The sequence below is a fragment of the Gracilinanus agilis genome, chromosome 3 (genome assembly GCF_016433145.1).
Source record: "Gracilinanus agilis isolate LMUSP501 chromosome 3, AgileGrace, whole genome shotgun sequence".
Classification (NCBI taxonomy): domain Eukaryota; kingdom Metazoa; phylum Chordata; class Mammalia; order Didelphimorphia; family Didelphidae; genus Gracilinanus; species Gracilinanus agilis.
This window is the reverse complement of record NC_058132.1, coordinates 346,035,259-346,175,463: the sequence shown is the minus strand read 5'-3', so window position 1 is coordinate 346,175,463 and position 140,205 is coordinate 346,035,259. Positions and strand designations below refer to the sequence as shown.

Sequence of the window (140,205 nt, the reverse complement as noted above, 5' to 3'; positions counted from 1 at the left end):
GATTTAGTGTTTGGTGTAAGAGATACAATGAAGAAAAGCTAGAATCATGAGCATTTTAGGAGGAAAGACAAGAAAGAGAGAGAGAGAGAGAGAGAGAGAGAGAGAGAGAGAGAGAGAGAGAGAGAGAGAGAGAGAGAGAGAGAGAGAGAGAGACGAGTAAAATAAGTCAAAGTCAGTTAGAATTCCAAACTTGTGGCCGTTAAGATATTTAATTTGTTAGACTTAAGTAAGATACGTTTATCAATTTATCATCTGTCTCCTAATGAAGGATTTTATTTACAGAAACCAAAGGATGTAACTGGCATCAGAATGTTCACAGATTAGCCATAGTTTCTTTTTCTGTGACACTCCCCACCCTCAATAGAAATCCTTGGTCCATTTCCTATAGAATATAAAGTCCTTGAGGCCAGGCACTACTGTTTTTGTTTTTGTACCTGAGTACCTAGCAAGAGTCTTACCCAAAGTAAGGGCTTAATAAATGCATGTTGAGTGAATGAGGGAGTCAATGCATGAATATCAAAACTGAAAAAAAACCCTGCTAATCAGATAAAGGAATTTGTATTCTATTTCAGGATGAAGATGACTCTTCCAGTCCTCTGATGTGGCCTGAGATTCAACAAGAGCTGAAAATCATTGAGTCTGAGGAAGAACTCCAAGCCCTCCCATCATCTGCCCAAAAGATCAACTCGAGTCAACCAGTTCTTATTTCGAGTCCAAAGACCACCCTTTCTTCTCCTTGGGCAAGGGGCTTCTCTGATGACTCCAGCCTGGCTGTCATCACAATGGAAGAGAACATGGATAAATTGATTCAGATCACACCTCTAGAAGGGACTATTATCCCTATAACGGGAACCAGGGGAGACTCAGAGCAGCTCAACAGCCAGCAGAGGACTGGACAGAAAAGGCTGCTGCCTGAGCAGAGTAGGCAGGAGGACTCTACAAGGACTCCCATGCTGGAAATGATCACAACTGACCCTGCTTCTCCACAGGACAGTCTACTAAAGGAAAGCTCAGGGAATCTCCCTTCATCTCCTCCTCCTCTAGAACAAACTCTTCAGAAAGAAGACTCTGTGATAAATAGCCCTGAGAGAGAAGAAACTTCAGAGGTGATGGAAGCAAATCCTCATTCAGAGCAGACTCAGGCTGGAGATAGTCCTGATGACCCCAGAAGTTCCTACTTGCAAGAAGAATTTGTGTCAGCCCAGGGTGAAAATCATAGTCCTAAGGAGAAGAGAGACAAATTAGCTTCGGGGAGAGAAGGCCCACTAAGGGAATTTGGGGCTTTACCACATAAAGAGAGAGATACAACTAGTAAAATGCTAGAAACTTTTGATTATGATGAAGAAGACACTTCCACTGACTTTGCACCACAGAGTTTAGAAATGGTAGAGCCCTGGGAGGACCACCAGTGGGTTACAAGCCCACTTCATTCCCCAACACTGAAAGATCTTCAGGGGGCTCGACCACAAGATCTTCTCCTCCCAAATCAAAGAGAGAAGAGGCTCCCTCATAGACCCACTTTCGTTCAGAGTCATTCCCTAGATAGTGAAACTACCATGAAAAACCAGTGGACTCTTCCATTTTCTTCATCTAGTAGCTGTGTCAGTCTGGGATCAATGATGGTTTTTGACTCCTTACAGCTACTAGCACCCAACAGAGAAAAAGGGGAATGGGAAAAGAAGGCACCAAGACATTCCAAAGAGCTCTCAGAGTCAGCGGGAACAGAAGATGACCTTGGTGTGAATTCAGGGACAGACATACAATCCAAAACAGTAAGAACTAGTCCTGTCTGCTTTACAGAGAAAGAAACAGAAGTAGATCAAGCAAGCCTGCAAGACTCTTCAATGCCCATGAATCAACGAGGCAGTTATGGCTTGGAAGCTGAGAGCATTAGGGAAAATAGTCCATCTGGGGTTCAGGTCAATGCTAGTGCCGGAGTGCCTCTTGTTACCAAAGGTGAGTTGCTTCCTTCCTCCAAGTTGCAGCTAAAGAATCATGATTGTGTGCCTCCTAAAGGGAAAAATAGACCTTCTTCCCTCAACCTGGACTGCATTCCTCTGGTAAATGACTTCTTTAGGATTGAGAATATGACATCGCTGGGTTCACCTGGACACCAGTTGAATGAGAGAGAAATTAAAAGCGAAGATCCTAACTACCCATGGTCCCCCATCTGTATGGCCTCACCTCACAGTAAAGCAGACCCCTGGAAAGTTCACGGTGGTCCACAGGACCTAGACATGCTCACTCATGCCTTAACAGGTCGCCGCAATTCTGCCCCTGTGAGTGTGTCGGCAGTGAGAACTTCCTTCATGGTCAAAATGTGCCAGGCCAAGGCTGTGCCAGTCATCCCACCTAAGGTTCAGTATACTCAAATTCCACAGCCACTCCAGGCCCAGAACACGGAGGAAGATGTACTTTCCTCAGGAGAGAAGGCCAAAGTGGAGGCCAGCCCAACTGGCGAGATGCCTCTAAAGTCTGCTGGGGATGATTCACCTCCTTCCTTAGGGAGACCTCAAGAGGAGAGCATAAGCCAAGAAGGAAAAGTAACCAGTAATTCCACTCAGATGGACTCCACGTCTTTTGTATCTGATGACCACATCCTTTCTCCAGACCCAAGTGTGTCTTGCCTCCTCTCTTCCCAGGATGCTACAGGACCCTGCAGAAAACGTACTTCAGAAACAGAACCATCTGGAGATAATCCACTTTCTTCAAAAATTGAGCGGTCATCTGGGGTTTCCAAACCTTTCCATAGATCAAGACCAGGAAGACCTCAGAGCCTAATCTTGTTTAGCCCTCCCTTCCCTATCATGGATCATCCATCCTCTTCTTCAGACTCCAAGGTCTTACTTTCCCCGATCAGAAGCCCTACCCAAACAATTTCCTCTGGTCTCATTTGTGGTGAGCTGGCTGAGAACACGTGGGTGACCCCAGAAGGAGTCACACTTAGGAACAAAATGACTATCCCTAAGAATGGCCAGAGACTAGAGACCTCAACTAGTTGCTTTTACCAGCCCCAGAGGAGATCTGTGATTCTAGATGGAAGAAGCGGGAGGCAAATAGAATGACATCAGTTTCCCTATCACTCCTTTACTTGGAACCTTTTCTTTGTCTCTAAAGACTACAGAGCTCTGTTGAGATTTGCATGGGTATTATTTTATGGCCAACTCTGTTATTCCAGGAGAAAATTAGCCAGCTTTTGGATTGTTCAGACCTTTTATTTCCCATCTTTAGCCATTCTTGGCAGTCTTGAGGCCATTTGGGTACTCATTAATACTTACCAAGGTGCTCGGTGGAAGGGCAAAAAGATGAAATTCAGGTTAGTCCATTTTCCTGCTTGTTAGTAGCTGAAGGGAAACATGCAAGAGAGATGACTAAAATGCAATTTGAGGATTATCTGTGAGTTGCATTTATTCATCCATCTTATCCTTATCTAAAGCCATCAAGAGCTGGCCATAATAATACCCTTTTCAACAAAAACTTTTTGTCTCAGAAGGCATTGTTCTGAGGTTTCTGTTTTCTTATTTTTCTTTATATTATTTAATGCTTTTAAAAGCTCATGCTTCTTTAGTACCCTTTTCTAATATGCTTTATAAAATTCTACTATCAGAAAAGAAAGTAGATTTGGAAATATAAATCTACTGTGCCCTCAGATTTTCGGGCTGATGGATTAACACATATATGGTCTCCCTGGTGGTCTCACAACTGTGCATGCCACCAAGCTGGTGCTCCTGGCTAAAAGTACAGCATATGAAAAAAAAAACTCAACACAGTCACAAGTCCTAGGATTGACAGGAATTAAAAAGAGGCTATTTTTCTCATTTGAATTTAGCAAAGTGTGGATTTGCCTGCCTTTTCCATACATACCCAGTAACTCAGAGAAAGACATTGAGGGCTGTGGTAATGATGGATTCCCTTTTTACATGGGGGCCACTGCAGTATTAAACTGGAGTTCTTTTGCTTTCCTCCAAATGTCAGTGTGAAAGAATATGGTATAATCCATAAACATCCTGTGTGGAAAATTTGGCTGGGTGCCAATACCTTTCAGCTAGTGGGGAGAGATTCCCCCCTTATCTCCTTCTCTTTGGAAGGGGTAATTCTTAAGGGGAAGGATGGAGGATAGAAGGAAGGAGTCAAGCTACTGAGTAAGGTTACCCCATTATTTATCCTAAGGTAAGATTCATCTCAAAAAAAGATACACTTTCATTATAGCCAATAAATTATCTCTTTTCTTCCTGCCATTTCAAGTTCTCATGGATAGATTTGAGAGAGCCCTTCTTTCCTTATCCATCCTTACACTCAGACATTCTCCTTGGTCTATTTTTCCCAGATATTTAAGCAAGAATCTAGTCTGACATTCCTCTAGTCCCAAACAGATCTTCCTCTCTTATTGTATGGAAGATAACATTCTGAGCATTATCTAGAGTCAAGTTTTTTGAAAAAGAACTCCAGTTTCTGGCCCAAATAAGATCCAATAAACCTAAATACCAGTTTATTTGCTCTACTTCCCCAATAAAAGAAACCTTCCTGTCTGAAAATCAAATGGAGATGTGACCATATCTGTAATATAATTGCCCTGGTCATTCTCTTGTCAGGTTAAGTTCTGAATATATCTAATACTCTGCCCAGAAGTTCAATCACCAAAGAAAATTTGACAGAATAATGCCCTGCCCCAACCTAATGGCATTCCACTTCATTCGTTTATAAAATCAAAAATGTTAACACCAGAAGGGACATTTTAAGGCACTTGTTCCAACCCTCTCCTTTTATGGATGAGAAAAACAAGGCCCAGAAAGAGAGAGAGAGAGAGAGAGAGAGAGAGAGAGAGAGAGAGATATGCCTAAGGTCATACAGCTAGGAGGTGGCAGAACCCAAGATTAGAGCTTTTACTTCCTCCCCAGTAAACCAAAAAAGTAAACATAAAGTGTGTGTGTGGCAGGTCCCAGGGTTGGGAAGTATTAGCTTAGTTGATTTGGAAAGTCCTACAGACCAGGGGAATTGTGGCAGGTGAACAAAAAGGTTGAAGATCTTTGGCTGGTTTTGATACATTTCTACTAGAGGCAATAAAAATGATGGATGAGTGCAGTAGAGGAGGCAGATAATTCAGGCAGCAAGGCAAGATGACCTCTTTAAAGACTGTTCTGTAGGAAGGGATTCTTGGGTTTGACTGGAATACATTGTTATTCTGGATGTACAGTAGGTGAAAATAACTGATTAGATTATGAATTTGATGTCCAAGAATTTCAAGTGTTGAAATAGTTTCCTGTGCCAAAGGTACATTTCCACCATTAAAAAGAAAATTAGTTTATGAGACATAACCCATAGACTCTTGTTAATTGTCCTTTGGTATGGACCATTCTGCCATCTGCTATCCCATATGAACTATGTGTTGGAACAGAGTTAGAACATGGATGATGATAGCATCAGCATATCATCATATTCACAGTCAGGAAATGTGATCTGAGTAAAGGGATATTTAAAATATGTATATTTTGAATTTTTGATTATAACACACTAGAGTATATTTTTATTATTTTGCCATTAAACTAAAAAGCCATTGGTTTGTCTATTAATAAGTGACTAAATTTTAAGTGCTCAGCAGTTGATTTCGAATAACGTGTGTATATATACACATTGTATATATGTATGTGCATATACATACACATGTATGTCTTCAGTTTGACTTTAGATTCTAACATTAAATAAAGAAACATCTCCAAAAGCCTAAGTAGAAGTTCTCAAAATATACTTTGGAATTTGCATACAGGCAAATAGGGATATTTTTTTCTTGTCTCTTTTTTTCTACATGCCAGTCAAACCCACAGGCTTTACAGACTTTTCCTCAGATTACCTCTGCTAGAATTTAAGAAGTTTATTTTACCAGTATTCCCTATGAATGAACTGCCAAAAAGAAATGATATTTTCTTTAGTCTTCTGCTTGATTCCTGGAGAAAGAGATCCTAAGTTTCCTGAAGAATCTCTCAGGCATTGTTGAGCTTGCAGGTCTGGTACTAAAGAAATCCTTTCAATATTTGTAAATAGCAAAGCAAATCTACTTTCTTTCCTTCTCCTCTCCCCATTCTTCTAAAACTTACTCTAACACACCTGTAGCTGCCAGCAGTCACAAATTAATATATTCGTGGATCCCTATAACGACAGTAAGTAAAAAAAGTCCCACCTGATGTCATTGTCCAGTGAAGAAAAATACATGAAATGAAATTTAGATCCCCAAAGAGTAGAAGACAATAAGAAGTCAGGAATGGCTCTCTGTGACTAGGGAAGTTATGATGCTGGGTCACTTTACAGCGTATCTATTTCAGGAAGACACTACAACATGATAGACCAAGTCCCATGCTAGAGAGAAAATGGTAATACCAACTAATCAAGGAATTCTCAAATTATTTTAAATCAATCTATACAGCAAACATGTTCTATAAGTAGAACAGCAGCTGAATTATTCACAGAATGGCCATCAGAGGCCAAGACTTAATGATCCTACTGTCAAAATTAACTAGATTCAAGATAACTATCTGGAGAATTCAGATGGAAAGGTTTTGGCTTTTCATCTGAATCATTTCATTAGCAAAGAAGGAAAGAAGAAAAGAAAAGAGAAGGAAGGAAGCCTAAAATTTAATGAAAAGTCTTCCTCAAAATATTGCTAACTAACAACAATAAAAATCCAACTAGCCACAGTAAACATTTATTAAGGGCCTACTTATGTAGAAGATAGTCTTAAGTTTCATCACTATTTGTTTTTTTTTTTGTTGTTTTTGTTTTTACATTTTTAAACCCTTAACTTTTGTATATTGGCTCCTAGGTGGAAGAGTGGTAAGGGTGGGCAATGGGGGTTGACTTGCCCAGGGTCACACAGCTGGGAAGTGTCTGAGGCTGGATTTGAACCTAGGACCTCCCATCTCTAGGCCAGACTCTCAATCCACTGAGCTACCCAGCTGCCCCCATCATCACTATTTGTTTTTTAAAAAATAGATGAGCTAATTTCTTATGTAGCTCCAAATATGAACCAAAAAAAAAAAAAAAAAAAAAAAAAAAAAAAAAGACCAGCAATTAAAACAGAGCTTTTGTGGTCTACAAACACAATTAAAGAAATTGGACCAAGAGAGAGGACAGCATTACTTATGTGATGTTACTCTCTATGTCTGCCCATTTCTGGATAGGTATTTTCCAAAGGCTATGTGGTTCCTATTCTTGTTGGAGTACCATTTTAAGAACATTGAACACCAAATGAAGTGTGAAGAGATTAGATATCCATCCATACCTGCTTACCCTGCATATTTTTTTTCCATTTTCTCCTGGCAATGGAGAAAATACTCCATTAAAGTTTATTCTATAGTATATAGTATATACTAGAGTCAACACTGGGACTATTTGTTATTTTTCACACTTGATCCACGGCCTGTTCACTTCTGTTTCTAATCATACCTATCCTGGATGATCTCTTTACAGTTTATATTATATAAATAAAACCAGGAATATTTTAGAAGATGTTTGGACAATGTTCCAACTTTCAGTATTTTGCTTTGATGACTTAGATGAATTGGTTCCTAGGTAGACAAGTAGGTGTTTGGTATATTTCAAGTCAGAGCTAAAGTTTAAGGGTCTTAAGTGATCATAATTGGTTCTATCTCTGGATCTTACCTTCTTATCTGAAAACGGGCAGGTTTGAATATGATACTTTTAAATGGCTGATTTTAGAAGTTTCACTTAGGTTGTAACAAGGTAGATAATTATATTTATTTCTGTTGTTCCTTATATGGCAGCATCAGAAGTGCTGGCCCAAATTAGGGGTAGGAGAAGGGATGGTGGTGAAGAAGGAATGTCTACTTGTATCTTGGGAGTCTCCTACATGATGGGACACTATTGATCATCAAATTTACTTGTCTAGAATTGGGGTAGAAGATCTTGATTAGATGTATGACCTATCTAGCTAGATGAGAGTCATACACTGTATTATGGCCTCATCTCTCAAATGATGCCTTGGCACTTAGGGTGATATGTTCCCAGAAGGGTAATTCCAGATACTTACTGGCAGAGGCACAGGAGTAGAAGGGATAAGACAGGCCAATCTCTTGGCTGAGAAAGTAAGAATCCAGCACTCAACTCAATACAACTCAATTTTAGCAAACATGGGGCAGAGAAGGGAATGATCACCTGTCCAAACATAGAAATGACAGCCTAGGGAGGAGGAGTGATTAGCTGGGCACTCTACAATTTCAGAAAGCATATAATTGGGAATTATCCTGGTGTCAAGCACACAAAAGCCAGTATTTCTTGATAATGAGGGAGATGTGAATAAGGGTTGCTTTTCCAAAAAGAAGTCCATGAAGAACTGCCATAATTTTGAAATGTGTATTATTGAATGAGTCACAAGGCTTTGCAATAATTTAGCACCAGAGAACTTCCTGATTCATGATTTTACAAGGTGAAGCACTTTCCCAAAAGGTTTCTATTTAAAAGCCACAGGATTTTAGTCGTGTGCTGAAATCCATGAACCTTTTTTCCAAGGTAATCTTAAATGTTTTTTTCTGATTTAAAATAAAATGTATGAATAAATATTACATTAAGCATATACAGAGAAACATATTATGTGTAATTAAAGATAATTGTTATGCTTCCAAAATTTATACTAATAAATATTTTAAAATATACTATTTGTGTTGGGAAAATGAACATAAGGAGACATCGGTACATCCATTAGATCTCGATCATATCAATGACTGAATAAAGGAATCTCTCTCATACATTTTACAGGTTAGATCATCTCCTGGCTCCCAGAAGATTTCATCATTGGAGTTGGGCTTTGTCAAGGGTAATTTCTGGGGTCAGGGTAAGATTTGGGAATGGGGTAGTATTGGCCTTGATACCAGCCCTCGAATTTTGTTGGAGTGGGCTACGCCAATTGAGTGTCTGCGATAATTCTGGCAGCAGTATGATTGGCTAAGGAGGGATTAAGTGGCCTAGGCCAAAAATGAAGCAAATCAAAAAGACCCATGCCAATCAGTATTAACCAGGACCATATTCACCCTGATAGGCAGTTCTTTTTGATGCCGCGGAAGAATTTCTTATCTCAAAATAGGGCTACCTAGAAAAACCTCAAGACACACAAGAAAATACTTTCCAGGAAAAGTCTGATAACTCTCATAACTGAGTCAAATCATAGCTTTATAATTTTCGGAAGACAACTCATGAACCTCCACAATTTCTTGTATAATGGCCGGAGTAGTAATATTCTAGGATGAGAGTTAAATTTCATTTTTTCATCACCCCAGAGTTAGGTTCAGTCAATCCTTTAGGCTACTCTAGGCTTTAACTGAAGCCCATCTTATCCCATTTGAACTCTACATCCACATCACTACAATTTTCCAAGTTCTTTTGGACTGGGGATATGTGTCAATCCCTCAACTCCTTCAGGGGAATAGGTTTCTAGATAAGAAATTAACCAGCTTTTGTGGTTAAAGAGTTGGGATTTGGGAATAAAAGCCTTAAGTTTGTTATTTTAAAACTAATGTCATGTCAAAGGTGTATGATTTTAACAGGGTGGGTACTCTTGACAAATCTAGATGCTAACTAAACCTTCTCTAACTTATTATTAAGTCTTGTTGCTGGAGTAAAGAGAGTTGCTGGAGTAAAAAATTTAATCGCCCTATAGCCAACCTCTTCAGCATAACCAGTCCCTGGATAACAGTATATAGTTTTTGTCTGCACTAGAAGTTTTTGCATCTAGGTAGGACCTACCAGGACTTGTGTTCTCTTGGCAGTCTTCACAAAAGTACAGGTTTCTCAACTCATGATAAGCCATTATAATAGATCCTTAGTGGAGATTCACAAAGATCATAAAATAAAATGATCTGCATGCATATGCAAGAGGTTGTAGGTAAATGCTGGTCTACCCCTAAGGATCCTCTAGCACTTCCAATTCTCAATGGATGAATCATAAATGGCATCATTTGCTACTTGGGAACCAAATAAGTCCCTCATGCTCACAGAATCATAAAATTGAAAAGTTGAAAATAACTCACATCATATACTTTCTGCAGTTCCACATAACCATACAGCAGCTTCTGCTTAAAGGCCTCTAGTGAGAGGGAATTCACTCCCTCCCAAATCAATTCAGTTAACTTTAGGGCAGTGCTAATTGGAATAGTTTTCCCTGACATCAAGCTTTCATTTGTCTGCAACTTCCACCCACTTCTAGAGTGACATAATAGAAAGCTAACCCCTTTTATACTTGAAGACAGCTATCACATCTATTCCCCCTTCCTCTAAAGGCTAAATATCCCAATTCTTAAACCACTCTTAATTATTGTGGTCAGCAGTCACTTCACCATCCTGTTTACCCACTGTAAAAACTCTAGTTTGTCAATATCCTTCCTAAAACATGATACCCAGAACTAAACATAACATTCTAGATCAAAGCATAGTGGGACTTATCACTTCTTTCAAGTTTAATACTCTGCCTCTTAAGGGATCTAGACTGTATTAGCTGTCATGTTGCTCACTCATATTTTTTGGTCTACTCAAATCCCCAGATCTTTTTCACACAATACCTATCTACATTCCTCTATCCTCTATTTATGAAGCAAATCCTTTTTAACCAAAGTGTAGGGCTTTAAATGTATCCCTATATGATTAAATTCACCATTCTAGCTGAGGTCTTTTTAGATGATGACATCCAACACATATGCCATCCCACCAGCTTTGTTAAGACGCAAATTTGAAAAGCATGCCACCTATGCCTTCAGTCAAACACAGACAGATAGTACCACATCAATACAGGGCCATTCTGTTCAAGACCCCCTTCCCCAACCTTGATATAATTTCATTAATGGTGATTTTTTTGGTCCAATCATTAAACCAGTTCTAATTCAGCTAAATAATTACTATCATCTATGTCATACCTCTCCAGTTTGTCCGCAATGATAGCATGAGAGACACTGATCAAAGACTTCGCTGAAATATGAGAAACAGAGACAGAGAATATTCCTTATCTAGTTTAATAACCACATCAAAAAAAAAATGTTCTGGCATATGTTCTCAATGAAGTCATGCTGGCTTTTAGTGATCACATTTTTCTTTTGCAAATGTTTATAAATACATAATTTAATAGCATTTTAGAATTGTCAAAATCAGCTAATCTTGGGAATCAGGATTGGTCATTATATTAATGAGTTGATGTCTTATGGCATAACATTACTTTAAGTTGCATATATTCTTAGCTCTGCTTTCTTCACCATATATCAACTCAAATGTCTTCCCAAGTTTCTCTGAATCCCCTCATTTTTGTTCTTTCTTGCAGTGCAACAATATCTTATTACATTCATTTCACCAATTTGTACAACCATTTGCCAACTGGACACCTAGTATGATTCCAGGTTTCCATGACCAGAAGTACCTTTGATGACTATTTTAATAAATATAGGATCAGCCTTTGATCTTTTGGGGGTATATTCCAAGTAATTTTCCTAACCATCCTATTTGAGCCAGCTTCATCCATAGAATTTTAGGCCATAGGAGTCTATCCTTTCATTCTGAAATTTGTTTTTCCAAAGTCTAAGGTTCATCATATCAGATTTTGCCTGGCTTTCTTTTTTCAGATATTATAAGAGGGAATAGCTACTTACCTTCAATGTTCTCAAGATTTCTACTTTAGCAACTATGGTTGGCTGTGGACAAACTTAGGAAATCATGAAATCTGACTATGTGGCCTTGGCAGGTAATGAGTCAGAAGTGGGGACACCCTTATGTCAGAGGTAATCTATTTAAAAGTAGCAAAAAAATAATATTGACACATCTCCTAGGGCTTTCCCAAGCCCTCTACCACAGTCCTCTCCTAATCTGCTTCTTCATACCCTGCTTTTTCTAGGGTATATCTGCTTTACTTCAATATATAACTCAAGCTTAATTCCAAAGCCATTGGCACTGACCAAAATATTTCTGGACTCCATTCCAAATTCATACTAGTCAAGATGGATACTTTAACAGGAACATTTGGACCTATGAGCTCTATAGTAGATAAATAGCCAATGAAGTGCTATTCCAGTGACTCAACCATAACAGAAGTGACCTTTGTGTCTTTTTTTTTCAACCTATACCTTCTTAGAATCGATGCAAAGTAACGGTCCTAAGGCAGAAGAATGGAATGGGCTAGACAACTGGGTTAAGTGACTTGTCCAAGGTCACACAGCTAGGAAGTATCTGAGGCTAGATTTGAACCTGACCCTTGTGTCTTGGAAGACATGTCCATAGAGTGCAAGCTTAGCTCCCGGAGGCAGATCCTTTCAATCTGCAAAGATAGCACAGTCTTGCCAAGTTGACGGGGAAGTGATAAAATTTTCAGTCACAGTAATTTAGAAGACCATGTACTCAATTATTCTACATAAAGGATTGTCATAGTTACACCTCATGGTTCCCAACTATGTCTCTGAGCACCTAGGAACATTGGAGACATAGTAAATGCTTGATAGAGTTTTGATGTTATAGAATGTCATCCATGGTCCCAGTCTGGGCCAGGCAAAAACTTAAACCACCTTCACTCATCAATTTTCTCTCTCATAGTCAAGCTGCATCCCATCCCACTAGGTACTCAATCTCAAAAACAGCATAGCTTGGCAAAGATTCCTAGTATAAAATAGTTGTGAAATTCAAACATACTTATGAAACAAAAAAATTTTAAATTACTAAGTCCCTATAAGGCAAAAGCACTTTAACAATTATCTCTAGGAAGATATGAAAATGAGAACATAAAGGATTATTAGTTTTTCTGACTATAGATGTTAGCTATGTGGGAATAGATGTGTCATTTAACCATGATTCCTACACATGATATGGGTAAGTATACACTTGTTTACACACACACACACATACACACACACAGAGGTACTCTCTCTTCTCAGGGGTGGGGATCATTCCTCCATAAATATTTATTAATAAATTAGTGAGAAGGAAGAGAGTAGTTGGTGACACACCCCATAATAGTGAATGCAACCATGGAACTCATTACAGCACTGAAGGTATCCCATCTAGATTTAGGCTTACATAAATGAAAACAGTCATAGACTTTTAGAGCTAAAAGGACCACAGAAAATAGAAAAGAGCCTCATTTAAGTCCTGTCCTACACAGTTCACACCCACATCTACCCCTAGCCATTTGCAAATGGAGAAACTGAGATAATGTGATTTGCCTATGGACATTGTTAGAACATAGCCAGGATCTGAACCTAGGTTTCCTGATCAGCATTCCTTCTACCATACTGTTTCTGAGTTATATGTCTTTCATAAAAGCTGAAAATTAATCAAACCAGCCCCTACTATAAATTTATATTTTTGATGAAGGAATGAGAAGAGGTTAAAAAGACAAACAGGGAGGCCAGCAGCTTCTTCAAGAACATATTTCAAATGAATATAGTAGAATAGGGCATCTTGTCCTAGGAATTTTTCTCATTGCTAAAAGTAAAGAGAGAGGTCTATTTATTTTGGGCAGAGGGCGTAGAGATGAAAAAGGAGACAAATATAGTAAAGTAATTGCCCGACTTAACACACAAAATATGACTTAAAAACAATGAACTTCATTTCACAGTTTTCAATAGCCATGACCTGCATATACATATATATACTCAGAAACTCTTAACACAGGAAAAAAAGCACATCACCTTGTTTATGGAGACATTTAATAGCCCTTGCCCTTCCCACCTTTCAAAACACATAGTATACAAAATATAAAATATTTTAAATATTTATAAACATTGCAAGAAAAAAAATAGAACTGTATGAAAATATTTTTATCTGGGTTTTCCCTCATCGTTGGACAGGCAGCTTAATTTGCCTTGAGTTCATAACTGTTGATCGGGTAGGAATATGCTCTGCCTAATACTATTCGGTCCCGGAGGAGTTTAAATAAGACATAGTAGTTGCAGAAGAGGATGAGGGCCATGGAAAGTGTGTGATTCCATTTCTCTGACCGAAGCAGGGAATAAAGTTGGTAGCAGACCACACTTCCCTCAATGAGGATAAGAAGATTTAACAGCCTTAATGGACGATGAAAGAGAAACTGTTAAAAAAAAAAAAAAAAAAAGGTGAGAAAAAACAAGCTACATGAGAATGACTAACATCTCTTCAGTGAAATAATGTTTCTCTAATGGCATTATGTTATTTTAATATTTTATCAAAATGTGCAATAACTAGTTGGTCTGGTTACTATTTAAAATAGGATAAAGCACTTTTAATTTCCTGAGTTTGGAAATATTAGAGAACAAGCTAGAAAATGTAGCTAGGCATGGAATTGGCTCTAAAGAACTTTCATTTTAAATCTGGGCTTGATATGAAAATCAATGGTAAAATGAATTTTCTTGTTAAATCTTATTTCAAAGCCTTCAAGAAAAAAGAAAAAAATCATCCTTTAAAGCTGTTCTCCATGATAATGTTAGGGAGACTGCATCTTAGTTAGATTAATCCTAAGAAATATCATGTGTATATTTTTATTTTTTAAATCCCACCTAGCACATTTTCCCAGATCATTTCAAGGAAAAATAGCACTGTTATATTTAATACAATCCTATTTAATTGTTCTCTTTTCTTTCCTGTAGTTACTCATGACTTAGAACTCTTGCACCATCCATTTCTGGTATATTTTCTGTTTGTAAAATGGAGAAGCTGGATATACAGAACCAGGATAAGAGAGAAATGAAGATTAAAAAAAGGACTTCAAGTTCTCCCCACAATCTCCTAGTTTCAACTATTTAATCTAAATGACCCAGCAATAACAGAGTATTTTCAACACAAAGTAAAAAACTATGTATGGACTTTGTTCTTCTGAGTGTAGGTGAGACTATATGCCTTTAACAAGTAATCTACATCAGACTTAGAAAGGGGAAGACTATAGGAGACTTCTTAGGTATGGAAACTTGACTTAGGAAGACCAATCTGTTCACTTCTACGCTTGACCAGGGTTAACCCAGTTCCTCAAAGACAGCCTTCAAAAGCACTGAAATGCCAAAAGCCTCTTGCTAGAAAGATAAGATGTAATTAAACTGAACTTTCACCCCATATCAGCTAATATTACAGAGGCTTATGAGAGAAGTTCAGGAGCCAATGGTAAGAATCAGACCTTAAAACTGTCAGGGACTGTACACCAGGCCAAAGAAATATATGGCAAGAAGGATTTTAAATTCTATTAGTGAGCTGTCTTAAAAAATAATAGATTCTTAGTACTTAAAGCCACTACAATTTAATAAACCAGCCCCAGAAAAATAGCAATGCAGTAGTTTTCCAGCTAACTCCCTCAAAGTCAGCAAGATTCTCCTGAGCAAAGTGTCCAAAAACACACATTCAATACTCTGCCACTTGAACATCTTAATAAAACATACATTTATTGTAGTTTTCAAGAGAGTGGTAATAGTTACCATGATAACCATTAAGAGACTACAGGTCCCAAGTTAGGAAATATTTCTTTATGTATACTAAAATAAATCATATTCTATTTAGAAATTATCTACTCATTTAACTGTAGAGCATTGCCCCCACCTTTGCTATTTAAAAGAATGATCTACTTGGGGTCTAAATCATAACAGTTATAAAAGCCTTTCTCTGAGTGAGGTAGGTTTCTAATCTGTACCTGGAAAGCTCCCAGAAAAGAACTTTTAGATAATTCTCTAATCTCAAACTAGGGAATACAAGCTCTCACAAATATCCCTTGATGCATCTTTCACAGTATCCTCTGCTCCTATATTCATTTCTTTGATCTACGAATGTTTATTAAGCATACAATGTGTGTAAAGCATATCCAGAGCATATACCCCAACCAAGGTCAAATCTACTAAGACGTTCCCACTCTTATCCCAGGATGCTCTGTTTTGCAATCTATTTGTCCCCCCAAAATCAGATTTTCTGAGGTTGGAGATGTACAATGTAATTTAACTAAGAACCTGGTTCAGGAAGGAGTTAAAAGCAGGGATGAGTGACTTGTATCCAGTTGTAGTTCCACTTTGCATTCCAGGAGGAGGGATAGCCTGAGATTCATGGTTCACTGACATTTTCTTGATTTTCAAGTGGGCTAACCTGACATTGTTACTTTTCCATCTTTTAGGCACTTAACTGAGTTGATATGTTATAATTGCTAAATAAACTAATAACTTAAGCTTGAGTTGTCAATATTTAAGGATATACATATCAAAATCCATTGTACAATATTATTGTTCTTCCTTCTATGTTATCAAAGTAAAAACCTCTCTGCAAGAAAAAGATCTCCAAACCCTAAGCATTTATTTCTAATAATATTGGATGTGACAAATTCTAATACAACTAGAAAAAAACTGGCCAATTCCTTATAAGATTTGATAAAATTTTAACTTGAAAATATCTGATTTAAATCTCCATAATAAGTGTTCAGTATTAAAATCAAATTAATACAATGTCATCTCCTATACTTTTCCCCACCCCCAATTTAGATTTGAGAATAAATAAGAGATACTTGCATAAAAACGAGCATGGGAAACATCTGAAGGCACTGCTACATTATAAGGACCCACAGCTCTATACAAACAACGACTATGTCGTACCAGCACACCCTGAGGCCATATCGTATTTTCTGACCATCTAGAGAAGAAAACATTTACCATTAAAACATAGATAACAAGAGATTTAACATTCTCTGGGAGAAATGGCTACATTTCTGTAGCAGTGACAAAATATTCATAAAGGGAATAAGGCTCCATCTGCCTAGATTCTGGAAATATAGTATCCCTCTGTCAAGTTGAAAGGAATAGAAAGTGTTCATTGGATTAAACTTTAGCAGAGGAAGAAATAGGATGCAAAGTGATATGGGTAACTCTTGGAATCAGAAGATTTGATTAACTGGCTTAGGAGAATTGAGCAAAGATAAATACTTGATGTATTGGTGAGTTGAGATTTTTAACAGAGGTGGTTGGGCTGTCACCTCAAATCCAAGTGAATGAGATCTGTCTGAAGGTACTAAAAGGAACCTAATTGCAAGAGAAGCTGATTCTAGCAAGAGCAACAGAGAAAGAAAATATAGAGCCAGGGTTTGTATGTAACTTGCTGTGGAAATATATACCATACAAATTATAACAAACATCCTCCCCTACCATCACTAAATGCTTAAAAAATGCTTGCAGACTATGTAGCAGGATAAAGACTTTTACATTTTTATTAAAGTTCCCTTCGTTTGGTATTATATTAATTTATTTGAGTAAGAATAAGTTTGTTTTCCACTAGCTCCTTGGTTTTGTAAAAAAAAAAAAAAAAAAGGTAAAATTTGAAAATTTCATAATATGCTTTGGTAAAACAATTTAACTCACCTTTTATTTTATAGCAGTTAAGTTCTTAAGGTTCCTAGATTAGGAGTCAGGTAAACTTCTCTTTTTTTTTAAACTCTTACCTTTCATTAAAAAAAAAATCAATATGCAGTATTGGTTCCAGAGTTGAAGAGTTGGGAAGGGTTAGGCAACTGGGGTTAAGTGACTTGCATGGGGTCACACAGCTAGGAAGTGTTTGAGGCCAGATCTGTACTGAGGACCTCCTATCTCCAGGCCTGGCTCTCTATCCACTGAGTCACCTAGCTGCTCCTAGTCAAGTAAGCTTTTTAGATATGTTCATGAAATTAAGTCTACTGGCACCCTAAGATTTTCCCATTCCAAAAGTTTTCCATTGGCCCTACTCACACTTACCAGCATCAAAGTGATGATACACCTCATGGCCATGTGCCATCAGTAGCCTGCAGAAGTACAGTACTAGTGCTGTGGGTTGTACTTTCAATTTTTATTGAAATCTGTCCTTTGCCCATAGTCAGGTTTCTTTTCAGCCTGGCCCAATTTCTTTCAGGTCCTGGGCTTGAGGGCCTGTGCTAATCTGTATCAGACATTAAGGCAGATAATTGAAGGGAGAACTTTGGGTTGGGGTAAAGGTTACCTGAATCTGTTCTGCTAAGTAAGGAAAGGATTTCTACACATGATGGGATCTGTGTAATGTTTTAAAGGAGGAGAAGAACACAGAAGAATGGTCCAGTCTTAAGGTATAATGGAAAGCATGGAAATATTCAAAAGGAACAAAGGGAGCTCAGCTCTAAGAAGGCTAAATACTGTACAGAAGAGCAGATGAGACACTTAGCAATGGAATTGCTGACTTTGGAGTCAATAAATGGTTTGAATCCGAGTTGGAAGCCAGTCAAGCCACTAGGAGTTTTAGAAAAAGGAAATGAAAAAGTATAAGCAGCAAGGAAAGCAGACCCAATCAATGTCCTCATTAGCAAAGGAAAAAAGGCTGGTCACAGAAATAAAAAGAAGTTATGGCTTCGTAGATGTGATAACTATTTAATTAAGTTCAGATCTATCAAAAGTTGGTCCATGGCAATGAAGGTATAGAATCAATCTTTGAGCCCCTTGGAAATAAAGATGTGCAACAATCATCTGAATATAACATCAGCTAGATAGTTAAAAAGGAAGAAGTGGGGGAGTTTGAAGGAGAATGAAGAATTAATATCTTTGCTTGTGTTCAGGGTGATAAGGTGAGAATCCATGTGGACAATGGTAAAAATTAAATGTGTGGAGTCATGAATATGAATGGTATACAGAGCAAATAAACAATATCAGCAATTTGCAGAAAAGTGGAATTTGATTTCTCCCTCAATTCTACTCACATGTGTTGTGGAGCATTGCTGTAGGACCCATGTTCAAGTTTCTGCCATTTGCCCAGGTGAGCAGCTGATTTATGCAGTGAATCACAATATTTAGATGGTAGCAGCTGTGTGGTGAGCATGACAAAGGCATTAATCCATACCATAATGAGGTGCTCACATGACCAACGCATGTCATAGTACTGGGTACTCTGAAAGAGATCAAAGAAAGATAAATGATTCATGCTTTTCTGAACAGAGGAGACAGGGATGGGTGCGTATACATTCGCCCTGTAGACATGTTGCACATTTGGAAAAAATCATGCATTGGCTGCCCTGCTGTCGGCGCAGAAGATTCAAGAACAGTCTTCCAAAATCCTTCAAACTGACACTTTAGTGGTTGGGGTTCAGACTGGGAAGATACAAATATATTTCAATTGTGCTTTCTTCCTAGAAGCACTCCATCTGAGTATTTCCTGTGAATGAATTCACTCTGGCTGTAGAACTGCTTCAGAATGAGTAGTGGGCACTAAACCGACCCAAAATATGTAGGCAGCTATACTGCCCATGGTATATCCAGCACCATTTTCCTTTTCAGAGGAGTGAATTGAAGATTAGATAAAGGTTAGATTAAATTCAAAGTAACTCCTGACATAAAAAACCAAGAGCAATCAGTTGAGTTGTAGTAAAACCCTGGACTAAAACTACTACACACTGCTGCTACTTTCAGTATAGAGTACATTCTCTCCAGATATACAGAGAAATTAATAAACAAGGAAGGGGGCACCACGGGTGCATCACATATATGGAAATACCTATCCACCAACCAGGAGCGGTACTAGTGCACTCCAGATGCAGCCGCACTCCACCATCCAGGCTGCCAAAGGGGAGACAGAGAAAAGGGGAATTAAACAAGAAATATCGAGTTTATGCAATGCACACACAAATGTAGAAAATTTAAAAAAAAAAAAACACGACAACCATTACCTTCACAAAACAGAGTGGCAGAAATGCAACGTAGTAGGCACTGAAGAGGGAATTGAAGAGGACTTCCTTGATCCTCTGGTTGAAATCTGCTTTTAAACATTCTACCTCATTACGGATGAGGTCTGGAGACAAAGGACAGCTGTGAGTGGGGATGGGTGTGGCATTATTAAATTGTTCTTTCAGAGACTCTCGCAACAAGGAGATGAAGTCTTTGGATTTAGCCAAACCACCCATAGTGGAGGAACTTTCCTCCACCACCTGTTGCTGAACCACATAGTTATAATCCGCTGGCAGGAGATGTGCTCTACTATCTTGATGGAAACAGCAGAGAGGCACGTAAACACCAAACCTATGAAACAAGGTGAAAATGAAGATGAGAAGAGTCCAAGGCAAGATCCTGAAGTCATGCTAATAAAACCATTGTGAATGAATAGCTACTGGAAAGAGTGAATATAAACTCAAGATTTCCATCATGGCTAAGGGCCCTCTCTGATTGTAATCTTAGGAACACATATTAATTCTCAGTAGTACACTACTAACTGGTTCTCTAGTAGCACAAGAAAGTCAAAATGTTTCTATATGTGCTAATTAGATTACAACAGTGACCAGGGCACTAATATGAAAAATGAACATTATTTCCCATCAACAAATACAACTGGAGCATAAAAATAAGGGTGATTCAAGAAAAGAGATTTTTGAATGATTTGTTGAAAATATACAGAATTTATATAACAGATTCATAGGGACCTTTATTACATATCAATCTATTTTAAAGACATTTTCACACATACATATATATTGGAGCGATATGCAGGACAGTGGAAAGGGAGAGAAATAGTGACAGGAAGATATAACAAATGAGAAATGGTGAAGAATTATGCCATGAGTAGGGACAGTCAGAGTGGAGAGGGAGATATGAATTGGAGCAGAGTTATTCACTTTGGGAGAGAATAAAAAGAAATACAGAAAGCTAAGAGCTTTCTAGATAAGAAAATAAAAAGAGAAAGAACCAATAAAGTAGACAGAAGAAACAATCAAAGTAGTAGGTACAGAATCAGAGAAGTATAGTATGATAGACATGGTTGATACGTTTCTAGAAGTACTGGTGGCTAATAGCAAATACAACAAACAGTTCAAAGAGAATAAAAACAGAAAGGGTCTCTGGATTTGGTGTCAAGACTATTAGTAGTGACCTTGTAAAAATTAGCTTTGGTAGTAGCAGAAACATTAGCAATATTGCAAAGGAAAAGAAGGCAAAAGATAAAGACTACTTATTCAAGAAAGGAAAGCAAGAGCAAGGGGGGGTGTTGGCTTCGGTTTTAGTTTTAATTTTTAAACCCTTACCTTCCATCTTAGAATCAGTACTGTGTATCAGTTCCAAGGCAGAAGAGTGGTAAGGGCTAAGCAATGGGGCTTAAATGACTTGCCCAGGGTCACACAGCTAGGAAGTGTCTGAGGTCATATTTGAACCTAGGACCTCCTGTCTCTAGGTCTGGCTCTCAATCCACTGAGCTGCCCAGCTGTCCCCTTTAGTTTTTTTAAAAAAGACAAATGTGGTTCATAATTATTCAAAGACAATAGGAAAGGACCTTATAGAAAGAGATGGAAAATTCTGAAAAAGAAAGGAACACAAAAGAAAGTCCCCTAGCATTTTGGAGGAGAATTGAAGCTATAGCACAGATGACCATTACTTTCAGAGAAAAAGGAGCCTTTTTTCTTTGGGGCAGATGAAAGGACAGGATGTGGAAACAGAAACATGTTAAGATGCAAGTAAATAAAGAACCACAGAAAAGGAATACTGTGATATTTACCCACTTTTTGCTTCAAAATATCTGTCTCTACGACTACACTCTTATTCTTTTCTTGATATCTCAGAGCAAGAGCTATAGTTCCTCCTCTCCAAAGCTGACTCTTCTTCCGTATCCCAGCCCTTCCACTGGTTTCTTACTTTCTGCCAACCATGCACAGGTATCCCCTATCTTAAAAACAAAACAAAGACAACAAAAAACAAAACCTTCACTTGACCTTGATGTTCTCACTTCCTATCATCCTATTTGTCTTCCTTTTTCCTAGCCAAAATTTTCAATAAATGTCCCACACCTTCACTACTTTAGAATCTGGCCATTACCCACTAGACCCCAATGAAATTCACCAATAACCTTCAACCTAAATATAATGCCCTTTTCTCAGTCCTTCTCTTCCTTAACTTCTCAGCTGCATATAATTACCTCTTCCTTCTTAAAATTCTCTTCCCTTGACTTCTGTAATGTTATACTTGATGAACTCTATTTCTTCATCTCTATAATTTCTGATGGCTCCTTCCTTGCTTCTATTCCCTGAGTACATATAAGAATGCATATATGTATATATCAATGCTTAATCTCAACTTTCTACATTATTATTTTTCCCCACTTACTTTCTTAGAAAGCTCTTCAATTTTCAGGGCATTACCCCGAAATTCTATGATGACTTCCAAATCTAAGTTTTGATACTTCCTTTCTCTAGTTCCATATTTGCAGTTGCTTACAGGTTATCCTGATTGGAAATTACAATCATGTCAGACTCAATATACTTAAAACTAAATACTTTATCTTCCCAGAAACAACTATCCACCTCTACTTTTTCATTCTTCTTCCAGATCCACCTGGTTGGAAACCTGATTCATCTTCATTTGTCTCCTTTTCCCATATCCCATTATCAAAGTTTAAAGACTTCTTTGCAAAAGCTATCAGATTTGTACTTCTCCATTTCCAACACCACTACCCTAATTAAGGTTCTCATCACCTTTCCTCAGCAACATATATCAAAAAAAGTCTTTTCTCGTCCTACTCTGGTCCAGTTTATTCACATCTCATACTTATGAAGCTACATTGGTTTCCTTATGTCTATAGCTTGGTAATAGAGGCCCCTTTTCACCTGTATGACTTTGTCTCCTACCACTTAACACAATTTTCTGCCAGTCAGGGTGATTTCCTTATTGTCTATTACCACTTGACACTGTTCTTCCTTTCATTTGGGAAAGCCTGCCTATTCCTTTTCATCATTCCAAATGCTGAAAACTCCTTTCAAGATCTTGCTTGCTACCTGGGGCTATAATGAACCTTTCTCTTCTCCGATTTCCTGCTCTAGTTAAGTATAACTATCTGAAAGGCTCTGATCTCTGACAAAGACAACGTACTGAGAGGAAATCTTTTGAACAATGCTATTAAATAACCCTCAATAGTTGTAACACATTTGTCACAGTCAAGTCACTTTGGTGTTTTCCAGGTCCAAGTCTTTAGGAGGCTGAACAAAATGATTCTGCCCACAAATTCCTTTAGTAATCGGCACAGTAGAACTCACAACAGAGAAGAATGCATACCTATAGTCACATAGGAAAAGACACCTAAACCCAAAACTGTACTATACCATAAAGAGTCCTACTTGTTTACTTTTTCTTTCCTCTAAGCACTACATATTCTCTACCAAAAGTTTACTTAGAACCAAGCCTTCCCAAACCAGAACTGAACACCCTACTTCTCCCAGTTTTAATATGCTGGCTATAAACAACCCCAGACTGGGAGAAGCTAGTGTATTCTTGGAACTACTGATCATATCTGTTCCCTCCCTTCTTCCCTCCCCTAGCTCAGATATACTTCATTCCTTGCTATACTAACAACACCATACTGTCTAGCACTTTCATTATATATTGCATTTAATTGGTATCTAGTTTTCCCGAAAATACTTTTAACTACTCAAAGTGAAGGTGTATGTCTTCATACTTCTGTATTCTGTACCATTTGATATAGTGCTGAACACATAATAAATAAAAAAGTCATAATTCAATACAACAAATACTTCCTAATCCTCCTGGTACAAAATAGATAAAAATTAAAATCAGAAAAAACTCTCATTTTTTTAAATCTGATTTCTTGAGGTTGCCTATAAAATGTTTTCTTTAATAAAGTATGCAGTAGAAAGTTTTTAATTAAGATATATTTGAATTCAAAGACTTTATAACAAAAAATTATACTTTTAAGTATGATAAATATATCTATGTAACCTTTTTTTAAAATGGGTCAACAACCCATGAATTGACTTAAGTTCATTTCTTTGCTTGTCAATATTCTCATTATCCTTAAATATTAAAGAAAAAGAGGCTATGACATGGACATACAGACATAGCTATCAATCATCTCTCTGAATACCAACTATAATCAATTTTAGGCTCACGGGGAAATCATTAAAGAAACATGTGTACTGATGAGATTACAAATAAAATCACACTGGAAGTCACCTAGGCACCTGGATTCAAAGACTACTGATGTGATAATCCAGCTTTTAGCAGCAGTATCTTCTGCAGGTGTAGAAAGAATGTTTTCTTCTTTCAGTCTAATTCATCCTAAACTGAGAAATCATTTGGGAACTGAAAAAGCAGGAAAGCACCTCTTTCTTTTCTAGTCTATGAATAAAGAGGAAGAGGAAATTAGCCACATATTTTATGTTTTTCTTACTGACCTGACTGAAATAGTTTACTTTTATAGATTATGTTTGGTCAATTGAATTTTAAAGTTATAAAGTATTACTGTAGATTTCTACTCAAAATATATGCTTTGTTTATCTGAATAATTACATATTGGAGAAAGATACTTGGAGTATTTGTTGTTTTAATTCAATCATATAATTTTTAATAATTTTAAAACTGATACATCTTAAAAATGAGTGTCAAAAATATTCTAGAAATATTATGACTTATTCATTGAATAAAAATCTGATTTACATCAAAATGTCACACTTTTATTCCAAAAGGCTTTGGAAAATAAAATAATCATAACTTGATTTTCTGATAGAGATGCAAAATTAAACTGGAAAAGTGAAGATAAATCACTGCTATAAAAAGAATTGTATGTAAAAATGAAATTTACACTTGGCTCCAATGGTGAAAAACATATATGATAGGCACAAAATCAAATGTACTTTTTTTTTTCAAACCCTTAACTTCTGTGTATTGGCTCCTAGGTGGAAGAGTGGTAAGGGTGGGCAATGGGGGTCAAATGAATTGCCCAGGATCACACAGCTGGGAAATGTCTGAGGCCAAATTTGAACCTAGGACTTCCCATCTCTAAGCCTGACTCTCAATCCATTGAGCTACCCAGCTGCCCCCATGTACTTTTTTTAAAAAAAGGAATTGCATTAAGTTTTATAACTAATTTCTAAATGAAATCTAAGTTTTAATTCTTCCACTGACACCAAAAAGAAAACCACCCCTTAAACCCATAGTACATTTTGTTCTCCAATCAAGCCTTTAATCTGTGCTGGATGTCCATTAAAAAATTCATGCTATTGGTACCTAATTTGTCCCTCCTCCTCTGAAGGTAAAATTATCAAAATGATTCAAAGCATATTGTAGAATCACTTAATCTCTCTAAAGTCTCAGTTTCCTGAAATGTATATAATGAGGTAGAGATTGAACTACATGACTCCTAAGAGCCCTTTCTACTCTAAAGAGCTATGAACCTAACCATATAAAGGAGTTTATTATTGAAAAGTATAATTTAATACCTATATTTTATTCTAGATAATTAAGATAGTTTCTAATGAAGTACCAAAATTATACAGTAATAGAACAATTTAATAAAGAAAGCAGGAGCAGAGAGGTGGCTCAGTGGACAGAGAGCCAGACCTGGAGATGGGAGATCCTGGGTCTAAATTTGACCTCAGATATGTCCTGGCTGTGTGACTGCCAGGCAAGTCACTTAACCCCAATTGCCTAGCCCTTACTGTTCTTCTTGCCTTGGAACCAATACTTAGTATTTATTCTAAGACAGAAGATAAGGGTTTTTTAAAAATAAATTAAAAAATAAAGGAGCACACATCAATAAATCAACTTGTTTTGACATTAGGTTTTTTTTTTAACATGAGCTAAGAATATTTTTATTAAGCAAGTAATTGTTTAGAAAGAATAATAAACCAATTCTTCCTTCTATAGATTAAAAGCTTCACATTTGTCTTCCTAATATATGAGGTGTCTATAACTCCTACCTGACAAATAGAACTCATCAAAATACCTCCACTGTCTCCTGCATATTATACTGTTTCTTTTCTACTATTGCTTTACCTTTAAATGTTCAAGTTCTACCTTTTTCCTACATTATTTCCTTCAGGGACGACAATAAAATGTTAAGGCAGTGGTACTCACGGGTAGCCAAGGAAAAGGAGATTGAGAACTGAATGACTTCGGAAGAGATTGACCAGAGTCCAACAGAGCACCCATCCACACAAGGTAAGCAGCACCAAACGAGCTGTTATTAGCAATACGTAGTGAATCACAGATGCTGCACCCACCTTAGAGGCCTAGAAATTTAGAAGCATCAGATATAAAATTTCATAAAGTAGAGAACACAATAGTAGTTAGTGTCCAAAAAAATTGACTAAATTGAAGATACCTAGGTTTACCAATGTTCTAAGCAAAAGCAAAAAGGAAAATAAAAAAAAAAAAAAAAAGAAAACCCATTAAAGTTTCAACCAATTATGGGTTCTTTTTATAGGACTCTAAAGTAATGAAAGGGGAGGAAACAAATATGTTTAGATATTTAAGTTTTGAAAATATGGGAATATATAGGCAAAAAAGGAGGAATCTAACATTTCCCCCCTTAAATTCAATATTCTGATGGCTAAACTGAGGTGATGAGAAAACATATTTGTTTCTGAGCCTGGAGCTGTACAGCTCTCAATTTCCTCTTCAAAACAGACTGAGAGAAAGGCAAAAAGTAAGCAAGAAGTAAGGGGAAAAGTTGACCTTCTATAACCTCTGAGAAGAGTTAACTACTCTCATAAAGGAAAAGATCAGAAGCACATCTAAAAAGGAAAAGGAAACACAAGGAGTATTTCCAGGGTTCCCAAACTCTTTTGTGTCAAGTAATGAAGCTAAATAGCTAAGTCTAATGATGAGGAAGGGTAAGAAACATCTAGTGATGTGAATTGTGTGTTAACAAACACTGGCTTCAGAGTGAGTTAATGTTAGTGTGTGTATGCTTTTCTTATGTATATTTCTTTGAGGTCAGGACTCTTGCCTTTATGTATTTTTTATGTTGTTGTTAGTTGTGGGGCTTTGATCAATGTTACACAGCAATAGTAAGATCATACTGTAATACTTAAGACTAGAATGATGCATAGTACTCAGGTTGTTTTTGAATAGGTAGTCATATAGCGCCCCTTTGATAATACCCATACTCCAATGCAGTCTTATTTACCAACTCTCAGCCAAAACCCTGGAGGAGGAGCCTCAGCCATTGGACCCACTCTTAGCCCCATTTCCAAGGTCCCCAGGGCTGGCTGCTATTAATTAGTGAGGTAGCAGTCCAATAGGAGGGAGGTGGGCTTGGAGGTGGCAGAACAGGGCCCAATGGATGGGACTCACCTCTGAATGGCCTCTGAGTTGGTGGTTTTATTAGCTCCAGCACCTCCTTAAAGAGGACTGGTCTTCCTCAGGGCAGAGATCCTCCCTGTTACATAGATAATAAACAAAGAGGAAACAAGAGGCAGGCAAACTAATATTAATATCTATTGAAAATTTGTACATGGTGTTTTTTGGTACTCTCCCAAATAACTTTAAATTTTTTGGGGAAAATAAAGGTCATGAAACTAGTTAAAAATATGTTCAAAACATTCTATTCTCTATAAAAGATAAAGGTACTTTTAGGAAACATTTCTGAAGAATAGCTCTTAGATTGGGGCAATTTATAAAAGTTTCAGATTACTAAAAGGTTGCTGGGAGTTGCTAAGTGCTAGTGTATATTAATTTCAAGTTAGAGTATATCCTACTTCAAAACCTAATTAGAAGAACAGCTGGATATTTTACTCTTAAGTGGAAATTATCTAGGCTTTCTGTGCTTATAGTATTGATGGCCTTTTGCTATTTCTGTAAAACAAAAGTGAGGAAAGAGGAGCTCAGAGAGAGAATGGAGCTGAAGTTCACAAGTAATTCCTTTTAATTGCAGCCTGTGAATGGTAGGTCACACAAGAATGAATTTCTGAGAAGTATATATAGTGGGCAGTTGAGAAAAACTAAAAGGGCTTTTAAGGCCAAACTGCTATAGGTCATACTTGGGTTTGATTCTAATAAAGGATTCAGAATAAGTAAGAAAGCAACATTAAAAATCTGGGAACAAAATCTAGATATCTTAATCTATGACTGATGGCAATAAAGAATCAGAGAGGAAAGTGAACTAACTGAATCCAGACTTGACTTTTTAAAATAAGTTTGCTCTTTGAGAATGACCTACTTTATTAGTTAATTTTCTTAAGTTCCACTGATGTAATAGTTACATCATTTTTATAAATAAGAAATGAATACGACATGGTTAGAATCTGGACCACAAGCCAACATCTGCCTTGCATCTGGATTATGGAAATATTGCCACCAGCAGCAATGTGTCCTGGGGGCAGTAAAAAGTTGAATAAATATTGAAACCATAAACCAAAAGTTCTGAAGTGACACCAAACATTCCAGAAGGTTGGCATTAGGTAAAGGGGAGTAAAGACACAATAAAATGATAATGGGGCATAAGACAATCTCTCGTAATGGAAAACTTTGCCATTAGGTAGTGTACCTACCAAATGTCCATTATTTCATCTTGTGTTGATCACACAGAAAAAATACCAGCTAGATTGATTCTAACCATGCAAATTTCCCCACAAAAAGATAAAAAAAGATAGCTAATCTATTAGTATCATTATTAAGATAACCCACTTTTACATATTATTTTACAGTTTATAAAACACATCCCCCTACTCTGAGAAAGGGATGGTACAAATATGAATACTTCTCTTTTGTAAATGAGAGAAGTTGAGACCTAGGTGGGTTAAGTGTCATTCCCAGATTATGCCTAATAAATAAATGCCTTTTGATTCTGAAATTAACATTCTTTTTTGTTTTTTTAACCCTTATCTTCCACCTTAGAATCAATACAGTGTATTAGTTCCAAGGCAAAAGGGTATAAGGGCAGGTAATGGGGGTTAAGTGACTTGCCCAGGGTCACACAGGTAGGACGTGTATGAGGCCATATTTGAATCTAGGACCTCCTATCTCTAGACCTGGCTCTCAATCCACTGAGCCACTCAGTTGTCCCCTGAAATTAACTTTCTTTCTATTACGTAACACATTTGTGTTCATAAACATAGCTTTTTACACTTTTCTATTTCTGAAACAATTTTCCAAACGCAATTTAAGAGTAGTCATATTTTCCAATACGTCATCTGTCTTCATTTCAATATGAAATACGCATGTGGTGGCAACTGTTGAATAAATCCATTAGCTTTTCTTTGGTTAAACTCTCCATGATCTAGGGCCGCCTCATTTCCTTTCTATACAGGAAGTGGCCTAAGCTACTTAAGGAGACAAAGTCTGCCTTTCAAATGGCTAAAATTAGTTTTAGGATAAGAAGATCGGGTTCTAAAGCTCCTAAGAGAAATCTTCACTGTTGAGTTCACAATCACCAGATTGTAAGGTTGAATACCATAGCACAGGGATATTCTTATGTGCAAGATGTTCCAGTCATTAAATGTTCAATTAAAAAAATTATTTACTTTCTTTCCAAGGTAAATACAAAGATATAACATTTCTAGTTACATCCTTAGGTGCTTCTCTCTACAAGCTTCTTACTTACATCACATAAAACTAATTCAGCTCAGGATCATAAGCCAGGGCAGAAGCAAGCAGTCATTCTTCTAAAATACAATTTGCTCCAAGGTCTTTTAGATGAAAGATTAAATTGAATGGCTTGCACATTCCCTTGTTCCAAGGCTTCTGAAGTTAGATTGACTCTCTACAAACATCAAGGAATATCATTTGTTTCCTTAGACTTTCTACAATGCTAAGACTAATTACTTTGATTCTAAATGAATATCCATTAACTCTGTGTTCTTTCTAGGAATCAATTAGACAACACAGTAATTCCATGGCCAATTTAAACAAGTAAATATATCTATGTATATATGTAATATATACATAGCATTTTACAAATATCCAAATTTTTGGAACCAGGGTTTCTCTGAACTCTTCCTCCCAAGGAAAAATTCTGGATAGATTCTCAATGCATCTAGAAAGAAAAACAACCTTCCTCCTTATAGACAATTTACCTACCTATGTTTACATTAACATCAAATATTCAGTGAATTGTTGCTCATAAGAACCAATATAAAAATTGAGGCTAACAAAAAGGATTTGAATCATTTTTTAGGGTTGAATCCTTTGACCAAATTCTTTTGGAACTAAGAGGCAGAATTTTTAGGTCAAAAAATTTCCAGGTCTGGTTACTATCCAACAAATATCAACTGGCAAACAGACTAAGATGTCAATGACAATACATTCAAACAGAAAATAAAACTTATCCTTATAGGATGACTTCTAAAAAATTTATAAAGATTATAATCTTTAGGACTAATTATCTGTAAAGTCTAAAGTTGGTAAATGGTTTTAAATTTTAAGTCAAGCTTTAAACAAATACAAAGTAATTTTTTAATCAAACTCTTCAAATGGAATTAAAAAGTTTTTAGGTTAGAAACAATTTCAACTCAATCATTGCAAAAAGAGTTATAATTTGAAAATTAAGCAATTTGGGGAACTTTCTGTTAACTATCAATCAACACATGCTAGAAAAAGTGGGGAAACAGAAAATTCTCTCAAAATAGACATTCTAACAATGTTTGAGGAGAATACTTCTCCTTTATACATCATGCAACAAGAAAATCATTTTAAAAAGCATGCCAAACTTTATGCTGGTGAAGTTAAATTATATTTTGACGTTTCAAATAACCATAACATCTTCAACTTGAGCCTTCCAAGAGAAAGAACATAGCAAATCGGCCATTACCTCTGAGATGAGCGCCCAGACAAGCCTCCTTGCTAGCATCACTGTGATGAATGCAGCCAGGTGGTAATCAATGAGATGAAAATTCTACAGAGGACAAATATTTGCATCAGAAAGAAACAAACTATATACAGTTCAAAACTACTATGTAGGTGTTTGGTTTCCAGAGAACAAAAGTTGGCCCAATATCTGAAGGATCTTCAAGTCATCAAAAGGTTATACTTTCTACAGGGGGACCATTATGGTCATGGATAAAGTTTAGTGTGTTGTAGTCAGAAAAGTACTGGTACTAGAGTCAGAAAAACATGGCTAAAAACCAGCTATGACACTAACTGTATGGGCCTTAACAAATTTCTTTAACTCTCTGAGTCCATAAGATAGGGTAATACTTGGCACTACACATCATTTAGGGTTTCTATGAGTAAAGCACTCTGCAAACCTTAAAGTGCTATATAAACATTAGCCATGATTCACAAATAATTATTAACTGACTTAAAGAACTAAACATAAATTGGAGATATAATTAAAAATACAATAAAAACTTGGCATTATAGTTTAGGGTAGTGGTATTAAACACATATAAAAATAGATGCCTGCTACCTGCATATTAACTTAAAAAAAAAAACCACAATGAACATTATTTATGTTGTACTATATTTTTATTTATTTTGTTAAACATTTTTCAATTACATTTTTTTAAACCCACACCTTCTCTCTTAGTATCAGTTCTAAGAGAAAAGAGCAGCAAAGGCTAGGCAAGAGCTGAAGCTCAGAAAGCTAAAGGACTTTATAACTTGCCCAGGGTCACACAGCTAAGAAGTGTCTGAGGCCGTATTTGAACCCAGGACCTCCTGTCTACAGATTTGGCTCTCTATAGAACCACCCAACTGCCCTTTTCAATTAAATTTTATCTAGTTCCAGGCCTCTGTGGGAGCCACAACTTTGATACCTCTTGATTTAGAGCACAAACGGCTGGACTAGAGCCAGAAGATTTAAATTCCAAACTACCACTGGTACTCTGTTGGTTAAGTGCATTAATTAAACTCCCAATTCCTTTGGGTCTTTATTCATAAAATGGGAAAGCATTTTGAACATAGACTTTTAGAGCTAGATAGGACCTTACACATGATCTAGTCATTTTAGGCATAAAGAAATGAAGGCCCATAGCAGTGAAGTCATTTGTCCAAGGATATACAGTGACAATTAGATCTCCTGTTTCAGTCCACTGTTCTTTTGAGTATACCACACTGCCTTGCCTGCCATCAACATCAATGATAGAACCTGGAATAAAAGAAATATCAACTGATACAACAGATATGATTTCTAAAAATTTTTTTGTCTTTATATCACAATTATTTCTGAAAACCTCATTGCTGACTCTCTCAGATTACTGAACCCTCCCTTGTAACAAAGAAAATCAATTAAGCAAAAACATCCAAAATCAATGAATACTTCTGATAATGTATATAGCATCCTGCTCCATTAGTCTCTTGGTTCTCTACAATGAAGAGAGGCATGTGTTATGATTTATATTCTAGAACCTTCACTGGTTTTCCCAAGAACACAAAGTCTGGCATTGTTTTAGTGATTTTTTTCACTGATATCCTAAAGTCATTGTATATATTGTTCTTCTAGTTCTCCTGATTTTGCTCTGCAGCAGATCATTCAAATATTCCCATGTTTCTTTGAATTTTTTACTCATTATTTCTTGCTGCACAATAATATTTCATTACATTTACATATCATTGTTTAAATGATGGGCACCCAATTCATTTCCAATTCTTTGCTATCATGAAGAATGTTACTATAGCAGGTTCAATATATATTCCTGAGGTATATGTCCAAGAGTAGGACTGCGGAATCAAAGGAGGAGAATTTTCTCACTTTTTTTGCATACTTCAAAATGATTACCAGAAAGGTCTGACCAATTCACACTTCACTAACACAGACCTATCTCCAGTCTTGTTTCCACATAGCCATGCCAAAACTACTGTCCTCTTTTGTCATCTTTGCAAATTTTCAGGGGATGATGTTGAATCTCAAGCATTCTAAACACTAAAAAAATTTAAAGAAAATTTCTCAAGTCATAAAAAAGCTCAGAATGTTCAGTGTTAACAATAGAACTGCAAGTTCAAATCTGGCCTCAGAAACTTCCTACTATGTGATCTTGGGCAAGTCATTTAATCTCCAATGCCTAGCCCTTATTATTCTTTGGCCTTGGAACTACATAGTCTTCATTCTAAGATGGAAGGTAAGGGTTTTAGGGAGAAAAAAATAAAGAACTTCAAGATTATCTGTGGGTTTCTTTGGGACTTCAGGACTGCATTACATTCATACATACATAATGAAGATTCAGCAATTATATATATATGTATATTTGTAAATATGTGTGTGTATATATGATATGTATATGATATATATAATTAAAAATTAAAATTCTAAGATCCAAGTTTGTGGGATAAGAATTCGCCATTTGGGGAAAATGGAAGGCAGTTTGGCAGAAATTAGGTATAGATCAATATCATACAATGTTTAGTAAGATAAGATTAAAATAGATACATAATCTAGACAATAAAGGAAGATATCATAAGTAAATTAGAAGAACAAGGAACATTCTCTCTCAGATTTATGGATTTGAGAGGAATCTGTAAATAAACAAGAGTGAACATTGTGATATATAACATGGATAATTTTGATTATATTAAGTTAAAAGGTTTTTGTATAAATAAAACAAATGCAGCCAAAATTAGAAGCAAAGTAGAAAATGGGGGGGGGGGGTTATAGACAGTTTATCAGAGGTCTCATATCTAAAACATTCAGAGAACTTGTCAAATTTGTAAGACTATAAGCCATCCCACAATTGATAAATCTTCACAAGATACAAACAGGCAGTTGTTGGATGAAGTAATGGAAGTCATAAGGAAAAAATTATCTAAATCATTACTGATAGAGAAATGCAAATCAAAATAATCTAGGATATCATCTCACACCTATCAGATTGGCTAAAATAAAAAAAAAAGAGCAAAATGACAAATGTTGGAGATGTGGAAAAATGGGGGCACTAATACACCTTTGGTGGAACTATGAACTGATCTAACCATTATGGAGAACAATCTGGAATTATGCCAAATTATAAAAATGGTGTATCACCAAAGACCCGGCAATACCACTGCTGAGACTGTATCTCAAAGTGATATGGTAAAAAGGAAAAGAACTTATATGTCTGAAAATATTTAAAGCAGCTCTCTTTGTGGCAGCAGCAAAGAATTAGAAATTGAGGGGATGTCCATCAATTGGGGAATGGCTGAACAAGTTGTGGCATATGATTGTGACGAAATACTACTGCACTATAAGAAATGATGATTATTTTCCAAATAATTTTGGAAAAAACATGGCAAGACCTACATGAAATTATGAAAAGTGAAATGAGTAGAACCAAAAGAACACTATAATACAGCTACAGAATTAATGTTTGAAGAATAACTTATGAATGTCCACCTCCAGAGAAAGAACTAATAAATAGAAACATGAAATACATCATTTATATAAACAAATATTTTTTGTCAAGTGATGTCTTCTCTAGTTCAGGGAGGAGAGGGAGGGAGATTCTTGGGAATTATACACTCATGTCAAACACATGGCCTGCCAACATGTCCAAATGTGGCCTGGGCCACATTAAAATGTAATTGGAAATATTCAACAGCAACAAAAAACAATAAAACATAGATATTACATTTTAAACTTAAGTCAATACATGGCCCACAGGTATCCTTAAGTACAGACTGGTTGCCTGGATTTAAGTTTGATACTATTGCTGTAAAGAATAGAGAAGTATTATAGGACCTATATATAGTATATATAGACCTAGACCATTTTAAACCTTCAAGAAAATTACAATCTTATCTAGTTGAAGAATTAAGCAAACATTAATACATTGACTAATTATATGGGACATTAATTGTTAAATAGACTAGTCCAAACTTTCCTGATAATAGAATATTAATCTATGGAAGGGATTCTTTACCTGACGTATGAACTTCTATTTTAAAATAGTTTGTTAACTATATTTGAATATAATTGGTTTCCTTTCCTCTATATTTTGTTTTGGTATTTAAAAACATTATTAGAAGAAGGGATTTCACCAGACTACCAAAGAGTCCATGACCCAAAAAGATTAAGAAATCCAGGTCCAGGGTCATTTCTGGGACTCTTTCATTTCCATACTATCTTCTGCCTCTATGTCTATCCCATTCTTTTATCAACTAGACCAGTGTTTCACAACCTTTTTAAGGCCTTGTTACATACACTAGTCATGTTCATGACACATGCATTTCCAAATAAAATTAGGTAATTTAAAAACTCTGTTCCCACAATTATGATGCTTTTTTAAATGTGGACAGGAATCTTCTTCCTTCCATAGGGAGCCTTATGACTGTTAAATCATTTGCTCTTTTATCACATATACACATTATTTATATGTGTTAGCATGCTCATATTCATGTGCGTATGCTTGTTTTTGTATTACTTATGCTTAGTACAGGGTCTGGCACATTGTAAGCATTTAGTAAATAATGCTTCTTGCCTTGTTTTATGCAAGCATCCTTCTTCTAAACATCCTTATTCTTCTCTCCACAAGGATTATCATCATCTTCCACTCCCTTAGTCAACAATTAGCAGAGAGTAGGGAAGAAATCCAGGAATGTATTACATCACAAAGCATACTCTGAATGCACCAAAGGATAATGACAAATTGGCTAAGTAACACTGAGTTGGAAACCTGTTCTATTTCACAAACATAGAGCCCTTATGTTTCTATTAAATTTAATTTGATACTCAAAAGAGTCAAATTTCAAAAACTCCCCAAATTGAAGGCTGAATATTTTTTATTGGCTGGTAACTGAAGTCTCTGAAACATTGCATGATACTAGTATGAACCTAAACACTATCTCTGAATTCTTTGTGCTGGAAGGTCTGATATAGCATAATTCCTATCACAAACTTTTGGGGATGAGTTTTTTTTTTTTAACATTACACCTATGATTTCATCAGCATAGGAACATTTCAGTGAGGAAACTCCTTTTAATAATGAAGACTGATAATCATTTTAAAATTTAGTCTTCCAGAGTTGCCTGAAAAAAAACTGAGTGGTTAAATGACTTGGCAAATGACATATAGCTATAATGTGTCAAGAAGCAGGACTTGAAAACAGAATACTTGACTCCGAGTCTGGTTTTCTATTCAAAATGCCATTCTACTCTGAGATAATATAATCTGTATGTAGAAATATTGTTTGATGGTGCAGAAAATATGCATTCATGCCACAAAATTCAAAATGGTAGTTAATTTTAAGTATCCCCATATATTTTCATTCCTTCAAAACATGAACTATTAGAAAAAATTCTTGGAATAACAACTTGACTATAAAGTCGCTATATTCTTCCAAGCAATACAAATTTTAATGGAAAATTATTTTTGCTATAATTTTTGTATCCATGTAAGAATCTAATATTACCTCAACTAGTTTGAACTTGAAAGTTAATACTTACCAATGAAGTACAAGAAGCAGGATGATTGTAGGGATACCACCACACAGTTTTGTAGATGTTGATGTACTGAATGAACAGGGCCACCAGAAGATAGATGAAGAAGAGAAATTCAAAGAGCAAGCTTCCATCCACAGGCAAGTCTGGAATCTGGCAATGACGTACAGGCTCAGGAGTGATTAAGGCTGTGATAGGAGGGACTGAAAGGCCAACAGCGCTACCATTCCTAAAACAGATAATTATGATTACTTCAAGAGTATTATATTTAGATGACAACAAAATAGACTAAAGGGCTTAAAAGGGTATCATAATTGTAGGATAGAGTATTAAAAATGACTTATTTTACATCAAGGTTTTTGAGTATGAGTATGTATTTATGTTTAAAGCCAGCATCCCAACCTATCTGGCTTGAGTAATCAGCTACAGGTTTAGTAGCACCTGCTCTCTTTATCTTTCTAACTCAACGTTTTTACATTCTTGTACTTTACTATTCTGTCCTATTTTCTTAATGTTCTCTTATTCATTCTATTTCCATTTCCTTTTCTGCACCCTCCTGTAATTTACCTCTGTAGCAAGCCACCTACTCTTCATTGATTCTTTTCATCTTAGAATAACCTAACAAACCCATATTTTATTAAAATGTGAAAATCAAACTTAATTGTCAACTATAAAATTTTCTAGACAATTTCCAAATATTTCTCTTTGGTTGTGATATAAGTATTATTTTAGGGAGCTAAAGTAGCTACCAATATCCTTGTGCCCTATTCATTTAGTATATGGACCCCTAGTCCTTCTCTAGAGTTCCCACTTTAGTCTACATCAGTGATTCCCAAAGTGGGTTCTATCGCCCCCTGGTGGGTGCTGCAGTGACCCAGGGGAAGTGGTGATGGCCACAGGTGCATTATCTTTCCTATTAATTACTATTAAAATTAAAAAAAATTAATTTCCAGGGGGCTAAGTAATATTTTTTCTGGAAAGGGGGCAGTAGGCCAAAAACGTCTGGGAACCACTGTTCTACACCATCATAGCCAGTACTTTATTGCATGCATAAACCTATACTTTTCTCTCTGAAAGTTACGAGTATTTCTGACAATACATGTGGTAATGGGAGGTGAATAACAGAAGGCACAATAGACTAGTAGACAGTAATCATCCTCTAATGCAGGGGTCGGCAACCTTTTTGGCCGTGAGAGCCATAAACACCACATTTTTTAAAAATGCTCACAGTGTGCGTTCCTGTAACAGTGCCTGAAAAAAATTGACTTTATGGCTCCTGCAGAAAGAGCCAGATATGGCTCGAGAGCCATATGTTGCCGACCCCTGCTCTAATGCCTAGATTTCTTGACAAAGTATGAGAGCATGGATACAGAATGTGCAAATCTCTAATCTACAGTTGTGAACACCATTTGGATAATTCCTGCCAGGGACACATTCTACACAGAACAGAGATGGGGGGAAGAGTCTGCTCACTATTACAAGGTCAAACTAACTTCAAAAATGTGGAAGAAACAAACACTAAGGCTACTCTTCCCCTGACAAAGGCCTTCCCTCCATCCAAGCAAATTCTTCAGTATCCAATCACTTTGGATAAACTAGGTCCAAGGGCTTTTTGCTTCCAGCATGCCAGAAATTCCTTTTGATCATGTCTCTTACAAAATAATTTCCAACCCCTGCTTCTCATCTTCCCTCATAAACAATCCCAAAATCAAAGCACTGAGGATAAACAGTAGTTTGTAGATAACATATCTACACCTCTTATTAGAGCAAAGCTGTATAGTTGTATCACACCAGGAACACATCCCAGTGTGGCCCTGTTCTATTCAGTCCCTGTCATTTTCTTTCCTATGGCTCAAACCTTTTCTTTTGTATTACATATTCCCCTTCTTTGTTGTTTTGCAGTTGTAACCTATGTAACCTAATACCAGTAAGATAGAAGTACTAAGCAGTGGGATTCAGGAGTCAGATGATTACTTTATGGTTTGCGGATTCTACTGACCACAAAGAAACTAGAAGTTTGAAGACCATGTTTTCACATGATTCACAATTTTAACATCTATGCCTATATTTATTAATTGTAATCTAAAAACAGGTGTCTGTCATATTTCTCAAATGAATGCTGGTGTCATGTTGCAAAAAACATTTTTTAAAGTAATTAGGAATTAATATCACTATTTATCTTTGTGTCTATGCTGACTCACCCTAAGACAATCACGACAGAATGTCCCCTATAAGCGCATCCATCCAAAAAGGGAGTAGCATTCTATCTTCTTTTTTTTAAGTGGGTCACTGCTGCCTCAAACAGGCAGTGTTTCCTGTTCCACTTGGATTCTTTTGAGATCTACCATCTTTAGACCCTTAAAAGACAACTTTGTTCCTGAGAATACCTGAAGGGCAGGAATGAGATACTGCTTAGGATAATGCCCCCCAAGCACCATATATGTGCTTTTCACCCTAATGATAAACTACATAATAGACTGAACCAAGTAAGAGTTACTGATCTCAAATCTTAAATGGAGAACAGACTTTCTATTGCAAAAAACTATTTAAGCAAGGAATTCTAGCATTGAGATGCAAGAAAATAGGACCTGGACTTTGAAAAATTACAAAAAGAATGGAGCTGCTTTGAAGTGCTAACTGTGTTATGTGGCAGGAAAGGAGAGAGAGGAAAACCCCTAGAGTAATACCCCACTATTAGAAAAAAGCTGAGTTCTGGTTCAGTTGATGTACTTAAAATATAGCAAGTTGTCAGTACCAAGCAATAGTATTCTAGGTTTAATGATTTTAGGGTAGGGTGGTGATTCTAAAACTGATGCCTCTTCCATACCTTTTTCATATAACAAGGTTTCCCCCTCACTCCTCCCCCTGTTCTACAAATAATTTTTAAGTCTCTGAAAATATCCTCCGTTGTATAAACAGCAAGAAGTTCTGCTACCTACTATCAAAAGGACCTTGTACAACTTAATTCAGCTCTCAGCTGGCCTCAATTTTTCTTGTCTAGAAAATGAGAGACTATATTGAAGGTCTTTTCCAGCTTTTAAATCTAAGATCCTATGATAATTGGTACTATTTTTAGGAGCCTGGGGAGAGTAAATAACCACATATTTGTATGATTGATATTTTTCCTGCTTATTTCTTATAGTCAGTTATTCTATACTAAGCATTGGTCAAAAACCAAATGGTCTTATGAATGTGAACAAAGATACAGAGAACCAAGTTTCCTATTGTTTATACAACATGAGATATTTTTAAAGACTTGAAGGTTGTTTACAGAACATGAGGGAAAGTCTTCATCATGTAAGGTCAGTATTTTCAGAAAGGTTTCTCTATAGAAGTAGGATCAGTTTCAAAATCAGCACCCAACATTAAAATTTCCAAAACATAAAATGCTTTTACATTAATACATGGCAATTTGCTGTATTTCATTAATACACAGAAATCAGAAACCAACTTGTTTCCTAATGCACAGGATCAAGAACACTACAGCTAGCTACTGAAAGGGATGGAAGGAAATGATAGGTGACAAGGTTCAGGAAATTGGGTTAGTAAACTCAATTGTTTACAGAATATTTGGAAATCAATGTCTCACAGGCATCCTCAATTCAACAGTTCAAAAGAGAACTCATTATCTTCTAAAACTCATTCTCTCTTCCCAATTTCCCTGATTCTGCCAAACTTTCATCTACCTTTCAGTCATTTTCAGAGGCATTTTCAACTCCTCACACACCCTCAGAGTAAAAGGAGAACAATTCTTGGAGACCAGCTCAAAGCAGCAGCACTAGACAGGTAAATGTAGTCAGAAGTAAGATGGGGGTAATGGGCTTCTGTACCAGCAGCAATACAATGACCCAGGACAATTCTGAGGGATTTATGGTAAAGAAAGCTGCCCACATTCAGAGGAAGAACCACAGGAGAGGAAACATATAAGAAAGACAACTGCTTGAACGCATGGGTCGGGGTGGACATGATTGAGGGTGTGGACTCGAAACTACCACACCAATGCAACTACCAACAATTTGGAAATAGGTCTTGATCAAGGACACATGACAAAACCAGTGGAAATGTGCATCGGCCATCGGTGGGGAGAGTGCGGGGGGTGAAGGGAAAAGTAGGAGCATGAATCATGTAACCATGTTAAAAATGAATATTAATAAATGTTTAAATTTTAAAAAAAAAGAAGAAGATGGGGGGAAAAAGTAAAAGGAATTAAAAGAGATAGCAAAATAATTAGGGGCATGTAGCCTGGGACAGTAGTCCTATTACAAAAATAAACTACATATATACAAGGAGAATAAAAGAGAAAGGAAGAGTCATTCCAACTAAGAATAATTTCCACACACACACAAATCCCCAAACCACGCTATTACTATTTTCAGTAGAAAATCCCCAGAAATGCTCCAAGACACATATCCTATATATTCCCCTTCTCTGAAAAAGGCTGTCATAATAGACCGAACAAATGGATTTATACCCTGCTTATTATATCTAAAACATAGTCTGTACCAGATGGTACACAATCCAAAAGCAAGAAAAAATATCCATCCAAGGTTTTCCTAGGACAAAGGCAGAGGCTTTATCAACTTCATGATGTTTAAAAACAGCTTTTTTTTTTTTAAATCAGTTTTCAAGGTTTTATATTGTTCATATTAGGTGCTTAGAAAGTATAGAGGATATTAAGACAATAATATAAGAGGCTATTAAGAAGTATAAGGCCCAATTATTGCCTACTGGGAATTTAAATTTAGGTAAGGAGATAAGACAGGAATACATAATAAAATGAATGAGTTAAAAAACAGCTTTATATAAAAATATAAGAGAATTCATAAGGCAGAGGGAGAGCTCTCTTTGGCTGGAATGGTCAAGGAAAGTTTCACAAAAGCATATGAGATTGGGGACCAGTATGTAGCTCAGTGGACTGGGATCCAGGACTAGAGATAGGAGGTCCTCTGTTCAAAATAAGCCCCAGATAATTTCTAACTGTGTGACCTTGGGCAAGTCACTTAATCCTGTTGCCTAGTCCTTATTGCTCTCCTGCCTTAGAATCAATACACAGTATTTAAAAGGGGTTAAAAATGGAATCTGTCCTCAGATATTGCCTAACTGTGTGACCCTGGGCAAGTCACTTAATCCCTATTGCTCAGTTCTTACTCCTTTTCTGCCTTAGAACCAAAACCTAGTATCGATTCTAAGATAGAAGATAAGGGCTTTTCTTTTTGAAAGTGAAAAAAATAAGGTTGCAACTGTATTGGTACCAAACTTGAGGAATAAAATACGGATTTAAACGAAAGCAAGTAGCAACTCTGTTCAGATGGTGAAAGTGACAGATTAGTAAAGACATTAGGGAGAAGCTAGAATAGAATCCCCACCTATTGCTACAAACCACACCTTTTGATGAGGTGGCTAAAAATATACTTAATTCTTAATCATCATGCTACTGAGGACCAGGACTAGCATAGATAAATTAAGCCTACGAATATACAAATTAAACCACTTATCCTATTAGAACATAAACTATTAAAATAAAAATCTTGGTAAAACCAGATTTCAAACCCATTTTTTGCCAACAAATTTTACTAAAAGAGAATTTGGGCAATTCTTACTTCAATGTAATGGAATTATGCCTATAATCTCAGAATTTCACACTAGCCATTAGTTTCAAAAAAATTTTTTTTGAGCCTTATTTTCTACCTTAGTAATAACTCTAAAATAGAAGAGCAAAGGCTAGAATAGGGTTAATTGACTTGCCCATTATCTGGGGCCAGATTTGAATTCAGGTCCTCCCCATTCTAGGCCTAGCATTCTGTCCGCTGCGCCACCTAGCTCCAATTAGCCATTACTTTTAACTTCCTTCCTGTCAATACCTATCACCCTTCCATTCTCAATTCTTTGCAAAATAACACTTTTTTCTTCTACACTGTCCAAAGCTAATAGCTGGAAGGACCACCTAATGGAAAAATTCTCTTTTTAACCATGAAACAACACTAATATATTCCCTAACCTTTAGCTATGGGATCCCCATATTACAATATTACTATATCCAAGACATTCTAAAATAGTTCAAAGCTTTCAAATAGTATTTAATAGTGACCTACTGATGAGGTATACCTCTTTGCAGCCTAATGGCTTCTGATCACATCACATTACAAATAGCACCATTCTGCCCATACCTGTTTCTTAGACCTGTTCCATTGCCACAGCCTCCTCCAACCAAAGTCTGTAGAGAAGGTAAAGCTGAACGGCTTAGCTGTTGCCGACTAGGGCCCCTCCTTCCACCGGGCATGTCCAGGAACCAAAATGTTTCCAGTGCCACCTGCAGCTGTGACCCAGTCAATGGTTTCCAATCTCTTCTACTTCTGGTGAAATATTTAAATATATGTTCACTACTTGGGAATAACACAACAAAGAAGAAAAAGTAAATGAGAAGCTTTATAAAGACAAGCTGGTCAAATATTTGTAGTAATCTTTAATGCAGCAGTTCTCATGGGGGTTCCTAAGGTCAAAAATATTTTCACAATAATACTAAGACATTTAAATTTCAAATACAGTAAATATCAATAGATGTTACCCACAAAAACAAAAGCGGGGAGGGGGAGGCGAAAAGGGTTCTCAATGATTTTTAGAAGTACAGGTGTCAACCAAAAAATTTGAGAACCACTGGTCTAATGGAAGGACTAACAGACTTTATCCCTTTGCTCCCAGAGTAGTCAGAAACCTGAGATTCTAATTTAATTTCTAGAAAATCTTACATAAATATCTGTGCCTCATTTTGTTCAACATAAAATGATTACTACCATATTTCCAATTTACAAAGTCTTGCAAAAATTAAAAGAGATGTAAGTGAAAACACTTTGAGCTGTGGTATTTAGATGGTGTATAGAAAAAAAAAGATAATTCACTAAGGCTAATCCTACATAGTACTCTTGATCTTAAACCTTCCAATTTATGTCAAAAAGACTGAAATCATAACAATACCCTCTCTATAATTTTCAATTTCTATCTACTGGTTCCTTTTTGCTACCTAAAAGCACACTCAGGTCTTTTCTATTCCCTAAAGATCATCTACACATGAAAACTCTCCACAAAACTCTCATTTAACCCTATTTCCTCAACCTATTGTCCTATATTTCTTCTTGTTTCACAACTAAACTACCAGAAAGAAGCTAAACACTCTTATAGGCCCCAGTTTCTATTTTCCCACTTATCCTGAAACCTTTGTCATCTGGCTTCTGATCTCATCAATCAACTGAAAACTCCTCTCTCAAAAATGATCAATGATCTATTAATTGTTAAATCTGATAGCCAATTCTCAATCCTCCTGACCCCTCTGCAATATCGGATACTGATGACCACCTTCTCAGATACTTTCCTGTATTTTTATGTGGTACAGCTCCCTCTTGTTCCCCTCTAACCTACATATAATCATGCCTTGTCAAGCTTTTTCTAGATCATCATCCATACTATGGGTATACCTCAAGACTCTGTCACAGGTTTTACAGGGTTTAATTACAGTCTTTATGGAGATAATATCCAGATCTACATGTCCAGCTCTAGACTCTCTCCTAAACAAACATCTGGAAACTCAAATTTAACAGTCCAAAACTGAATTTATTTTCCCCTAAAACCCACTTCTAATTTCCAATATCCCTGTTTTTTTCAATGGTACTATCAATGTTCATGTCATTCAAGTATTCAACTTAAAAGGTGTTCTGGACTCCTCAAACTCCCTCACCCTACATATCCAAACAATTATTAAGACTTGTTGATTCTATCTCTATAATAGCTCTTGGAGTCATCCCCTTCTCTCTATTAATCTGGTCCCCACTCAAGTTCGGGTCCTTATCACCTTTCACTTGGACTATTGCAATAGTTCCTTTTTTTTTTTTTTTAATCCTTACCTTCCATCTTGGAATCAATACTGCGTATTAGTTCCAAGGCAGAAGAGTGGTAAGGACTAGGCAATGGGGGTTAAGTGACTTGCCCTGGGTCACATAGCTAGGAAGTGTCTGAGGTCATATTTGAACCCAAACCTCCCATCTCACCACTGAGCCACCTAGCTGCCCCTTGCAATAGTTTCTAAGTTGGTTTCCCTACCTCAAGTCCCACTCCTTTCCAACTCATCCACATCAGAGGTATCAAACATGTCAGCTGGCCCAGGCGGGCAGGTCATGATACTATTTCCATAACATTCCCAAATGCTGCCACACCAGATTAAAATGTAACTGGAAAAGACTTAATGAAAGTTTTAAAAATCTAATAAAACATATTGTATTTTTAAACTAAATTAATATGCAGCTGCAAGGATCCTTATGTACAAATTAATGGCCTTCATTTCTATTTGAATTTGGCACCATTATCTGTGTCCCACCTATCTTTACAGCTTTATATACAATACTCTTTTTTATGCGTTTTGTCCAAACTGGTCATCTTGCTAACCCTCAAACAGAACATTCCTACACCACGCTCTGTGCTCTTTAACAAGCTGAGATCCATCCCTAGGATTCACTCTCTCTTTTCCTTCAGGACTCAGCTTGAGAGCCACCTTCTTAAATTAAGAATTTCCTGATTCCCATCTCTGCATACCCTTCACCCCCCCCCCAAAAAAAATTCCTTTTGTATTGTATTTCAGTATAGTGCCTGGCACATAATTGGTGCTTAATGTTTGTTTAATAGAACACAAATGCTACATTCCAATCTGGCATTACAAGAAATGTAAGTTTAATCAGTCAATCGAATGAAATACTAAAGGAGCATTGTGATATGCTGGAAAGAATCTGAAACAGGGACTAAAAAGATTCTAGTACTAGTTTCACTACTAACTGGACGTAGGGCCTTAGGCAAATCACTTAAGTGTAACTCACTTCTTCCTGGGAAAATAAGAATTCTATGATCTGTTTTACCTTTCAAAAGAGGATGTTATAAGAATCAAGTGATATACTAAATGATGAAGTACTTTCAAAAATTAGATGCTAAAAATGCTGTTAACAGATGGATAACTCTTTGTCCAATTTTTATAGAGGGACTTTTTTTCTGGTATGGGTTGGACTGACAATCACTCAAGTTAATTTCAGCACAGAACTAGTGAGTCTCTTATAATAAACCAATTTAAAAGTTTGCTTAGGGAAAAAAACTCATGGTCAGGAGAAATTTTTCATGCAAGGGTTTCATTTTAAGAAACAAATACGGTCAGTGAATGTTTTTTAAAACTATTTTGATAACTATTTCTATATAATTGCTTTCCTTTACAACGCCAGGTATTTTAGGTATGTAAATTATGTAATATGTATGTTTTATGTGTGCATTTACGTATGGAAAGACACATAGACTTCACCAAACTGCCAAATGGGTCCAAGGAGCAAAAGGAACTGCTCTATAGCACAAAATGAATGTGTGGAAAGAACTGAAAATTTTAATAAGATGAAAAACTTCTTAATAATCAGAGGTATCCAAAAGTGGTATAAGATGCAACTGAAGACCCCACGCTCCCTTTCCCTGAAAATCTGAAGCGCAAGCTTTATGACCTCTGCTCCAGTATGTTAGGAGGACTTCTTTTTTCTGGGTATAGGTTGTACTAGAGTCCAACTATGGTCCCAGATAGCCACATAAGTCCCTTTCAACAAAGAACTTGCCATCCTGTGAAACTGAACCCTTAAAAAAGTTTGCTCAGAAAAAAAAAAATATCCATGACCGGAAGGAATGAAGTTTCCCATTAAACTGACTACATTATGGGCTCTCCGGTAGGGTCATCGAGTCAAATTTCATATATTACAGCTTTTAGTGTTCCAGAATCATCACAAAGCATCTGAGAAATTCGGGTTTCCGAAACGTCACAGCCGATTTTTTACTAACTCCTCGTGTCCGCTGCCTGAGCAGCCTGAATGGGATAACACACAAGAGGAGAATGAAGGAATTTAAAAGTCTCGAATTCTCTCATTCATAAATAGGCTTTTCTAATTCTGTGCTGCAGAAGATAGAGGAGGAGAAAGAAAGGAGAAAAGGAGAAAGAAGGGAACCCGAAAGGAGGCTGCCCCGATGCTACTTCTGATGAAGGAGAGTGGAAGAGAAAAGAAAGACTGAACAGGTGACCAAAACCGAAGAAGGACCAGCGGCCCCTAGACTTACGCATGGAGGCCTGTACGGCGGGGCGGGTTCCCCAAAAAGGTGGTGGTAGCTTCACGGGCTGTTCCCGGGGCGGGCGGACAGGTTCCCTCCGCCGCCCCAACCGCGACGCTCCAGGCCTGCTGTCCCTTGTCGCCTCAGCGATATCCGAAAGGGGGTTGCCAGTCTGTCTCCGTACGCCCGGAGACCAGACAGCCCTAACCAGTCCAGTCAGCACTGACTAGTCTCTGTTGCCGCGGAGCTGAGGAGACGTGGCAGCGCGCAGTGATTACGTCAGCGGCGCGCCCGACGGCCAGCCCCCGGAAACTAAACACACTGTGAGAGGCGGAGATCTCAAAGCTCTGGCCATCCTGAGTTCTCCTTCCCAGAGCCTGCGTCGCAGCTCGAGTGCGCGTGCGAGCAGGGGGCGGGACACGTCCCCGGTGCTTAGGCACCTGCGCAGTAGTACATCTTCCCGACTTGCAGTTTCCGGCGACGGTTGAGCCACTGGTCTTATGGTGTTCCCTAAGCCTTTCCCAACCCCCCCGGGCGTTAGTTAAACTACTGTTATGATTATTAATATAGTTTTTATTCATTTCTTGCTGAAGGCGTCTGAACGCTGTATGTCTACCGTCGGAGGCCCGGCCTAGCCGAGCGTGGAGAGGCTCGTCACCAGAAGGTCAGCCCGCTGGGTGCTCCCTTATTATTATTATTATTATTTTGACCGCGAAAACCATGAATCGGGCAGAAATACAAAATGGCCCCCCGCCCTATGATGGCCCCTCCTGCAGTGACGGCGGCCGAGGCGGAAGCGGAAAGGCGCAAAAGGGCCCCCAGGGTGCCAAGAGACCCTATATTAACATAGATTTAGCCGTTGGGACTTTCAACGTGGGTTCCTTGTCCACTGACGAATTAGTAGACACGCTACTCGAGGAACTTAAAAACATACACATTGATATCCTAGCTATAAATGAAACTAGACGAGAGCAAGAAGTTTCATCCGAATGGAAGGATGGCTGGCAAGTTCTCCTCGGAGAGGGGAATGAAGGAGTTGGTGGGGTTGGTTTCATGGTGGGCCCAAAGGCAACAAGGAATATAATTTCGTGGTATACTTGGTCATCTCGCCTTGCAGTGCTTACAATGAGGGTCAGCAGAGATGCCACCATGAAAATCATAGCTGCTTATGCACCAAGATCCATAGCAGAGGAAGAAGAAGTAGATAAATTTTACGAGGATCTTGATAAAATCCTCCAAATTGAATCAGCATATACGTTAATACTTGGTGACTTCAATGCAAAAGTGGGCACAGGAGAGGAAGGGGAAGAGTATGTTGGAAGATATGGTTCTGGTTCAAGAGATGAAAGAGGCCAAAGGCTTGTAGAATATGCAGAAACCTCACACCTGTATATAATGAATACTTTCTTCATGAAGAGAGTAGGAAGGCGCTGGACATGGTCACCAGATGAAGTTATAAAAGAAGAAGTTGACTATATTTTAACGGATAAAAAGCAACTGGTTACAGATGTGGCTGTCATTTCAGAATCAGTTGTCTGTATGCAGTCATATCATCGATTGGTTCGGGCAAAGGTTAAATTAAACACCAAATTAGAAGAAAGAATGAAGATGAAAAGAAGGCATTGTGTGAGATTACAGCAGCTTGAGGAAGAACTCTTTCAACACACTGTAGAATCCCAAAACTGGGAAGTGAACAGAAACAGAGACTATGATTCTGAATATGAACGACATTTACTACAAAAAATTAACCGGTGCAAAAAAATCATTACAATGAAAAGACCAAAAGAACCCAGAAATCGCCTTAGCCAAGAAACACTCAATCTCCTTGCTAAGAGGAGAGACATGGCAGCTAGGGGTGATAAGGGACCAGAATATAAGGCCATTTGCAAAACATTAAGGAAGAAGATGACAGAAGATTATGAACAATATCGACAGACTAGACAGCAAAAAGCAGTTGAAGAGAGAACAGTTGGTCATCAGAGAGGTTGTCATGAAAACCCGCCAAAATATAGTTTCCAAAGAGGATTTGCAGAGAGAATTGGAAGGAGGACAGCAAACAGATGGGAAATAGAACAGACTGTTCCTGGCCGTCCAGAAATGGCTACTTCCCAATCAGGAGGCAGTGGAGGTGAGCAAGGACCAGCTGATCCAGAAGATCAGGAGGCTATCCACCTCCCTGAAACTGGAAAACTATGAGAATTCTTTGCTTGACCTCAGGCTCTTCCTTTGGCCATATCCAGTTTTTCTGACCCTCGCTTTGGCCTTGGACTGTTAATTGTCTGCTCCCTCGGACTGTTAACTTGTTCCTGATTTCCTTACCTTGATACATAGACTTATCCCTTTACCTCTGGCCCTTCTGGATTGTGCTTTACAAACTGGCCTTTGATTTCATCCACTGTGCATACAACCTACTTCTCTAACTTTGGTACTTCATAAATTGATTCTCTTGTTGCTTACCCTTCTTTCTCACCATTTCGAATCCCTCCCTCCCAACTGTATCTAGGACATATTTGGATATTACTGAGTTAGAAATGAACCAATGACCCTCACATCTACAGAGGGCTGGGCCACCCTATGTTTCTGATGAAAAGTTGCTGTATCAATGGCTTTGGAATATTCAGTTGATATCAGGTAGTATGTTGTCATGTGTTTTTTACTTTTTAAGGGGTCACCATTGGAAGTCAAGGGAATAGTTTTTCTTTCTTTAGTTCCTGATGCGTGGGGTAACTAGGCTGGATGGTAGAAACTTATATGATCTGAACCTTACTTTCAATTTAATGCTAGTAATGTGTTTGATTTTTTATTTTTATGGCAAACCCATTTTTTAGGGTAGACCATGAAGGATTCCAGGGTGCTTCCTGAGGGAGTATGGGGATAAAGTTGGAAGTTCCACAGACTTCCATCTGAATAATATTAGGGATCGAGTCTGTTAATATTTTTACCTTCTCTTCACATGTACTTGAAACTCCTGATTCTGTAACCCTACAAAATGAGATTTTAAAAGAATTATAAATGAACCTGGGCTTTGGTATATTTCCAACTATACAACTAAATAGAAACAGGGAAATGACATCTTGACTCTTCCTGTTAAAACCCCAGCACCCTACACTTTTCACTGGAGTGCTCAAGCTTCTGAAATTTCCTAAGTTGGGATAACAGATAGTAGAGGACCCAACATATGCAACGCATACCTACTGGCTGCTGCTACCATGCTGCAGTTGCCTTACAACACATCAGTTGGACACTTGCTAAATTTGTTGTGGAAAAAGACAATTTGACTAACTGAATAATAGTTGGTACTGATAGCTTTGACTTTTCATTTTGATTCATGTAACTGTCCTTGATGAGAGTTGCTGTGCAGGTTGGGACCCATGTGGATTATATTCATTGTCTGCTGTTTGGGCATTGTAAAGGATCCCTCAAAGTTCACAAAACAGTCCTGTTCCTTACATTAACTGACTCCCAAGATTATGATTCTCCACAACCACTTATAGAACTTGTAAATCTTACAAATAAAATCTTTTGTTCAGATATGAGTCTTTTAGATGGAAAAATAAGGCAAAAATGTTGGATAGGAAAAAAAAAATTCCCCAACCATTAGTAATTGCTTTCTTCTTTGCTTTCTGTTAGACTCTAGTGTGCTGTTGCTGCTAGGTGATGAGACAGTAAATACCTAAAAGAAAATAGCCCTTCTCTATCCCCACATCATACATCATAGTTAAAAGTCAGTTATCTAGACACAGTCTTCTAGAAGCTACCCAATAACATGGAAAAGATCTGTTCAAGCTTTCTTCCACTTGCTTGTGTTCCTTCCCAATTTTTGTGTAAGGAAAGATAAATTCAGCTTTGGGGCAATACCATTATCAAGGTACCTCTGAGAATTTCTTGGCACACCTTGTAGCCATTTTTGAACAATAGTTTTCTACTATGAACCCTTTATTCCCACATTCATGCTGAGAAGGAAAAAAAAATATTTAAAATTTCTAATCATAGTTCCTTTGCCTCTGTGTTTTCGTTTCCCAGGATTCTGGATTAGGGAAAAGTTGGCAACTACTCATCCTTTGGTGGGCTAATAATAATGGCAGATGTCTTTTCTGGGCCTTTGAGTTATTAGACATCATCTTTACCCATGTGCTAGAGATCTTAGTCTTCCTGCTAGGGAAATGTATAGGTTTCCTATATCTAAGGGACCTATTTCTTAGGGGCCACCAAAACTGCACAATCCCCTCAGCATCTTGATTTCTGTCTTTGGATATGTCTAGATCAGCATGTCCAGATTACCACCTTCTCTTGGTAATAGGTTTAGGTTGTAGTTGAGGGGAGGATGGGCAGGGTAATTTAGGATTTAGAAATCAGCTGGTTCTCTGCAATATCTAGGCAACTCTTCTCAGTTATACTTTCTTCTCCAAAAGTGGACATTCAATCTACATTGCACACAAGGTTGCCTCAGGCCTCCCTGGTTTTAATTAACCCTTACCCTTTTAGTAGCTTGGTCAATTTAATTTCTTTGGTCAGTTTAAACAAGACTGTTAACTTGAGTATACTAACTCCTCTTTGGGAGAACTTTGATGGAAATTGTACTTCCCTTTTCCTCTGCTCTCTGACTCTAAGTCAGCAGGATCACCTTAATCTTACAAAACCATTGCCTTGATCCAAGGACACCTCAGATTTTTCTTATGTGCTTGAGGTATGGCTGAAAGCCCAATAAAATTTTTAGGTTCTTTAAAGTACTATGTAGCCAGTATTGCTATCAGTGTCTAACTCCTCTGACTCCTCTACAATAAGTCCTTTTTTGTTCACCTCAGGAAACCCCCCATGGAAAGATTAAAAGACCACGACTTCTTTACCACCTCAAAAGCATTAAAAGACCACAGCTTCTTTACCACCTCAAGAGCATAAATTCCACTCTTTAACCACACTTGCTTCTCTCCGTTCTAGTCTTGAAGTCCAGGTTTTCCAATGATTTCCTCATAATTGTGGAACTACCAGCATTATTGTGACTTCTCTTCTCCAAAACCACCTCCAGCAGATCTAGATATTTGCTTACCTAGTGTTTCCTCATTCTCTTTCTGTTTTGTTTTGTTTTTTTTAACCATCTCAGGCATACTTCATCCAAAAAGGAAATTTGCTGATTGAATGATTGTTTTTTTGGTGTTCTGCACATATTCATTTGACTAGCAAGATCTCTCTCTCCCTCTTGCCCCATCAAGGAAAATAAGCAAATGTATCTGGTAGTGATTCCATTCCCTCAAAAATAAGATTAATTTTCCCAGTATAAAGCCACCCTCAGAATTCACCAAAGAACTCCATTCATTACAGACGTTGTACTTCTTGTTTCTTTGATCCTGGACTGGCATTATTAGGCTGTGCACCTGCTCAATCAATTTAAAAGAAAAAGAATTTGCTATGTTAAGGTAGGGTGCTATATTGCAGAGGTGTCAAACATTGGGCAGCAAGCCAGAACACTCCCAAGAGTTGCCCAGACCAGATTAAAATGTAATTGGAAAAATAACAAAAGAAATAAAAACACAATAGAAAAAGATAATGTCAATATGTGGTTTCTAAGTCAATATGCATCCCACTGGGATCCTTACCTATGGTTGAGTGACCCCCATTTCTGTTAAGAGTTTGACACCACTTCTGTAGTGGCTTGAAAGCTGGCCTCAGAGCCAAGAAGATCTAGGTTCAAGTATTACCTTGAGTACATACATATGGTATGACCCCAGGCAAGTATAACCTATATTACCCCTAGCAACACTAAAACTAAGTTGCAGACCAGTTACCAGTCTCTGCTGGTGAAGCTAGTTACCTCAATAGACATTTTCTATATTAGTAAACTCTCCAATCTGGGCCAATCAAAACAAAATCAAGGCACTCTTCTAGGTGATTGGAGAAAAATAGAATAAAATGAGATAATTTGCATTTGAGAACCTTATATTATATTGGGAATCCTAATTGGTAGATAAGTATGTAAATGCAAGGTAATTATTAAAAGTTAGGTAGATTATAAAAGGCTTTTAGGAATAGATGTAGGCCAAACTAAGCCCTGAAGGAATGCAAGGACTCTCTAATGTAAGGAGGGTACACATTCTAAATATAGGAGGTGAAGACTACAAATTTACAGATGTATCAAATGGAGGCCATATAGAAACAAGTAGACCAGCATGACTGGAACACAGAGTACATGAAGGGGAATAATGAGAAATAAGGCTTGAGAAGTAGTTTGAAACCAGCTAATCAAGAGTTTTAATTCTAGAGTGAGGAGTTTGATTTTTGACTTAAAGACATTGGGGAGCCATGGAAACTTCTTTAGCAGAGTAAAGGGTTTTAAGAATATCCAGGTGTAACTGTGTAGAGTACTTAGTCCTAGAGTCAGGAAGACCTCAATTCAAATCATGCCTCAGACATTAGCTGTGTGATCCTGGGCAAGTCATTTAATGCCCCAGCTTCAGTTTTCTTATCTGTTAATTGGGGATAAATACAATAATAGCACTTACCTCAGGGATGTCAGGAGGATTAAATAATATATGCAAAGTGAATTTACATATGTAAATATATGTAAAATAAACCTTAAAGCATTATATAAATATTAGCTTGTTTCGGCAACTGTACAGAAGATAAATTGGGGAGGAGAGACTAGAAGCACAGATACAAATGAGAAGAATATTGCAATAGTCCAGGAGAGATGTGATAAGAACCTGAAGTAGGGTGATGGTCTTATTGAAGAGAATGGAACTAGTGTGGGAGATGCAATGGAGGAGAAAAATCGACAAGATTTCACAACTAATTTGATAAGGAAGGGAAGAATCAAGGATGGTTCTAAACAGGTCAAGAAACTATGGATTAGGAGAATAAATACAAAACTTAAGTAAACAATGTCATATTTTACTGTATTGCCTCAGGTAGCTTCCTCAGTTCTACCTCTGCCATTTATCTATCATATAGGTACAAAGTGAAGAATAGAAAAAATTATGGATAATAAAAGTAACAGAGCAAGATCAGAGAATGAAGTTCCGAAAATCTTGGGAAATCACTGTTCAATCTTTTTTTTTTTTTAAACCCTTGTACTTCGGTGTATTGTCTCATAGGTGGAAGAGTGGTAACGGTGGGCAATGGGGGTCAAGTGACTTGCAAAGGGTCACACAGCTGGGAAGTGGCTGAGGCTGGGTTTGAACCTTCACTGTTCAATCTTGCAAATACCCAGCCACACCTTCCAAAGAAAAGGTGTCAGTGCCATATATCCACTCAAGTATCAAAAAGTAGTACTCAATCCCTTTTTTCATCAGTTTGGCTACTGGTCTCGAAGTCATTTCTTAAAAGTTCTTCAAAAATGGTTCCTCCTCATGGCTGACAAACCAGTCAGTGATTGTTAAACTGTGATTAATTGGGGACTATTTTTCTCCCTTGATGCCTTGATGGCAGTTAAAAACTAAAATGTGAAAGATATAAGAATTTTTATCATGATAATCAACTATCCAGAAGACCTATGATGAAGCATGTTACTCACTTTTTTACAAAATTGATTATACAAATTGCAGAAAAAGAAAACGAGCCATTTTAAGATTCTCAATTCATAGCACAGAAAGAAATTCAGAAGGAAGCACAGATAAGCAAGACAGTTTTGAAAATAATATGGAGAATTTATATGTACTTAAAAATAAGCCTATGAAATGATTCTTAATTTCATATAGAATTTTTTTTTCTATTCTACTTTATTTGTGAAAATGCTTTCTTTTTTGGTGTTTAAGTTGTAAATAACTCTTCCCCAAAAACCTCTTGGGTAAATTTAGAGCACTGGGGCATAAGAGTATATAGGTATAATGTATGATTGGGGGATTTTTTTTTTTAAGTTTAGAGATCAGGACAAGAAAAAGGTTGTGATGCAATCTGAAGGGTCTTTTTCTTTCCTTTTCATAAACAACTTAAGCTCTTTGAGTGGATACATAGCAACCCTGTAATTATTCTTTGTTGACAGCTGATTTTGTTATATGGAAAAGAAGGAAGATAGAAATCCTGTAATATATTATGCATTTAACTGAATTAATAGGCAAGAAAACAATGAATGAGGGCTTTGTGAGGGACAGTGATAGAGATTTTCCTTTTAATCTTCACAGAAACAGAAAAGAAACATTCAAGAGGGGGGAAAAAAACCCAGTGCTTTAAAACCCTTGCCTTGAAGAAATATGTAATGTGTAATGGCTACTCATGTTACCATTTTAGAAAGGATATATACAATGATTGTAATCTTTGACTTTTGTGCATTCTCATGTGCTAACACTTAAGTGAAGGGATCTGCAAATAAATAGAACTATTGCATATCTCTTTGTCTCAGGAATGATTCTGTGTACTCTTTATTCAAGGGGAGGAAGTTTTGTTTTAAAAACCAAAATCTCAGTGGTTTAAAACAAGAAAAATAATTAGAACCTTATGTCTGTGAAAGAGAAAGAGTTTTCAGAAACAACTGGAATTGATTGGACTAGATGTCCCCTATCCTGATGGAATTGTTTCTTAGTGAACAGATTCCCCTCAGTTTCCAGAAGGGAAAACGCACCACTTTGGTTGTGACATCCTTGAGGCTCTTCTTGCCCTGCGGTCTTGCAAGACTTTCTGAACAATATAGCCCACATCACTCAGTAAATAAGGTTGTCATACTCTATATAGAGTCTGAAAACATTCTGACTGCAAATATAGGGGTGGCTAAAGAGCTGTATGTTCAGGCACCCCAGTCTCTCCATCTCCAATAATCATGAAAATTAGCTACTATTAATATGTAGTCCTGCTTTCTCATCTCTACAAAATTATTTTTAAAAAAGTTTTATTAGTGCCATTTATTTTTACATTAGTCATTTTGAGTTATCCTCCTTTATTGAGCCCTGCCTTTTAACAAAGAACCATTGTTAAACAAAACTGATGCAATAACTGCATCTGATAGCATGTGCAAATGTTCTGTATCCACAGTTTACCATCATTCTACTGAAAGGATGGGAGTTTGTTTCATATCTTAGTAAAGTTATTTTATATTTGGCTTCCTTTTAGTATTCCTTTTTGGTACATTAGTCAAATATATTTGTTACATGGTTACGTTAGTAAAATTTGTCACATCCAGGCTGTTTGCATTTCACTCTTTAGTGAACTTCATTCATTTAGTCACTTCATTCATTAGGTCTTCCTGTGTTTTTCTCAGTTTTTGATATTCCTCATTTCTTTCAATAATACATTACATTTATATACTCTTCATACTTAGCCATACTTGTTTCCATTTGCTGTCACAAAAAAGTACTGCTTTGAAGTTTTGTTACATATTGGGCCTTCTGTCTTTGCTTTCTTTAAGGTATACATACCTAGTAGAGAGATACCTGGATTCAAAGGATATCAAATAATGACCTTTCTTTGCAGGATTCAAATTGTTTTCAGGAATGCTTAGACCACTTCATAACTCCAATAGCAGTGTATTGTAATAGCAGCCTATCTTCTTATCACCTTTGCTATCACATGACTTTGTGAATAAAGAGATTTGGCCTTGGATTTGGGGAGAGTTAGGTTCAAGTCCTGCTTCAGACACATAATGGCTTCATAACTATAAACCAGTCATTTAATTTCTCTGTGCTCCCAGAGAACTCCATAATAAAGGTTACAGAAGATTGACCATAGATCTGCACTCCTCCAAAAAAATCACCTTTGCCATTACCATAGGTATAGAATAAAATACACAGAGATGATCTGATTTGCATTTCTCTTTATTGTTAATAATTTAGAGCACTTTTTCATTGGTAGTCTGCAATTCTTTTGAAAACAGTTCCTATCCAGCCTTGCTGAAATAGGTCACCCTGAGGGAGAAACACCCAAATGAGCCTTCCATTATTACAAAGAAAATTAATGGATCTAGTGAATTCCTTTAACACCATCCCTCTAACACTATATGTAACAGTCAGTCCCCCATGCCAAAGAGAGGAGTGTGCTTTGTTACCTAATCTCTTCCAGGATAAAATGTGGAAATTATTGATCAATAAGCATTTTTGACTACCTGCAGTGGCCAGGCACTGTGCTAATCACAGTGACAGAAGCACAAGTAAAACAGACCTGACTCTAAGACTTTGTGTTCTCTTGGGAGACAATATGTACTTATAGATGGATACAAAACATCCATGAAATGAATACAAGGTAGTTTTGTGAAGGAAGGATGACAGCAGCTGAATCAGTTTGTGAAGTGATTTGAAAGTCAAATGTGAATTTATATAAGATCCCAAAGCCACTGAAATGTATTGCAAAGGGTGGTGAGATGGTTAGGTCTACATTTTAGGGAAATTATTTGGTGATGGATGGAGGATGGATTGGAGTGGGGAGAAATGGTAGAGGGAGAGCAAATAGGAAATTATCCAAGTGAGAAGTAATGAGAGCTGGAACTAGGATGGATACTGTCTGAGTGGAAAGATGAGGTTGGGATATGTATGAGATGTGGAGATAGAAGTGACAACATCTGACAACTAATTGAATATTTGAGATGAATGAAACTGAAAGATTGAAGAAAAGGTTCTGAATTTGGAGGACTGATGTAAAGTGGTACTCCTAACAGTAACAAGGAAACTTAGGAGAGGAAGGAGGGGTCTTTTTGGAGGGAGAAAAGTTCTGTTTTAGATATGCTGAGTTTGAGATGCCTGTGGAACATCCCATTTAAATTGTCCATTAAGTCATTTGTGATGTAGGACTAGAGCTAAAGAATGAGATGAGACTGGGGTTTGAATGTATAGATCTAAAAGCCAACTGCATAAAGAGGATTAAAGCATGGGAGTTGATCAAGTCACAGTGAGTCACCAAGTGAGGTGTATAAAGAAGAGGACCAAACCTTGTGGTACAACTACAAATAAATGGCTGTAACCTGATCCAATAAAGGAGATTCATGAGTGTTCAGACAAGTAAGAGAACTGGAGAAAGAGCAGTATCATGCAAACCAGAGTCCAGAAGGAGATGGCTGTCAAGTCAAACCTATAGACAGATGCAGAGAACAATAATAGTAATAGTGATTATAAAGAGGCCATTGGATTTGACAATTAAGACTTCATTTATAATTTTGGAGACAGTAGTTTCATTTGAATGACAAAGTAAAAAACCAGACTGAAGAGGTTTTAGCAGAGAATAAGAGAAAATATAAAGCAGTGATTCCCAAAGTGGGCACTACCGCCCCCTGGTGGGTGCTGCAGCAATCCGGGATATGGTGATGGCCACAGGTGCATTTATCTTTCTTATTAATTGCTATTAAAATTAAAAAAAAATTAATATCCAGGGGGCTAAGTAATATTTTTTTTCTGGAAAGGGGGCAGTAGGCCAAAAAAGTTTGGGAATCACTGGTATAAAGGTACCTCATTCAGCTTTTTGGCATGGTTTTTTTTCCTTATATATTATTGTAATTGTGTTCATTGTTTTCTTGCTTCTACTTGCTTCATTCTATATTCCTCTTTCCACATTTTTCTGAATAGAGTCATTATTTCTTATACCGACATGATATTCTATTACATTTTGGCTAATTCAAGCTGTTCAGGCATTTTATTAGCCAATGGACACTCATTTTATTTCCAGTTCTTTGTTACCCCTCAAAAGTGTTGTTATGCTCTTTTTGATATGTATATAGTCTTTCCTTCTATCTATCTTCTTTGATGTATATGTTCAATAGCAGGATTTCTGGAACAAGAGATATAAACAATATTTTTGCTTTTCTTGAATAATTCAAAATTATTCTCAAGAATGGACCAGTTCACAACTACATCAGTGATACATGACTGTGCCTGTCTTTTGACATCCTTCCCACAAAAATTCTATCTTTTGTAATTTTCACCAATTTATTGATTGGGAGTTGAAATCTTAAAGCTTTTTTCATTTTCTTTTCTCTTATTACTGATCTGGGAAATCTTTCAAATGCTAATAGTCTCCTTTGTCTTCCTAATAGCCTTTCTTTGAATAATTTATTCATAAACTTTATTGGGAAATAGCACTTGGTCTTGTATATCCCTCTATTATTCTGGATATATGATTTTATCAGAAACATTTGACATAAAGATTTTCTCAATATTTTATTCCTTATTCCAGGCCAATTGATTTTTTTTTCATGTAAAACTTTAAAAAATTGTTTTAAATCAAAATTGCCTTTTTTTAAATGCTTTTTAAGGAGGCAGTTAGGTAGCTCAGTGGATTGAGAGCCAGGCCTAGAGACAAGAGGTCCTTGGTTCAAATTTGACCTCAGACATTTCCTAGATGTGTGACCCTGGGCAAGTCACTTTACCCCCATTGCCTAGCCCTTACCACTCTTCTGCCTTGGAGCCAATACATAGTATTGATTCTAAAGCGGAAAGTAAGGGTTTTAAAAAAATACTTTTTAGAAGCAGCATTATATAGTTGATAATATTCAGGGCTTAAAGCTGGAAATACCAGAATTCAAAAATCACCTTTGACAATAGTTTATCCTGAACAAGTCACTTAACCTCGGTATATCTCAGGTAATTCTCTCAAACTTATCTAAGTCATGTGGAAGAAGTTTCCACATTTGGACTTTCCAACACTGAGGAAAGTATAGATCTTTTTTTAATGTTCACCTCTCTGTCTTCTTTGATTAAGAAAACCTTCCTCTGACTTGTTGTGCTTTCCTCTTATTTTTCTAAATGATGTGGTTAAAAAAAATTTTGTCATGTATGCATTTGTAATGTATTGTGGTATACAGTGTAAAATGCTAGTCTAAACCCAATTTCTATCTAATTTCTTTCTATTTTTCTAAGCAGCTCTTATCAAATATGGAGTCCTTCTCCTAGTAGTTTATACTACTGAATTTACCTGAATGCTGCCTTAGTTTGGGTTCTTTTTTATTCAGGGTCTTGATAGTTTAATATTTCCCACTAATTTACTTTTCTATTCATTAAAAAGCAACAAATATGTTTAATTGTTATTGCTTTACAAGATAGTTTGGAATCTGGAAATGCTATTTCTATTTTCATTACTTGAGATTCATGACTAAAATGTTTTTAAAAAGTGAATCTACAATAGAGAGAAAATAAGATTATCAGATATTGCAACACATACAACACATTCTAGAAAACCTGAAAATCTAAGAAAATGAATAATTATCTACAAAAGATATAAAATATCAAAATTGAAAAACCATGAAAGAGATTTTTAAAAATCTAATATAGAAAAATTAGAAATTAAATCATAAATGAACTATCAAAGGGTTACAGACAGATTGACAAGTAAATTATATAAAATATTTAAATATTACTTATGATATTAAAAATTATTCTCAATAATTGGGAAAGAAGGCACTCTACTAAAATTATTATGTGATAGTCCTAATACTCAGACCAGGGAGAGACAAATCAGTGATTAAGAATGGAAATTGATACAAAAAATTAAATAACACCCTAGTAAAGACTATAGCAATATAAGATGCTTCAGAATTAATCATTATGACTAAGTTAGATTTATGCCAGGAAAGAAAGGGTGGTACAACTTTAGGAAAACAATTTGCATTATCATCTAAACCAGAAGTATCAAACATATGGCCCACTCCTTAATGAGGAGGGAAAAGATTAAAATGTAATTGGGAAATATTTAACAAAACAAAAATACAGTAAAACAAATTGTATTACATTTTAAAACTAAATATGTGGCTTGCAGTATTCCTTGTGTATGAATTTGTGGCCTCCATTTTTATTTGAGTTTGACCCCACTGATATAAACAATAGAAAATGTAAGATTACACAGGAAAAAACTTTGAAAATATAGCACTCATTAATGCTAAAAAGTTAAACTAAACTAAAAAGCATAGACTTGGATTAACCTTTAAAAAACAGGACTTAAAAAAAGCATTTATGTATAATTAAGAGCTTAGCAGTATTGTCAATGGAGAATTATGGGAATCTTCTCCCTTTCCCTTACTGTTATTTACCTTCTGAAAATGCAAGCAGTATTGCAATAAGACAAGAGAAAGAAATTAAAGGCATAGGCATCAGCTAAGAGGAGATACACATTATGCCTATTTTAAGCATACATGAAGAAGATGCATTTAGAAAACTTCAGAAAATCAGCTAAAAGATCTAATTGAGTTATTATCTTTAGTAGAATGGCAAGATATAAAATAAATTCACAAAAATCACTAGCATTTTGATAAAGTAATATAAAAACCAGAAAAGAACGACAAAGAAATTTCATGTAAAATAATTATTAAATGCATAAAATATTTGGGAATTGACCTATCAAGTCACAATTAATACATATAAGTATAATTACAAAAAGACTCTAAATAATAACGATGTTATTCTTTATATAATACTAAAAAAATAAAGGAAGACAGATAATTGGAGGGAATATTCGTTTTAGACCCATAATAAAAATGAACATGCTACTTATATTAATTTTCGCATTTCAGGCTATGCTATACCAATACCTCCATGAAGGAATTACTTTATAAAACTAGAAAATCTTTATTAGAATAGATTATGCATGTATCAAGGATTTTCTCTTCTTAAATATGAGAAGGGAACAACAAGCTTTAATAGGTGTTATTGCTTTTTAATAGTAGATCACATTTTTACAATAATGCAGTTGACTGAGAAGTGTTGAGAATGTAACATGCTGTTTTTTATTATTTACCAATTTTAATAAAGATTTTTATTTGAAGCAAAATATAGCCTAAGGCTCTTAAAAAAGTTGTTTTTCATACAAATATTAAGAAATTTTCATTTTGACTTTGTGTTTCCTGTATCTAGTACAGTGTCTAGCACGTAGTAGGTGCTTAATAATATTAATATGATTAATTATGAGGATTAATTAAGTCAAGGATAGAGCCAAGGATAACTCTTAAGGGTTATGAACCCAAAGGTTGGGAGAATGAAGATGCCAACAACAAAAATAAGGAAATTGAATGAATGAATGAATGCATGCATGCGCATGTTGTCGGGGGTGGAGGTGGGGGAGTGATTTGAGATGACTAGAGAGATACTGCGCATGCTCCTCTCCTGGACAGCTTTGTCTCTGGCGTCTTTTGCCCTCCTGTCAGCTTCCTTACTGGGAGCCTATTCGCTGGAGGAGAAAGCGAATGAGCGAGACTAGATATCCCCTGCTACCCAACAACAACTTAGTGGAATCAATGATTATCTAAATCCCCCTCAAGTGCCACGAAAGGACGTGCACCGCCACCAGGAGAGATGGAGGAGGGATCCCAAAACCCAACAATTGCACAGTCCGTCAGTTCATAAACTCAGGGTTCTGAGAAGTCCCTCGGGCCCCCATCTTTGTGCGGGTACAATGCAGCCCCACGTGGGCCTGCTCCTTCGCCGCCATCTTTGTGCGGGGCAGTTCTTCCTCCTGGGCTCCGGGAGCAGCTACGGGGTTGTCCCCGATGGCGCTGCCGCTGCCCTCGTGGTTGCAGTTGTGGTTGCTGCTGCTGCTCCCGGTGACTCAGAGTCGACTGAAGGACCCAGGTGAGCGTCAGGAAAAGCTCAGTGCTCGCTTTTTGGAGGAAGCTAAACCGGCCTCGCTGGAAATGGGATGAGGAGGAAAGACCCTAGCTGTTTTCCACCTTCATCTCTCGCTGGGTTGGGGCGGAGGTTGAGGGGTGGGAATGGCCGGGGCCAGGGGCCAGGCTGGGGCCGAGGGCTGGACTAGGGGCTGGGGCGGTGGCGGCGGCGGGCGCAGTTGGCAGTGCATTCCCGGAGTCCCAGATCATTAGAGCTGGGAAGGAACATCTGAGATCATCTGGTTTTCCCCTTTCCTTTTACTAATGAGTAAAGGGCGCCCCTCAGACAGAAGTGACATTCCTAGGCACAGAGCAATCTGGTAACAGAACCGAAACTCGAGCGCAGATATATCTGCGTTTTTGACTCCCTGCCCCTTGATCAACCTGATTCCCCAAACACTTTTCCCTGGAGAGATCAATGGATCAAATGCTGGACACCAGAGGAGCGCAGGAGACAAAGGAACCACGGTAAAATGTGGTTTCACGTGAGGTACTGGTTGTGAGCTGGATTGAGTAAAAAAAAAAATTAAAAGTGTAACTAATTCTCCAATGCCCAGGGTGTCCCAGTGTTATGGATGAGGTGAGAGCACAAAAATTATTTCTGGGACCCCAAATGCCCAAGGGTTTGCGGCTTTGCTCTCGCGAGGCATGGATCGATGTGTCCAGACTAAGCTAGGCTCCTTAGGAAAGCCTCCCAAAGGCTTGAGGCTCTGTGTTCTTTTTTTAAAGATTTCAGAGAATGAAAAGCCAAGGGAAAGTTTCTGTGGTTCCGAGACAGGGAGTAACAGTCTAGTTTGACTGGTTGTGTGATAAAATGTGACAACTAGATTGGGAGGGCTTGTTTGAGGGAAGAAGGCAGATTATCTGGCAGATGAGACAGGACAGGCTTGCTGAAGAAAATGATGCATAGCAACAGAGAAGAATTTTTCCTCATAACTTTAGAGCTGGAAAGGGTCATCTAGTTCCTCGATTTCAGTTTACAGATAAGAAGAATGGGAGAAGTTAAATTATTTTCCCAAGGTCACACAGATAAGAGATGGGATTTGAATTTTGATTCCTGGACACCAAAACTAGCTCTACTGATTTTGGTCATCCCTCAATTTTGTGCACTTGCTTTAATTAGCGGGGTGGTAAATGGTCAGTGGACAGAATGTGGGGCTTGGATTCTGATAGACCTGAGTTCAAAATCTGCCTCTCACTAACTGTGTGAACCTGGATAAATCACTGTAACCTCTGTCATCTGTAAAATGAGGATTTTAATAGTACCTCATATATATGAGGTATTATTATGTACTATAATGAGGTGTATATATATCTCCTTATATATGAAATGAAAGGTAATGAGATTAATAAATGAGATTACTTATATACAGCATTTTCCAAACCATAAAGCACTATGTAAGTGCTAACTATTATTATTATTATTATTATTAGTTATTGTCCATCTGTCTTTGACTTTTCTTCTTTAGGTACAAAGTGGAAAGGATTTATTGACCAAATTAACAAGTCTGTAGAGAATTACCAGCCATGTCCAAGGGAAAACTGCAGCTGCCACCTTGGGTAAGTTTTCTTTCATTCTGTCTGACAGGTTTTGCTTCTCATTTATATATTGTTTACAATGTTTAATAATTCCATTACATGTATGTTCTGGATTTAATATCTTTATGTCTTAAAACCAATAAATGGAGATTAGAATGTCTTTTAAGGCAATTTTTAATGAAGGGCTTTTAAAGGCTAGAAAAGCCTCAGACTCAGAAATGGATGACTTTTCAAGTAATATATACTGTTAGTGTGAACCTTAAAAATGATCTATTTCAACCCCCTTATTTTTACAGATGTGGAAATTTAGACCCAAGTCTTTAGGCATTTTCCCAACCCAACGTGACACAACAAATAAATAGCAGAACCTCAATTAAATCTAGTTCTTCTGACTCTGATTCTATAAACTCTGAATCCAGAACTTAATACCTAGTATTGGACATAGGTTTCTTATCAGTATTTGGACATATAACATAATTTAGGCAAGACTCTTTCAAAAGATTTAAAACAAACAAAAAGAGTATCTTATTCTCACCTTTTCAGGTAGAGCCTCCAAAATAATTTTCTTCTTGGTGAGGTATTTTGACTATTTCATTCAGAATCTTAAAATTTATTTCCTAAAATTGTCTCTTAAAATCAGTCACTTAAAATTTGATTGGGGGTGGGGCAACTGGGTAGCTCAGTGCTTTGAGGGCCAGGCCTAGAAACAGGAGGTCCTAGGTTTAAATCTAGCCTCAGACACTTCCTAGCTGTGTGACCCTAGGCAAGTCACTTAACCCCTATAGCCTAGCCCTTACTCCTCTTCTGCCTTGGAACCAATACAGAGTATTGGTTCTAAGACAGAATGTAAGTGTTTAAAAAAAATTGATTAAAGCTGTCACCAATGAATTACCTTTCATTTCTTAAATTTTTTTTCCAGTGAATATTTTTTAACTTTTCAAAAAATTTTTTTCAATTACAGGTAGAAATAATTTTCGACAATTGTTTTCTAACATTTTTCAGTTCAGATTCTCTTCCCTCCCTCTTCCCCAAGGCTATATCAAGTCTGATATAGGTTGTACCAGTGCTTTCATTCAGTACATAGTTCCATTTTCCTCATGCTATATCACACAACTGATAAAAAAAAAAACAACTCATAAAGGAAATAAAGTGAAAGATGACATGCTTTGATCTGCATTCAGATTTAACAGCTCCTTCTTTGGATGTGGATAGCAATCATGAGTCCCTTAGGGTTATCTTGGAACCTTGTTTTGCTAATAATAGTTTAGTCCTTCATAGTTGATCATCATACAAGAATATTTTTTAAAAGTTTTTGCTATTCCCCACAAAAATCCAACTAGACCTTAATTCTGTTTTTTGGTTTTTTTTTGGTTGGAAGTAGGAAGAAGAAGGCTAGAAGGAGAAAGTTTGGGAAAAATGAAATACATGGCTCTAAATATATTCTTCAGATTTTATGGAATGAGGTAGTTTAATCCTTATGAGAACAAAAGTAAGGTTTTTGAATATCAAAAGGACTTTCAGGCACTAGAATGAATGATACCTTATGGGTTCCAGTCTAAGTTTCTAAAGCCTCAGTTATCTTTTCATAAGCATGAAAAGCCTTCAGCCCTCTGTGAGAAAACTCTTTCTTTTTGGAATTGTACTTTAAAAGTTAGAAAATAAGGGACCAACTATTTCCCTTTACATAGGGAATTATGATAGAATGGAAAGATCTGTAGGTAGATGTTTGAGACAAAGAGACATTGTTACCAAGTGATCTTGTTACCTCCAACAAATCATTCCCCTCTTTGGGTTTCTGTTACCTCTTCTATGAAATGAGAGTTATGGATGATTCCACAGTCTCTTCTGATTTGAACATTGTGGGTTCTATTAATGTTTTATGATTATGTTTCTTTAAAGAAAAAGTTAGCAGGCATTTAAGTAGGAAAGAGAGGTGGATTCAGAGTCAGAAGATGTACATTCAGGTCCTAGCCTTACACATTTGACTGTGGGCAAGTCATTCACTGTCCTTTATCTTGGTAGTAAAATAAAAAGTAGAGTTATATGACTTCTGATGTCCCTTCCAGCTCTAAGTTGAAAATCACCACTTACCACTATTTTAAGTACTGAGAATATGGAGAAAAAGAAATATTAGGCATCCTTCCTGCTCTCCTGAAGCTTGTAATCTAATTGAATAGACAAGGGTAGAGCACAGGAAATAGATCAACAGTCAATCAAACGTATCAATTCCATATGATATGTAAATAAATGTTAGATCACATTTTAGTAGCTTAATTTGTGGTTGTGAGTTGATAAAAAAGACTTAATGGAACAGGTGGGTATTAAGCTGAGTCTATAAGGATATAGGATAGGGAAAAGCATTCTAGAATGGATAGGGGGAAAACTATGAATGGATTTGCTTTTTATTTGTATATGGCTTTACAGGAGTATTTGTCATTTAGCAATCCTTAATTTGGGAGTTCTTGTCCTTTTTTGTGTAATGGACCTCTTGGGCAATACCTCTTCTTGGAATAATGTTTTTAAATACAGAAAATAAAATACATAGGATGACAAAGGAAAGAATTACATTGAAATAATTATCAAAATTTCATAAATTCATAGACCCTGAATTAAGAAACTTTACCTTAATAGACAAAAAGTTACATGCATACAAAGCACTCTTCCTTATTGTACTCTCTAATCCTAACCCCATTATTAAGATCCCCAATGGTTTGTGAATTCCATGTTTTCACTCGCAATACTGATTGCAACCTGTCAGTCCTATGCCAATGCCAGTATGCCCATGTCCTCCCAAGAGTTCACCACTGGATCTACCCAGTGTGCCAGAGACCCTTTCTTCTGATGTTACAAGAAGACCTGTATGGGGCAGCTAGGTAGATCAGGTAGTACTTCCTAGCTGTGTGATCCTGGGCAAATTACTTAACCCTAATTGCCTTGCCCTTACTACTCTTCTGTCTCGAAACCAATACGTAGTATTGATTCTAAGATGGAAGGTCGAGGTTTTAAAAAAAAAAGGTGACAACCAGTGGAGTATTTGAACTATCCACCTGTCATCCCTACTCTACACATGAGAACAATATTAAAACAGGGAGCAGACAAAGTGGTGTCTTCTCCTTAGTTTATACTTATGGGTAATTTTCATTCTTTTTCAGTGTTATGGAGAAGGATTTGGCCCCCTTCCAAGGAGGCATCTCCAAAGAGATGATGACCAATATGGTTAGCCGGAAGCTAGGGACACACTATCAGATTATCAAGAATGAATTGTACAGGGAACAAGATTGCATGTTCCCTGCAAGGTAAGAGACATGCAGAATATATTTATGCTTCTTCTTGTCTTGTTATAGATACACATTTTATCATAGATAAACCCAGTCTTGCATCAGTTCTGATCTTGGCAGTATCATAGCTATTTCTGTGACTGTGCCCTTCCTTTCCTGAGGTCATCAATAAGCTAGCTATATTTCTATCTGTTTCCTTCCGTACAGAAAATATATGCAGGAGAAGGCTGGGCAAGAAGAGTGAAGAAGAGTGATGGAGGATAATCAGTGGTGATTCATGGGAATAGCTGAAGCTAAACCAACTTTCAGTATCAGGCCTGAGCTATTAGTGTACCATCAAGAGGCTAAGATGGCAACTGGGGGTAGCTATAAGCATCTGAGGCCTGGAGTCAGGAGGACCTGGATTAAAAGCTGCTCTCTTCCTAACTGTGTGACCCTGGGCAAGTCACTTAACTGGGATTGCCTTGTCCTTGCTCGTCTGTCTTAGAGTTCTTACTAAGACAGAAAATAAGGATTAAAAAAAGAAAGAAAGAAATATCCTAAGCTGCAAACCAAAAAGCTGTCTCCTACACAGGTGTCTTTCCTTTTCAAAAACCCTTGAATGTTTTTTGAAACTGCAATAATAATCTTTCTTTAAGACCTCTCTTTATCAAAAACCTATATTTCTCTTTTGCAGTGTTGTGGTATGAACTACTCTACCATTTGTACACTTAAATTTCTCTTGCTATTTTTGAGAATCAGATGAAAGTAGAAATAAAGGTACAGAAATAAGTTGTCCTAAACAGGCTTATTTGGAGAAAATTGTCAAGGTATTTTAAACAGACAACTCTTTAGGGACAAGAGAGAATAATTGACCTTGGAGAAAAGTTGGAAAAATGTTCTTCCCTTCCTTCTTGAAGAAGTGGAGGAGATGGGATTTGGATTATTTACATATGCTACTAACTCAACTAATAAGTTTCTTTTTTATGCTGGATATTTTATATATAGACTCACATCTCTTTCTCTATGTATGCTGTATACATGTTACACTTGTGCACATGGTGTGTGTGTGTATGTGTCTGTGTTGAGAATGAGTCTCCCTGTCTCACTTCTGATCATCATGGAACCTTTGACCTGCTGCGTTTCTGACCTTAGCCAGCCCTCCCCTCCTTAGGCAGCCTGGTGCCTTCCCTTCCCTCTGCCATGCTCTCTGGATCTCCCCATGATGATACTAGAATTGATATAGGCACCCAGGCAGCTTTATCCTGACTCTTGTCCCCAGGAGCAGGGACTGAAGGTGATTATAGCCACACTAAGATGGAGAAGCTTATTTTAAATGATGAAGGGGATATGAAAACAAAGATACCAATAACATTTAGAAATTTTTTGGAGCAAAAAATAGAAGTGTTGTGTAGAACAGGTTTCCAGGAAAGGGGGTGGGTATTTTAGATGCTAGAAACAAATGTAGGACACAAATTATAGACACTATTCAAATTTGTAGTCATACCTACTATTCAGTCCTTAATGAACATTTTAAGTTTTTAAAGCCTCTTAACCATTTATATCATAGGCCCAGGTAATTATTTCAGTAAGAGTCAAAATATTTTGGTCCATTTCAAGGACATGAAGGGAAAAGATCATTATTGATTAAGGGCATTAAGAATACTTCACAGTGAAGGTGGAATTCGATTTTAACCTTACAGAAAAAAAATCCGTATAGTAGGTGTTAGGCAACATGAATTCTAGTCCTGATTCTGTCCCTGGATTGATATGTATGACCTTGGGCAAGGCTAATGAGTCAATAAATATTTATTAAGCACCTATAATATGCCAAGTACTGTGCTAAGCCCTGGGGAAAGATAGGCCCTCTTCTTAAGGAGTTCACAGTCCAGGAAGGGAAACCATATGCAGAGTACTATATACAAATAAGATATATACATGATAAATTGGCAATAATTAATAGAAGGAAGAGACTACTAATAATAGTAATGACTAGCATTTATATAGAGCCTTAAGATTTGCAAAGTACTTTACAAAATATCCCATTCCCCAAAAGATGGAAGGAAAGAAAGAAGCTTTTATTAAGTACCTTCTAAGTGCCAGACACTGTACAAAGTACTTTATAAATATCATGTCATTTTATCCTCAACTACCATATAAAGTAGGTTCTATTATTATCTCCATTTAACCAAGGGGGAAACTGAGTCAGACAGAGGTTAAATGACTTGCCCAGGATCATACAGCTAGGAAGTGTCTGAGGCCATATTTGAACTCAGGTCTTTCTGGCTCTAGGTTCAGCTCTGTTCATTGCAATACCTAGCTGCCTCAGAGAGATAGTAGAAAGGAAATAGTAGTAGAATGTGTATATTGAACTCTTCATTCTCTCTTGACTCCCAAGCTTCTCCCAATCTCAGTCTCATCAATTGTCAAGGCCTCTATATTTCTTTCATTGATCCCCATATCTCTGTAACCATCCTCCTTTAAGTCCTTATCCCCATTTCTCCTGGACTATTGCAAAAGTCTCTTAATTGGTCTTTACGCATCTGGTATCTTTTCTCTCTAAGCCCTCCTTTACAGCAAACAAATTAATAGTCTTAAAATTCAAAGTCTGAACACATTATTCCCTCGGTCAAGAAGTTTTGCTGACTTACTATCCTTAGGATAAGATACAACCTACTTTGTTTGACATTTCAAGCTCCTCACGGTCTGGAAGGTGGAATTTGAGGCAAACCTCAGAGAAAAAAGATTCTAGACATTCCAGACATTACTTTTTCTCACATATTTCATGCTTCAGCCAAACTTTTCCTATTTGCTTTTCCCTTAACATATTTCTTCCCTTGCCTCGATGCCTTTCATGCTTGCAAAATCTCCCTTTTTATCTCTTCCTCTTGGAACCCTTAGCTCTCTTTAAAGTAAAGCTCAAGTTAGTATCTCCTTGAAAAGACCTTTCCAGATTCCTAGTTGTTGGCCCCCCCTTGCCCTCCTCCATTTATTTTGTGTAGTCTGTATGTATTGTTCTATGAACATGTGTCCCTCATTTGGACATAAGCTCTCTGAGAGCAGAGACTGTCTTTCTTTTGTATTTGTATTCTCTGGGTCTAACACAGGGTTTAGCACCTAGTAAGTGTTGTTGATTGGTTGCTATGGATATTCTTTTTTTAAAGAAGAATTTTTATTTAAAAATAAGAAATATCTCAATTAAAAAGAATAGATTTTTAAAATAAGCCAATAAACAAAAAAGAATTTTAGAAAGCCTATTATGGATATTCTTGAATGCTAGGCTAAAGAAAGCAACATGGAATGTTTTGGAAGAGAAGTGATAGGATCAGATCTGGGCCTAAGAGGATTCTGGCATTCAGACAATAATAATAGGTAGTATTTATATAGCATTTTAAGATTTACAAAGCCTTTTACATAGGGATAATATGAATATACTTATAGCATCAAGTTTAAAAATTCCAAATAAATCTGAGATTTTGTAATAGATGGTTTAATATCTCAGATTGCCTTAAAGTGGATTTCCATCTTGTTATGATTTATGTAAGTTTGAGAAATTGTAATCACTTTACACTTTAATGATTTTGAAAAAAATAACCCAGGGCATGGTGGAAGCTAAAATAAATATTTAGAATTTCAAAGCAGAACAGAAAGATTTTGCTTAGTAATGAAACAGGTGCCTTTGCAAAGGGGTACCTAAAACTCAAAGAACTGAATTTCAGAGAGGCAAGAGAACTGAATTTCAGAGATTTGAAGGGCTCCAGTTGAAAAATAGCATATTTTACTGTGTTTTAACTTTACTGCTGTAAAGTAGCTTTCAAGAATTGTTCATTAGCTTTGTATAACATTCCTTTAATACATTCCATCCTAATGGAATGCCAGAATACATGGTTGGGGTTGGGAGAATGTATGGTAATAGACTAAGGAGGAGGATGAAAGAAACACAAACTAAACCTACCTTCATAAGATCAGGTCTTATATATCTTAATTATTTTATTATACCTCTTACGTCCCAGCATATTACTTTACAATTTTAAATGCTGAATTAGTGGTTGTTGAATGACTATAGAGCCACATTTTTGAATTAAGGAAACGCTAAAGGAACCTAAATATATTATTTTATGATAATAGCATTTGACTCATTAATTGATTTTAATGCTGTCTTTGTTTTCAGGTTGCATGTGATAGAAATTGGTGGGGGGTGGTCTTTAAAGGTTATCTAAACTAGAATGAAGGAAAAACTAATTAAAAGAACTCCTTGAGAGTTTCATGATTATGAAGTTAAATTGGTGGCATTATATTACAACTTGAAGCCAAACCTTTGGGTAAGGTAGAACACTAACAACTTGGGTTTCCAGTCTAATCATAATAACAATAATAATTCCCATTCCATTAGCCCATTGAAGTTTATGGAATACTTTCCCTCATGACAGCCCTGTGCAGAAATAGCACAAGTAGTTTCTCCATTTATAGAAGTGTAAATTGAAATTCAGAGTGGTTAATTAGTTTGCCTGAGGTCACACAGCTAGTATGGGTCATCTTCGAAATTTAGAAAGTTTAAACAAGAAGGAGCTTGAGAGATCACCAAATCCAGTTTACAGATAAGGAAATTGAGTCCCAGAGAGGTTAAGTGATTTGACAAAGGTGATAGAGGGAGATAATCAAAGAACTAGGACTAGAGCCCAGCCCTTCTTCCTGTATGTTCCCCATGACTTGTGCATATGGATGGCACTTCCCAAGGACACCTTAAAAGTGGCAGAATGCAAGAACACCAGCTGGGGAAGGCAAAAGCAGGAACAAAGGATCAATATTTCAACAGGAATTCTTGTAATAAGTGAACCAATTGATGAACAGTTTATTCAGCAATCAGAAATAAATAACATACATAATAATATAAAGTGGAATAGGTCCTGCTTCCTGAAAATCAACCCTCCCAGCTTCCCAGCAGCTGAGTATTATGAACATGCTTTCGCTCTTCCTCAAGAGGCTAATAGGGACCCCACCTATGCCTAGGCAAAAGTGTTGCTATGGTGAATTTTCTGATTTTTATGCTTGGCAGGTGCAGTGGTGTGGAGCACTTCATTTTGGAAGTAATCAACCACCTTCCTGACATGGAGATGGTGATCAATGTTCGGGATTATCCCCAGGTTCCTAAGTGGATGGAACCTATCATTCCAGTCTTTTCCTTCAGCAAGGTGAGAAAAAAGAATTCACTGTGCCAGGAAAGCTACATTTACTTCATGTTTATATGTTTTATCATTACTCTTACTATGATATGGGAAGAAGCACCATAACTAATTTTTCCATTTTTCTCCTTGCCTGAAGTTTGCAATGTTTACTGGTTATTTTTATATGTTTATTGTCTAGAACAGTGATGGTGAACCTTTTAGAGGAGTGCCATGCCTTGCCTCCCCCCCCACCTCCAAGACTATGCCCCTCCCCACCACCCAGTGCGGGCACGCCTCACCTCCCCCTTACCCCACCCAGGGGAGGGGGAAAGTGCTCCCATTTGGCTGCTGGGCAGAGTGGCGGGTGGTGTGAAGAATGTCCCCAGCAAGTGTAGAGAGAGAGAGGGGAGCAGCTCCACCTGAGCCCTTCTGCCTTTCTAGTAACAGACTCTGGGGCAGGAGAGAAGGAGGAAAGAAGAGTGGTGGGGTGCCTACAGAGAGTGATCTGCATGCCATCTTTGGCGCCCATGCCATAGGTTTGCCATCACTGGTCTAGAACATGGATTAGAGAATTTTTACCACATAAATGTAGTTGTCACATTTATTGAGCCCCCGTGTTATGGTAGGAGCTAAATGGATTGTGTGTGCCATTATGGGAGAGAAGACGGAGAGAAAAATATTTTTTACTCCATTTACACAGGAAAATTGGGAAAGTGAAATGTATCTAATAACAGTTTCATCAGGAACAAATCTAAAAAGTAACTAGATCTTCCTGAAAAAATGGAGAACTTCCCACCTTTGTTATCCAGTTATTTCAGTCTTGTTGGATTCTTTCTGACCCTATTTAGGGCTTTTATGGCAGAGATTCTAGAGTGATTTGCCATTTCCTTCTCCAGCTCATTTTACAGATGAGGAAACTGAGGCAGGCAGGGTAAAGTAACTTGCCCATGGTTACACAGCTAGTAAGTGTTTGAGGCCAGATTTAAACCTTTTAAGATGTATTTTTCTGATTCCAAGCTTGCACCACCTGACCACCCCATATTTATTAAGCATCCCACCTTATTCTACCCTAATTTAGGTTCTGAATTCTTAATTAGTTAACCGATATCTTTTGAACAGCTATATTAGACCCAGGGGGCAGGAGGAGATACAAAAGAAGTATATATGACATAGATCTTGTCCTCAAGGCACTTCAATGTTTTGGGAGATGAGAAACACTCATGAAGCTATTTAAAGCAAGTGTTTATAGAAAGAACACACCAGGTATTATAACTGAAACCTGACAGCCCCTGAATACATTGGTTATTGTTATTGTTATTGTTATTATTGAATTATTTTCTTGAGTTGAAGAATCCAATAGTTTTATGCTCATCTTTTCCATTAGTAAAACAGTAGTAATTTAAATCCATCCATAGCCAGCTTTGCCATTTTGTTTCTAGACATCACAAAGAGGGGAACAAAATTTCTGGAATAAAGAAATACTTGAAAAAATGAAGACCTTGTTGGGAAACTTGTGGAAATGAATATAGTTTGGTTCTTGTCACTTCATCCTGAGATCGCTTTAGAGTGATTTTTATGTTTCTGTTGAAGACTAATGAGTACCATGATATCATGTATCCTGCATGGACATTTTGGGAAGGGGGACCAGCTGTTTGGCCAATTTATCCGACGGGTCTTGGGCGATGGGATCTTTTAAGAGAAGATCTTGCAAGGTAAGATTTTCAGAGGATTATTTTCCTGCTTATATTCCTTTGCAGACCCTATAACACTAAGAAGACAAAAATGAATAATTTAGAAAGAAGCCATAATAGATATCTCAAACTCAGGAGGTTTGTCCAAGGCATCATTTATTTGTACGTAATGATTTTGGCCTATATATTACTTTGCTGGTATGTTAAAATGCCAGCTCAATCTAAAGGCATTTATTGCACATTTGGCCATATTTTAGTGTATAATGAAATTTACAGTATTTACTTTTATCTAAGTACCTTTGCTAACTTTTATTTTTAATTTATAAACACATTTTATTCAAACACAACAAACACATCCCTCAAGTTCCTTAGAAGGTTCATTCCATGAAAAGTTTAGTTTCTCTGTTGTTAACAGGAAGGATGCCTTTAATTCTGATAGTATGATAGTAACATTGTTGCATTTGACCAGAGTTTTGTTACCTTTTTAGGCTATCATTTACCTTGTTACAGTCATTGTGGATATTGTTCTTGGGCTCTGCTTTTTTAACATTGTATCATTTCATATCACCCTTTCCATGTTGCTCTGACTTTTTTCATAGTTATCTGCAGTGTAGCAATAATAGTTTATTATATTCCCAAACCACATTTTGTTCAACTATTCTCGAGTTGTTACTTTTTCTGAGAAAGTTGAAAAGGCCACTTTTCTGAGAAAGTAAAAAACTATATTTTGTAATGTGGAAATAGAGTAGGTTGATGGTACTTTTTGGAAACTCAGTAAAGCAAGAATGAATCAGTTTATGTCTTATGACCCTATATTCAATTCAATTCAATAAACATTGTTTAATCATGTACTGTTTGCAGAGCAATGAAGTATATGCAGAGTATGAAAGGTGAGAAAAATGAGAGAGAAAACATATTAAATGACAGGGTCTCTACCCTTGTGAAATTACATTCTAGTGCCTCCTTCCTGTGTCTACAACAAATAAGCAAACCACAAAAAGACCTTTCCTTGCACCCTTCACCCCTTCCAGTTATTGTCCAATTTATCTACCTTCCTTTATTACAAAATTTCATGATAAAGTTATCTATACTCAATGTCTCCATTTCCTTATTACTTTTTCCTATTCTCTCTTTCTTGAAAACTGACTTTCTGTTTTTTTTCAGAGATCACCAGTGACCTCCTCCTAATACCATATCCAATGATTTTTTAAATTTTGTTCTCTTTAACTTATCTATCCCTTCCATAAGCATATGGTCTTTTACATGTTCTTTTCACATCTTTTAAAACAAATAATTGTCTTAAAATTACTTATTTTTAAAATTCGATTATTTGTAAACTAAAAAGTTGCATAGAGTTAATACCTTTTTCAAAGCATATTACCTCCTTTATAAATATTTAACCTGCTTTATAATTCTTTAAAATAAAAATTTATTTATTTATTTTTTGGCCCTTACCTTTTTATCTTAGTATCGATTCTAAGGGCAGCAAGGACCAGGCAGTTCGGGTTAAGTGACTTGTCCAGGGTCACACAGCTAGGAGGTGTTTGAGGCCAGATTTGAACTGAGGTCCTCCTGACTCCATGCCTGACACTCTATCCACTATACCTAGCTGTCCCTCATTTTTATTTATTTTGTTAATTATTTTTCAAATATATGTAATTTTTTTAAAAATTTTGAGTTCTAAATTCTCTCTGTCCTTCCCACCTGTGAGAAGGCAAGCAATATGATATTAATTATATATGTGAGATCATACAAAACATATCCATAATAGCCATGTAAAAGAAAACACAAAAATCCCCAAGAAAATTTAAAAGTGTGCTTCAGTGTGCATGAAGATATCATCAGTTCTCTCCCTGGCACAGGATAGCATTTTTCATCATTAGTCCTCTGGAATTATCTCAGATCATTGTCTCGATCAGAGTAGCTAAGTCTTTCACAGCTGACCATCATGCATTATTGCTGTTGTTGTGTACAGTGTCCTCCTGGTTCTGCTTACTTTACTTTGCATCAGTTTGCAGAAGTCTTTCCAGGTTTTTCTGAAACCATCCTGTTCATCATTTCTTGACTGTTTTATGATTTTAGAGGCATGTAATTGCCAGAAGTTTTTGTTGCCTGGTAAGGAGTGATACAAAATATTGAGACCGGGAAACAATGAGAGAAAGGCCTATTAGAGGAAGTATGCAGATTGTGTATGGGTGGTGGGGGAGACAGGTGGTTTAGTTTGATCCTAGCATGGAGTATGAAGAGTGTGCGATAAAGCTGGAAAGGTAGGGTGGTACCAAATGATGGAGGGCATTGAATGCTAGAGGAAAAGATTTACTTTTCGCTTTACTCAGTAGTGCCATTGAAGGTTTGTTTTTTTTTTAACAGAGGAGTGACATAGCTATTTCTGATTGACATGTATGTATTTTAGGTCTGCAGAAAAGTGGCCATGGGAAAGGAAAATATCCAGAGGATACTTTAGGGGGTCTAGGTGAGTATGTCTTTTGGCATCCAAGAGAGTCTCCCAAGTTATGTCATGGAATAATGCAACTTTAAGGAAGATATAAACAATGTCCATAGACATTGTAAATCCAAGGTAAATTCAAACTTTGTGATAAATAAACAAAAACAATGAATGTTAGAACTGGTTGAGAGAATATGTAGTTCAACCCCCTCAGGTTTTCTTGATTCCAGACCTGGCACTATATAGCACTATTTTGCTGCTTAGGCTAAATACAAGAAGATGAAATATAAAGAAAAATTTTAAATTTTATACTTGGATTATAAATTCAGTTTCTCAAGGCCAGGGAAAAATAGAGAAAAAGCATATCTAGGCAACAATTCAAGTGAAAGAAATCAAGGAGGTTATACTATAATTTGTTGACTTGTTGAGTTAAAAAATGACTTGGCAACCAGAAAAGCTGATGTGCTTTTATACTAGATGAAGGGAGCCACAGTGTTAAAATGAAAGAGGTAAAAGTCCCTTTGTACTATACCCTGGACAAGCCACTGTAGTAATAGTATTGTGTTCCATTTTGGATCCCACATTGTAGGAAAAACATTGACAAAATTGGAGCACAGAGAAAGTCAGTCAGGCTGGTTAGGGCATTTTAGAGATTGTGCCACATGAGCTCTGTTGGAAGGAACTAAGGATATTTCATCTGGAGATGAGAAGTTTATTCTGTAGCAGAGAGTCTAGACTTAATCTTTTTTATCCCTGTTGACAGAATTGGGAACAGTGGATGAGCATTGCAGAGAAGCAGACTTCAGCTCCAAAAAAAGAAGAATTTATTTACAGTTATTTGTTGTTGTTGTCGTCATTTCAGTCATGTCTAACCCTTTATGACCCTATTTGGGGTTTTCTTGGCAGAGATACTGGGATGGTTTGCCATTTCCTTGTACAAGAAAACTGAGGTAAACAGGTTAAGTGACTTGTCCGGGATCATATAGCTAGTAAGTGTCTGAAGCTGGATTTGAACTCCTAAAGATGAGTCTTCTTGATGCCAGGCCCAGCACTCTATCCACTGTACTACCTGGCTGCCACATTTAGTAGCCTCTCTTTATAAAAAGTGGGATGGGCTGCCTTAGAAAGAGATTTTTTTTTGTGACTGAAAATTTTCAAGCAAAGCTAGGACAAGCACTTGTCAGAGATGTCATAGAGATTATTCTGTTAATCTATGGGTATATTAGGTATTTCCTACTCTGAGATTCAGTCAAGTATAACAAAGGTACTATACAGATTTGAAAACCATAAAATGTCGGGAGCTGAAGGGAACCTAAGAGATAATCTAGTATAACTTCATTATTTTTCATATGAGACAAACCGAAGCTTAGAGTGGAGATAAGTCTTGTATAACTAGTAATTTGTTATTTAATTAGTGGCAGAAATTAGACTAAAACTAATTCTGAGAAATGAATTTTTCATTTTATGTATATATCTCTGATACTTAGCACACTGCCTGATAGTAGTAGGGACTTATAAGTGCTTATCGATTGATTGATTCTACCAAATAGGAATTTCATATCTGGATAGATGAAACAACCATGTAGCTTTTATAGAAGTTCACTGATAATAGCATATCACTTTTTATCCTCATGTTCAGGATATGAGCAAGACCTTTTTTTAGTAGCTCCTTGATTTTATCAACTAATATCACAGGAATAGTGAAGTTTTTTTCCCTTTGGAAAACTTGGTCAAAGATCACAAATAAAAAACCACTAGATTCCTTAAAAAATGTTTAAGAAATAAAGTTAATTAAAATTAACCTGTTTCCTCACCTGTAAAATAAGGATAACCATGCTTACAGTACTTTCCTTGCAGTTATATGAAGTTCAAATAAGATGAGTAAATATCTTATTAATAATAATTAATGTTTATAAATCTTTAAGGTTTGCAGAGCACTTTATATATATTATCTCTTTTGATCCTCGCAATAACTCTGGATCCTCATTGATATATATATATATATATATATATATGTATATATATATATAAGCAGTTTGAAAACTCTAAGTTGCTTAATTAAATGTCATTTTTAAAAAATTACTCTTTAGTAGTCATTATGGAGAATTTCAAAGGACATTATGTGATCTGTTTCTTTTATAGGACAAGTCCAGAGAGAGATCCTCTAATCCTTCTATCTCGGGAAAACCCAGGACTTGTTGATGCAGAATACACTAAGAATCAGGCCTGGAAATCTGAGAAAGTAATTATTGACAAATTCAGTGCAATGGGTGTTGTTCTTTGCATGGAATTCCAAGCTAGATTTTCTTTGGGTGATAGGGAAAAAATGAAGGCTATTCAACATATTAGTAATTTCCAATTCAGAGATAATTTTTTTGGTTAATATTGCAAGTCAAATCAGCATTATTCCTGGTAGTTTTTATGGTGGAATGAAAGTGTGTGCCCTATATATGCATTCATTTGTCAAAATGATGCTGATACTCTCTGCCAGGATAGCTTCTAATTCCCTGGAGAAACTCTAGCTATGTGACAGATGAATGGAATTGGGAAGACTTATATGAACCAGTGTAAAGTGAAGTGAGCAGGAGAGTACAGTAATAACACCATTATAAAAAAAATGCTACAATATTTTTGAAAGGCTTAGGAACTCTGATCAATAGAGTGATCAACCAAGATTCCAAATGATACAATGCAAATCATCTCTGAACAAGGAGGCACTGTAGTTGAAATTATTTCTCTTTTCCAAGTAACTCAGAATTCATTTGGAAGAATAAAGGTCTAGAAGCTCAAATGAAATAATGGGAAAAAAAATAATTCTAAGGGGACATAATATTACCAAAGTGCAAATTATAAAGAAGTACTTATCAAAACTGATACTGGTTATAAAACTGAAAAGTAGATCACTGATATAGATTATCTAAGCAAGAACTAGTATTAATTGAAAACAGTAGTTCAATATCTGATAAAGTTGAGGACATAAAAATCATAGAGAAAGGGTCTCTCTTTTTGTATGAGAACTTGTAGAAAACCTGGGAGCGGGGACAGTTTGGTAGAACTTAGATTTGAACCAATGTATGTCATGTCATGATGAGCTTTTAGTAGATATACAACTTGAGTAATTAAATAGTAATTATATAGCTCTTTAAATTTGCACAGCACTTTAAATATATGATCTCATTTGAACCTCACAATAACCTTGTGAAGTTGTTGCTATTATTATTTTAATTTGACAGTTAAGGAAAATAAATATGAGACAGTTTAAATGAATTGTCCAGAGTCACACAGCTGGACAATTATCTGAGGTGGGATTTGAACTCAAAGCTATCTGGTCCTGAGGTCAGCACCCTATTTTGTATGCCAACCTCCTACTCCAATATAATGTGAATATGAGGTCCTCTGATTAAAAAAGAGAATGAGAGGGAGGTACCTTTTCCCCTCTAACGTTCTTAGCCAAAATAGGCCATTTTAATTACATAAAATTAAAATGCTTTTGCATGAATTGAAAAGAGAGAGAGAGAGAAAAGAATGAAAGAGAATGAGAAACGAGATGGCATGCTCATAATGGGATTATTTATGGAAGGACTCTTTTTAATTTGGGGGTGTAAAAAAGTTCAAGGATCAAGTGACTCATTTTTATTCACATACTTAAAAGTGACAAGACCGTTAGTAATAGTCAGGTTCCTAAAATTGATAGATAAAACAATTCCAACTTACTTAATTTTGTTGGAAGAAATACCTAGTAAGATAATTGATATGAGTCACCTGTGTGAATCTCATCTTCTGGGTGAGTAAATCCACCCTTGAGACCAAATTATAAATATTTATATGGTTGTTTGGTAAGCAAAAGGAGCTGGATGCTATTAAGACAATTTATTTAATAGAAATAGCACTTAGCCTAGACCAGTGGTTCTTCCCGATTTTTGTGTCATAAACCTCTTTTGCAGTCTAGTACAGTCTATGACCCCTTCTCAGAATCATGTTTTTAAATGCATAGGATAACAAAGGAAACCAGTTATATTGAAATATAGATGTAGCATTCTCTGTATTCAAACTTACTGACTCCCTGAAATCTATCTGTGGATCCTAGGTTAAGAATAGCTAATCTAGTCAGAAAAACTTAGTTTTGATTTCCCTTATTAGTTAGCATGGGCAAGCAATCTTTCTGAAATTGTTTTCTCATTTGTAAAATGGTTATACTAGTACCTATCTTAGCTACCTACCTGCCTTCCCTGCCTCTCAAAGTTGTCATGAAGAAAGAGTTTTGTAAACCATAAAGCATTATCTATATTTATATTTGTATCTATATACTTATATACATATGACTTATTTTTTTTTTTTGTTTGTTTTAAGAGTTAGGTAAGCAACTAGGTAGCACAGGCCTGGAGTTGGGAGGACTTGTGTTTAGATCTTACCAGACACTTCTGGTTGCGTGTCTCTGGGCAACTCATTTAACCTCATTTGCCTGGCTCTTATCTCTCTTCTGTTTTAGAATTGATATTTAAGACATCAGGTAAGGGTTTAAAAAACAAAAAAGAAAAAGAAGGGTTATTTCCATTATATTAGGATAACTAGGGAAGTATGATTACACTTCCATTTGAGGGATATTTCATCTAAAGAATTGATACTAGTTATCCAGAATCAGGGCACTCTTTCCAGCTGAATTGTCTTGGGTAAAGAAACATTGGAAAATATTTACTTTTAAATGTGTTTTCTAGACTCTAGGCAGAGCATCACTTTTATATGATAATGATTTTTTAATTAAGTGTATCACTGGTTACACGTTATTTCCTTCAGTGGATTGTTTCTGCTACATATCATCTATTTTCTATTCACTTTTTGATATCTTTAAATTTATATCTCTCTGGGCTATAGTTACACAGTTGTCTTTGTGAGTCAGGAATTTGAAATATTGTAGATCAGTTATTAATTGCTTATTATTAGATAATTAATTATTTTTAGATTAATTGCTAATCCATAACTGTTCAACAGAAATTATTCAAAACTGAATTACATGAAGTTAATTTTAAAAATTTCTTTCTAATTTAAAGGATACTCTTGGAAAACCACCTGCTAAGGAAGTCCCACTTGTGGATCACTGCAAGTATAAGTAAGGTTTCAGTTAGATATATCCATTCATCTTTCTTTTCCCCCAATATTGATTTGTGCATTAGCTTTTGGTGAGTCAGCTCTAGCACTCAAGGCCTGACTGAAATTTAAGAGTAAAATCATATTAAGTAATATTTAGCTTAGAAATAAATCTTTTTTAGAGATATTTGAAGTCAGTGGAGATCTTCACAGACAACCATGCCAAAACTCCTTTGGATCACAATTCAAGCAAATATTTGTTCAGACCATTTTTAAAACTAGAGGCTAATTATATAGGGAACAAGAGAAAATCTTATGTTCATGGCCTGAGTTGAAAGCTACCTAGAGGGAGTCAACTCTACCTACAGCAGAGTTTAGAAAGACAAGGAGGGAAGAGAATAGAAATAGGAAAGACATGATCAGAGGGAGAAGAGAAGAAATAGATGAATGAAAAAAAAAAAGTTGTCATTTGTGTCCGGAAATATTTAGCACTAATTTTCTCTTTTTCAGATACCTGTTTAATTTTCGGGGGGTAGCTGCAAGTTTCCGATTCAAACACCTCTTCCTATGTGGCTCACTAGTCTTTCATGTAGGTGAGGAATGGCAAGAATTCTTCTATGCACAGCTGAAGCCATGGGTTCACTACATCCCAGTCAATACAGACCTCTCCAATGTCGGGTATGAGGCTCTGTTAATCAGTTTGTTCCTAATCATTTTGCTGTTCCCATTTCTTTCTGAAAGTTTCTTTTTTTTTTTAATGGATGTTTTTATTTTGACTGTTTTGAGTCACAGATATATATGTTACTTCACTATTTAAAACAATTGGATCTCAAATGGAATTTGGTGTAGAACAAATTCATCAGTCATTATATACCTACCATATATACGAAGTGAACTGTTGGAGGTGCTAGGGAAAATAAATAAGAAATAATCTTTTTCTCAAGGAACTTGCATCCAATAAAAGTCCATTTTAGTCTAGTAAGTTCATTCAAGCATTGTAAAACAAGGCAGCCATAATTTCTTTGAGAGCAAACACCTACCAGTTATCTCTTAAATTGTCAAAAAGTCTAAGATGGAGGGGCAGCTGGGTAGCTCAGTGGATTGAGAGCCAGGCCTAGAGACGGGAGGTCCTAGGTTCAAATCTGACCTCAGACACTTCCCAGCTGTGTGACTCTGGGCAAGTCACTTGACTCCTTTGCCCACCCTTACCGCTCTTCTGCCTTGGAGCCAATACACGGTATTGACTCCAAGATGGAAGGTAAGGGTTTTAAAAAAAAATTATAAATTAAAAAAAAAAAAGTCTAAGATGGAGCTAGCAAATTGATACTTTGAAAAACCCAAAGTAAATTTCTAAAAATCTTTTAAGTTATACACACACACACACACACACACACACACACACACACACACACACACACACATATATAACCTTTATGATTCCATGAAAAAAAAGGCTTTTCAAAAGTAAGCTTTATAAATTTTTTTTAAAATAGGCCTAGTGGTTTCCTGTTATATAAAGGAAGATTCTGAGTGGCCTGAGGCTAATCAGAATTTCAGATTTCATTGCTAAATTACCATAGTACCCATAGCCCCACACTGAACTGGCCATTTCTGCTGTTCTCCTTTGTTTCTCTTTTTATCTCTCCCTTCAGTATTTCAATTTGCTCTTTTCAATCTCTTAGCTTTACCCCAGTTTGCTTTTTCTTCTCTCTGCCTTAATTAATTATAACAGAAAACTGCCTTATAGTTTCTAGTTGTTGTATTTACTGAATACTGAATTTTGAAATGTCCTGGTCTTTTATTTCATTACAGGTAAATTGAATATATTTCTAGGGGGAAAAAACATGGTCAACCCTAAATTGAATGACTTTTAACTTGTTGGTGACTTTTGTTATCTATTTCCTTGTCCCCACTTTAAGGAGAACACCTGACATCTCACAAGTCTAGAGCTATTTGTGTGTCCCCATCCTCAATTAGAGTAATTTTGTGTCATTCTTATATGGTATAATTTTATATTTTAATATTAGGGAACTTCTACAATTTGTGAAGGAAAATGATGATCTAGCCCAACAGATTGCTGAGAGGTAAGTTTTATTTCCTTTCTTCTTTTTATTTGCTACTCTCCTTTCTCCTCTGTGTTATTTTCCCTGATTAGAATGTATGCTTCTTGAGGACAGAGGAACATCTTTCTTTTTGCTTAACATCATTTGAAACATATCGTAAGTGCTTAATAAACACTTCTTGCCTTGTTTATTACCCCTTTTATTCCAGTATATTTTGTATCAAAGATTCTTAGCCTTTTTTGTGTCCCCCACTCTTTTGGTAGTCTGGTGAAGCCAATGAAATATGGTTTGTTGCCTGTGGTCATAATTGAAAGAAAAGTTGCTTCAACAAAAAGTTAGGGAAAATGAAGATGTAACTTTTTTTTATACACACAAATTCATGGACCCCCTGAATTCTGTCTATAGACCAGGTTAAGAATCCCTGTTCTCCATAAAGATTTCTTAATATTATCATGGGCATGATGTAAAAGGATTCACCTTCATTCAAGGGAAGCTAGCTAGTCTATGGTTTAGGCAGGAGTCTATAGAGTCTATGTTCCTAAAATACTAATGACTAATTCAGTAGAGGAATGAAAGTTGCAAAAAATGGTGTATACCTTGTTAGGGCCTTTCTAAGACAATGCAAAGAACTCTTTCTGCATGTGTTTTAGAATGAAGATTAAGGCTATCATACAAAAATAAAAATTAAAACAAAACAAACACATTGGTCCTGACCTTAGTAATCTGTCAGACTTTAGCTTTCCTAGGCATCAGATTTTTAAGGGAAAAAAAATTTTTTTAAGATCTTTTTACAAATACATGTGTTTAATATATTAGTTTTAGATTCCATTAATGATTGACTTATTGTTATCACTTTTACCTACAGAGGGCAACAATTTATCATCAACCATTTGCAGATGGAGGACATTTCCTGTTACTGGAAAATTTTGTTGACTGAATATTCCAAAGCTTTGTCCTACAAAGTGAAGAAAAAGAAAGACTATGGCAAAATAACTCCCAAACTTTTGAAAACAGAACTTTAAGAACTACTTTTATCCTTGTGGTAGAATGACTTCATTTGGATATCTTCATGGAAAGATGCAGATTATCTCATTCATTTGGATGAGATTATAATTTACTTTGGTAACTTATATGTTACACATTATCTAATACCTACCAAATAACTGGTTTTCCTTATCTTTCTGCAATCAGAGACTCAAGAAAGATCCAGATTATCAGTCATACAATAATAGAACATAGACTTGGAAGCCAGATTTGTAGTCAGAGGACCTTGGTTCTAATTCTCTGACTCTGTTCAGCAAATCAGTAAGCTTTTTGTGCCTCAGTGTATTCATCTATAAAATGAAGGAGTTGGATTGGATACTCTCCAAGATATCTTTTAATTCTAGTTTATGATCATAGAAGCAACATTTTCCCCTGTAGGTTAAATAGGGACCAAAAAAAACCAGACTATGTGAGTTTTTATTTGTCTGTGTCTTAGATTGGCTCTGTACGATTATGCCTCATTTTACTTGTCTATGTAAGAATTGTAATGGTCATTTCATTTATGATCATTGTTAAATGCAAAATGTCTTTTGGGACCTATTGGGCACATTATCCAGAGTAAACAAATAGGCATTTAGGAATATAATGGGTTTTATCTCTAGAATTCTGCTGTTTCCCCTGGTTTGATCCAGCTAAGTCTGGCTGATGTATATAAAATATTTGGGGATCATTTATATCATGCAATTAATTTTTTTAAACTTTTTTAAAAAATGTAAACATTTCTATACTTGGGGAAGATTTTATATTTTTGTGTAGAAAGGAACTAGTTCTTAATTATTGCAGTTGGACTTCTAATCCTTACTCTCTTCTAACCTATTCTCAGAAATCATTTTTTGGGGTTTATATAATCAATTAACAAGCATTTATTAAGGACTTACTATGTGCTAGCTACTATGCTAAAGACTGGGAAAAGAAATAAAAACAAAAACAATCCTTGTCTTAAAGCAGTTTACAACGTATCTAAATAGGTACATACAAGACACATACAGAGCAGATGGAAGGTCACCTTTGAGAGGAAGAATCTAGCAAGAGGACAAATTTGGTTCTTCAAAACAGTTTCAAGAACTCATGTACCTTTTAAAAAATGGGCAGGAGGAGCTATTACAAGTGAATGACTCCCATTTACTGGAATTGGCATCAGTAATATTTATCATGAGGGTATATTTTGTGGGCAATACCAACAGTTCACTTCAGTAAATGTCATCAGCTGAGATTTGTAGCTCTGTGAGACTCTCCTATAACTCACTTCTGTATAGTAAAGAATTCTTTCATTGTAAGATCATGTTAGACTCCCAAATATTTCTTTTTTTCTTCCAACTTTTTAGATTACAGTGAGATCTCTAAAGAAGCCTTCCATGATACAATAGTGAAGTATGGGAGGAGGGGGAAGATATAAATTATGTGCCAAAAATAAAGCAGTTTTAGCTGTCTCCATGGTCTAGGACAGAGGTGTAAATGACAGCTGAAGGAGCCTACAAAACTACCCACTGCAGCCTGAAAGAGATTAAAATGTAATTGGGAAATGTTTAGTCAAATAAAAATATAATACAACATAGATGATCATGTGAATTAAATATCTAGGCCTGGAAGTCTCATGTAATAGTGGTCACAGTCTTGTGTCTTAATTTGCCTGTGTGGCAGGTGAGATTCCCGACCGGTGGTAGTCAAGGGATGTGAAATGTAGGAACTGAAGTTTAGGGAAGGATTTAGACTGAGCTTAAAAAGCCATCAAGTGAAGCAAGCTGGCCCTCTCTCTACCATTTTTTGGGCTTGTGAAAGGAGCTCTCTCAGAGCCATCCTGGGGCTTATCTGTTGCCATCTCTGGCAAGCACAGGCCACCCAATCTAAGAACCACAATTTGTAATCTCTAAGTTAGAAAGGCTAGAAACCTTATTTCTTGCTTTCTTTCTCTTCACTAATAAATACTTATAAATTTAGTATAAAATCTCTAAGATTAATTTTTATTTATAATAATAATGTTAATTTGGGGTTTTCTAAGTCAATAGGTATGCTTACCTTTTCTATTTGAGTTTGATAATACTGGGCTAGGACACTGAATCTAAAAGGTTTAAATTTAGGAGAAAACATCAACTAATTATACCAACCCTGATACTCAGCACTTCACCTCACCTCCCACACTATCACTAGCTGAGCCAAAGACCTAACACACCTGTTACCCTCAATTCATCTGGATAATGCTTCAGGGGTAGAAGCTTGCTGGGCCATGATGGACAGCATCTCAACAGCCAATTGGTATATCAATAGCCAGTACTGATATGCAGTGGTTTGTGCTGCAAGAGATTCTGAAGGAAACCAGGAACAGAGAAAGTGGCAAGACAAATGTCTAATCCTGAAATAGAACTCAACAAAATACCTTACTTTACAGAACTTTGGAAACCCACACTATAGAAATCAACCTGGTAGCACCTTATCTATTGATGTTCTGGACTGCTAGAGCTAGAGAACTGCAGAACAGAAGGAGCAAAACAAGATATTTGGATAGAATGCTATACAAGTTGGGGGGTTAGCTGTTTAGCACTCCACAGATCCCTAGGGAAAGAGCTCAATATCCACCTGAGGCCATCCAAAGTCATCTGAGGCAGAGCCCAAGACTGGTGAACCATGACTTGCCCAGGCTGAAAGGAGGCTGAAACTATTTGGGACTTAGCCACCAGAGGGGAGGTAGTCAAAAAGTAAGCAATGGGAAAATAATAGGGATGTTGGGGAGTCAAAATATTAAAGATGTCAGGAAGAAGAAAACTCAAAAGAACTTGAACTTAAGCAGATTAAGTCAACAGGGAAAACAGTAAAAGGAAATATGGCTTCTGGTTCTAATAAATTCAGGCATCTATGAAAAAAAAATACTATAAAACAAAGGAAAATCGACACTGATGAGACACCCATCAACACCTCTGAAAATAGCACTCCACCCTCACTTATGATACTGCCATTAGCTAGCCCAAAGACTTGAAACACCTGTTTGCCCTTCCTCTTTTCTTTTTTTCCTCTTTTTTTCATGGAACTAAATTATTACATGATAATCCCGAGTTGTTCAAAAGAGAAATGAGAATGAGAGTAGAATTTATGACTTGTACAGCAAAAATAATGAGCAGAATAGAAAAACTGGAATATGAAATGCTGTTTCATCAAGGAAACAAAAGAATAGCTTGGGAATACAAACGCACAGTTGTGGTGGCCAAACAAACACTTAAGGAAAATATGGTCATTATGCAAAGGAAATATGTTGATCTCAAAGACAAGATGTATAGGAATAGGTGAAGGACCATAGGTGTCCCAGGAAGAAATAAGATGAAAAACTTGAACATCATAATGCAAGAAATAATAAAAACTGTCCATAATTTATGAACAAAGAAAATGAAATACAATTGAAAGAATTCATAGATCATTTCCGGAAAAAAACCAAGGTTACGCAGTGGTTAATTTTAATAGTTTAATTTGGAAACAAGTTTTACATACAATCAGGAGAAAGATCTTCAAATATGAAAGAAAAATTCAAATAACAAGACTATTCTGCATTGACCATAAAATGCAGGAAGAAATGGAGAATGTGTTCCAAAGAATGGAACTCAGGATGTGTTGCTCATGGTAACCTATCCTACAAAATGTCCATTTCATAAGTGAAAAAAGATGGACATATAGTTATAAGAAGGATATTTGAAATATTCTTAGAACGAAAACCAGAGGTGTGGAGATTATTTGCTTTTTGGAAATTCTAGACAACAAAAATACAGAAGGGATGAATAAATGCAGCAGCCAATGACAACAATAACAATAGTAACAGCAACAGCATTGAAGGGACAGTAGAGAGGGACCAATAAGCCTTCCTAAATATACACAAATTGACAGAGGCAAAGATAGAAGTTTAGTGAAGGTAACAATAAAGAGGTGGACCTTGAGGGTTATGGACAGAAAATGGAAACCTGCCTACTAGGTGAATCAATGATTTTTATGGTACTATATTAAATAATGGGATAGTATATGAGAGGAGAGAGGAATATATAATGTGCCTGGATTAAAACAAGGGCTAGCAATGAGAAGATGACTCCTATGGTCTTTCAGGATGAGAAGAGCCTACAAGGAAAACGGATGAGGAGAGGAGAGGATTGAAAAGACAGTGGGGGGAACTAGATGCCTTGTTTTTGTGGTGGGAGGGTGTTCCAGAGATGAATACTCCTGCTCCTATTGGTGAGGAGAGAAGTTTGTGAAGGGAGATACTGCGTATCATTTGGGTGATTTGGTACTTTAAAAGGCCACTTGTCCTTCCTCAGGAATGGGGGGAAATTGGAATTTCCTAGGAGCAATTAGCACCTGTTTTAAATGCTTAGCACTATGCTTGGGGCATAGTAAATACTGTATAAATGTTAGTCATTATTAATATTGAAAGATATAATTCTGGCCAATTCAAGGACTTGCAGCAGACTGATAAAAATGCTACCCATCTCCCGACAGAAAGTGATGGCCTCAAAATGACTAATAGCAAACAGCCAATGTGGGAATTGTTGGGCTGGACTATAGGTATTTGTTGTTATTATTATTATTATTATTATTATTATTACATATATATACACACACATATATATTTTGCCTCTGTTTGCTGTGAATAGGACAATAAACTTGTCAATTAAAAACAAATGAGAAGAGGGCAGCTGGGTGGCTCAGTGAATTGAGAGTCAGATCCAGAGACAGGAGGTCCTGGTTTCAAATTTGACCTCAGGCACTTCCTAGCTGTGTTACCCTGGGCAAGTCACTTAACCCCCATTGCCTAGCTCTTACCACTCTTCTGCCTTAGAACCAATACACAGTACCCAGTATTGGTTCTAAGACGGAAGGTAAGGGTTTAAAAAAAAAAGAGAGAGAATAAAATCCTGTTTTCTAGGATGGTGCAACATTCATCTGCACCTTCATTTCAGTGGACACTCGAGTTCTAGAATGCCAGCTCTAAGGGATGATCCTCTGGGGGGGGGGGGGGGAGGGGACAAAGGACGCTCCTCTGTCAGTTTGGGCCTCTGCTCTTCCCCTTTCTCCTAGCTCTGTATGTGCTTAATAAATGCTTTGTTTAGGAAGAGAAAAAGGAGTGTTGGAATGGTTGGGTACGAAGCCCAGTTTCTTTTTAATGTCAGATCTGCACCTGTGTGCCAAGAGTAATCACTTCACTTCCTTAGGTCTCAGTTTCCTGATAAAGAAGTGTTGGATCTCCCAGGCGTTACAAGAGGAACCAGAACAAGATCCTGGAGGTCGCAAGAATAAATGCGCATGCGCGTCTGATCACTAGGTTACGGCGTCCTGGCGCCGACCTCTACCATACCTATTGAGTCGAGGGGCAGGACTTCCTGTGGGTTACTGGGAAGAACTTCCGGGTTGGCCCGAGAAGCCGGTAGGGAAGCGTTTTCTAGAACCCGTAAAATTTTTGGAGGTCATCTGGTTTCCTTCGTTTTTTTTTTTGGTTTGTTTTTTGTTTTTTTACTGATGGAGAAACTGAGGACCAGAAAGGTTAAGTGACTTGCCCCAAGTCCATACACTTAGTAAATGTATGAGACGAATTTGGGACCTTGGCCATCTTGACACTACTAGTTCACTGCAGTCCTTGACACCGGGGCGCTTCTCTAGGACCCTCAGTAAGTGCCGGCTTTGGGCTCGCTTCATCCTCCTGGGACAGACCGAGCCTTCCTTTGGGGCGATAGATAACAAACGTGTGTGTAATTTGTTTTTTCTTTTTAGTATTCGGATTTTTTGGCTGTTGGATTTTTTTTTTTCTTATCTTTCCCTCTTTTTCTGCCCTTCTTTCTCTGCTTCATTTCCCCCTTTTCTCTCCCTTCCATTCCTCTCTCCTTTTCTCTGTTTCTCTTTTCCCCTTCCTTTCTCTTTTGCTGTTTTTCTTTCCCATTTACCCGTTTTTTCTTCCTTTCCTCCTTCCTTCCTCTTTCCCACTTTTTTTTTTTTTTTAAACCCTTACCTTCCGTCTTGGAGTCACCAAGGCAGAAGAGTGGTAAGGGTAGGCAATGGGAGTCAAGTGACTTGCCCAGGGTCACACAGCTGGGAAGTGTCTGAGGTCAGATTTGAACCTAGGACCTCCGTCTTTAGGCCTGGCTCTCATCCACTGAGCTACCCAGCTGCCCCCTCCCTTTTTTTTTTTTTTTTTTTTTTTTTTTTTTTTAACATCCCAGCTGCCAAGGCCTTTGTGGCACTAATGTTTGTCACTTGACTGTATTTTCATAGTACCAAGAAATGGGGATGGAGATACCACGGAAGACTTGTTTGAGAAGAGCATGGGAGGTATTAGTCCCTTTCCCAACGGTCTTTGCTGAAGAAAGCACCATTGCAACTGCCTCAGGCCCCTCCCCGGAGGAAACTCTGCCTCATCACATTAAGGGTCCAGTTTACGCAGAGACAGGATGGGATCGCCTCAAAGAGCTCCTTGTCAGAGAGTAAATATAATAATTCTTGACAATTATTAATAATAAATGTTCATTGGTGAAATTGCAGAGTAGGATCTTAATTTAGCATGGTTTATTACAAACCTTATGTAGAACTTTGAGATTCTAGTCTTTACCTCATTTCCACCTTCCCCTTACTAAACTTTTCCCACCTGTCTACTGGTTTTTGTTTTCATATTTGCCCCCTGTGTTTTCATTATAAGGTGTATAGATTGTGTAGGTCAGTAGTTGCTTGACAAGCCTATTTTAAGTTTTCAAGTGGAAACATCCCAACATAGTCGATAGCTTTATTAAGAATAAAAGACTAGAAATCATAATTCCTTTAATACATTTATCTGACATGGTCTGACCCAGGAAATTAGAAAAGTTTCACAGATTTAGTTTCCTATAATTCACAGATTATAGGAAACTAGAAGAGAGTCTAGAAATAATCTAGTTCAATCCCATCATTATTAGATAATAAAAGAGAAACTCTTAAGAAATTAAGTAATCTGCTCAGTGTCTCACAGGTGATAAACAATAGAGCAGAAATTTATTGTTCTTAATTCCAATTTTTGTCAGAATTGTGATTGATTATCTGTGATTTATAGAAACATGGAATTTTGAAGCTGGGAGAATCACTAGGAACAATAACTATTTTATTTGAAAAGATTGAGGAGGCCTAGGAAAATTGTTGTGTTAATAGAGCTCAGCTGAACTTTTAAACTAAGTATCTTCACTCTTCGTAGTTGTGTGGAGATGCAAAGCATGGAATCCTTGCAAAGGTACAGGGATAGCCTCACCCAGAATTCCAGGGGACCCCCCTGGAGAACTTTGGGTGAGGGGGTAGTTGAGAAGGGTTGGAGACAGTTAATTTGTGGGAGTGGATGTGAGCAGACACTCTCTTGCTATTGATATCCTTACTCTCTAATCACTAAGTAATTATATAATTATATTAATGAAGAATAGTAATAACAGGCTAACCCTATGAGTAGAAACCACTGGCTTATGCTACAATGGCCACCTCAGGTGAACCCCCAAGTCAGGAGTAGCAAGCAGAGTGTCTGCTCACATCCACTCCCACAAATTAACTGTCTCCAACCCTTCTCAACTGCCCCCTCACCCAAAGTTCTCCAGGGGGGTCCCCTGGAATTCTGGGTGAGGCTATCCCTGTACCTTTGCAAGGATTCCATGCTTTGCATCTCCACACAACAAGTAGTTGTATAAGTTAAGATAGTATAAGAACACTGGATTTAGAATCTGAAGATCTAAATTCTTAACCTAGCTCTGCTTTATATGGAGACTTTGGCTCTTGAGATGAGGATGAAGAATATCACTTTTTTAGGGGGGGCAGTGGCGCGATTTTATTTAATTAATTAATTTAGAGCATTTTTCCGTTGTTACATGATTCATGTTCTTTCCCTCCCCTCACTCAACCCCCCTGCCATAGCCAATGCACAATTTCATTAGGTTTTACATGTGTCATTGATCAAGACCTATTTCCATATTATTGATATTTGCACTAGGGTTTAGAGTCTATATCTACCCAGTCATATCTCCGTCAACCCATGTGATCAAGCAATTGTTTTTCTTTTGTGTTTCTACTCCCACAGTTCTTCCTCTGAATGTGGAAAGTGTTCTTTTTTAAGTCCCTCAGAGTTGTCCTGGATCATTGCATTACTGCTAGTAGAGAAGTCCATTACATTCCATTGTACTACAGTGTATCAGTCTCTGTTTAAAAGGCTCTCCTGGTTCTGCTCCTTTCACTCTGCATCAATTCCTGGAGGTCATTCCAGTTCACATGGAATTCCTCCTGTTTATTATTCCTTTGAGCACAATAGTATTCCATCACCAACAGATACCACAGTTTGTTCAGCCATTCCCCAATTGAAGGGCATATCCTCATTTTCCAGGTTCTTTGTTACCACAAAGAGTGAGGCTATAAATATTTTTATACAAGTCTTTTTCTTTATGAAGAGTATCACTTTTTAAAGGGGTCCCCCATAGGAAGGAGGAGGGGATTAGAGATGATAGAGGATACCTTTTAGTATAGGTTGAGTGACCATTTGGATATGTTGTAGAGCAGTTGGGCACAAAGGGATGGACAAGTTGGTGTCTGAAATACCTTCCAACTTAGATTCTGTTAGTCTTTGATTGCATATGTGAATCTGGGCATATCACTTCTTAAGTTTGTGTTATTTACTTAAATTTCTTATTTGCAAAATGAAATTGGACTAGATAATATCAAAGATCTTTTTTACTTCTAAGTCCTAAGATAATTTGATATTCTTGACCTTTAAAATGAGAATTCCTCAGCATTATTGACTATAGAATATACAATCTTGAGTTGGAATTAAAGCAGAAATTTCCATTTTTACATATCTAAGCAAGGTGGTATGCTGAGGAATTTCATTAAGACATCTTTTTTTACAAATGCAAATACAATGTAGATTTACTGTAATCTCATTAATACAGATTTCAGAAATTTGCAGTCACTAATCTGAATCCTTTTCTTCCACTGAAAATGAAGGGATTGAATTAGATGACCTGACATTCCTCCCAATTCTAAATATATTATCCTTTGAGCATAGACCTAGCTACAATTTGTTTAACCCTGAGGAAAGTATCTTCTAAGCAAATAGAAAGGTAATGAAAATTGGAGAAAGGGTGCTTTAACTTGCTTAAGAGTTAACTGTTTATGAAAATTAAATACATTAGTTGCTTATAGATGTACTAAGTGGATTTTGCTAATTATGGGTGAATCTTTTATATGTTTGGGGAAAAAATCTGTAATTCAGAATTTTTTCTAATTCGAGTTGGTTTTCCCCTGCCATTTAGTCTAGATTAGTTCTATTTTTTTCCATATATGTTTTGTACAGCACAGAGTACACAGAAAATACTTAATAAAAGTTAAAAAAAAATATTAAGATTTCTTTTTGTGCTCCTGGATATGGGTTCTTTATACAACATTCTGAAAGCTCAATTATTCTGGTCAGTTCCCATTTTAAAGTTGAACTTCAAAGGGAAATATTGGATTCTCTAACCAAAATTCTTGATAATTTTGTTCTGGAGTAGTATCAGAAAGGATGATCAAGAGCAGAATTCTTGACTTAAAAACAGATTTAATTACATTTAACATTTTAATGAGTTCTATTAAGAGCCACAATTTAATAGAAATATAAAATGCTTAGAATTTAGAAACTGCTAAGGGAGTTGATTTGTAATTTCCAAGAGTAAAACCTAAGGAACTTTTTCTTTCATTGTTATTTTAGTGAACACCAACCATTACCAGAGGAAATTGATTATATTTTCAAAGCAGCAACTTCAGGGGCAATTGTTGGTTGGATATATGGAGGCATACCTGCTTTTTATCATGCCAAACAACGTTATATTTCACAGAGCCATGCAGAGATTTATTACAACCGATTTGATGCTGTGGTATGTATGTATGTGTGTGTGTATTTATGAGTGATGTATAATAGGATTTGGTTGCTAACTAGTTTTGGGAATTGTATTGCCATATGGCTTCCTTTCTAGGTAATGTGATTAGAAATATCCAGTCCACTTAGATTTTGGACTAGTGTGTGAGAGGGGAGTTTAGCTGACAAGGCCAGGAAAAGGGAAAATCTGTATTTACCTACTTAGTTAATAACAGGAAATAGAGATGTAAGTAAACGTAGAATATTTGGGCAGAGTTGTTTCAAATGAGGCTAGTCTCTTCTCCAAATACTTCCTTCATTTTCAGTCCTACTTTTGCTTATTCTTTATTCGTCTGCTTATACCACCTTTCTGACTCTACTTCATCTATCTAAATCTGGTCTACCTTTCAATTTCCAGGAGTTTTACTCTTCCATAAGCATCCCAGATAGTATGAATTTCTTCTTGCTCAGATTTCCCATAACACTTTAGGCTCTGCCACAAAATACACTTATTCTCTTCTTTTTTCTTATGTGTATGTCATCTTACCAACTAAAATTCTTTGAAGGCAGGAAGCATTATCTTAACCTATTGTATTTCCCACATAGATGCTCAGAAAATACTTGTGACTGACATTAGCATTTCCTAATTTTTCTTCTACTACTTGAGAGTGAAAAAAAACATTAGTGGGTTCTTAAAGTATAGATGGATAGGGTTATTAATTAGTTATTAATAGGTGGTATGTAGCTTGGCAACTGATAACTGAATGCTCTAGGTTCTTAGATACTCTTGGACCAATAACTTTATCTGGAAAGGATTTTCAGGGAGAGGCTGTTAGATGACAACAAGATTTATTTAATTAACCAGGATAGGTAGGGAAGGAATTGGGATTAACTAAGAAACAGTTCTGGATTCCCTTCCACCAAAGTCCAACAGAATCTCTAACCTGATCTCACTAAAAGCACCCAGCTGCCTAACTAAAATCCTATCCAGAGTTTCCCTATAATGATATTTAGAGTAAAGGAAATCTGGAAGGTGAAACAGGTCCAACGGAGCTAATTAAGGATCTCCCGTCTGTTGTCCTCTTCAGGGTCCTCCAGGAATCCAGTAGGTAACAGCAAGTAAATCTGAAATGGAGAGGGAGTTAAGGCTCTTGACACAACTGTCCACCAGTGTACCAGACCTAAAACTCAACTTCTTTCCAGCCAGTGTACTCTTTTTTTTTTTTTAACATTTAATAATTTTTATTTTTTAGAAAAGTTAGCATAGTTAGATGATTTATGCATTTACTTTCCCCTTCACCCCCCCCACCTCCCTCCCCCATAGCCGATGCGCATTTCCACTGGTTTTAATATGTGTCATTGATCAAGACCTATTTCCAAATTGTCGATAGTTGCATTGGTGTGGTAGTTTCAATTCTACATCCCCAATCATGTCCACCTCAACCCATGTGTTCAAGCAGTTGCTTTTCTTCTGTGTTTCCACTCCTGCAGTTCTTCCTCTGGATATGGGTAGCGTTCTTTACCATAAATCCCTCAGAATTGTCCTGGGTCATTGCATTGCTGCTAGTACAGAAGTCCATTACATTCTATTTTACCACAGTGTATTGGTCTCTGTGTACAATGTTCTTCTGGCTCTGCTCCTTTCACTCTGCATCAATTCCTGGAGATCTTTCCAGTTCACATGGAATTCCTCCAGTTTATTATTCCTTTGAGCACAATAGTATTCCATCACCAGCAGATACCACAATTTGTTCAGCCATTCCCCAGTTGAAGGGCATACCCTCATTTTCCAGTTTTTTGCCACCACAAAAAGCGCAGCTATAAATATTTTTGTACAAGTCTGTTTATCTATGGTCTCTTTGGGGTACAAATCCAACATTGGTATCCAGCCAGAGAACTCTTGATGGTTGGTGATTCACAAAACCAGGATATGTTGAGAAAGACCAGATAACACAATCCAGGTGAAAGTCAAGGTAATAACTGACTCTCAGCCAGTCACTCACCCAAAGTTCTGGAACCTTTTCTCCCTGCTTTTTTTCTGTCACCTTCACTTTCCTTAATTTCCCTACAACAATAGAAAGGTCAGTTAGCCACAGGTCCATAATCAGTTCACTTCATGTGTTAGATGGCAAGTATATTTAACAACACTGTATGAGACATTGTTAATTAAAAATGTTCTATTAACCCTAAATTATTTGTAACTATGTAGTTATGTTGTAACTAATTGGTCACATGGTTAGTTTTAAGAATTAGTGGCAGAGAAAAACAGTTCCCTTGGTCAAGATAATGATTCTATAGACCCTCCTTTTAGTATATTTTAAATATATATCACAAAGGAGTATCTGCCCAATTTGTGGTTCTCTCTTCTACCACAGTTTTAAGTATAGAAAAAAATCTACAAGACAGCTAATCAGACCGTCTTTTATTTCAGCAATCTGCCCAGCGAGCTGCCATTCGAGGATTCATCCGGTATGGCTGGAGGTGGAGTTGGAGAACAGCCTTGTTTGTAACTATATTTAAGTAAGCTTTTTTTGAATATTGGTGAGAATATGTTACCTCAGAAAACTTTCAGAAATGCAATTTAGAAAAAAGTTTTATTGTCATATATTTTAAGCCAATTGATATAGTGACCACATCTGACAGTATTTGCCAGTTTCTTTTTTAAAATATATTAGAGTGTTTTTCCATTGTTACATGATTCACGTTCTTTCCTTTCCCTCTTCGCACCTCCCTCCTGTAGCCAGTGAGCAATTCCACTGGGTTTTACATGTTTCATTGATCAAGACCTATTTCATATTATTAATATTTACATTAGGATGATCATTTAGGGTCTACATCCCCAATCATATCCCCATCAAACCATGTGATCAAGTAAATGTTTTTCTTCTTTGTTTCTACTCCCACAGTTCTTTCTCTCGATGTGGATAGCGTTTTTTCTCATAAGTCGGTCAGAATTGTCCTGGATCATTGCATTACTGCTACTTTCTTTTCTTTAACAATTCTTAAGAAAGAAGGACAAGGGCTATGAAAATGAGGTTAAGTGGCAGCACAGGATCACATAGCTAGGAAGTCTATGAGGCCAAATTTGAACCTAGGTCCTCCTTATTCTAGACCTAGCACTCTGTCCACTGTGCCACCTAGCTGCCCTTATGTACCACTTTCCAAATCTATAGCTACTGTCTTTCTTCAGAGAGGAAAAAAGTATCTATCTTTAAGAGACTATTTCTTAAAAGTCAACTGGGTCTAACTGCTTTTTAATATTGTTATTCTATATGTTATTGTGGTCGTTGTGTGTATCCTTTTGGTTTTGCTTTCTTCATTTTATACCAGTCTTCCTATATTTCCGAATTACTCATTTGCAATTTTTATGGTATAGTAATATTGTGTTATATACATATTGTATATTTTCTCCAACCCTTTTGTATTTGCTAGCACCTATTTTGTTTCTAGTTACCTGCTACCACAAAGAGTGCTACTATGAATATTTGTTATTGGACCTTTCTTTCTGGCATTTATCGCCTTTGTGGTATGTATCCAGTAGTAGGTCAAAAGGTATAAACATTTCAATGACTTTTTCCCCCATGATTCTCAGTTTTCCAGGATGATTAGATTAATTCACAGCTTTGTCAGTTAACTATATTAGATGGGGAAAATCTATTTTTGTAGCTTTTTAAAAAACTTTATAAAAGGAGGCAGCTAGGTAGCTCAGTGGATTGAGAGCCAGGCCCAAGAGAGGGGGAGGTCTTGGGTTCATATCTGGCCTCAGACACTTCCTAGCTATGTGACCCTGGGCAAATCACTTAACTTAACCCTTATTGCTAGCCCTTACCGCTTTTAAAGATCATAGTGTTTATTTTGTAGTAAAGTTGCTTTAACTGTCTATGTAGTGTGCTTCCCCCCAACAGTAGAGATTTGTGGATTTGTTACTAATGTACTTTAAAGATTTTAATGAGAAAAAACTGGAAACAACCTGTATGCTTAATTTCCTCATTTTCAACCTCTAAGTTAGCTTCTTGTGGAGGAATTTGACAAGTCAACAATGATAGTTTTATTTTGCAGAGTCCACATTATAGGGCCCAGAGTCTATAAGAACACTGAAGCAGAATAGAAACGTGATGAAGAGTCTCCTAGAGTAAGGTTAATGAATGGAAATAATAATCTATTCCTTTCCTTAATAATATTACTAAAAAGTAAGTGGATTGAGGATTTTATGTTCATAATGTTAAGAGAATTCTGTCAATATTCTCAAAAGCTTTTTTTCTTGCTTTTTTTTTTTCTCAACCTCTCTAGCACAGTGAGCACTGGTCTGAATGTATATCGAAATAAAAATTCCTTAAGCCATTTTGTTGTTGCAGGAGGTAAGACTTTTTTTAAAAAAAACATTTATCATTGTATATAATGTTTCATGATTTTATGATAGTGAAGGACATTGGAAGTTAGGCTTTCTGGATCTCATTTCTTGACTTGAAACTGCCTCAGAACTTCAGTAATGTAAAAGAAATTTGTAAGACTTGCTGCATATATTATTCTAAGATGAAAAAATGTTAATAATTCAGACTAAAATTACATTGATTACTAGGGTAGAATAATTTAAATGAGATCAATAGAGCACAATTACCAGGTAGGACCATATTATAGCATAGTACATACATGTCTAGACTGCAGACACCTTATAAACTTGATAAAATCTGTAGAAGACAAATACTTATAAAGAATTTAATCTCTATAAAGTGGTAAAAATAAGCAAATTCTCTGACTTTTTTAATAATGAGAGCAAGGCTCTCATTTTTTGGAAAGGTAATACATATCCCTGAAGGACATTTGTAAGCATGTTCATTCATTCAGCAAACATTCACTGAGTACCTTCTGTGTTCAAGGCACTAAGCTAAGCATTGTATGGGAAATCGAAGTGCTCAAGGAAGAGAGCTTGTCCTCAAGGCACTTATGATTTTATATGGGAAATAATATTTTGTCCTTATGGTTATTTTGGTAAATAAACTAAGTACCATAAAATTAGGATAGAGAAAGCACTATAGGAATTCAAAAGAGGGTGAGAGAATATCCAGCTAGGAAGATCAGGATAGGTTTCTTTAAAGAGATGGTGATATTTGAACTAGGCCTAGGAGAATGAAGAGTGTATCAATAAGATAAAGAGAGGAGCATTTTTGAAAAAGAGAAAATGAAGAGGTCTGCTGGAGAACTTACTGTCTCATTAGGCGGACAACATTCACTTATAAAGTAATTAAATTGAATAAATTAATGAATAAAAAAATTATTAACACTTAACTGGGTGTCATACCCTATGCTAAGTTCTGAGATACAAAGATTTTGAAAAATCTTTCTAAGAGATATCCCTGTCTCAAATAACTTACAGTTTATTTCCAGAAGGTAAAATGTACATATGCAGAAATATTCAAAATTGGTATAAGGTAGATTGAGGGGAGGAGAGGGCCTAGTTGCTGGGGGGATTAGGAAAACCTTCATGTAATACATGAGCTGAACCTTGAAGGTATAAACCAAAGCAGACCAGAATTTAGAAGCAAATCAGTAATCTTTATTAGGGATTTAAATGCATGGGAACAACCCGATCCTCTTGTTATTTTTTAAGGCTTAATGAATTCCCTCCACCCTTTCTTCCCCTCCCTTTATGAATTCCCCACCCCACTGCCCTCCTTGGTTTATCCCTTCTGACTTTATCCATAGGGTTAGTTAGAATTTGATATCCCAATGGATCTAGCTACTCTTCCCTTTCAGGATTAATTCCACTGAGAGTAAGGCTTAAATATTTCCTGTTAACGCTCTCTTCCTCTCCTTCTTAGTATTCTTCCCCTCCCCTTCCCATGCCCTCTTTGTGTGGTATAGATTATCCTATTTTTCTTATTCCATCAAGTTTCTCTTGATGCCATCTTTTATTACCCACACACACTCCCCCCCCACCATATCATCTTAGACCATTTAGTACTCCAACCTCTCCCTGTGACTAATTCTTCTAATTACTATAATAGTGAATATAATTTTTTAGAATTACACATAACATTTCTCCATATAGGAATACAGATAATTTGATCTTATTGAAGCCCTCGAAGAAGGAAATTTAAAGATAAGAGTTTTCTTTTCCCTCTTTCTTATTTACCTTTTCATGTTTCTCTTGGTTTTTGTGTTTGGATATCAAACTTTCCATTTAGTCCTGGTCTTTTCTGTGCAAATACTTGGAAATCTTCTATTTTGTTGAATGTCTATACTTTCCCCTGGAAGTATATAGTCAGTTTTGATGGGTAGGTGATCCTTGCTTGTAGACCCAATTCTCTTGCCTTTCTGAATATCATGTTCCAAGCCTTGTGGTCTTGTAGTGTGGAGGCTGCCAGATCCTGTGTAATTCTGATTGGTGTTCCTTGATATCTGAACTGTCTCTTTCAGGCTTCTTGTAATATTTTCTCCTTAACTTTGAAGCTTTTGAATTTGGCTATCACGTTCCTGGGGGTTGTCTTTTGAAAAGGTACTTTGGAGATGGATTATGTCAAATGTGAAGAATAGGATGAAGGCCAGTGTTGCTTTATTATGGAGAGCATGAAGGGTATATAGCAGTGATGGCCAAACTATTCCCCGCGGGCCAAATCCAGGCCATAGTTTGCCCATCACTGCCTTAAGCAATTCCCTAATCACTACACCCCCAGATGTGGTGATTGGGGAATTGCTTAAGGCAGTGATGGGCAAACTACAGCCTGGATCTGGCCAGTGAGGAATAGTTTGCCCATCACTGGTATATAGTATAAAAAGACCTGAAAGAGAGTAAGGGGCCAGGTAACCGAGGGCTACAAGGCCAAACAGTGGATTTTATATTTGATTCTGGAGGTAATAATTGAGAGTCACTCGAATTTCATAAAAGGTGGTGTGTGACATGGTCAGATCTGCATTTTAGAAAATCACTTTGGCAGCTAAATGGAGGATGGATTAGAGCGGAGAGAGATTTGAAACAAGAATACTTTTGCAATAGTCCATGGAAGAGGTAATGAGTATCTATACCAGGGTGGCAACTGTGACAGTAGGAAGAAGGGTACATATATAGGAGATATTGTGAAGGGAGAAATGGCAAATCTTGGCAACAGATTGGATATGTCTGGTGAATTCATGAGAAGAATTAAGGTTATGAGCCTGGTTACCTGGGGGAGTGGTGTTGACCTTGACAATAATAGTGAAGTTTGGGAAAGGGAAGAGAGTTTGGGGAGAAATATAATGAGTTGTCTTTTAGATATGTTGGGTTTAAGATGCCTCTGAACCTTCAGTTCAGGATATCTACGAGGCTTTCAGTGATGTGAGGAAATCAGGAGAAGGTTAGGTCTGGATATATAAATCTGGTAGTCATCTACAGGGAGCTGATAAAATCACCAAGCAAGACAGTATAGAGTAAAAAAGAGAAGAAGGCCCAAGACAGAGATTTGAGAGATACTTAAGGGAGTGGGACCTGGATGAAGATACAACAAAGGATCCTGAGAAAGAGAAGTCATACAGTTGAGAGTGAACCAAGGACCATAACATGATAACCTAAAGAGGAGAGGTGATCAACAGGATCTCTTCTTTTTTCTATGTGGAAATGTTCATGTTAACTGCTGTTTGTCAAGTTTAGACAGCCTCTCCTTCTGCCCTTGCTTCTGTTCCCTTTTATCTGTTTTAAAATTTTTCATTTATTAAAAAAGTTTTTGAGTTCCAAATTCTCTCTATCCTGCTCCCATCCCACTTATAGAGAAGACAAGCCATATATCAGTTATACATGTGAAGACATGTAAAATGTATCTTCAAATTTAGCCATGTTTTTTTTTTAAATCCACACAAAGCAAGAGAGATAAAAAAAGTGAAAAAAGGCACGCTTCAGTCTGCCCTCAAGAGTTCATCATTTCTCTCAGTAGGTGGATAGCATTTTTCATCATGTGTCCTTTGGAATTGTTTCAGATCATTGTATTTATCAGAGTAACTCAGTCTTTCATAGTTGCTCTTACTGTATTCAGTGACTTTCTGGTTCTGCTTACTTCACTTTGCCTTAGTTCATTTAAGTATTTCATCACAATCATATATCACAGCCTGCTCAGCCATTCCCCAATTGATGCGCTTCCCTTTAATTTTTTCTATTCTTTCCCACTACCAAAAGAGCTGCTATAAATATTTTTGTACAGATAGATCCTTTCTCCTTTTCTTTGATCTCTAGACTCAGACCTAGTAGTGGTATTGTTGGGTCAGAGTATGCACAATGTTATAGCTTTTTGGGCATAGTTCCAGCTTGTTCTCCAGAATAGTTGGACTCCTTATGTATTTTTAAAAATGCTTCAGTGACACTCCCTCCCCCTTTACTTTCTTTTCTTTTCTTCCTTTGGCATTACTATCATTCATTCTTCCCCCTTTTCTCTTTCCCATAGCCTCCCAAAATAAAAACAAAAGAATTTAAAAACTCCTTTGTGACAAGTGACCCACACAAAACCATCCACGCTGTCTTTGATCTCTGTTTTCTTAATTGTCAGTGCAGCATCTTTTATTAACAGATTCAGAATATTGGCTTAGTATATCATCTTTGTTTCTTTATAACTTCAAGTGGCCTTTTGACAAACATTTTGCAAACATTGTAACAGTATGCGAGTTATCAGGGAGACATAAGGGAGACAGTGCTGGACTTGGATTTGAGATATGTCAGCATAAATCCTCTCTAATTTTTTAGTTATATAGTCATGGACAAGTCACTTATAATTTCAGAGCCTCAATTTTGTATCTGTAAAATCTAGATAATGCACTTTGAGGATTGTTGTGAAGAAAGAACTCTGTGAACTGTATCTTAACTGTTTATATAATAGTGTGTTATTATTTACTTCTAAGCTCTTTTTTCTAACAGTTTTTGCCATTCTCCCCTAAGGGTTGATTTAATTTGGACAGTCTTTTCAGATTCTTGATAGTATTTTACCACCTCTTGATCCTCTGCAACAGATAATGGCAAAGAGTTATAATCATCTTTTGGGGTGGGGATTGCAAGTGCTTACCTGTCCAGCAATGCATAATGACCACTGAAATTATATTGTTTTTGAATATGTGATAAAAACTAATTCTGTCATGTATGTAGGTGAGTATTGATGGTAAATGGGTGGGTATCTAGACTCTCCCCTTGTTAGCTTTCAATGGACCAGATCAGCTTTTCACTCACCCACACTCCAGGGAAGATCTATGAGGGAATAAACTCAAAAAGGTTCCCAACTGGCAAAGCTATAGTGGGGATGTTGAAGGAAGGTGTTGGGGTTCAGTTGTGACCCTAATGAGTTAGATTCCACCCTCAGAGCCAGCACTATGGAGACAAGCCTCCCAACTCCTCAGTTCTAGTAGCTTTACCCTTCAAGATGGTGTTTGATATTTGTCTTCCCCTCAACCACAAGATCAGTCTTCTTCCCCTCAAAGTGACAGCCCCAAACTACCACTAATAAACTAATAAAGATTTATTATAAGGATCAGGGAATTCAGGATAACAGGGTACGGGATGTTTGAGGATTTTTGAGTAAGGAGGGTACAGGGATAATTTCTCTATCAACTATGAACCTCAAGAGAGCAGTTCAGATTTCTTCTGTAGATTTGACTCAGAAACTGACTCTCCCTCCTCTCACAATATCCTATCCTTAACACTATCTAACAAATGGGGGAATAACTGCAAGGAAGGGGTATAAGAGGGATCAAGGAAGGGTCCCCCAAATGCCCTCTCCCTCTGTAGTCCAGATTTCCCCTGAATTTTGGGTTTCATAAGAGCTAAATTCCTGTTCAGAACTTGTCAGCCACCCACAACCATCCACCCCAAAGCCCACCTGAGACTTGAATATCCTCTCAGGAGTCTTTGGCAGTTGGCCGTTGGCTGCTGGCAGTTTAGAATCTTCAGAATTTTCACCAAACTACCTCCTTCACTGGCCCCTCCCAAACAAAATCTCCTGAGGCCAGCTTCAACTCCAATTGCCTGCTCTCCTTTGCAAAATTTGGTCCACACTGTTGCAGTCAACACCTTTATTTATCTCATCAAGGAAAACCTACCAGCCATCTTTTTATTTAGCTGCAATTTCCCTTTGTCTTCAGGTTTCATTTATAGTGAGAACTTCAAGATAGACTTAAAAATTCTTCATATGATACCCTATGGCTGCAAGTCATAAAATGCCACAGTCTATGAAGAATAAGTTTCAGGGGTCATCCAAAAGTCAATGGAGGGCATGAATAGCCTGTAGGATATTACTAATGTGCCAAGGAGGCAGCAGAAAGAGAGATGGAAGACTGTTAAAGGAGGTAGACCAGGCATGTACTAAGAGCAGAGGCTAACATAGCCTGCATACTAGGAATGCTCCTGGCACTTTGGTAGTGCCTTCTAGAGAGTTTATATGGGTACCTGAATAAAAGTTGCACGGGATAAGAAATAAACCCTAAGCTACTGAGGCACTAGTGATACAAAGAAAGGAACTTGTATTCTAATGGGAGAGAATATGCATAGATTCAGGTATATACAAAATACATGTAGAGCAGGTAAAGGGTAACCTTGGAAAGGAAGGCATTATCCATTGGACAGTGGGGTTGACCAGGAAAGGCCTCCTGCAGAAGATCTTTGAAGTAACCTAGAGGCAGAAGTGAGGAGGGAGTGCATTGTGTAGGGATGGGGGGGCAGCCAGTAGAAAGTGGGGAGAATGGGATATGAGAGTGTGTGTGGGCAACAGCAAGAAGGACAGTTTGACTGGATTGTACAGTGTAGGGAGGGGATAAGGCTGGAAAGGTAGGATGTGGCTAAGTTGTGTTGAACTTTAAATGCCAAACAGAAGAGTTTGTATTTTATTCTAGAAGATAGAGTTTATTAAGTAGGAGCTGACATGATCAGGCTTGTACTTTAGGAAAATCACTTTGGTTGCTGAGTGGCAGATGAAGTGGAGTGGGGAGAATCTTGAGCAATAGAGACCAATCAGGAGGCTATTGTAAGAGTTTGAGTAAGAGATGATGAGAACCTGAAATTAGGTGGTGAATTGGTGATAATTTGTCCTTTGTATGTTACCAACACTGATGAGATCACAGATTCCTTTAAGTCTTGTTTTGTGTAGTACCTTGGCAGCACACTGATTTTTGAGGTAGTATAGCATAAGGGATAGAGTGCTGGATACAGTTAGGAAGATCTGAGTTGAAGTGTTTCCTGACCCTGGATGCAATATCTGCTCTTTGCCTTCCAATTCCAGGACTTCTGGCTTTTCTGGTACTACTACTTTTCTTGTATGATTTTCTGAAAAATGGCTTTAGGGTCTTTTTCTCCTCATGTTTTTGTAGCAGGCCAGTGATTTTTAGGTTGTCTCCAAGTTCCTCATTCAAGGACAGTTGCTTGGTTTTTTTTAGAAGCTCAGTTTTCTTCCTTATAACTTTAAAAAATTTTCTTTTTTATTATGAATTTAGTTGTCAACTGTATATGAACATGTTCATAGATAAAAAGTTCAAGATAAAAAGAGGATAGTATGTGAAAATGAATTTTTAACATGCTTTTCAAAATTTTGTTTTAATGGGCAGCTGGGTAGCTCAGTGGATTGAGTCAGGCCTAGAGATGGGAGGTCCTAGGTTCAAATCCGGCCTCAGACACTTCCCAGCTGTGTGACCCTGGGCAAGTCACTTAGCCCCCATTGCCTATCCTTACCACTCTTCCACCTAGGAGCCAATACACAGAAGTTAAGGGTTTAAGAAAAAAATATATTTATTTTTTGTTTTAAAAGCAGCATGCTGTAATGGATAGCCATGAAGACCTGGGTTCAAGTCTTGCCTCTGTTATATGTTAGCTATATGACACTGGGGCAACTAACGACTTCTCAGTAGTGAGTGGGATGTGAGCCCACCGACTCAGAATGAAAAAAAAAACAAACCAAGACTCAGATTACAAAGCAGCAAGCTGGTTTTATTTTACTTTTGGACGAGGGCCTCTGCAACCATGATATAACTCAGTTGGAAGGCACCTGCTGAACTTGAGGCAGGTATTTAAGTATAGTTTCAGGGGTGAGATTTTCCTCGTACATAGAAGTGGCTTACAATCTAACATCCAATTTTGACGCTCTTCTGTGCACACCTCTTAAAACCCAATCAGCCTTGTACACACCTCAAGCCAAGTTGTAGGGGGCTAGGGGGAACATGCAATTAAGGGGGGCGGGGGAGGTTGTTTTTGACCTAGTACTTCCTCACCTGTTCTATATAGCAGGTGTGCAGAAAAGAGAAAGGGGGGGGAAGGGAGGGGGAATAATTAGGGAGATTGTTCTAACCTCTTCTAGCTGGTAAACCCAGCATGGGTCCCCTTCAGTAGCTTAGGCGAAGGTGCCAAAGTGCATTTGGAGGGAATTTCTTCTTCTGGGAGTTCTCTATGCCAGTGAAATCACAAGTCTGATTCCTGACCTTGACATATCAGTTTCAACTTTTGGTGGGAACCAAATTGCCCTGTTTGTGATTTGTTGTCAAGGGGTCCCAAAGGGGTAAGAAGAATGAGGTGTGGTAGGAAGGATGAGGTGAAACACCTGTGCGGGATCAGGAGGGCTAGAGATGCTGATAGCAACCAAAAACACTTTATTAAAAGTTACATCTACTTTTATAGAGGGAGAAAGCAAGCTGGGGTTTTTGCACATGTTTCCACTTATATAATGAAGGTAAATTTTAAAAAAAATGATAAAGTGGTACTATGTAATCTAGTTTACCATATCAAATCTACATAGTGATTTCTATAGATCATAAATCAACATGTAACAACCTAGCTTAGATTCCCAAGGAAATACATACATGAGTGATTTTGCAGGGTGGTGGGGGGTTGCTTGAGGCAGTGGGCCTTGGGGTGAAAAGTTGAGATATGTGACAGACTTCAGCTGCTTTATGGCTCAGGGTTGTCCTTAATAGGGTGTCAGGTATTTTGCCTTCCATGTCTTCATATCTTTGCTCATTGGAGTCTTGAGCTTTGTCTTCTACAATTTGTTTCTGAATCTTCTTTGTCTTTTGTGTATTTTAAATATTTTCTTGATGTTCCTTTTTTTGTCTCTTTCACTGTTCATTAAATTTTCCTTCATTCTTTATAGAAACCCTTCATCATAACAAAGTAGAATTAAGTACCACAAATCATCATATTGGCCATTTCTGAAAATGTACATCTCATTCTGTACCTCGGCTCCATCATCTCTGTGTGAAGAGACAAGTCTCTTGGATCTTCCTTTCATTTTCTTATTCAATTTCCTTATCATTCTGGGCATTCTTGTGGTAATTCCATTCTCATTTCTGGGGAGTCAGTTGTCATTATTTGCAAGATTATTTCCTTCTGGAGACTTCTTCAATTCCTTTTATCCATAGTATTTTTTCATTGTATCAGGAGCTCCTTTCTGTTTTCTTCATTTGTTTGGCACTTCTCTGTCCCAGTCAGCTTTCCCTTGTGACAAAGAGAACAGTTAAGCACAACTGCATACACAGTGACCCCCATCTAACAGTACATGCAACCTTTTGCATCCCTACTTCCAAAGGGAGGGACATTCTTTTATCTCTTAAAAAGTATCATATTTGAAATGACAGTTATGTAGTATTCAACTTCATTTAAGATTTTACTTACATTTATTACCATTATATACTGTTTTCCTGGATCTGCTTGTCCTTATGCATTATTCATACATGTCTTCACATGTTTCTCTGAATTCTTCATAGCCATCATTTCTTATGTTGCAATAATATCCAATTACATGAATCTACCACAGTTTTGTTGAGCCATTCCATATTAGTGGTTAGATTGCTTTTTCTAGAAAGTTGGCATGAAGGGGGAAGAGAGAAAAGGTACTGAGAAGGGAATATGAATGAGGAAAGGTTTATCTGTTTTTTAATGATAGGAGAGACCTGAGCATATCTGCAGGCAGAGGAAAAAGCCAGTATCAAAATTAAAAAGGAGGCAGCAAGGTGATACAGTGGATAGAGCACTGGGTCTGGAGTTAGGAAAATCCAAGTTCAAATCTGTCCTCAGTTATTGTCTGATTTCACATCCAACCTCAGATACTAGCTGTGTGACCCCAGGCAAGACACGTAATCTCTGTGTGCCTTAATCCACTGGAGAAGGAAATGGCAAATCACTCCAGAATCTACCAAGAAAACCCTGGACACTGGTTCATGGAAAGTCGGACATGACTAAACCATAAACAACAACTGTAGCTAAGAGAGAATGAAGATAATTGATGGTTTAGACTAGATATTCTCTAAGTTCTCTGCAACTTTCATTATCTATATAATTTTGCAGTGAGATACTATTCTGGAGAAGATGAGAGAAATTTGGACCAAAATCACAGAGGAATGGATTAGTCTTGGTACAGAGAACGGCCACCTCATTCTCAGACCATAGAGGAGAAGGAGAGAATGAGTCAAGACAGGGAGGAGTTTTGGGGTGTTTTTTTCATTTGTTTTTTGGTGTGGAGAAAGATAAATTAGGTCATCTGAGAGTAGTACAGGGGAGTAGAGTTAGAAGAGGAAGGTTTGGAGTAACTGCTAGGAGAAGTATATAAAAGCATAGAATTGTGCCATAAAAGCCTGGTTAAAGTTAACTCAGAATCAGTCTATTTACCTTTGAATTTCTTTCAATGCCTCGCATAGTGCTTCACACAGAGGAGCCACCCAATAAGTGTTTGAATAAATTAAACATTATAAATGCAGTTAGGTTCCTAGTCCAGACCCCCAAAGCTTTGTTCACTCATAATCTAGTTATGTATTTTATGTTATGTAAAAACTACTAGTTAGGTAATAAAAAAAATTAGAAAACAATACATATAATTAAAACTGAATAAATATTTCTTAAAACTTCTCTAACATGTTCATAGTAATAGAAAGAATACTAGACTTTTAGAAGATAAGAGGAAAAGTATGAACTGGAGACGAGCTTTACAGGGGCCTTGAGGTCATCTGTCTCAAACACTTCATTTTTTTATAAGTAAAGAAACTGAGGCAAAGAGATTAAATGACTTGCTAAAGATTATGAAGGTGTTAAGTTGCAGAGCTTGTATCTAAACTCAAGTCCTGTTGATGCCTAATTTAACATTCTGTCAGTTATACCACGATGCCTCTCAAAGTGACTGGGTTTCTAGTTCTGACTAAGTCTTTGTCCCAGGCCTGCCACTAACCAGCTCTGTAATCTTGGACAAACAAATGTGGCCCTCATTATCTTTATCTATAAAGTGAGAGAGTTTCAGTCAATGATTTCTAGTTCTAACATCTCTCTCTTTTTTCTAAATCAGTTTTGGCTAGAGAAAGATAAGGATGCAACTAGAAATTTCGAGGGAGACTATAGGGAATGTGGGGGAACTTTCAAGAATTTTTTTAGATATACTGTTCTTTTTTATGTTTAATTTCATTTCAAAACTTATGTCTCTCTTTGGTAATTCGTAAGCAAGACTCTTAAACTTAGTAATCACAGAGTAATTTCACTTGGAAGGAGACAAAAATGAAATAAAAGTGGGAAGGAAGGAGAAAGAACCCCCTCCCCTCCACCCCAAGTTCTTTGGATAATTATAGAACAAAAAAAGGAAGCAAAAAGAATATTAAAAAGTATGCAACTGTGAGGAGATGACCCTCCTGAGTCAAAGATGGAGGAAAAAGGAAGAACAAAAACTTTGTGCTAGCAATAACACATTGAGGTAATAGGGCAAGTATTATTAGCCTCATTTTAGAGAAAAGGAAATTGAACCTAAGTAAGTAATGTTCATTGACTTGCCCATGCTCACCTCTCTAATAAATAGTGAAGTTGGGACTCAATCAAATAAGGATTTTTTTTTTAAAATATGGGAAAATATCTTCTTCTTTGGAGACTGAAGAGAGAAAACCAATTGATAGCCAGAGATTGAAGGTGCTGGTGCTAGAGGGCAAATAGGAATAAAGTCATAGAAAGTAGATGAGGATGATATTCAGGGAGCAAGTGAAACAGTTTTAGGTAGGATATGAGAAAAAGAAAAGAGCCCCTTTGAACATGTACCATAAAAAGATCAATGTTGGGAAAACAGATACTCCAACTGTAGCTGATGGTAGAGTACTGACCAAAAAACTAACAATTTCTGAGCCCATTTTAGCAGGAAAAAAACCCATGTGAAATAAAAAAAGTGTGAAATGACTGAGACCATAATTCTAATGTTTAATTTAAAACCTGCCTTTCTTTTCTGCTTTTTTAATAGCTGCTACTGGAGGTCTTTTCAGATTTTACTTGGGTCTGAGTAGTATGCTGACTGGTGGTTTGTTTGGAGCCATTCTGGGGTAAGATTTACATGGTTTATGTCCAAATTAGCATAATTTTAGTTAATGTGTCAAATTATGATATATTCCCCAAAATAAAAATTAAATCCTTAGAGCATTAGAAGATCATGACTCTTATAGGGATAGATTCACTTTAAAACTATGATTAGGCACAAAATGATAATACTAATTCAATCTATTTTTTCACCTCCGCTTTTTCACTTAACAGATTTCAGTAGAAGTGATTCATATTTAGAGGTAGTTAGGTGGCTCAGTGGATAGAGAGAGCCAGGTCTAGAAATGGGAAATCCTAGGTTTAGATTTGACTCAAGATACTTGCTAGGGGTATGGCAAGTCCTTAATGTCATTTGTCTAGCCCTTACCACACTCTTCTGCTTTGGAACCAATACTTGTTATTGATTCTAAGATATAAAGTATGGGTTTAAAAAAAAAGCAATTTATATTTAAATACCACTGACTATTGAAACAAATTGAAACAGAGTTTGAACTAAATGGTTTTTAGTTGGGGATAGAAAAAGAAATAACATCCTTTAAATTAATTTTTCTTTTATTTTTGAAGAATTATAGCTGCCGCATTAGTAGGATAAAGTTTGTTCAAATGTGTGACAAAAATATTTTTAATAGAATGTGTAATAATTGTCAGAGATGGAAGTTATTTTCTGTTAGATTCAGAAAAAAATACTTCCTTCTTCAAGCAAACTTTAGTTAAATTTACTTCTTCAAATATATAACTATTGTCTGTTAGGTAAAATAAAACCACATAGACATAAACAAGTACCAGTTTGAATTGGAGCAACTCAGCTATTTGCATAAATGTGAAAGAACACTAAAGAAAATCTGGACTGCAAAATCACAATCTGCTTTCACTGTGGTCAGATGGGAATAGTGCTGGATTTGGAATCAGAATAGAACCTGGATTTAGTGCCAGTATGTCTGAAAATTGTCTCATCTTTAAAATAAGAGGGTTGTTTGAGATAACCTGTAAAGCCCCTTTCAATTCTAAGTCAATATTTTATTACCAAAGTGATAGACCTTGTGAAACCCAACAAATTAAAATTTCTATGAACATCACACTCTAATTATATAGATTCAAGGGATCCCCAGAATCCAAAATAAAAATTTTTTTTACTTTCTTAGTAACAGCTCTAAGACAGAATGGCAAGGGGTAGACAAATAGGATTAAATAAATTGCCCAGGGTCACACAGCTAGGAACTATCTAAGGCTGGATTTGGACCCAGGTCCTCCTGACCCCAGGCCTCCAGGCTCCATTGAGCCACTTAGCTGCCCCTCTTAATGAAGTTTTAAGATTTAGTGACTTAAAACTATGCTAAGCCTTTTGGAATATCCTAGATTTTGAGAATACTTTGAAAATCCAAGTAATGCCTGCCACATGGCGTTATATCCTTGGTCATTTATAGATTCAAAAAATTATTCTGTTTAGAATTGTCTAAGGCAGTGATGGCAAACCTATGGAATGGGTGACAAAGATGATAGGCAGAGAACTTTCTGTGGGTACATGGCCACCCTCGCTCCCCACCTCCCATCCCTAGATAAGGCGGAAGAGTTGGAAGGAAGAACACTCGGGCCACTCCCCCCTTTCCACCATGCTTGAAGATATTTTTTCATATCACCCATCCCTCTGTCCAATAGCCCAATGTGAGCACTTTCTCCCTTCCCTGTGTGGGGGTAAGGAAGTTGTGGGGTGTGCCTCGTACTTGGTGGGGGGAGGCACAACACTCAGTCTAGGGGGAGGTATGGGGACAGGATCAAGCAGTTTGTCTCTAAAAGGTGCCCTATCTCTCGTCTAAGACCTTAGTGTTAGCTCATCCAGCCTATGAAACAGTACCCTCCAAAAATATTTTCTGTAGCATCCTTGATAGGTGATTATCCAAGCTCCTTTTGAATACTTTATACACATTTATAATTGGTTGTTTACTATGTATAAGAAAAGACTTATGAGCACAGAAAATAGAGAAAGGAAAAATAAACCAAATAAACCATAGCCCCTGCTCTTGAGACGCATCTGGTTTATCTAGACATAACAGAACCAGTCATTGCAAGGTAGTGTTTGACTAAAGTGCTTGATGTGGCTCAGTGTACTAGTCCAGTTTTACATTTGATGAGACATTTAACTACCTTCAACCTAAGGCTGTTCATCAGTTTTCCTCAAGAAATACATATTTTTATGAATTATTCTGGTTTATTTTTCTCCTGTGAGAATGAATCTTAAAGCTTGCTTCTGGGTGTAATGTCTTTGTCTTTTACCTGTCAGGGAATTCCCTGACTTTATTTCCATTCTATAGGAAGCTATTTCATTAGTTTTTCCTTTTTTGATTGTGATCTCTTTTGGGTGGAGCTAAGATGGTAGCTTAGTAGCAGCGAAAAGCTGAAAACCAATTTGAGAATCCTTCCAAACCAATCTTTAAAAAGCACCTCAAAAATACGAGAGTCAAAAACGAACAACAAGACAGAATGAAGGGGCTCGCCTGCTGAATACAACTTGAAAAGGAAGCAGAGAGTCCATTTTCATGGGTTAAGGGGGAACCAGAACCAGAACCAAAATGGTACACAAAAACACAGGATTTCTGACTGATATTCCCCCCCCACCCTCCCCAGAGCCTGCCACTAACCTGCTGAGCCAGGTACTGAGACCAGGCATAGACCAACTTCTAGGATCCCAGGACCTTGTTTACACCAGCATGACAGCACCCCACACCCATCCCTTGAAGTTCCAGGCCCTGGCACCAGCCTACATTAAGTTCCATTTGGCCCTTTCAAGCTGGTGCTATCATGAAGCCCTTAGTCCAAGGGCAAAATAACTTAGCAGTGCTGAGTCCTGCAAGCCATTAACAGGAGACAGAATCAGCAGCTTTCAGAACTCCCAGGCAAAAAAGGCTAGGAAAATAAAGCAAAAAGCAAAAGAAATGCCTAATCATAGAAAATTTCTTTGGAGACAAAAAGCAAGGCACAGAGTCAATAGGGGATAGTGAGAGCCAAGCAATCACATGAAAAACTTCAAAGAAAAATGGGAATTGGTCTCAGGTGCTGGAAGAACCCAAAAAGGACTTAAAAATTCAAATAAGACAGATTGAAGAAAACTGGGGAAAAGAAATGAAAGTAATATCAAAAAAATAATAGCTTAAAAAGCAAATTGGTCAACTGGAAAAAGAGGCACAAAAATCCAGTGAAGAAAAGAATGCTATGAAAAGTAGAATGGACCAAAATGAAAAGGAGGATCAAAAGATCATGGAAGAAATTCATTCTTTAAAAATTGTAATTGGGGCAAATAGAAGCTAATGACTTCATAAGACGTCAGGAAACAATAAAACAAAATCAAATGAATGGGGAAAAAAAGAAGAAAATATGAGGTATATCTCATTGAAAAAAACAACTGAACTGAAAAATAGATCCAAGAGAGACAATTTAGGAATTATTGGACTACCTGAAAGCCATGATAATATGCCATGATAACATATTACAGGAAGTTATCTAAGAAAACTGCCCTGATATTCTTTAACAAGAGGGTAGAATAGAAATTGGAAGAATCCACAGATCACCTCCTGCAATATATCCCCAAATGACAACTTCCAGTAATGTTATAGCCAAATTCAAGAGCTCCCAAGCCAAGGAGAAAGTACTACAAAAAGCCAGAAAGAAACAATTCAAATATCATGGAGCCCCAATCAGGATTACACGGGATTTGGCAACATCCACATGAAAGGACTGGAAGGCTTGGAATATGATATTCCAGAAGGGAAGGGAACTACATTTACAAACAAGAATCAACCACACATCAAAACTGACTATATTTTTTCAGGGGAAAGTATGGCCATTTAATAAAACAGAAGAGGGAACAGCTGGGTAACTCGGTGGATTGAGACTCAGGCCTAGAGATGGGAGGTCCTAGGTTCAAATCTGGCCTCAGACACTTCCCAGCTGTGTGACCCTTGGCAAGTCACTTGACCCCCATTGCCTACCCTTACCACTCTTCTGCCTAGGTGCCAATACACAGAAGTTAAGGGTCTTAAAAAAATAAAATAAAATAGAAGATTTCCAAGTATTTTTTGAAGAAAAGACCAGACTTAAACAGCAAATTTGATGCCCAAATACAAGATTCAAGAAAAGCATAAAAAGGTGAATAAGAAAGAGAAAAAATTTTAGGGCCTCAATAAGGTTGAATTGAATTGTTTATATTCCTATATGGAAAGATATTTGTTACACTAAAAATTTTTATCTTTATTGTATTAGTTAGAAATATACCTAGACGGAGGGTGTGGTAGTGAGTTGTTTAGGATGATATGCAAAAAAAAAAAATTTAGGAGTTAAAAAGGATTGCTTTAAGACGAATGGGAAGAGAGAGGTAAAATGGCTTAAATTATATCACATAAAGAGGCACAGGGGGAGGAGTGGCAATCTACTACAGTGGAGGGCAAGATGAGGGTGGTGATGAGTAATGCTTAAACCTTACTCTCATTGGGATTGGCTCAGAGAGGGAAGAATAGTCAGATTCATTAAGGTATAGAATCCCATCTTACCCCCAATAGAGAAGTAGAAGGGGAATAAGAAAGGAGATGGTGGGGAGGGGAGTAATATAAGGGAGGGAAAAGTTGGGGAGTGGTGATTAAAAGACCCTACAGAGAAGTAGGAGGGGAATGAGAAGGGTGGTGCTGGGAAGGGGAGTAATATAAGGGGAGGGGGAATGATGAGAATGATTAAAAGCAAAATAGTGGTATGGAGGGAAAGAATGAAAAAAGACAAAGGGCAGGATTTACAGAGGAAGACAAGGTGGAGGGAGATATACAGATGGTAATCATAACTGTGAATGTAAATGGGATGAATTTATCCATAAAATGGAAGCAGGTCACAGAGTAGATTAAAAACCAGAATCATACCATATGTTGTTTACAAGAAACACATTTGAGTTAGGTAGACACACACAGAGTAAAGGTAAGAGGCAGGAGCAGAGTCTATTGGGCTTCAACAGATTAAAAAAAATAGCAGGAGTAGCAGTCATGATCTCAGACAAAACTAAAGCAAAAATAGACCTGATTAAAAGAGATAAGGAAGGTAATTACATCTTGATAAAAGGTAGTATAGGCAATTAAGTAATATTAGTACTTAACATATGTACCAAATTGTATAGCATCCAGATTTTTAAAGGAGAAACTAAAGAAGCTTGAAGAAATAGACAGTAAAACTATAATATTAGGGGACATCAACCTTCCCTATTAGAACTAGATAAATCTAACCAAAAAATAAAAGAATACAGGAAGTTAATGAAATTTTAGAAAAGTTAGATTTAATAGATGTTTGGAGAAAATTCATTAGGGATAAAAAAGGAATATACTGTCTTTCCAGCAGCACATGGTACATATAAAAAAATTGTGTATTAGGGCATAAAAACTTCACAACCAAGTGCAGAAAAGCAGAAACAATGATTGCAACTTTTTGAGATCACAATGCAGTAAAAATTATAATCAATAATAGTTCACAGAAAGGCAAATTAAAAATTAATTGGAAACTAATCAAATTCTTCAAAATGGGTGGATCAAAGAGCAAATCATAGAAGATAATCACTGATTTCATTGAAGAGAATGACAATGAGGAGACAGCATATAAAAAATTTTGGAATATAGCCAAAGCCATACTCAGGGGAAAATTTATATCCCTGAATTCTTATATCATTAAAATAGAGAAAAAGCAGATCAATGAATAGGGCATGTAACTAAAAAAAAAAAAAAACCTAGAAAGAGAACAAATTAAAAATCACCGGTTAAAGACTAAATTGGAAATCCTAAAAATAATTTTAATTTTTTAAATTCTTTAGAAAAAAATTTCTTTATGGTTACATGATTCATGTTCTTGCTTTCTCCTCCCCATTCCCCCCCCCCCCCTCATCCCCCAGTAGCCGATGCACATTTCCACTGGTTTCTTCCTGTGTCATCGATCAAGACCTATTTCCATATCATTGACAATTGTTCTAGGGTGGTCATTAAGAGTTTACATCCTAATCGTGTCCGCATCAACCCATGTGTTCAAGCAGCTGTTTTTCCTGTGTTTCCACTCTTGTAGTTCTTCCTCTGAATGTGGGTAGTGTTCTTTTCCATAAATCCCTCAGAATTGTCCTGGGTCATTTCATTGCTGCTAGTATAGAAGTCCATTACATTTGCTTTTACCAAAGTATATCAGTCTCCTGATAATGTTCTCCTGGTTCTGCTCCTTTCACTCTGCATCAATTCCTGGAGGTCATTCTAGTTCACATGGAATTCCTCCAATTTATTATTCCTTTGAGCGCAGTAGTATTCCATCACCAGCATATACCACAATTTGCCCAGCCATTCTCCAATTGAAGGGCATACCCTCGTTTTATGCCATCACAAAGAGTGCAGCTATAAATAGGAAATCCTAAAAATAAAAGGAGAAATTAATAACATTGAAAGTAAAAGAACTATTAAGCTAATAAATAATACTAGGAGTTGGTTCTATAAAAAGCAAATAAAATAAATAGAGCATTTGGTTAATTTGATTTAAAAATGAAAGAAGAGGAATAAATCACTGGTATGAAAAATGAAGAGGGTGATTTCACTTCCAATGAAGAGGAAATTAGAGCAATCATTAGGAGCTATTTTGCCCAATTACATGACACTAAATTTGATAATCTATGTGAAATAGCTGAATATTTACAAAAATATAAATTGCCTAGATTGACAAAAGAGGAAAAAAATACTTAATCCCATCTTAGAAAAAGAAATTGAAGAAGCCATCAAGGAACTTCCTAAGAAAAAATCCCAAGGGTCAGATGGATTCACAAATGAATTCTGTTGAACATTTAAAAAATAATTCATCTCAATACTATATAAAGTATTTGGCAAAATAAGCAAAGAAGGAGTCCTACCAAATTCTTTTTATGACATAAATATGGTGCTAATACCTAATGCAAGGCTGGTTTAATATTAGGAAAGCCATCAGCCTAATTGACCATATCAATAATCAAAATAGCAGAAATCACACGATTAACTCAATGGATGCAGGAAAAGCCTTTGACAAAATACAACACCCTTTCTTATTGAAAACACTAGAAAGCATAGGAATAGAAGGGCTTTTCCTTAAAATAATTTAAAACCATCAGCAAGGATGCCCATTATCACCACTATTTAATATTGCATCAGAAATGCTAACTTTAACAATTCGAGAAGAAAAAGAAATTGAAGGAGTTAAAGTAGGCAATAAGGAAACAACTATCACTTTTTGCTGAAGATATGATGGTATATTTAGAGAATCCTAGCAGACCAACTGAAAAACTAGTTGAAATAATAACTTAGCAAAGTTGCAGGATACAAAATAAACCCACATAAATCATTAGCATTTCTTTGTATTTCCAACAAAGTTCAGTGGTAAGAAAGAGAAACTCCATTTAAAATCACTCTAGACCAATGATGGGCAAACTACAGCCCGTGGGCCAGATGCAGCCCCCTGAAATGTTCTGTCTGGCCATGGAGACATTATTCCTAATCTGAGGAATACAATGATTAGGATACAATACAATGAAACTTCAAAAGAGTTTAGAAACAGACTGACAGATGAGCATTTCCTTTCCTTTGGCTCCCTTTTTAAAAAATTTGCCCATCAGTGCTCTAGACAATATAAAATATTTGGGAATCTATGTGCCAAGGCAAATGTAGGAATGAACACAGTTACAAAATACTTTTCATGTAAAGTTAGAGCTAAACAATTTGAAAAACATTTAATTGCTCATGGGTAAGCTGAGCTAATAGAATAATAATAAATTAATTTACTTATTTAGTGCCATACCAATCAGACTACCAAAAAACTATTTTATAGAACTAGAAAAAAATCATAACAAAATTCATCTGGAAGAACAAAAGTTCTTCCAAAAATAATTAGGGAACTAATGAAAAAAATGTGAAGGATGGTGAACTAGGAGTACTAGATCTTAAACTGTATTATAAAGCAATAATCAAAACAGTCTGGTACTGGCTAAGAAAAAGAATCAATGGAACCCATTATATATAGGATATGTAGGATCCATTGATATAGGATCATTGGAATAGATTAGGGGTTAATGACCTCAGTAATCTAGAGTTTGATAAATCTAAAGATTCCTGCTCTTGGGATAAGAACTCACTATTTGACAAAAATTGTGTGGAAAATCTGAAAACAGTATGGCAAAAATTAAGTTTAGATCAATATCTCACACCTTATACTAAGAAAAAAGTCAAAATGGGTTTATGATTTAAACATAAAAGAGTGATATAAATAAATTAGGGAAACATAGAATAGTTTACCTATCAGATCCATGGAGAAAGGAAGAATTTATGACCAATCAAGAGATAGAAAACATTATAAGATGTAAAATGAATCATTTTGATCATATTAAATATTATTGTTTTTGTTTTTAAACCCTTAACTTCGGTGTATTGTCTCATAGGTGGAAGAGTGGTAAGGGTGGGCAATGGGGGGTCAAGTGACTTGCCCAGGGTTACACAGCTGGGAAGTGTCTGAGACCAGCTTTGAACCTAGGACCTCCTGTCTCTAGGCCTGACTCTCAATCCACTGAGCTACCCAGCTGCCCCTAAATATTATAATTTATATAATATACTTAAACTATGATATATAAATGTAAACATAACTTATAATTATAAAAATATATTAATCATAATCATCTTAAATTAAAAATGTTTTGTACAAACAAAACCAGTGTAACCAAGATTAGAACAAGAAGCAACAAACTAGGGGAAAAATTTTTATAATAAATTTCTCTGTAAAGGTCTAATTTCTCAAATATATAAAGAACTAAGTCAAATTTATAAGAATCCAAGTCATTCCCCAATTAATAAATGGTCAAAGGCTATGTATAGGTAGTTTTCAGATGAAGAAATCAAAGCTATCAAGTCATGAAAAAATGTTCTGAATGACCCTTGATTAGAAAAATACAAATTAAAACAACTCTGAGGTACCACCTTACATCTATCATTTTGGCCAATATGACAGACAGTAAAGGGAAATGATAAATGTTGGAGGGAAAGTGGCAAAATTGGGAAAATAATGCATTGCTGGTGGAGTTGTGAACTGATCCAACCATTCTAGAGGACAATTTGAAATTATGTCCAGAAGGTTATAAAAAATGCATACCTTTTGATCCAGAAATACCATTACTAGGTCTATATCCTAAAGAAGTTTTTTTTAAGTGGGAAAGGACCTGTTTGTATAAAAATATTTATAGCTGCTCTTTTTGTGGTGGCAAAGAATTGGAAACTAAAGGAATGTCTCTCAAATGGGGAATAGCTGAACAAATTGTGGCATATGATAGTGATGGAATACTATTGTACTATAAGAAATGATGAACAGGATGATTTCAGAAAGAGCTGGAAAGACCTCCATGAACTGATGCAGAGTGAAATAAGCAGAACCAGGAAAAACTGTACACAGCAACTGCAATATTGTGGAATGATGAAATGTGATAAACTTTGCCACTGACAGCAATACAAAGATCCAGAACAATTCTGAGGGACTTACAACAATGCTATACACCTCCAAAGAAAGAACTGTTGGTGTAGGAATGCATACGGAAACATGTTTTATCACTTAATTATTTGGCTATATGTTTTGGAGTTTTGATTTTATAAGATTATTCACTTAAAAATGAATAATATGGAAATAAGTTTTGCCTGATAATACATGTTTAATCCAGATTGAATTGCTTGCCAGCTCTGGGAGTAGGGAGGGAAAAAGTGGGAGAGACAATTTGGATCATATGACTTTAGAAAACTTATGTGGAATATTTGATTAAAAAGTAAAATAAACCTGTGATCTCAAATGTCTTAAATACCAGTAGAAGCTTTTTGTAGTGGAAGAGCAGAATTGTGGGGTTATAAGCATTCCCACATAGATCATTATTTAGAGTACTTTTTAATATTTTTTGTGTATTATAAAATTATATTTATTCCCTTCACTCTCTTCTTCCATTTATATAACAGATGAAACAAAATAATAATAACCTCTTATTAAGCCCTAAACAATGAAGCAAAACAAAAGGTGGTGTTGAATGATTGTCTATATGCCTACATGCCCATTTAGCTGTCCTAAGCCCTTCTCTCTGTCCTTCTACCCCAGGGCTCCTTTTGGGGTCATGATCAAGGCCATCGAGAAGTATCAAGGAGAGACTGTTTGGGATAGAAAACAGAAGACCCGGAAGGAGCTCTATGAGTTAAAGCTGGATGAATGGTAAATAAAGAGGCTGCTTGGTGTCAGTTCTCAAGCATGTTATGCTTGGCCTTATTGGATTTCTTGTCAGCCACTGTTTATATTGTTATTGCATTCAAAGAGACTTTTAAATTTTACCATATCATCTAATTCTAAAATATAGTTAGTTTAAAAAAAAGTTTTAAAATGTAAATGATAAAAAGTGAACCAAAATACATTCTATTTATTTCTGTTACAAAAAGTAGCATAGCTTAACAGAAACTGGCCTTGAAGTCAGGAAGACCTGAATTGAAGTCCCACCTTTAGACATACACTGACTTTGAACATGTTGGCAAGTCCCTTAACTTCTCAGTGTTCCAGACAACTCTAAGATTCATTTGCCAGGGAGGTGCCAGGGAGGAAATTCCTCATCAGGATTTCCCTACCCCCATAAAAATCACAAGCCTGGTTAAAAAGAAATAAATGTAGATAATGCAAATGGAAAAAATGGGAAAAATGATAGGGTCACTAATTTTTCTCTCTAATATGATTAGGCTGTTTATGTGTATGATCCTTTGTTAGGAAAAGCATGCTCGATGTATTTGGCTTTATGTTTTCTCCTTTTTTTTCCCCTTTGTTTATATAAGACATGATTTGAAAGGATCAGCATAGGTAAAGGGTGAACTTTACTTGGATTTGGAGAGCCAGTACCAGGACTTCTATATCACATATCTTTAACATTCTAGAGTTTACATTTCTCCAGATGCTGAGAATCTTACTTCATTGACATTTTGGGAGACTCAGAGAGAATTTAGAAATGTTATAAAGAAAAAACATTTTTGCCATTTCTTTTAAAAATCCAGTAAAAGAATTTATTTTAATTTGAACCTCTTGCAATAGAGGTAAAAATAGTTCAGGAAAAGCCACAAGGCCTGATGAATGCAGCCAGCTAGTTTATCTAACTATTCTGGTAAGGAAGTTAGAAGGTAGATGTGATCTCTGCCAAATGGGATAGGAATAGAGAACTGTAATTTGACTATATGGTCCTTTGGCCTTGTGTCCATAATAATAAGCTATTTCAAGAAGTGAATTTTGAGAAATTTGAAAAAAGGAGAAAAACTGGACTGTGTAGTATTAATATTAAAAATGATAAAGGCTTGTATAAATATATATATTAGTATTTTAATTAAAGCCATGCTGATAGATAAAATCATTAGGCCACGCTCTTGTAAGCATTCAAAACTGCCGCCTCCATTACTGTCTCCTGTTTCCTGGCCAAGAGCCTCCTGGCAAAGAGACCACTCCCTCCTAACCCAGGAGATTATATACCCTCTCTGCGTCGACGTAGGCCTCCCCATGCCCAAAGACCCGGAAACGGAAACCAGTTGGACCATGTTGGATCACAGGAAATGTAGTTTTGATACATTTCCCATGTCCATAGAAATATATACACTTTTAGATGGCATTTTCCAAATTTTACTTTTACAGTAGTCACAAGGTAATTAGATCTAGTATAGAGAATCATATGGAAAATATATTGGATTTGGTTTAGAATCCTAATTCTAACACTTAAGTACGTAACCCTAAGTAAGCCATTTAAACCTCTCTGAATTGTAGTTTTCCTATTAGCAATATGGGAATAAAAATATTTTTACTGCTTCATAGGACTTTTATAAGGCAAATGTTTTGAAATCCTTAAATTTGTAAATATAAGTCAATAATATCACAAACTTACAAAGGTATAAAAAATAGATGTTCCCTGGCTTTTTTTTTTAACTTTAAGATCATTAAAAATCATTTGTTGAGAAAGTGATAAGAGATTTTGGAAAGGAGGATGGGCAGAATAAGATATACATGACTAGTGGAGGAGTTTGAAGAGGGCGGTAATTTGAATCAGCAGTCAGGTACTGCCACAGAAGTCTTGAGGCAACCTAAAAACAATTGTAGAAAAACCAGTTGGGATGAAGATGAAATGATAAAAATAGTGGAAAATTAGTACTTGCTACTCAGCTCACTGAAGAGATAGAAAAAAATAGGAAAACCAATCAGAAAGTGTTTCTGAGAATAAAGTGTCTGAAACACTGGAACTCAACAAACAGAGTCTAGGGACCAGGAAAGGGTTCAGGGCTTTTTACTTTGTGTTATAAACTGTATTGGCAAAAAGAAGATAAACCAAAAAGGGATAAGGACCACTGGAGTGTGTGTTTGGGATTATCGATATCAATAATTAAGAACAGAACTACTTAATTCTTAATTCTTTTTACTCTAAGAACAGTAATTGTAGAATGGACAGAGCCAACATGATTATAGGGAGTTGAAAGCCAAGAAATCATTAACCTACTATTAAGGAATTCATATTAAGCAGTTTGGCAAAGGACCAGTATCTGAGCAGCCATGCCTTAGGACAAGCAAATAGCAATATCTGCCTACTAGATGAATTTCAACCCACAATTTATAGTGCCATTATAATAGGAACTAGAGACTGGGCACTTTTCTCTAGTGTGATGTGAAGACATAGAATTGTATTTGATCTGTCTTTTTCATTTTTTGCAGGAAGGCCAGGCTACATGTTACTGATGCTGTCACTGAAGAGTTTAAAAGTAACTTAGGGGAAAATCAATCAGAAAGAGATGCAAAGAGAATTGAAGAGCTTTTAAATCTTCCTAGAAACCCTTCTTCAACAACAGATAGTAAAGATGGGGACTAGTTTGATTCTAGACATAGGAGACATTTAATGAGTTGGTGGTTTTTTGTTGTTGTTGTTTTTTAAACCCTTACCTTCCGTCTTGGAGTCAATACTGTGTATTGGCTCCAAGGCAGAAGAGTGGTAAGGGCTAGACAATGGGGGTCAAGTGACTTGCCCAGGGTCACACAGCTGGAAAGTGTCTGAGACCAGATTTGAACCTAGGACCTCCCGTCTCTAGACCTGGCTCTCAATCCACTGAGCTCCCCAGCTGCCCCCTAGTGGTTCTTTTTTTTTTTTTTTAAAGGGTTCTATCTAGATCAGTGATTCCCAAACTTTTTTGGCCTACTACCCCCTTTCCAGAAAAAATATTACTTAGTGCCCCCTGGAAATTATGAAACTATTTATTGAACTCAGAATAGAAAGTAATACAAAAAAAAAAGCCATCACCGCTCCCCTGGATCGCTGCAGCACCCACCAGGGGACAGTAGTGCCCACTTTGGGAATCACTAATCTAGATGAACTACTGTTATATCCCTAAAGTGTTTTTGATATTGGTTCTAAGGTGGAAGAGTGGTAAGGGCAAGGCAATGGGGGTTAAGTGACTTGCCCAGGGTCACACAACTAGAATTGTCTGAGGCCACAACTGAACCCAGTACCTCCTGTCTTTAGGCCTGGCTTTATATCCCCTGAACCACCTGTCTCTGAGTTCCTAAAGTTTTAATAATAAACATCATGCTTATGTTGGACTCTTGCATCAAGTAAACACTGACTCATGAAATGTCAATTTGTGACTGGGGCTGGGAGCCTTTATTTACCAAGAGTTCAGCTACTGAAGATGGTATCTATTTTCTTCTTCTGAATCTAAGGATGTTTATTCTTTTTTTTTTTCCCAAAAGCAAGAAAATGTTTAAAGACTTGCTTGAGTAATAGAGTTTTATATCTTTGTTTATGTATTAACATTCTTCTAAAAGAGAAGGTTGGAAGATAACCCCCAAAATAGGAAATAGAATGAACAAGCTGGCCAAAAGCTTATCGGAAGTCATTGTGTCATTGACTGATTGCCTCATAAATCAAGCACAGGTCTGAATGGCTTTTTAAAATTAAAAATGTGTTTATTTAAATACATGATTGACTAATGTGTTTTATTTAACTAAGATACAGTGATACTTTAAAGATGAAAATAAAAAACCAATTTAACAAAAGGCTCTAGTCACATTAGCTACAATTAAGTTGAACAAACATCAAACTTATATGCAAGGGATACCAAGATAAAAATGTAAAAATGAAAGCATTCTTGCCCCCAAGGAGTTTGCTGCAAAGAGACAATATGTATATACAGATGTATTTGGATACAGAGGCAAAAAATGAATCCTTCCCCTTGAATTTTGTCAGGAGAGAACATATTTGACTATATATTGAAGAAATACATGTAGAATAAAAAATGAATGCAAAGCAATTAAATGGCAAGGTAGGAAAGGAGAACACTTAATTGAGGGGATCAAGAAAGGATACTTCTGAAAGTGATGGCTTCAGTTGCATCTTTTTTTAAACCCTTACTTTCTGTCCTAGCAATGTATTAATTATCAATTCCAAGGCAGAAGAGGGGTAAGGGCTAGGCATATGACTTGACCAGGGTCACACAGGAAGTATCTGAGGTCAAATTTGAACCCAAGATGTTTAGTCTCTAGGCCTGGCTCTTAATCTACTGAGCTACCTACCTGCCTCTTTCAATTTCATCTTTAAGGAAGGGGAAATACATTTTCAGTGGAAGACATGATAAATGAAAGGGCAGAGTGATGAGAGAAAGGAACAAAGAGGGTCAGTTTGGCTGCGTTAGAGTGTGGGGAAGGGAGTAATGTTTAATGAGGCTGGAAGGGCTTTTAAAGCCAAACAAAGGACTTTATATTTGAATCTAGGAGGCCACTGGCATTGATTGAGTAGGGAACTGACAGATAGGACCTGTCCTTAAGGAAAATGATTGCCCTTTATGTAGAGGATGAAGCAGATGATGAAAAAAGGAAGAGACTCAAGACAAGGAGCTCAATTAAGACCCCATTGTAGGGGGTGAAGGTGAGATGTGATAGTCTGAGCTAGGGTAGGTGATCATATGCATAGAGATTATGGAAGCAGAAAACAAACCTTGGCAATTAATTTGAGGACTGATTTGAGAATGAGAAATAAATAATAAGTCTGAGCTTAAGAACCCGGGAGACTGGAATAATGGTAGTGCCTTCAATGGAAATACGGGAATTTGGAAGAGGGATAATTTTTAGGGACAAAATTTTATTTAGACTTTTTTAAAGATGTGTTAGAACACAACACTGGTTTTTGGGGGTGATAAATCAGCAAAGGAGAATGAGAAATATAGATTGGTAAAAAGGGAGCCAAGGAAATGGAAAGAAACATATTCAGTGAGATATTTCATATTTTCTTCTATTTTTTCATTCTTTTGATTTTGTTTGACTGCTTCTTGATATCTCATGAAATCATTAACTTATTTTGCCCAATTCTAATTTTTAGATCCTGATTTTCTTCTGTGGTCTTTTGATCCTCTTCCATTTGGTCCATTCTACTTTTCATGGAATTCTTTTCTTCATTGAATTTTTTTTACTACTTTTTTGAGTAGGTCAATTCTATTTTTTTCAGATATTCTTTTCTTCAGTGGATTTTTGTGCCTCTTGTTTCAGTTGATCAATTTTGTTTTTTAAGCTATTGTTTTCTTTCTGCTTTACTTTCATTTCTTTTTCCCCATTTTTCTTCCACATCTTCTATTTAGTTTTTGAATTCCTCTTTGAATTCTTTCATTTCCTGAAACCAATACCCATTTTTCTTTGAAGTTTTGTATGTAATTGCTTGGATCTCACTGTTTCCTACTAAAGCAGTGCCTTGCTTTTCTTTGTCTCCGTAAAATTTTCAATGGTTAGGTGTTTTTTTTGCTGTTTGCTCATTTCCCCAGATCTTTTTTTTTTTTTTTTTTACCTGTGGACTGGAAAATCTGAAAACTATTAATTCCGTCTCTTCTGTTGATGGCTTGCAAGACTCAACACTGTGAGCTATTTTGCCCTGGGGCTAGGATCTTCACTGCAGTGCAGGCTTGAAAGAGCCAGAGTTACAGACTTAACTTTGAGCCTCACTGCAGGCCGGTGCCAGGGGCAGGGACCTCAAGGAGTGGGTGAGGTGTGCTCTGTTTTTGGCTTAGAAAAGGTCCTGGGATCATAAAGTTGGCCTATGGCTAAGCTTGTAACCTGGTGCAGTAGGTGGGGAGTGGTCAGCCGACATCCCTCTGTGCAGTTTTACCTCTGGTTTCCCCCTTATTCCTTGAAAATAAACTCTCTCCGCCTACCTTTGTTTCCCACAGGAGAGCTCCCTCAGTCCATCTCCTTGTTGGATCTGTACCTGAAGTCATTTTGAGGCTCTCTGTTAAGGTTGGTTTGGAAGGATTCTCAGAGAGGTTCAGGCTTTCACTGCTACTAAGCTGCCATCTTGGCTCCACCCCAGAAGCATATATTCAGAAGGAGACCATGGTAGGCACTGTTAGATCAAGCAAAGAGGTCAAGAAGAAGAGGTAGGGAAAAAAAAAAATAAGATCTGGCAACTAAGCCCATTGGTAACTTGGGAAAGGATAGTTTCAATTGAATGATATGATTCAAAGCCAGATCACAAAGTATTAATGTGAAAGAAGAGAGGAAGTAGAAGCAAGTATACACTACATATAAGAATTTAACTGAGAAAGGGAGGAGAAGTCATAGGATGAAAGCTTGAAGGGCATGGTATAGCCTAGTGAAGAATGAGGGAGAGTTGAACATTTTGAAAGGTCGGAAGAAATCGAAGATTAACTAGAGAGGGAGATAGTTGAGGAGGCAGACTGCTGAAGAAGGTGGGAGGGAATGAGATCTAAATTCCACTTGGGGAAGATCTGACCTTGGCAAAGAGGTCCACCTCATCACCAAAGCCTAGAGGAAAGGAGAGACTGAGGGAGAGTGTCAATGGGTTTTGAGATGAAGAGGAAAGAAGAGGGATACTGAGGTGCCTCAATTTCCTCAATAAAGTAAGAGATGAGAAATTATGGTCTGGTCTGGGGCCTGCTGGACCTAGTGAGGTCTCAGCACAATTTAACTTATACAGTTTGCATTTCATCCTATAGGCATATGGAAGCCAGTGAAGATTTCTTAGTAGGGGAATGTCAAGGTCTTGACTATGTTGGAGGAAGATTATTTTGGCACCTGGGTCAAAAAAGGGAAAGATGGGCAATTAGGAATAGACTAGTAAAATGACTAGGGTCTGAACTAGGATGGTGGCTGTGTGAGTGAAGGATTTGAGGTCCAAGCAAGTCACTTCCCTTCCCAGAGCCTTATGCCAAATGAGAGGATCATGGCCTCTAAGGTCTCTTCAAATTCAGGGGCCTATCTTTCCATTTATAACCCTAGCACTTAGCACATACCGTAAGCACTTAATAAACTCCTCATTCCTTCATCTATCCAAGAGATGCAGAAGCAGAATCAACAAAACTGGCAATTGATTAGGAAGATGTAAAAGGAGCTAATAATTCAGACGGGATCTAAGAATTTTAATTTGCACTAAATGAAAATGACATCATCATAAAAGCAAAATAAAGGAATTCCTTCTTCATGTCTCTGAGGCTCAAGCACTATTGTCTATATAAAGGTTTTTCTGATACCTTCCTCCCTAAACTACCTTATATTTATTCTGTATATACTTACATGCATATGTTGTTTCTTTTATTAAATATAAGCCCCTTAAGAACTTTGGTCTTTATATCCCCAGTGCCTGACACACGGTAATTGCTTAATAAATACTTGTTGATTGCTCTTCCGGGGAAGAATAGCACCATTTTACTTTCCACCAAAATGTTTGATAGATGTCCTGTGAGACAAATCAAAAGATTGCATTTTATAATTGACAACCAGCAAAGGTGGCATATTTTAAAAAATATATAATTTCTTTTTTTTAACCATTGCCTTTCATCTTAAAATCAATACTGTGTGCTGGTTCCAAGACAGAAGAGTGATTAGGAATAGGCAATGGGGGTTAAGTGACTTGTCTTGGGTCACATAGCTAAGGAAGTGTCTGAGGCCATATTTGAACCCAGTACCTCCCAACTCTGGACCTGGCTTTCAATCAACTGAGGCACCTAGCTGCCCCCAAAACATACTTTCTAAGAAGAGGCTTGGTTTGGTGAATTATGCCATTAATAAAATTTTCACAATGGACTATTTACTGGCAATCCACTCATCATTTCACGTATGCAATTAATTAGAATATTGAAATTAAACTTTTTATGAAGATAGTTTTTATTAATTAGGAAAAAAAGTTTTTCTACCAAAAAAAAGCCAAACATGACAAATTACAATACTTTTGCTAGCACATTAAAGAATAAATGATTCCATGTTTTTCTTTTCCAGTGTTTGCAATGTTTGTTTTAAATTCCGGGAAGTGCTATTTGGAAGTGCCTAGCAGACTCCCTATGGACACGTGGGGGCTTTGAGACTACATTACCCATGATTCCAATGGGTCTTAGGGTGTGGGGAGGTCAAAGGTCCCCACGCAAGGGGGGCAGTTTAAATTCAGAGGAGGGCCTAGAGAAGGCCCTTTGGTCTTCCTGAAGAGCTGGCTGCTGAGCGGGAGAGAGAATGGGCTCCAGCGGTAAAATTAAAAGATAGGCGTGGTCATATATATTTTACCAACATGGCCATGGTTTTAATTAAAATACTAATTTCTATTATTATATCAGTCTTTATCATTTTTAATCTTAACAGCAGATATTTCAATGTTTGATATGAATAATTAGCATATAGATACGCATGTCACATGTAGCCTAAGAATTAAGAATTGTATCTAGATGTGCACTTTTATTATAGTTTTAATCCTTTGACTTGCCCCATTTCCTCAAGATTGTAAATTTTTTTAAAATCCAGATATCTACTATTCCTTCCCAGTCCTCTTTCTGACTGTATTTTCTGTTCTTTGAGCAAAGTAAGAAGGCAAAACAAGCACTTTAGTGCAGCCTTTCCTTTCCTGATGGATGTGGCCATCAAAATGAGTGGGGACCAGAGGGTCAGAGGACCAGATTTGTAGCCACGAACATCATTAGGATAGTGGGCCAATAAAAGACAAAGAAAGTGCCAACCCTAGACAGAAGAGATACAAATGGGAAATGAAGGCTACAGCCACTGGAAATTTTAACTACTCACCATATGGTGGCAGCATAGGATCCAAATGCTATCCAAATAATGGATGGAAAAAAAGGGAAAGTAAGATTGTTCCTTTGGTCAAATTGTGACTATATTTTGGGTTGGAGTCCAAAGCTGTAACAGCTTGGGATAAACAGCTCAGCTCATTGAACCAAAGCTATTCTTTATAAATCAAGATTAGAGAAGTTATTGCTCAGAATAACTTAATCCATGATTTTTAAAGACTCCTTATTCATCCATCATCATCATCATTCTACAACCCTAAACAATGAGCTGACAGCTTGCTAAAATTGTACCTCTATTGTATTTATCACAACCTAATGCTTAAACCTCTATCCCTACTAATTATTTTCTAATGTCCATTAATGATACAAGGCAACTATATATTTTCTTCCTCATTTTTCAAATGGAAAACTTTAGTCCCATTTCAACTCAAGAAAGTATTAATGCCTTTTAATTTTTAAAGTTTAAAGACTTTAAATTCTGAGTTTTAAGGTAAATTTCCTAGGATTGATGTGGTTTCTTTTCCTTTTTTTGGTACAAAGAGAGGTTTACATTGCAGTTACTTTTCTGTGATCCCCAACAAGTTGAAAACAAGAATAGTTATTGTCGTCCAAATGGCAGAAGTCATGTCCAGAGTTACCATCTCTGAAAATGGCTCGGTGCTGCTGATTCTGGGAGCTTCAGTATGGTTGATGATACAGTCAACAGGGTCATCTTCAAATATAACATTAACAGTAATTTAGAGTATGACAACAGCTTTGTATTTTCAAAACACTCAGATGTATTTTTTTTTCATCCTTACCCCAGTTTTAGAATCAATACTGCGTATTCGTTGCAAGGCAAAAGCATGATAATGGCTAGGTAATGGGGGTTAAGTGACTTGCCCAGGGTCTCACAGCTGGGAAACATCTGAGGTCACATTTGAACCCAGGGCCTCCCTTCTCTAGGCCTGGCTCTCTATCTATACGCCACCTAGCTGCCTCCCACTTCCATGTATTTTGTCAAGTTTGATTCTCACAACATTCTCAGTAAGGTAGATAGCATAGTGTCAAGTACACTAGACTTGGCATCAAGAGTCACCTGCCTGAAACATGCATTAACCTTATGACTGTGAGCATTTTTCTTAGCCTCTCCTTCTTCATTTGTAAAAGGACAATAATACCTGTGAGAATCAAATGAGACCAAGCACTTAAAACATAAACGTTAAAGCTCTATGCACATGTGTTGGGGGTTAAAAATATTGGTGAGAGTTTGATGAAAGAAACTATAAGGATGATATTAGAAAATAAGTATTGTTTTACTAGTTTACAGATAAGAAGCAGAGAAGCTGGTTTGAGGAAGAATTGGAGTTTCAAATAGAGCTGAGAGTGTTAATTTCAACTGCTGGCAATTATAACCCTTATTCTATGACAGTTACACGCTCTGGGTGTGGCATTTCAGGAGTGGCTTCTGGCAGCTGACAGAGCCACATGCAGATTCTTTGTCTCTCAGGGCTAGAGAAGGTAACATCTTTGCCTCTATCTCTGTCTGAGTGAAAGACTTGAAGGAGTGGCATGTTTTCTTTTCCAACTTGGGAAACACTATTCATTTATCTGTTACTCTTTATAGATTGGTTAAACTCTGAAAAGACCAAACAAAACCTGGTCTTTGGTCTGGACTCTGAGTCTGTTAAGGCTCAACCAGTTAACCTTGGTTATCTTTATAACTTAAAGGCAAAGTTAAGAGTTAGAGTGGTTAGGCTTATTTAGAATAGTATAAATTTGGTTAGTTAGATCAGGGAGGATTAGCATAGCCTTTGAATCACAGGAGAAGTGGTTCCTTGTGGGACCTAGGAGTTTATTTGAGTGGAGTTAGAATCCCTTAGAATTAGAAATCATTTTTCCCATATATATTCTAAATAAAAAGTTTATTTTCTATAACAAGAGTCTCTTTAGTGTTCCTTGAGCCTTGCATTGCTCGCCTGATATTATTTTTATAGTTTGGCGAACCACAAAGGACGAGGAACCTAAAAATTCTGATTTTAAGGGTCCAACTGTCAACTTTGGCAGTTGGAACTGTTATCTCAGCAGGGGTCTGTTGAAGCAGCTAGAGCTGACAGTTTCACTGTGAACTATAGTAACAGTGAGCTGAACTCTAGGTTGCTAAAAACTCATCTCCCAGTCAACTTGATACAAAGACTCTCCTGTCTCAGAAAACCTGGTGAATTAGCTACATAAAATCACCATGGAACTTTTTCTGTTACCTATGACTCCTCTCATTTTTACAATTATACAAGAATATATACAGAATTTACTGGCCTATGACTTCCTAATGCCACTACTCTCATTGACACTGTTACAACTAATCTCTTAAGTCCCTGTGCTACTATTGTTTTTCATGTGCTTTTACATGATGATCAAATCTTTGGCAGTCGTGTTTAAACATTTAAAAGCAAGCATCAAACAAGCTACTGCAAAGAATGATCTAATGTTAAAAGTGAACTATCTAGAGACTAATCTAGACAGAATGCAGACTCAATATGAGGGATTACTCAAGGCTAAAGAGCAGAAATTAAAGAATATGAAGCAACTAAATTAGAGGGTGCAACTAAATCAGATAAACCAACTAAATTAGAAATGGAAACTAAAGCATTAGAAAGCAAATGAGCTCATATGTTCCCTCTAAGAGAGGTATCCATAGTGAACCCAGAGCATGGTATACAGAATCTCATCTGTCACAAAAGGTTTTCACAAGCTGATATTGACAGTTTTAAGAAAAATACTCCAAAATATGAAGAAGAGTCAATGGGAGTTGTAAGGCATTTCAAGTGCTTAATTAAGCTTTCTTTGACAACCCTTCTTATTTAGACTTTGACATCCTTATGGATGAATTATTAACAAAGAGAGAAAAACAGCAGATTATAGATGACACTAATAATAACCCTCTAATTGCTGATTGGCCAACTGAGGACCCTGGTTGGGAAGTTAACTCTGTTGCAGGGTACAGAAATTTTAACTACAGCCAGGGAGGCAATAATTGAAACTATGAGACAAAATTCTAGATGTCTAGGTACCTGGTCTAAATTTGAGCGCCTAAAGCAGAACGTGGGAGAGACTCCCTCCACTTTCCTTGATAGAATTATTGACTGTGCAGAAAAATGGATTGGGTTCGATATTTTAACAGTCAAAAATGTAAATCACATTCACAGGCAGTTTGTGAAAGATGCGTGCACTGTGATCCAAAATTATTTTCGAAGTAACTGTCCAAATTGGTTTGATATAGGTCTTGATGAAATTTGGAGAATTACTATGTTTTTGAAGATGAAAAAGATAGGCAACCAGAAGAGAAAAATTATATAATTGATAACTTAACCAAAGAAATCAGAGAGCTTAAACAAAAACTAAGATCCAATGAAGTACAGGAAAAAAACAGTACCTGCACTAAGAACTTATAGACAACCCAGAAATAACTACAACCCTAGACAATACAGACAAAATCCAAGATGTTTCCTTTGTGACAGACCTGGTCATTTCATGAAAGATTGCAGATTTAGGGGACAATTCTTTGGACAAAATTTCAGAGGAAATCAAGGCAATAGTTTTAATCACTTTAATGGATTCAGGAAAAATGGATATAGAAATTATGGGTTTAACAACAGACTTAATAATGGATTTAATAATGCATTCCAGTATGGGAGACCAAACTACCCAAATTATTTTGATACTGGATGCTACTATAATTCACAACAAGCCCCAGACCTGAATACCATGCAAGAATATATCAAAGCAGGTGTTCTTCCAAAATATTCCCAAGTAGCTGGTGCTAATCCCCCAAAACACAATATGCAAAAAGGTGCAACTTCATTATGAAGGTGTGCCAAGGCCTGTGTAGTTAAAGATATAGTATATGGAGAAAATGGATTAGTAACTATGAGCAATGAAATAATAACTAATTAAAATGTCAAAGATATTTTAAAAACATGGGAAATCAGTACAGGAAAAATCAATGAAGAATTAGAGAAAGAGGGACAGGAACAAGTGTTGAGTTTTCCTGATCCTAGTGTGTTAGGTCCTGTAATACCTTTCCATTCTCCAGAAAATAGCATAGAACCCCATTTAACCCTAAAAATAAGAACACAAGTAGCAGAAGAGATTTCATCAGACAACTATAAATATTAAAAATGATAAAGGCTGGTATAAATATATATATTAGTAATTTAATTAAAGCCATTCTGATAGATAATTAGACCACGCACTTGTAAGCATTCAAAACTGCTGCCTCCATTTTGTTATCCTCTCTCCTCCCGAGTCTGCTGGCCAAGAGACCACTCCCTCCTAACCCAGGAGATTATAAGCTCTTCCCTGCGGCAAGACATAGGCCTCCCCAAGCCCAAAAACCCGGAAACGGAAACCAGTTGGACCATGTTGGATCACGGGAAATGTAGTTTTGATACATTTCCCCTGTCCATAGAAATATATACACTTTTAGATGGCATTTCCCAAATTTCACTTTTACACAACATGGCTGCAGTCAAAAAGATATCAGAAGAAGAAATGATTCAAGAAGAAGAGGACTAACTTAGAGACAAAGAGCAACACTGAGACAAAGGAGAAGACAACATAGAAGAGACAAAGGAGAAGACAACATAGAAGAAACAGAGAACATGACAGCTGAAAGATTGAACTGTAACAAAGATATTGCAGAAAAAATCATCACAGAGAAAAAAAGAAACAGAACATGACAGCTGAAAGATTGAACTGTAACAAAGATATTGCAGAAAAAAATCATCACAGAGAAGAGGAACACAGACTGATTATGGACATGAACTGTAAGATTTTCGTGCCATTCTAACATTACACACTTTCACTATAGTTGCAAACAAACACTACATAGTAACAACACGGAGACAGACGACAGTAGCAGAGGAGGTGACTTTAAAGATTTAATAAATATTCTCTACAAAATAACATACACATATAGGACACATTTCTTACAAACCCTACAACAATATAACCAGGTGATGATTATTTATAGAAATGAATTAATATAGATAAATCATCTTGATAAAATAACAACTGTACACATTAAATTAATAAAATCTTATCTCACAGGAGCACTTTATATGTTCCTAAGAAATAACATCAAGAAAACATACATATCTTTAAGACGAGATCGGGCACTTTCAGGGTGGTATGGCCATAGACTATACATATCTTTCAAAAGAAAATCTTTAAGGTTTTCTTAGACTATCTTAAGGAGGGTGTTGTGAGGAAGATTAGTTAGTAATTAATTAAGGATTAAGGTTGACCTAGCAGGAAGGGCTGGAGCATTCCAAGATGGAATGAAGGAGCAGGAAGTGGCTTGTGTCCTGAGAGAGACTCCATTAGTGGTTGGCACAAACTGTTGTTAGCCCTGGGAGATCTCAGAGTAAAGGACATCCTTTTTCCTGATTTCCCTGGGATCCTGAGTGGTGGTGGTTTCTAACAAGTGGACAAGAACTACAGAGCAGCACCAAGGGGAGGAGGAGTTTGGGATCTGGTGGACAGCATCTCAACCTCTCTACTTGGATACCTTGGACCACCTTGGCTTTTGACATCCTGTGATCATCTGTGGATTACCGTGAGAACCCCAAAGCCACCCTCAGCCCTTAGCTGTGCTGGTCAAGCCTGGCTGGAACCAGGTTTGAAGCAGCCCTCCCAATGACTCCATTACTGCTCCTTTGGGTTCTGCCTGCTTAGATCACTAAGATTAGAGTAGAGAAGTCCTCCCATTGCCCTATGATTTGCCCTTTAGGTTTTAAGTATAGAATTCCCTATCCCACCTTTATTTTAGTTAAACATAATTAAACCTGTTAAAACCTTTACCTTGCCTGTTGGTTACAAAGACTCTGGCCTAGTGGTGAGCTGGCTGACAGTTGGCCAATAGCCATTCTTGTCAGTTAGGAGCAGCTTAGTTGTGTACTCTGGTCTCCGTATCCTGGTCCTGTCTCTCCTACAACCCAGTGTGTGTACCCACAACCATTTAGATTATATTGTAACATCCCTGGTGCCTCCATCTTTTTTAACAGGGGGAAGTTTATTTTCTTCCTGCAAACATGTAAATAGTTTGTACATAACATATACAGAGATGTAGGAATTGTATATATCTGTATACTTCTATAGATGTGTATATAGCTAAATTATTACGAAGTTTTGATTTTATTAGTAGAATAAGCTGATTTTGAGTTTTAATGTAGTTAATCTTGGTTTTCTGTATTAGCAATAGGATAAGGTCTTAGCACATTAAAGAGTTCCATTTGAATTGTTCAAATAGGATTTGTAAAATGCAGTTTGCATGAGTTTTGCATAGTTATTATTTTAGACTTTAGTTTTTTTGTAAAGCATAAGTTAAATTTTTTTGTAACTGTATTTTATTGTTTCAAATTTTTTTCAAAAGTTTGCATTTTGCATTTCTGTAATTGTATATTTTGCACTTGCATTTGTGCAACTATGTTTTCATTGATTATTTGTTTTCATTGAAATTTTCTTTTCTTTAATTTATATCCCTAGTACAAGTTAGCATAGATAGGTGTAGCAATAAGAATAGGATAAGATAAGCATAAGATTAAGACTATTTTTTAAAAAGAAATATAATAATAATAAGATTAGGAATAGCTTTAGAATTACATAGAATAGTGAACATACCAGAGAGATCTTTTATCTCTCCATATGCTTGAAGTGGGGAAACTATAAGGATGATATTAGAAAATAAGTATTGTTTTATTAGTTTAAAGATAAATATATGGCTTGAGGAAGAATTGGAGTTTCAAATAGAGCTGAGAGAGAATGTTAATTTCAACTGTTGGCAGTTATAACTTATTTCTATGACAGTTACACGCTCTGGGTGTGGCTTTCCAGGAGTGGGCTTCTGGCAGCTGACAGAGCCACATGCAGATTCTTTCTCTCTCAGGGATAGAGAAGGTAACATCTTTGCCCCTCACTAACTCTGTCTGAGTGAAAGACTTGAAGGAGTGACGTGTTTTCTTTTCCAACTTGGGAAACACTATTCATTTATCTGTTACTCTTTATAGATTGGTTAAACTCTGAAAAGACCAAACAAAACCTGGTCTTTGGTCTGGACTCTGAGTCTGTTAAGGCTCAACCAGTTAGCCTTGGTTATCTTTATAACTTAAAGGCAAAGTTAAGAGTTAGAGTGGTTAGGCTTATTTAGAATAGTTTAAATTTGGTTAGTTAGATCAGGGAGGATTAGTGTAGCCTTTGAATCACAGGAGAAGTGGTTCTTTGTGGGACCTGGGAGTTTATTTGGGTAGATTTAGAATCCCTTAGAATTAGAAATCCTTTTCCCCTTATATATATTCTAAATAAAAAGTTTATTTTCTATAACAAGAATCTCTTTAGTGTTCCTTGTGCCTGGCCCTGAAAGGAAGTTCATCTTTGAGCTTCATTTCACTTACCACTGTTTGATAACATCTATCAAAAGTATCTAGAAACAATTTTGAACCTTTGTTTTCTAGTTCTTTATCCCTTATTTATGTGCTCACCTTATTATTTTTTACATTACAGAGATCAGTTTGGTACTGTTAGAAGGATATTTAGTCTAATATATGAAGATTTGAGTGACAGAGAATAGCTGCAGAATTCCGTGTGTGAGATACAGAGGAAGACAGTTGAACTCCTGGAAGGAGGAAGCTGCTTTTTCTCCTGTGTGTGGATCCAAATCACCAGAGGATATCTACAATCAAGTGACCTGGTTTGCTAGAGATATGTCGAGCTGAGGTGAGACATTTCAGAGGTGGACTCTGGATGTCAACAATCCTTGCTCCCTCTCCATGCTTGGATTGGGCTGAGACCCTGGACATCTGTGAAGATCTACTGAATCCATCTACTAAAGATACATCTGTGAACATGCGTGAGATTCCCAAAACTACAGCTGGATCTATTCACCATCTAGTTACTGGATTGGCTTGAGATTTGGCAGCTGTTAGGTTTAGTTTGTAGTGTAGTTATACCCTCACAGACCTTTGGGAGGGACCCCTTAGTATGTAAGGTAAATTAAGATTTACCTGATCCCTTCATTACCTGTCCCAAAATATTATTAAAACCCCTTTTATACACAGACCCTCCTTTGTTACTCTTCCTTTCCCAAACCTGGCACCTCATTGACATTAATATCCCACTGTGTTTGACCCAGCTATTTCCTTGGTGGTTTACCTTTCTACTCCACTTTACCCATTCCTAACCTTACCTAAACCACATTTATTTACTTACTAACTACATTACACCACCAATACTTATTTATTCATAGGAGAGGTTAGGATAGGAAACAGGAGGTAGGAAATAAGAGATTTCTTATAACTATGCTTCATTCCAAACCCTATACTAAATCTCTAAGAAATCCTAACTCTAACTGCCTCCTTGGGCAGGATCTTCTTGCCTGACAAAGCAGGCCTAATTAAAATTACTCTTGACTATCTAAGATTAAATTCTCTATCTATCTGCCTAATCTAAATCAATAAATCTTTATCTTCTCCAACCTCCTTAACCCAGTATCTGGAACCAAACTATCAGAAGTAAATGCCAGATTCTCTTTACAGAGAGAAAGAGACTGCACAGAAACCCCAGAACTCCTGCTCCCTCAGAAGCCAGAGCAAAATGGAGTTTCTTCTTAACTGATGACTCCTTTTTTATAGTTGGTTTCTTAAAGAGATATAGGACAAGGGCTGTCTGTTACTGCCTCTTAAAGAGACAGAGTGAGATTAAGTAACTTCCTTTAACAGAAATTCTGCTCTTAACAAGAGAGAGTGAAATTAAGAAAATTCCTTATAACAACATCCCCTCTGATATCCTTTGGGAGAATATTCTCACCAATGGATCTTAAAAAAAAAACACCAAACTATTCTATATTCTATATAAGAAATAGGGAGAAGTAAAGAGAGAAAGAAGGAAAGCAAGCAAGCAAAAAAAAATCTTGCAACATACAAGTCTCCACTTACATACAATTACAAATATTTACAGTTACGGGATAACATAATTCTGATTGTACAGAAACAAAAACCTAAATATATTAATTCACTTTACAGTTATTATGTACAAAAAAATCTTGCAAGAACATTATATACATATTATATACATATAATATCCCCCCTGGGATGAATAATATCCCCCTGAGGTGGGTGTTGATCAACACTTATAACCCTTTGCAACACTTTAGCATTTATGTATTACTCAGTTCCTATAAAAGTATATTAATAATTATCATTTCTAAACACAAATCCTAAATCCTATACCTATACCTATATCTATACACTTAGCATTCCTCATTCTATTTCAAATCTTTATGTACAATAAAATCAAACCTTTTATTGAAATGCAAAATATAAGTTAAATGTCCTTGAAAATAGTGTCCAGGAGTAGTAGTATTTAATTTATATACTTTGTTTTTAACAACAAAGTATCTCATGTTCAAAACAACAATAACAATAATAACAACAAAACAGGTCAACAAAACTAACCACAGCATTTGGAAACTTCCTAATGATGCCACAAACTCTGCATAAAGTCTTTCTAGACTGATAATCCTGTTAATAGGGAGCTCTTCTCTTCTATCCTATAGAAGAGTTTATCTTCACTTATATATTACTTTGTACTATTAGAGTTAGCCTTTGTATGTCTTATCTTTCCAATATGACAATTAATTTCCTGAACCAACATTAGAAGGGACTAATGGCTTTATATGCTTTTGATTCTCCATAGCATCTGGCACAATATACATTTTGGGTCAACAAGTAATTTATTTTGACTATGCATATTTATTACAAGGATTTTTTTTTTTTAAATTGCAGGATAACAGAGTGAGAAAACAAATATTTGTTGAGGAAAATGAAATAAAAAAATAATCAAAATAAAAGGAGGGATTCTAGCACCCAGTGGGGCCATGATGTCTGCTAATGCTACATACCCTGAGCTGAGGTTGCAGAAGTCCCCACCACAGTAACAAGGCTGCTAATTCTACCTAAACTCTCTCCAAACTTTTTTGCTGGGCTGGTGCTGGTTCATTTGTCCCATCTGCCTTCTCTTCAACATATTGGGATGATTCCCCAGAGGGGCTGTATGACTACAACTTACTTTCAGGGTGGTAGGGGTAACCCTGATGTAGGCAAAAGACATTTTTTTTCATTTGCCATCATAGTTCCTCAGCCCTCACCCATTTGCTTCTCTTTTCCATAAATCAGTCACGACACCTTTTTAAAAAAAAACATTTATTAATATTCATTTTTAACCTGTTTACATACTTTATGCCCCTACTTTCCCCTTCACCCCCAGCTCTCCCCCCACCCATGGCCGATGCACATTTCCACTGGTTGTAACATGTGTCCTTGTTCAGGGCCTATTTCCATATTGTTGTTAGTTGTATTGGTGTGGTAGTTTCAAGTCCACATCCCCAGTCATGTCCGCCTCAGCCCCTGCATTCAAGCAATTGTTTATCTTCTATGTTTCCTCTCCTGCAGATCTTCCTCTGAATGTGGGTAGCATTCTTTACCATAAATCCCTCAGAGCTGTCTTGTGTCATTGCATTGTTGCTGGTACAGAAGTCCATTATATTTGATTTTACCATATTATATCAGTCTCTGTGTACAATGTTCTTCTGGCTCTGCTCCTTTCGCTCTGCATCACTTCCTGGAGGTCTTTCCAGTTCACCTGGAACTCCTCCAGTTTATTATTCCTTTTAGCACAATAGTATTCCATCACCCGCATATACCACAGTTTGTTCAGCCATTCCCCAATTGAAGGACATACCCTCCCTTTTCAGTTCTTTGCCACTACAAAAAGCGCAGCTATAAATATTTTTGTACAAGTCTGTTTATCTATGATCTCTTTGGGGTACAAACCCAACAATGGTATGGCTGGATCAAAGGGCAGGCATTCTTTTATAGCCCTTTGAGCATGATTCCAAATTGCCAGCCAGAATGGCTGGATCAGTTCACAACTCCACCAGCAATGCATTAATGTCCCAATTTTGCCACATCCCCTCCAGCATTCATTACTCTCCCCTTCTTTCATTTTAGCCACTCTGCTAGGTGTGA

At 36.8% G+C, this 140,205-nt stretch overlaps 4 protein-coding genes across 4 annotated transcripts in view; 3 read left to right on the top strand and 1 right to left on the bottom strand.

Moving 5' to 3' along the window:
• The window catches only part of ARHGAP31 (Rho GTPase activating protein 31), a 182,322-nt gene extending 179,257 nt beyond the window's left edge, over positions 1 to 3,065 (top strand). Inside the window, exon 12 of the mRNA XM_044669173.1 lies at positions 547 to 3,065. Coding sequence (XP_044525108.1) covers positions 547 to 3,065 — 2,519 coding nt within the window. The remainder of the gene's footprint in view (positions 1 to 546) is intronic.
• A 10,600-nt stretch (positions 3,066 to 13,665) lies between these two features.
• On the bottom strand, positions 13,666 to 46,291 carry TMEM39A (transmembrane protein 39A). Its single transcript, XM_044670082.1, has 9 exons — positions 46,137 to 46,291; positions 42,185 to 42,370; positions 36,024 to 36,246; positions 30,481 to 30,564; positions 25,806 to 25,960; positions 19,628 to 19,976; positions 18,665 to 18,852; positions 16,485 to 16,605; positions 13,666 to 14,062 (listed from the first exon to the last, which is right to left on the bottom strand). The coding sequence occupies exons 2-9, from the start codon at positions 42,295 to 42,297 to the stop codon at positions 13,829 to 13,831; spliced, it is 1,467 nt and encodes a 488-aa protein (XP_044526017.1). The 5' UTR covers positions 42,298 to 42,370; positions 46,137 to 46,291; the 3' UTR covers positions 13,666 to 13,828.
• Positions 46,292 to 61,509: 15,218 nt separating this feature from the next.
• POGLUT1 (protein O-glucosyltransferase 1) lies at positions 61,510 to 85,766 on the top strand. Its single transcript, XM_044666758.1, has 11 exons — positions 61,510 to 61,591; positions 63,096 to 63,186; positions 66,318 to 66,461; positions 71,479 to 71,614; positions 73,178 to 73,299; positions 75,692 to 75,751; positions 77,867 to 77,966; positions 80,773 to 80,831; positions 81,320 to 81,487; positions 82,837 to 82,893; positions 83,738 to 85,766. Exons 1-11 carry the CDS (start codon positions 61,510 to 61,512, stop codon positions 83,892 to 83,894), a joined length of 1,176 nt encoding a protein of 391 aa, XP_044522693.1. The 3' UTR covers positions 83,895 to 85,766.
• Positions 85,767 to 89,266: 3,500 nt separating this feature from the next.
• On the top strand, positions 89,267 to 123,020 carry TIMMDC1 (translocase of inner mitochondrial membrane domain containing 1). The gene is made up of 8 exons (XM_044666757.1): positions 89,267 to 89,552; positions 90,154 to 90,362; positions 93,623 to 93,788; positions 96,201 to 96,289; positions 98,060 to 98,127; positions 109,960 to 110,038; positions 120,174 to 120,284; positions 122,796 to 123,020. Exons 2-8 carry the CDS (start codon positions 90,163 to 90,165, stop codon positions 122,947 to 122,949), a joined length of 867 nt encoding a protein of 288 aa, XP_044522692.1. The 5' UTR covers positions 89,267 to 89,552; positions 90,154 to 90,162; the 3' UTR covers positions 122,950 to 123,020.
• Positions 123,021 to 140,205: the final 17,185 nt, after the last annotated feature.

Excerpts from the sequence above, each read along its gene's own strand:
- TMEM39A (XM_044670082.1), bottom strand. The coding sequence starts at position 42,297 with ATGCCCGGTGGAAGGAGGGGCCCTAGTCGGCAACAGCTAAGCCGTTCA. Across the intron at positions 25,961-30,480 it reads TCTGGGCGCTCATCTCAGAG|GCCTCTAAGGTGGGTGCAGC; the intron begins GTAATGGCCGAT and ends CTAAATTTCTAG. Across the intron at positions 18,853-19,627 it reads TGCCACTCTGTTTTGTGAAG|AGTACCCAGTACTATGACAT; the intron begins GTAATGGTTGTC and ends GATCTCTTTCAG.
- POGLUT1 (XM_044666758.1), top strand. The coding sequence starts at position 61,510 with ATGGCGCTGCCGCTGCCCTCGTGGTTGCAGTTGTGGTTGCTGCTGCTG. Across the intron at positions 73,300-75,691 it reads TTAAGAGAAGATCTTGCAAG|GTCTGCAGAAAAGTGGCCAT; the intron begins GTAAGATTTTCA and ends TATGTATTTTAG. Across the intron at positions 80,832-81,319 it reads GTGGATCACTGCAAGTATAA|ATACCTGTTTAATTTTCGGG; the intron begins GTAAGGTTTCAG and ends TCTCTTTTTCAG.
- TIMMDC1 (XM_044666757.1), top strand. The coding sequence starts at position 90,163 with ATGGGGATGGAGATACCACGGAAGACTTGTTTGAGAAGAGCATGGGAG. Across the intron at positions 90,363-93,622 it reads AAAGAGCTCCTTGTCAGAGA|TGAACACCAACCATTACCAG; the intron begins GTAAATATAATA and ends TTGTTATTTTAG. Across the intron at positions 96,290-98,059 it reads TTGTTTGTAACTATATTTAA|CACAGTGAGCACTGGTCTGA; the intron begins GTAAGCTTTTTT and ends CAACCTCTCTAG.